Source organism: Ovis aries, chromosome 2 (genome assembly GCF_016772045.2).
Source record: "Ovis aries strain OAR_USU_Benz2616 breed Rambouillet chromosome 2, ARS-UI_Ramb_v3.0, whole genome shotgun sequence".
In the NCBI taxonomy this organism is placed as follows: domain Eukaryota; kingdom Metazoa; phylum Chordata; class Mammalia; order Artiodactyla; family Bovidae; genus Ovis; species Ovis aries.
Genome location: NC_056055.1, coordinates 136020935 through 136165113, shown reverse-complemented (window position 1 = coordinate 136165113; position 144179 = coordinate 136020935). Strand labels below are relative to the sequence as shown.

General features: G+C 41.5%; 1 protein-coding gene and 1 pseudogene across 1 annotated transcript; both read right to left on the bottom strand.

The window, feature by feature from the left end:
* Positions 1-38468: 38468 nt before the first annotated feature.
* Positions 38469-67746, bottom strand: LOC132659129 (craniofacial development protein 2-like; annotated as a pseudogene).
* A 17693-nt stretch (positions 67747-85439) lies between these two features.
* SP3 (Sp3 transcription factor) lies at positions 85440-141480 on the bottom strand. Its single transcript, XM_027964836.2, has 7 exons — positions 141271-141480; positions 140482-140633; positions 139868-140002; positions 131248-132607; positions 95471-95663; positions 90050-90246; positions 85440-87199 (listed from the first exon to the last, which is right to left on the bottom strand). The coding sequence occupies exons 1-7, from the start codon at positions 141275-141277 to the stop codon at positions 86883-86885; spliced, it is 2361 nt and encodes a 786-aa protein (XP_027820637.1). The 5' UTR covers positions 141278-141480; the 3' UTR covers positions 85440-86882.
* Positions 141481-144179: the final 2699 nt, after the last annotated feature.

Here is a 144179-nt window from a genome sequence, read left to right as displayed (position 1 = left end):
TTTGTGTCCACTACAAACCATGATAGACAAATTAGTTCAACCAAACTAGTGTCTCCAACAAGCAATGGGGTATAGTTAACCATCCTGCTATAGGCAGGCTAAATGGGTCTTAATTCATCAGCATTCTTTGATTGGAACTTGACTTGAATATAGATTCAAACTGATTGCTCAAGCTGGTTCAGCTCTCCTGAAGCTTTTTGTTCTCACCTACATCTGTCAGGAAAAAATGGACCACATATACCTGGTGGAGAATTTCTCTTTTAGGACATAAGTGTGTCAAAACTTCAGGTATGTCAGGATCTTTCAAAATCTCTAGGTATTGCACTTCCTGGGGAAGAGCTGAAAGCTACAAATGTTCACAGCCTGACTGACTTTAACCCTTCACACTGAGAAGGTGATGTCTCGTTATAAATCGGGACAGATTTTCCCCCTACCATCTCGCACTCTGTGAGAAATATTTACCATCCCCATCAGCTGCTGCTAGCCTTTGAGCTGCTCTGTGAAGAGTGTGTGTGTGTGCTGGGGGTGGAGGGTAAGGGCGCGGGCAAGGGGAACCGAAATTCAGCTGCCAACCTCTGTAGCAGAAAAGATTTATCCCTTGGAAAATGTAGGCTATCACTGTAGAGATCCACCCCTTAATGGCTTTCAACTCTTCAGAAATTGTTGTCAGGGAGACTGAAGCTGGCGCTTGTCATGCAGAGACCGTCTTGTCAGCATACTCACCCGGACGGAGGACTCGCTCTAAGTTACTGGTTTCTACATCCCATTTATCGTGGCTCCATCAGAACTGATATGCAATAGAATGTACAAAAGACCCAATCCTGCCCATTAATGATAGATTCACAAAGCGGGCCAGATGAGCCTCACAATCAGCTCTCAGAGAAAATGCAGACATCGCTCCCTGGAAGTGGGATTGTCGGCACAAAACGCTGTGAATTGTTCCATAGTCTTCCGCTCCTTTTCTCTGAATTCCTATAGCACTCATTATCCCTACCACACAATTTAGCACTTGATTATATACTGTCTCGTATTGTTCTCTAATTGTTTCTCCACCCAGATAAGAGGTGGAGTTTCTTGAAGGCGTATTTCTTTCCTAACATGATTTCTATAATTGCCTGCAGCTACTTCCCTTAAACCTCTGTCTAGTAATTTTTCTCCCATCATGATATGTACTTCAAATCTACCTAGATGAGGGGAAATAAAAACATTGACCATCTTCCCTCAGGAAAAAAAAAGAAAGCAACTAATACAAAGATACAAAGTACCTGCACATACATAATACATACCAAGCAACAGGATATATGGAAGGAAGTATCACTAAAGGTTAAAAAATTCAATCAACACTTCCCTCGGCCATCAAAATAACTAGCGTAGTATAAGCACAGGCTTCCCTATTGGCTCAGACGGTAAAGAATCTGCCTGCAATGCAGGAGACCTGAGTTCAATTTCCAGGTCAGGAAGATCCTCAGGAGAAGGGAATGGCTACCCACGCCAGTATTCTTGCCTGGAAAATCCCATGGACAGAGGAGCCTGGCGGGCTACTGTCCATGGGGTCACAAAGAGTCAGACATGACTGAGCAACTAACACACATAATATGAGCACTGCTGCTGCTGCTGCTAAGTCGCTTCAGTCGTGTCCGACTCTGTGCGACCCCATAGACGGCAGCCCAGCAGGCTCCCCCATCCCTGGGATTCTCCAGGCAAGAACACTGGAGTAGGTTGCCATTTCCTTCTCCAATGCATGAAAGTGAAAACTGAAAGTGAGTTGCTCAGTCGTGTCCAACTCTTCACGACCCCATGGACTGCAGCCCACCAGGCTCCTCTGCCCATGGGATTTTCCAGGCATGAGTACTGGAGTGGGGTGCCATTGCCTTCTCCTAATATGAGCACACACTTAACAAAAGTCTCTTCACTCGGCTGTTGTCCTCCTATACTTTTCAGCAGGGAAAGGAAAGTTTCTAAAATAATCAATTCAGTTCAGTTCAGTCGCTCAGTCGTGTCTGACTCTTTGCGACCCCATGAATTGCAGCACGCCAGGCGTCCCTGTCCATCACCAACTCCTGGAGTTCACTCAGACTCAGGTCCATTGAGTCGGTGATACCCTCAAGCCATCTCATCCTCTGTCGTCCCCTTCTCCTCCTGCCCCCAATCCATCCCAGTATCAGAGTCTTTTCCAATGAGTCAACTCTTCGCATGAGATGGCCAAAGTATTGGAGTTTCAGCTTTAGCATCATTCCTTCCAAAGAACACCCAGGACTGATCTCCTTTAGGATGGAATGGTTGGATCTCCTTGCAGTCCAAGGGACCTTCAAGAGTCTTCTTCAACACCACAGTTCAAAAGCATCAATTTTTCGGCACTCAGCTTTCTTCACAGTCCAACGCTCACATCCATACATGACCACAGGAAAAACCATAGCCTTGACTAGACGGACCTTTGTTGGCAAAGTAATGTCTCTGCTTTTGAATATGCTATCTAAGTTGGTCATAACTTTCCTTCCAAGGAGTAAGCATCTTTTAATTTCATGGCTGCAGTCACCATCTGCAGTGATTTTGGTGCCCCCCCAAAAAGAGTCTGACACTGTTTCCACTGTTTCCCCATCTATTTCCCATGAAGTGATGGGACCAGATGCCATGATCTTCGTTTTCTGAATGTTGAGCTTTAAGCCATGAATGCCAATAATTCAAATCCACCTCTGGATTAAAGTTAGCATCAGATAACCCACACCCATGATTCCCAGAACTGATTGCTTCAAATGCAATCTGCAGAAACAACTAGGCCTTCTGTTTCTAGAAAGTGAAAGTGAAAGTGAAAGTCGCTCAGTCGAGTCTGACTCTTTGCGACCCCATGGACTATAGAGTCCATGGAATTCTCTAGGCCAGAATACTGGAGTGGGTGGCCTTTCCCTTCTCCAGGGGATCTTCCTAACCCAGGGATCGAATCCAGGTCTCCCACATTGCAGGCAGAGTCTGTACCAGCTAAGCCACAAGGGAAGCCCTGTTTCTAGCAGGAACATATTATCTCTTTGCTTATTGTGGAAAACAAAAAAATTATTTCAAATATTTTTGGAAAACTAGATGGTTTTCTGCATTTACCAGGGCACATCTCAAAGGGCAGTCATTATGACTTCCTTTTTAAATATGCAGTGGGACCTGTCATCAAAATGCTCTCAGCTTTTCCCAGACAACAGTTTTCAGCAGCCCTGGCCGGCATTTCACGTGCCCTGAACAAACAGGCGCAGTGTGCTGGGTGGGGACACTCCCTTGCATCTCCAGGATCGTTTCAGGCTCTCTCAGACAAGTTTTTGTGAAGTTCAATGCAGCCTTTAAAAGGGGGGAAATGGTTTCTTCACAAAACTTTTATGTAATGACTAGAAAAGAAAAACTCAATGCCACATGGATTCCCTGACCCTCCTTGAAGTTCTCTGTTCTCACAAAGGATTTGTAGACAGGTTCCTCCAGAATAATGCCCATGTTGCCCGCCATTAAGCAGAGCCGCTCACGTTTACACGAGGCAGGAGAGTGAGGCTTTGTGCCATTTTTAAAACTCTTCAGAGAAAGGGGATTCTACAACCTCCTCCAACTGCTGTATGAGAAAATGATTCTGTGCACAGACGATTCCTGCTTCAGCAAGCTGTGCCCAGGTTGCTCTGCCTCACTACTCCCTCTGCCCTCAGGCCGGCCCAGGATAAGACAAAAGGAAAATACAAGGCCTCTTGGTAGAAACATTAAGAATTTCAAGATGGTGACTTTAATGTAGAGCATTAAACCGCTAGCAGTGCCCTGTGTGGTCAGCCTCAGAGAAAGCTATGCAGGGGTGTGGCAATCACAAGTCTGGTTTAGCCCATCTCTGTCACATCACCCTTTTTTTTTTTTTTTTCAAATTTCTTTATGTGTATTTCTTTGTTTACTTACTTATCACTTGTCTTTCCCATTAGAAATTAAAGACCATAGATCTTATCTGTCTTACCCAGCAGTGTATCTCCATCATCTAAGCTGGGCACATATTTAGGTATTCGATTTTCAGGAAGAGGGGCACAGAAGCAAAATGAGAGGGAGAGTGAGAGAGGAGATAGAGAAGGGAGGGGCCACCAACCGTAGGTCATGCTTGCTCCTCCCCCAGCAGCTCATCATGTCTGCGTGCTTAATTTCCCCTTGTACTCCTTGGGCCCCCAGCTCTATCCTGACAGGCAGGAGTCAAAAGAAAACCTGGAAGGAGGTAAGAGAATATAACTAAGGGACTGAGCACTTGCTACAAGACCCCACCCCTCTGTGCCTATCCTTTACTATGGAGACTCTCCTTTGTTTCAGCTAGAATCTTCCGGTTGAGAGAAGCAGGGGCCACTGCATCTCCTGGGAGACCTGGGCCGGGCCACACTTGCAGCAGCGGTTCCCCGGCCTCCCTTCTCGCCCTCCCTGTACTTTCACCTTGGCTGTGCTCAGCACCGCGGATTACCCACAAGGGCGCAGTACCAGGCAGCTGGTAAACATTCAAGAAGTGGTCATTGCTATCGTTACTGTCATCATCACAGATTTTTGCTTAGAACTCATATTAATAACAAGGGTATTTCCTATCACTTCCTAATTTAACTTGCTCAGCTATACAGAGAATATCAGTTGAACCTGAACTAGAAATCTAATGGATGGATTTGTAAGTCAATACCTGCTTGTCGATCAGTCTATTAAGTGGAGATGATTTAGAAGACAACCCCTGGGCATCTGCCACCTACCAGGCATATTTTAAGATATTGGCAAAACCCTTTTCTTTCTTATGGCTGACTGATACTCCATTTTCTATATATACATATACATATATATATACACCACATTTCTTTTTCCATTCATCCACTGATGGACATTTAGGTTGTTTGCACAAACACTTTTCAGTTTACAAAATGCTTTCAAATATGTTATCACAACTGATCTTCACGAAGGCTGGCATCGCCTCCATTTCCATTTTACAAGTGAGAATATAGAGTCAGGCAGTTAAGTGGGTTTCTCTAAAGTTAAAGCCAAAATTTTATACATATAATCTTCATGTTGGTACTCCACTTTCTCTTATAGTGGTAACAAGAAAAATAGTCTCGAGAAGCCTGCAGGGTGAGGGCAGCATGGGAAAAAAGGCAAGGAAAAAGAAAGAAAAAAAATTCTACATGGGAAAAAAATAGGAGTTTCAGGAAGAGGAGAGAGGAGAGTGCATAGCTGAGCAGAGTAAGTAGATAAGAGGTTCTTTAGAAATGGGAATCTCTGGGATTAAAATTGCTAAAGATTTTTGCATTTCTTTGATGTAAACCTCTAAATTCCTAAACCTTTACAAGGGCTCAGAAGAAAGCTCACAGAGGAGAGTGAGGTGACCCAGACACTGAAGGGTTCAGCAGATGTTGGAGCCAGGCCACAGTGACAAGGGAAACAAGTCACACCCCAGAGTGCCCAGAGAGCTCCTTGGAGGCAGAGGCACCGCCAGGTCTCAGGATGGCATTCGCTCTAATTTCATTTGAATTTCAGGGGACAAGGAATTACAAAACAATCTGGTACTTCGAGGAAAGACAGGGTCTAAAACCCGTGTCTCATTGTTAACTTGGGGGAGGTTTTCAGTTAGGAGTTTTATTGACTGGAGATGGGGATGAGAAGATAATTTGAACAGAATATCCCCTGGCTACACTTCCAAGGAATCTTGAAAGCCCTTGGACTTTTTTGCAAGGAAAGATTAGGCAGATGACCAAATAACTCTGGACACTATTAAGTGTACACCTTCCCAGGAACCCCTGTGGCCAAATATGTCTACAAATGCATGTAAACTCAGAGCTGAAAGGACTAGAGCATTAATTTTCAAATTTCTGTTAGCAATAAATCCTTTTCCTCAGACAAACTTTTACACAGACAGCACAAAGCAATGAGGCTGGAAACCAATGCCCTCCCCCCCGCTCCATGCCCCCACAACCAAAACCTGGGAAACACGTTTTAAAAATCCCAGACATTTAGAGGGAAAATCAATCTTTCCAGAAGAAGTTTATATTATGTTAATTTTCTGTTACAACAGATGAGAAAAATTTTCTAAAATATTATTTTGACTACTCTAAATGGGAAAACATCAGATTAGGTTGGGATTGACTAGCAAAGAAGCATGAGGAAACATCCTGGGTATTCCTTCTTTTTATATTTTGTTGGGAGACTGAGTTACATTTGTCAAGTGCAACAAATGTGTATTTCAGATTTGTGTATTTCATTGATGTAAATGTTATATCCAATGGTAAAAAAATGTAAACAAATACTGAACTCTAATGATATGCATGTTGAAGCATTTAAGTGGAAATGTACAGATGACTGCAAATTATTTTGCAATAAATCAAAAACAAAACAAGATGGCTTGACGGATGGAAAGAGGCATAGTTAGGTGGACAGGAATGTGCCTGAATGGTAAACTGTGAAATGTGAACAGTAGGATCAAGATGGTTGTGCATACAGTTTTAATTGTGCTATATGCTTGAAATTTTTCCTAACAAAATGTCAGAGTGAAACAGTGCTTATCACTTAGAGAAACATATTAAACACTTATGGATAAAGTTATGTAATGTCTGATTTGCTTCAAAACAATGTGGAGGAACAAGGGTGAGAGAGCATAGAGGAAATAAGATAGGCCAAGATCCTAATTGTTGAAACCGGTAGTGGGGGGCAACAGAGAATGAGATGGTTGGATGGCATCACCAACTCAAGGGACATGAGTCTGAGCAAACCCCAGGAAATAGTGGAGGATGGAAGCCTGGCGTGCTACAGTCCACGGAGTCGCAAAGAGTCGGACATGACTTGGCAACTGAACAATAGTGGGTACATGGAGTGGTCTTAGTTCAAGCTGCTGCAACAAAATACCACAGACAAGGTAGCTTAAGGGCTTCTCTGGTGGTTCAGATGGTGAAGAATCCGCCTGCAATGCAGGAGACCCAGGGTCAATCCCTGGGCCGGGAAGATACCCCAGGAAAGGGAATGGCAACCCTCTCCAGTCTTCTTGCCAGGAGACCTGCAGGGACAGTGTAGCCTGGTGGGCTACAGTCCATGGCTTCGCAGCTAGTCGGACGTGACTGAGAGCAACTAACACACACAGAGGCTTAAACAACAAACCTCTATTCCCCAACAGTTCTGCAGGCTGGGAAGTCCAAAACTGAGGGGCTGACAGATTCAGTGTCTGGGCAGAGCCATCCCCCTCCCTGGTTTGTATACCCTGTCTTCTCAAAGAGGAAGCAAATTCTCTCCCATCTCTTTCTATAAAGGCACTAATCCCACTGTGAGGCTCCACCCTTGTAACCTAGTCACCTCCCAAAGGCCCCACCTCCAAATGCCATCACTGGGAATTACACTTTCAGCTCATGAATTTAGAAGGAGACACAAACAACAATTAGTCCACAGCAGGAGTTCATTTTACTATTCTATCTACTTTTGTGTATATGTGTACAATTTCCATAATTAAAAGTTTTTAGAAGTGAAATAATATTGCATTATGAAGGTAGCCTTCTTAAAGCTTTCTCCTAATTTCTATTTTGTAAATATGATAAAATATTGCATTAAAAAGCTTTTAATAAAGCAATATTTTACTCCTGATGTACACTAGAATAATGGGTCCCCATTTAAAAGATCAAGGTAGCAACTGGGCTCACTCATCAAATTCATGTAACTGAAATTGTGCCTGAAGCAAGAGGTATCGGTTTCCATTCTGAAGGGATGTCTCATGAAGCATCAGTAAGGAATTCCAAGTAATGAAATTATACCTGACTCTGGTTGCTGACATCGGTGTGTGTCCCTGGAAAGAGATAAGAAGCTGCTACTTTGGATGTGGCTGCTATGCCGGCTTATGGGGTACATTACCCAGCCATCCAGCCCGGGAAAGATCCCCAGGTCCAGGGAGTCCCAGGGACGTGTCCGCTCAGGAACTCAGGCTTCCTGCCTCCATAGCCACTGCTCCAACTTGTTTCCACATTCCCTGTCTAGCAAAATGCTAGAGCTTGCAAACCAAAAAGAAAAGGAAAAAAAAATCACACTTTTGCAATTTATCAAACTGGAGTTTCTCCTGTATGTTCCGTTTGCAACAAAGCTCGATTCAAAGCAACACCCACCTCGTTCTTATGTTTGGCCAAACCACCTCTGGCTTCACAATGGGGCCAGAAACACGGCAAAGCCTGGCTGGGTCCAAGCTCTTCCATCCTTCCTGATCTTAAAAGCTCTCTCTCCCCCAACCTCAGACTTTCTTGTGGTATTTCAAAACATCTCCTTATGAACCTGGACAAAACCTGAACAATCAAGGCCTTGGAAAACTGGAACATTGTTTCCTGAACCATTTTAAACCTGAAAAATAAATGTGTGCCTGTGTGTTCTGAGTTCTGGATGAAAGCCCAAAATGATGTTCTTTTGTACCTGAGCTGATTTGTGCAAGGGACCCCTTTCTTCCTTGGGTAGAATTAATGTCAGTTGTGGTGCCGAGTGTTTTAGGCTTTGGGGATGATTACAGAGCACTCCCCTGAGGACAAGAGATGCATCTGGGTGATGGAGCCCAGAGAAGAAAGCAAGCATGCGGAGGGAGTGATGGGCCAGCAGAAACTGGTGGGTTTAGTGGGCACAGCCACTCAGCCTCCCTGAAACCTGGTCAGCACACCAGTAACAGAGCCAGGGGATGTGCCCAAAAGCTAGACAGCCATGTAGGAGCTGTCACAGAGGGCTGAAGTAGGTCAGGCCTGGGAGGTGAGCTGATACCACTTGGTGGCTAAGAGGAAAGACTCTGGAGCCAGCCTACGTGGGGCTTGGACCTCGGTTCCTCCACTTCCAGTTGGGTGAACTTGAGGAAGTAACCCAGCTTCTCCATGTCTCAGTTCCCCCACCTCTAAAGAAGGTGATCTAGCACCTTCCACCAGCCAGGTCCTATCCTGAGATCTTCCCAACAACCATCTATATATTCAGTAACTATCTATCTATATACCCTCCCCACTTTGAGGGCCAAGTCAATGTCTAAAGATCACACAAATGCTCTGTGGGGGAGCCCGGCTACAAGTCAGGTCATCAGACTCCAGAGCCTGCTGCTTTAACCATCAGGCTCTCTTATTTCCACTTTGCGGTCATTTTACAACAATGATTATTCATAATATCCTCTGTCCCCGCCCCCGACCGCCCCCCCACCCGTGTTATAAAGCAATAGCTGAAGGAGCAGGCCCTATCCACTTAAGACTAGAACAAGCAGGAAAACTTCTGCAAGGCTCAGTTCGACTCAAACCAAACTGGGAAGAGAGGAGAGGACAGGGACCTGGGGGACAATGTCCAGCAGCTGCTCCACGGGGCTCACTGAGAGACACCAACGGGGCCCCAAGTAAAAAGGCCTGAAGGAAGCCAAGATCCAGGTTAAGAAGGGCCCCTAGGACTTCCCCGGCGGTCCAGTGGTTGTGATTCCACACTTCCAACGCAAGGATGCAGGTGATGCAGGTTTGATCCCTGGTTGGGGAACTAAGATTCCACACGCCATGCAGTGCAGCCAGAAAAATTAAAAATAAGTCAAATAAAATAAAAAGAAAGGCCTTCCACGAAATGTGGCTGTTGATCCTGGAAATGACACCGACCTAAGAGCACCTAAACTCTAAGAAGTTCAGCTCAGCATCCAGCCCGGAGAAGGCTGGACAGAACAGTCACTGCAGACAGTACCCAGAGGATTATCACAATGACACCCAGAAGGAGGGTGCAGAGAAGGGGACAGGAAGAAGCCCAGACCATTTACAACTCGGGGTAAAACCCAGAACAATGCATGACTGCTACTTCACAACCTACGTTTCTATCCAAATATGTGTTACTTGTATCAGCTCCCCAGAGAGACTAACAGTCAAAAAGCCCTTAAAAATGAAAGATATTGTGCTTGTATTTCAGTGAGAGCAAGGAAAGAGGGCTGATGGAAAAGATGCAGCTTTCTGTGAAGACAGGTCCGGGGAGCAAGAATTCAGGAATGAGAGGCAAGTGGACCAAACCCCAAGGGCTCATCAGACGAAAGAATGAAATACGTGGCGGCCACTGAGACTGCTGAGGTGGACGCAGGGTGGCTAGTCGGAGGGCTTGTGTTCTCGGGCTCATGGTCTAACCCCTAGGTGACATCTACAAGGCCCTGAAGGGTCTGCAGATAAAGCTTAGAATCAGAGAGGAGACAGTCATGGAGCACTTCCCGCTGAATGCAAGCACCCAGGAGCCCACGCAGGGTCTACACTCTGCTTCCCTGAACAAGTGACCTTGTTTTTAACACAGTGTCACCCTCTGATAAGCCTCCATCCTCTCTCCACCTCTATCCTGTGAAGGAGACGTGAAGGAAAGAAGAACCTCTGGGTCTCCCCAAGACTAAGAGGAAGTCAGGACTGGGGCCTGGTAAAAATGAGGGGATGGTAAAAATGAGACGCCGACCCTGGAAGGGCTATGCATGAAGGGAGCCTGCAGAGAGCGGGTCACGCTCTCTGACCACCTCCGGGCAGGGCAAGAACCTCCCCTCTGGCATCCAGAGCCCCTGCCAGCAAATTCTTCTTCAACACATGGAGAACATGTACCTGATCAGCAAGCAACCCACCACCTTCCGATCCTTCATCAGGAGGACTTGGTGCTCAAGGCTTTGTGCACACCAATTGGCCTACGTCACATGGACAACCTCCCTGGTGACACCCCAGGGGGCCTGTAGGCTGAGGAAAAGCTAGGAAGATTGGATGTCCCGACTGGGGTGGATGGAGCAACCCGGTTCCAGACCTTGAAGGTTATGGTTAGAGCCCCACCCAGCTCTCTTGCAGTCCTCAGCGGATGCAGGCCTGAACAGGCATGACTGTCAGAGTGGAGGGAGCAACCAGACAAATCGTCTTGCTGTATCAGTCACCTCTCCCAGCCTGGCAGTGGTGCTCATTGTGAAGTCTCTGCTCCCACCAGATGAGGAAGATCCCAAACAACAGAAAGGAAAAAAGAGAAAAGAAACGTGTTTTGCTGCACCTAAACCAGGCATAGAAGTCAGCTATTAGTCTTCCACTTATTTAGCCAAGATCAAAAACAATGTGTTACAGGGAGATCCCTGGCAGTTCAGCAGTTAGGACTCAGCTCTTTCCTTGCTGTGGGATCAATCTCTAGTCTGGGGAACTAGATCCTGTAACCTATGTGGTGTGGTCAAGAAAAAAAAGAAAAGCAATGCTTTACAAAGAATGACAATTATGCCAAAGCGACGCATTCCAGTTATTGAAATGAGGTATAAAGAAAAGGATGACATGAAGTAAAACATAAAATATGGGATGACTTGTTTAGCACATAAAGTGATTGTTTTTATGTAAGAAATACCAGTCCTAAAACTGTTTAAGTCACTTCACATTTCCAAAATGCTCTAGTGCAACAGAAACATTTAGAAGACATTGCCTGCTACTCTGTATTAACAGTGATGTGCTTGAGACCAATACCCTAGTGAAATATGGACAGCATCAGAAGAAATGCAGATTCCAATGAGAGTTGAATAAGCCTTCCCTGAACCAACCAAAGGTCTAGCTATAAAACTTAGCATGAGAGCTATGAGACTCAGGTAGAGACAAAGCGAAACAACAAATCAACCAACGTTGACTGCTGACTCTGGACCAAGGAAAAGCATCACCTGGGCAGTAAATGCCCTCTTAGAGAAAAAGGAAAACAGTTCTGTGCTGACTCTAACCAGAAAATTTCTTCGATGGCATATGTATTTTTGCATGAGTTTCCATATTAATAGCATGGTTCAAATAGAAAAACAACAACAACTTTGTGTGTCCTACAGAAAATAACTTTTGAAGTTGACTCTATTTCTATCCCCAGTCACCAACAAAGGTCATCACCATTAATCTGCCTGGGAAAAGAAGCATACTGTTTTCTATGTAAGAAGATAAGATATCAAGCTAAGCTGAAAGCAACCTGGACTCCATTTTAACAGAAGGCGATCGAGCACAAAATTCAAGGATCTGGGCTTTGGAGTCAGAAAACCCTCCTAGACCCTAGTTTCCTCTTAGATGTCAGACTTTAGACTTGTTCCTCTTCCTCCTTAGATACCCTCCTGAAATGGGGTCTACCTCATAATATCACTATGAGAAATAAGAGATTCTTGGAGCTAATGCTTAGGGATCCTCAAGAGATAATCAGCTTGAACACATGTATTTATCTCATTTCCCTTCTAAAAGAAATGAAATAAGTAAAAACTCATGAGGACAAGGAGTATGAGCAAGGAGACAGTAATGTATCCAAAAAATGTCAACAAAATTCAGGAGATAGAGTGTAGATGGAGGAATTTTACCTGACTCAGCAGAGTTCCTTCAGAGAGGGATGACCGACAAAGAGGAGCAAACTGAGTTGCTCCCATAAAGCCCCAGGAAGACGTGGAGGCTGAGCCCCAGGGGCCTGGGTGAGACATGGCGGGGGGGGAGGGGGGCAGACACAGAACCGAGTGGAAGGCTGCGGCACAGTAGGGTAGACCCCCAGACTCCCCGCTGACCCCACGCAGCAATCACCCACCAGATCAAAGCTGTATACTCCCTGGAAAAAGGAAGGCAGAGAGGCATGAAGGAGGGTGGAGCAAGCTCTAGAACCAGAAATGGGAATTCCATGAATTTCTGCCTGCTGAACGGTGAGACCCCTGGCTCATGCCCCTGTCCTGCTTCCAGACACTGGTGGCCAGGCACATATTTCTGCCATCCTCCATCCAACCCCAATCCACCAGAAGACTGAAGGACACCTTTTTAGAGAAAGCGAACAGCTTCAAAGAGTAATCCTACATTTGGGGGTCCCCCAACAAAAAAACCCAGCTAAGCCACTCAGTCACTCTACAGTGAGAAAAAGGGAAAAGACAGTTGTCAAGCCTGTGCATTTACTCAGAGGTTCTGATCGGCCTGTTAGTGCCTCACCTTCAACTATAAATGGAAAACCAGGGATCACCAGGGACCCTCCAGGGATGTGCAGCCTCCAGCAGAAACAGGGAACAGAACAATAGAGATGAATGGATAAAGAAGACGTGGTACATAGATAGAACGGAATACTACCCAGGCACAAAAAAAGAATGAACCAGTGCCATTTATAGCAATGCAGATGGACCTAGAGATTATCACATCAAGTGAGGTAAGTCATAAAGAGAAAGACAAATACCATATGAACATATACACCATTCTTTTCTCTCCTGGAGGGGTTAAAGAGCCAAAGACAGTGAGATTCCAATTCGAGGTGCTGCTTAAAATATAAACTATAGTTTATATTTCTTTTAATCTGGGCACTGGTAGAATAGAATATAGGTATTAATATCATTTACCATTAAGATAACTGGAAATGTTGGGGGCAAATATAAAATGTGAAAATTTGTTCTCTAATCCTACATTTGGGGGACCCCCAAGAAAAAGCCAGCTAGGCACTCAATCACCCTAAGTGAGGAAAAAACAGTTGTCAAGGCTGTGCATTTACTCAGAGGCTAAATTCCTTAAAATTTCTAAATTTAAGATAAACCCGATTTTAGAAGACTTGCATATAATCTATAGGCAGGTCTTTAACTGAGCAAGAATTCAGTTCAGAGCCTTCCAGTCTTGGAGTTTCCCAGAGGGATGGACTCAGTGGGAAAGCCTTTCTTTAGCCTAGGGAAGTAAATACTCTTCGATACTTTTCCTCTCATAGCAGCCACAGGCATAAACAAACAAAAAGCAACCCAATTCAGGTGAGGTTTCTTCAGTAGTTTAAAAAGCTCCTCTACTAAATCTTTTTTGGAGCTGATGTTCACATGTAATAATCAATCATAGAATCTTCGCCCTTGGAAGTCACCAAGTTCAAACTCATCGTTTTGCAGAGACCATCATGGCCATCGGGTCTTCAGCCTCAGGCCTGTCACTAATTGGCAGGAGCCGGCTCTCCTCGGAGCCGCAGCCCGCCCAGGCTGGGTGTTTGTTGAGATCTGAGCAAGACGTGACGGCACCCACTGGGGTCCAAACCAGTGTCTGCCCTCCAGCAACTGTCATGTGAAAGAAAATAAAGAAGTCAGATGATGTCCATTTCTGAGAAGCACTCTAAGGGGTACATAAGCTAATGCAGCAGAAAATATTAATAACTGGGACTAGAGATGAGAGGAAGAAATCTCTCAGAGGAAGCGAGAACAGAGGTGAGACCTGAGTGACGAGGCCATCAGCCCTGGAACCATCAGGGGAAGAACTGCAAATGCTTGACACGGAAACCAGCTCAGCACCTTCGAGGCCGGAGGAAACTGGAGCCAACAGGAAAAGGCAGGAGAGAAGGCCCTCTAAGATGGCAGCTTGGGCCATGGATGACTGCAGCAGTGGACACAGCGAGAAAGACGCACTCTGGAGTGGAGCCAACAGGAGCGACCACAGGAGTAGATGCGGAGACCAGAGACAGTGAAGAAGCAAAGAAAACCCCTTGATTTGCGGAGGGCAGTGCCACTTACCAAGGTGGGCCATGTCTGGGGGAAAGAACTAGCAGGTCTGTGTAGGTGGGTTACATGTGAGGTATCTGTTTATCCATCAAGTAACAGCTGGAGTCATTCCTACAGTCCCCTCAGTGCCCCTCGCCTTCCCTCCCCACATTCATCCTCTCTGGAAATCTTTCAGTTCCTCCAACATGCAAAATCCCTTCTTGCCTCTGAGGCCTCTCACATGCAGTTCCCTCTGGAAGAGCTGTGCGTGACCTCTCTCCGTCACCCTTCAGGGCTCAGCTGAAGGGTCCTCCTTTTGGTAAGGCCTCTGCTAACTATCCCATCTCAATTGGAACCCCTTCCCCTGCGGTCTATTTTTGTGCTCTGTTTCCTTCAAGGGGCTTGTAACTTGTAATCATCCATCAGTTTGCCTTAATCATCTGTCTTTCTTACAGATATAAGGCGTTCTAGACCCAGCACCTAGCACAATGCAAGGCACATCATTAGTGCTCAGTGAAGACGTGTTTAAATGAATAGAAAGAACAAAAGATAGGTTTAGGGTTTAGACAACTGCACAAGGGCCTTCTGGGAAGGGGCCGTGCAGGCATAAAAGTGAGTCTATGAGTGTGGCGGGGAGAAAGGCAGGAAACTGGCCTGGGTTCTGAGGCTGCTCTCACTGCCCTGTCCAGCCCAGCCCTGCTGCTGCTGCTGCTAAGTCGCTTCAGTCTTGTCCGACTCTGTGCGACCCCAGAGACGGCAGCCCATGAGGCTCCCCAGTCCCTGGGATTCTCCAGGCAAGAACACTGGAGTGAGTTGCCATTTCCTTCTCCAATGCATGAAAATGAAAAGTGAAAGTGAAGTCGCTCAGTCGTGTCCGACTCCTAGAAACCCCATGCACTGCGGCCCACCAGGTTCTCCCGTCCATGGGATTTTCCAGGCAAGAGTGCTGGAGTGGGGTGCCATTGCTCTCTCCGAGACAATTCAGCTTCAAGTTGTCAACCTGATCTCCTCTACAGACAGCACATGCTACTCAGCTGCAAGAGTCTTAGAGATAAAGAAGGAAGGAGGGGACTTCCCTGGCGGTCCAGTGGTAAAGAATCCACCTGCCAATGAAGGGGACATAGGTTCGACCCCTGGTCCAGGAAGATCCCACGTGCCATGGAGGAACTAAGCCTGACAGCCACGACTACTGAGCCTGTGCACCTACAGCCCCCGCGCTGCAACGAGAGAAGCCCCCGCAATGAGAAGCCCGTGTCCTAGAGACAGCTAGAGAGTAGCCCCGCTCTCCGCAACTAGAGAAAGGCTGCATACAGCCACAGAAACCCAGCAGAGCCAAAAATAAATAAATAATATTTTAAAAAAAGAAGAAGAAGGAATGAGGCTTAGTTTCCTGGGCCCACTTACTTCCTAGGACGCAGCTCCCTTCACCAAACCTTGGCTTGAGCTCAAGGTTAGGAACAGGACTGGAGATGCAATAAACAACATCACAGAGACAATATTCCCTGTCCACGTGAGGCACTGTAAATTCGTACTCAAAATATCTTGATAACAGAATGTAATCGCCTGGTTTTAAAATAGACTTTACTTTGGAGAACAGTTTCAGATTTACAGAAAAGTAAAAGAGTTATAGAGTTATATACCCTATAATAGGTTTTCCCTATTATTAACATCTTACACTAACATGGTACATTCATAACAATTTATGAACCAGTATTGATACATCATTTTTAACTAAAGTCCATATTTTATTCTGAGTTCCTTAGTTTTAACCAAACGTCCTTTTTCTGTTGCAGGATTCCATCCAGGACCCCACATGTGCAACCCCACAGACGGCAGCCCACCATTACATTTAATGTGGGGTCTCCTTAGGCTCCTCTTGGCTTTGATGGTTTTTCAGACTTTGTTTTTGAGGACTTCTATAGTTTTAAGGAGTTCTGGAAATAGAATGCTCTTCTATCAGGATTATGTGGGTTTGGGAGAAAGACCATGATTCCAAGAGTGTGTACAAACCATGTGACTTACACCGTTGATGTTGACCTTGATCATCTGGCAGAGGGGCTATGTCAGATTTTCCACTATGAAGTTACTCTCTCTGACCCCCTTCCCACACTGTGCTCTTTGGAAAGCAGTCACTGCACACAGCCCAGAGTTAAGGAGGGAGGAGCTAAAGCCACATCCTTGAGGCTGAGGAATCTACATAGATTATCGGGAATTATTTTGCATAGGACATTTGTGTCTTTCCCTCCCTTTGTTTATCTACCCAATCCTTTATTTATATCAGCATGGACTGTTGGATACTAATTTTATACTTCGGATTATAATCCAACACTACTTTATTTTGTCACTCAAACACTCTCAGTGTTTGTCATGGAAGCTCTTTCAGTGGGCTCCAGGCTCCCTCTGACACACCCCCAGTCAATGGGGGGCTTGGTTCTGTTTGGCTTTAAGCACTATTTTCTGCTCTGGCACTATAAGAAGCAACTTGTTTCTCAAATCACATCCTCAGCAGACCATGATTTAAGGTGGCCCCAGAAGTAGGTAATTAAAAGGATGTCCCTGACTTTTATCCACGAGAAAGGATATTTGTAGATAGTGAGGCTCCCTGGAACTCACTTTTATGAGGCTTTTGCTTTGCATGTCAACCAGAGGTCATTTATCAAACACCAAAGGACACAAGAAGCCATGGGACATGCATGCATGCATGCTAAGTAGCTTCAAGCCGTGTCCAACTCCATGCGACCCCATAGACGGCAGCCCACCAGGCTCCCCTGTCCACAGGATTCTCTAGGCAAGAACACTGGAGTGGGTTGCCATTTGGGACATGAGAGGAACCAATAACAGAGTTGAAAAGACGGGAATTAGCTGTGGCCTCCACACTAGCTGAGTTACCTTAGAGATATCTCTGAGCCCTGGAATCCTCATCTATTCCTTGTGAGACTTTGTGAAGGTGAGGGGTAATACACATGAACACCTAAGCACAGTGTCGGGCCCAAAATGATTGCTTGAAAAATGGTTAGCCTCATAGGAGAAAGTCCAAGAAAGCAGGTACATTCTGCAGGGATCCCAAGGTTGGAAGGAGGAACAATCAGCTTGCTCCAGCCTCTCCAACCAGCCAGGGCTCCATCAGTTCAAAACCAAACAAATGACTCATGAATTCTAATCCATTCTTCTACTCTCAGCTTCCCTCTTTGATGCTGGGAGGCTAAATTACAGCACTTTCTTATTTTGCCTCTTTACTGTGCATTTTATTTCTCCCTTGTTGTGCTGCCTCGTTTGGGGCGTCTTTTCAAAAGCCCTACTTGTCCCTACCTGCTATTTGTATTCTTGGTTAAAACCAACACTCGCTATAATGTACCTCTCCCAACCCTTGGGAAGATTCCCATGTTGTATTCTTGCTGCACTGCTAGCTTCACTAATCTGGAACTGAATGCTGAAATTCCACTTACTGCTTTGATTTATATGTTCTCTCCGTGTGTTTGTCATTTTCCAGAATCAGAGCTTCTGCTCCTGGATAAGCGCTGCCCACGGTGGCCCTCACTAACCAACCACCAACTGAATAACAGAACAGCTCTTGATAGAATAAAGGTAGGCTGTATCAAGCTTCTAAATCGACCTGGAATCAGGGACAGCAACGGTGCTGCAGGCAGCCATCTTCTGCATACAGAGCGCAGGCTGGCGTCTGGCTTTCCCTCTCTAAGCTTCAAGGGGTCAAGCTGCCCGTCTTGTTTACGGCTGTGTCCCCACAGTGTAGCACAGCACCTGACTCATATTAGCTGTCAATGAATACTGAATGAATGAATTTTAAAAAAAAAAAAAAAGTAGGCACTCCAGGGCTTCCCTGGTGGTTCCGTGGTCAAAGATCTGTCTGCTAATGCAAGAGACATGAGTTCAATCCCCGATCCAGGAAGATCCCACATGCCTCGGGACAACGAAGCCTGTGCGCCACAACTACCGAGCCTGGGTTCTAGAGCCCGGGAGGTGCAACCACGGAGCCCGTGTGCCGCACCTCCTGACGCCGGAGTGCCCTGGAGCTTGCGCTCCACAGCAAGAGAAGCCCGGCAATGAGAAGCCTGCACGCACAGCTAGAAAGTAGCCCCCGCTTGCGGCGATTAGAGGAAAGCCTGCGCAGCAACGAGACCCGGCACAGCAAACAATAATGATCGTAAATTTTAAAACACTTTTTAAAAAGTAGCCACTCCAGCTTTTCTTTCTTTTCCTAGTAGATGTAAAAAAAGTGCTGTTTCCTTACCCCCAAAAGTTGGCTCCATTTTATGTGGCCTACCAAGTTCATTGTCTTCAAAATTGTATTTTGACTTACAGACTGGGAGGCAGTGCTTCCAGCCAGGGTCCTGGAAAAGAGAGAACCAAGATGAATTTGAATAAGAATGTTTTTCTAACTGTCTCTGTCCCTTCAACATTCGTACATGAGCATGCTTAGTCGATTCAGTCGGGATCAACTCTGTGTGATCCCTCGCACTGTTGCCCTGCAGGCTCCTCTGTCCTTGACATTCTCCAGGCAAGAACACTGGAGTGAGTCGCTAGGCCCACCTCCAGGGGATCTTCCTGACTCAGGGACTGAATTTGAGTTTCATGTCTCTTGCATTGGCAGGCAGGTTCTTTACCACTAGCACCACCTGGATATTGAAACCTAATCCCCCACAGGATGATATTTGGAGATGGGGCCTTGGAGAGGTGATTAGGTCAGAAGGTGGATGGAGCTCGCAGGAATAAGAAGCCAGAGGGCTTATTCTCCCATGCTATTTTTATGTAAGGGACTTGAGCATCTGCAGATTTTCAGGTTAAAGGAGGCTCCTGGAACCAATGCCCTGTGGTTACCAAAGGATGCTCACAGCGGCCTTTGTAAAAAGCACCCCAGAGAGCTCCCTCGGACCACAGTGAGGAGACAATGGCTCTGATCCAGGAAGCTGGCTCTCACCAGACACTGGCTTTGCCAGCACCTCCCCTCAAGCTTCCTCCACATGACAGGCATGCTCTTTGAAGACACTTCTCCAGTCACCATCTCTCTTAAAATCTCATGCTTTATGACTGTCTCACTTTTCATGTGTTCATATCTTATCTTCCCAACTACACTGAAAATTCCCTGGCAGTGGAGGTTCTGTCTCATTTCTTCATAGCTCTCCCTGCCTTGGCACTAGTTCTGGCACATGGAAAGATTTTTCTCGAGTCTGCCTTCAAGGCACTAGCTCCAATCACTTCATCCCTTCATGCAAAAGTCAGAGAAAAGAGGATGAGCAATTCAGAGAAAAGGAAAGTTAGACAATGGGGCAAGGCGAAGAGCAGGAGATAAAAAAACAGAGGATTGAGCCAAGACAAGTCCTTCCAGGAGGTTAAGTTTCGCTGAAATAGAGAGTGGGTTAAATCCAGTACTAAGTGAGAAAGGATGAAGCATTGCAAACCACTTACTAATCCCTGCACTGCCTTCCTTGTGTGAGTTCCACCACTGAATCGTAGGACCCTTTATGCAAGCTCCAACAACCTGTCTTGTGCTGGAGTTATGCTGAATCAAATATTACTCCAAATAATAGACACTCAACACTCTGGAAATCATAGAACCACTGGTTATCCAAACTGGGACAGCTATAAGAGACCAGTCGATGTTGCGATACTAAAGTCCAGTATTCCCTTTCTGAATATGCATGACCCTCTGGAAATATGAAATATCTCGTATAAGCTCATGTAAACTTGTCCCAGGAGAAGGTTATAAATTTCACTGTATTCTTCAAGGGGCCAGGTGCCAAAAGCTTACTTACTCCTCAGGGCTAAGTGCTCAATGTTACAGACCAAAAGAAGTTAGCGAGCAGACCCGAAACAGAGCCAGGCAGTGAAAGCAGCAGAAACCCAACCCAATCCTGACTTCCAGCTGCCACCTTCCCTTCAGCGCTTACACTCCTCCTCCTTTTGTTATAAAGAGATTTTCTTTGTGACACCATTTGCTCTAACAGGATTTGACCTGCGGTGTTCTGATGCTTTGCTCTGTTACATTTTAAGCGTCTTCCATTTGCCTGCTTTCCCTCACCCTAATGATGCCCACAGAGATGTAATTTTCTCACTTCTCTTTTTCTATTATCACCTTATCTGGCCTTTGCCCACTTTCTTTTCTGCTACACGTGGCCTGTCTCTGGGTGCCCTTTTGTCCTCCCATCCTGATTTTATGAGAAGTATTTATTTCCATGTTTTCTGTATTTGCCTGGATGTATTCTCACGGAGCTGATGGTAAAACTCTTCTGTCTCAGCAGGAAACGATTGCTCACAGCAATTACGCCCGCTGTCTTCCTTTTCATTTTCCTTCAGCTCTTGATGAAATTGTGTTTCCAGAAACCCTATGAATTCTTTCTCAGACTCTTACATAACTCAGTGTATTCAGCTATTTCTTTTCCATATTTTTTGTTTGTTTGGTTGGTTGGGCGTTTGACTCATTTTCTCTTCAAGTAATTTGGTGGTGATTTTACCTTCGGTCTCTCTCACACCATAGAGGATTTTCTGCGTCCAAATGAATGGCTCAAGACTCAGTTAGATTTGGTTATTTGTATCGTTAACTGCAAAAATGAGTCTGTGACCCTGCCAGTTGTCTGTCGGACTGTTTCACAGTTTGTTGTTTGAGGGGGCTTTTGTTTGTTCACTCTTTTAGGGGGAAGAGTGATAAAGATGATAAAGAATCCATCTGCAATGCAGGAGACCTGAGTTTGATCCCTGGGTTGGGAAGATCCCCTGGAGAAGGAAACAGCTACCCATTCCAATATTTTTCCCTGGAGAATTCCATGGACGAGAAGCCTGGCAGGCTACAGTCCGTGGGGTCGCAAAGAGTTGGACATGACTGAGTGACTTTCACTTTCACTTTCATTTTAGGGGGTCAGTCGGTTCAGTCACTCAGTCGTGTCCGACTCTTTGCGACCCCATGAACCACAGCATGCCAGGCCTCCCTGTCCCTCACCAACCCCCAGAGTCCACCCAAACCCATGTCCATCAAGTCGGTGATGCCATGCAGCCATCTGATTTTAGGGGGAAAGGATGTTTATTTGGGTCCAGTTTAGGGGCTAAAGTTTAAAATGTTTTCTTTTTCACCAAGTCATATCCTTTATGGGCTTCCCTGGTGGCTCAGTGGTGAAGAATCCACCTGCAATGAAAGAGATGCTGGTTCTATCCCTGGATTGGGAAGACCCCCTGAAGGAGGGCATGGCAACCCACTCCAGTATTCTTGCCTGGAGAATCCCTGTGGACAGAGGAGCCTGGTGGGCTACGGTTCATAGGGCTATAAAGAGTTGGACACAACTAAAGCAACCTAGCACACACACATGCGTATCCTTCATAAAGAGTTGCCCCTTAGGCCAAACTCAACGTGTGTGTTGAGGGTGGGGGGAGGCTCCTGGTAATGAGTCCAGAAAATATTTCACTAGGGCTGGAATATGAGTTTCAATATCTTCTCTATAAATAAACCAACACTTGGGGAAAAATGCTCAGTCCCACTCCCCCTACCCAACCCCAGCCCCACCCCCTCGTCCCAGCCTCCTCTCAAGGTTAAGACTCCAACCTTAGAGAGGAGCGCAAGCAAAATTAGGGCAGAAACTAGGCCCTGAAAGACCACATGGGGGTTCAGAAGAAGCCAGCTGAGTCATGGAAACGGATTGGAGATGAGGAGGCAGCCTGGGGTGTGAAGATGGTCCACAAGCAACTCGGACACTTGAGTGTCCTCTCTTTGGGCCAAGGAGTTGGCGGATGTTAATGTGCCTTAAGAGCAAATGAGACTATTTGATTGTGTCTGTTGGGACAGGCAGAGAGAAAATCTATCCTAAACCCTATTGACTAAGCAAAGGAGTGATGGAGAGATAATACTGAATCTTCACTCCATTTCTTGGCTAGTTCAGGAGACAGGGCAGGACAGATTGTACAGGAATTCACATTGATCCCTCAGAAAGGAGCCGGGGGATGCAGAGGCAGTGAGACAGGGCCTGACATCCTTAGGGCTTTTACTATGGCAACCGCTTGCAGCCCACTCATTCTCCTCTGTCTTCACGGTACCTTGGTGAACGCTGAACCCTGCCAGGGGTGCCATCAAAGTTCGATCAGTGTGTAAACTGTACTTTTGCTGTAATTGAGAACACATACTAGCAATGTCTGTCAGGTGAAATCTTGAGCTGAACGGGTCACAGTAGGCAGCCTGGGGTCTGGTACAAGTTCCTGTCAGTAGAAGGAAATAGGTATAGGGTAAACGTCAAGCCAGCCTGGAAGAGATCCCATGTTCAAAGCAAAACTAGGCCTTTCCCCCTATAAATTTAAAAGGCTGTGTAGACCAGCCAACTAACAAGTCTATGCAAACAGCATTTGGTGCTACAAGAGTAGGCAAATAATATGATGACTGTTTAAAATTTTTTTCAATTTTTTTTTTTTTTTTACCTTCACGGGTGCTACCAGAAAATTCAAGTATTCAAAAGGTTGCCATGAATTGGAAAGAACCAGTGGAACAGATGATAGGATTTCAGAAATCTAAAAACTAAAATATATATATATATATATATATTCTCTTCTTCCCTCTGAAGATACTCAAAATGTTACCAATAGAACTTTGAGAAATGGTATAGTGAGGCAAACAGTCAGAAAATGAAGACTTTGACCTAAGTCTGCCTTTCACGGGATGTAGGTCCCTGGGAAAGTCACCATCCTTCTTAGATTCTCATCTCCCTTATCCATACAATGAAAAGGTCAACACTGATTAGTGAAAGCAGCCTCTCTCAGAAAGGGCTAATTCAAGGGACTTCCCTGGGGGTCCAGTGGTTAAGAATCTGAGCTTCCTCTACAGAGGGAACTGACTCCATCCCTGATCCAGGGACTAAGATCCTGCATGCTTCACAGCACATCCAAAAATAAACAAATAAATATATAAAAATAAATTTAAAGTCAGTCTTTGCTGAAATTAAAAGCAGCAAAAAAAAAAAAAAGAGCTAATTTCAAGAAAAACAAATACATCGATGAGCCAAATGTGTTCTTTTATTCACTCAAAATACGAATTATCAATACTTTGCTGATTTCCCATGGCAAAAAGTGAATATTATACCAATTACTTTTGAATAGAAGAATATTAATGATAACATAAGCATTGTGTTTATTAATACGTCAACATCTAAACATATCTGAGAAAAGACAATGAGGACACAGGTTCCTAAACTTTCCAGCTTTAAAGCTGTGTCAGTTGCATCTGAGCACTCACAAGATGCCTTCATGCCATGGCATCATTTCTCCTCCAAGACACACTGGGAGAAAAGCATATTCATCACTTTCATTTTACACCTGGGAAAGCGAACTGTCTAAGGACAGTAAATTGGAAGCAGAGTGGATGCTAGAAATGGTTCTTTATGTCCAATGCACAGCACAAATATGGAGGGTTTTATATCATATAACAAAATGTGTCAACATTTAGAAGATGTGCACGGCTCAGTGAACCAGTATTTCCCAAACAACAGTGAATAACAACGTAAAATCATGGAGGGGCAAGAGATCCATTCAAAGTGCAAGACAGATCAATGAATTTTAATGAATATGAAAAGTTCATGGGTCTGTTTTCAGATTTCACATTGTAACTAACCGTTAAGGAACCACCCTTCGCTGAGTTTCGCTGTGCTGTGCTTGGTCACTCAATCGTGTCTGACTGTTTGGGACCTCGCAGACGGTAGCCCACCAGACTCCTCTGTCCATGGGATTTCCCAGGCAAGAATGCTGGAGCAGGTTGCCATTTCCTTCTCCAGGGGATCTTCCCGACCCAGGAGCTTGTGTCTCCTGTGTCTCTGGCATTGGCAGGTGGATTCTTTACCACCACGCCACCTGGGACGCCCTTGTTGAGTTTCAGAGGAGTAACAAACATGCATGTCCATGGCTGTCCTAAAAGCCTGTGACAATGCTGTTGCCTTTTCCAACCACATATCCGTGTGAAGCTGGATTTTTTTTCACATACTTTACCCACAACCGAAACAACACATTCAAACAGATTAGATGCAGAAGCAGTAATGAGAATTTAGTTATCTTTAAATAAACCAGAATTTAAAGAGATTTACAAAAATATAAAGCAATGCCACTTTTTTCCACTAACTTTTGTTTCAGAATATAGAACTTAAAATTTTTTTTAATGTTGTGTTACATCTAATGTTTATTGCTATTTTTTAATGAAATTTGGAAAACTTAGTAGTGGCCACAGGACTGGAAAAGGTCAGTTTTCATTCCAATCCCAAAGAAAGGCAATGCCAAAGAATGCTCAAACTACCACACAATTGCACTCATCTCACATGCTAGTAAAGTAATGCTCAAAATTCTCCAAGCCAGGCTTCAGCAATATGTGAACCGTGAGCTTCCTGATGTTCAAGCTGGTTTTCAAAAAGGCAGAGGAACCAGAGATCAAATTGCCAACATCCGCTGGATCATGGAAAAAGCAAGAGAGTTCCAGAAAAACATCTACTTCTGCTTTACTGACTATGCCAAAGCCTTTGACTGTATGGATCACAATAAACTGTGGAAAATTCTGAGAGAGATGGGAATACCAGACCACCTGACCTGCCTCTTGAGAAATCTGTATGCAGGCCAGGAAGCAACAGTTAGAACTGGGCATGGAACAACAGACTGGTTCCAAATAGGAAAAGGAGTACGTCAAGGCTGTATATTGTTACCCTGCTTATTTCACTTATATGCAGAGTACATCATGAGAAACGCTGGACTGGAAGAAACACAAGCTGGAATCAAGATTGCCGGGAGAAATATCAATAACCTCAGATATGCAGATGACACCACCCTTATGGCAGAAAGTGAAGAGGAACTAAAAAGCCTCTTGATGAAAGTGAAAGAGGAGAATGAAAAAGTTGGCTTAAAGCTCAACATTCAGAAAACGAAGATCATGGCATCCGGTCCCATCATTCCATGGGAAATAGATGGAGAAACAGTGGAAACAGTGTCAGACTTTATTTTGGGGGGCTCCAAAATCACTGCAGATGGTGACTGCAGCCACGAAATGAAGACGCTTACTCCTTGGAAGGTAAGTTATGACCAACCTAGATAGCATATTCAAAAGCAGAGACATTACTTTGCCGACTAAGGTCCGTCTAGTCAAGGCTATGGTTTTTCCACTGGTCATGTACGGATGTGAGAGTTGGACTGTGAAGAAGGCTGAACGCCAAAGAATTGATGCTTTTGAAGTGTGGTGTTGGAGAAGACTCCTGAGAGTCCCTTGGACTGCAAGGAGATCCAACCAATCCATTCTGAAGGAGATCAGCCCTGGGATTTCTTTGGAAGGAATGATGCTGAAGCTGAAACTCCAGTACTTTGGCCACCTCATGCGAAGAGTTGACTCATTGGAAAAGACTCTGATGCTGGGAGGGATTGTGGGCAGGAGGAGAAGGGGACGACAGAGGATGAGATGGCTGGATGGCATCATGGACTCAATGGACGTGAGTCTGAGTGAACTCCGGGAGATGGTGATGGACAGGGAGGCCTGGCGTGCTGCGATTCAAGGGGTCGCAAAGAGTCGGACACAACTGAGTGACTGAACTGAACTGAACTGAATATTTTCTCAGTTTTAGTTTCTAACATTGTAAATATGGCTAAATATAACCCATTTAAGCATAAATCTCTGAGGTTCTCAATAATTCTTAAGAAAGTCAAAGAATCCTGAGATTAACCCTGAGATTAAGAATGTCAAAGAATCCAAAAAGTATGATAAAAGATTCACTCCACTAGGAAGATAGGACAAGTCTAAACTTACATGCACTTTTAAAGAACTGCCCCCAAATACAGAAAGCATATAACTTAGCAAGCTCACTGTCCTAACAGAAGATCTCATTCCATCTCACTCAATTATTGTTAAGTCACACAGGCAAAATGTACCCAGGCAGCTGGCAGTCAGATCTTAGCAGAAAAGTGATGTCACACTCACATGAGGTGAAAAGAGAGTTGAAATATTCACAAAGTATGGTGAGTTTAAGGGACCCCAAGCAGGGATGGGGAGAAGGCGATGGCACCCCACTCCAGTACTCTTGCCTGGAAAATCCCATGGACAGAGGAGCCTGGTGGGCTGTAGTCCATGGGGTCTCTAAGAGTCAGACACAACTGAGCGACTTCCCTTTCACTTTTCACTTTCATGCATTGGAGAAGGAAATGGCAACCCACTCCAGTGTTCTTGCCTGGAGAATCCCAGGGTCGGGGGAGCCTGGTGGGCTGCCGTCTATGGGGCTGCACAGAGTTGGACACGACTGAAGCGACTTAGCAGCAGCAGCAGCAGCAGCAAGCAGGGATGGATGGAGAACAGCCAGGACTAGCAACAAGGCTGCTTATCCTGCCTAGGCCTAAAGCACTTGGTCACCAACATGACTGCCTGAGAATCTCAATGGAAGTCTTCAGAGGATTGCAGGATTGCAGCCTTTGCCAAAACGGCCCAGAAGGAGAGAGCTGGATGAGTTACTACTCTGACCTTTCCCTCCATCTCTTTCTCATCTCCTACCTACATCCCCATTTGCTGAGCCGAGGGAGCCAGGGGTAGGGAGTCCTTGGTATAGTTCATACAGGTCAGCCTCCTGCAGCACAAAGTAGGGAGAGAAAGCTTAGAAAGGCCATCTGGAGGGGCAAAGAGAGAAGAGCCAGCACAGACAGAGCTGATCTGAGCAATATCCTTTCCATTTCATTTTCTTAGTTGCAGTGTGTGGGATCCAGTTCCCCAACCAGGGACTGAACCCGGCCCCCTGCATTGGGGACACAGAGTCCTGGCCACTGAACCACCAGGGAAGTTCCTGAACAACGTCATTTTCAGGTTTAGTTCATCAGGTGCAAAGAGAACCCTGGATCTGACAATTTAAGAATACGTATTTTTCCCAAGTACACACATGGGACATTAATAAAAACTGACCACAATTTTAGGCCAAACAAGTCCCAGCAAATTTCAAGAACTCTATGTCAAATAGAACCTGCCCTCTGACCACAAAACAATTCAATACAGAAGAATCAGAAGTCAATTGCAAAAAGATGGTGGGATGAGGTGGGGTAGGGGTAGGGACAACATACTTGAAACTTTTAGGATCAAACTTCTAATAACTCAAGATAAAAGTCATGGAAATTTAGACATTCTCAGAAATTAATAATAATGAAAATACTACACATCAAACCCTGTGGATGTAGCAAAAATAGTACATAGAGAGAAATGTATAATATATCTTTAAATGCTTATGGTTAGATAATTTAAAAGCCAAAAATTAATGAGTTGAGCATCCAATTTAAAAGAGGAGAAAAAAAACAAGACGTTGTTAAAAATATAAGTGCGGAAGTGAATGAAATGAAAATAACACAAAATAGAGAGATGATCAACAAGGCCAAGTATTGGTTCTATAAGATTAAAATAAATTCTTTGTGAAATCAATTTTTAACAAAGGTGAACAAGCGAAAATACACCAAGTTTCATCTCAGCTTCCCTCTTCACGGCCTCCGTTCCTACATCTTGTGCCTCCAGCCATCATTTCTCTTGCTTTACGTGAGCTGAAAGGTTGTGTGTGAAATTATAGCCTAAATGAGCAAAGCACACAACTGATTAAGTGACCTTACAGTATCTGTCATAATTCTTACAGTCTGCTGTGTCTCCGGGCTGAGTAACAGCTCCTCTGGGTTCTGTGCCCCTGGGTCCTGGCGAGCAGGCTTTGCTACCTAAACAAAGATTAACACAGAGAAAGGGACGCTGAGAGCCTGACATTGAAGAAGAGTGGAAGTGAGGCTCCTGGTGGGGAAGGGGCGAGGCGAGTGCTGACCTGGGAGGTTAAGCAAGTCACAGACAAGCCAGAGGCCTGCGCCACTGTCATCCAGAGCAGCTCTGCACTCGGCTGTCCACGAGCCGTGTGAGTCAACACCTCCATTCAGGTGGGACTTGGGTGCAGAAGGGCTATCCGTGGCTACAGAAAATCTTTTTGTTGTGGTGTTGGGGAAATTTTCTTTGCATTTTTCTATTTTTCATTTTTTTCTTCTGCCACTTTATAATACCTTTTATGCAGGGACTACAAATCCCCTCATGGTCTTCAGTCATCTATAATAATGCAGGCCCATTTACACGTGCTATCACAAGAGGTGTGGACCAGAAATAAACATTCCCCCAAATCAACCAAACCCCAGGGTTTTATATTCATGGAACACTGTGAATGGCAAAAAGCACCAAGAACCAGGTGCAAAGAGTCCTTTCCAGCTTCTTAATTACTAAGAGGAAATGGCATCTCTAAACCATAGGTGTGGAAATGAAGTTGGCATAGGACAGAGGTGCTCTTACACAGGTTAAATAATTGCCAACTACTATAAATTAATAATATCAACAGCGTTAACTTTGAAATCAATTTATTCTTAATGTGTCTCAAACCACAGCTGAATAAACACTTAAAATGGAAATACAGGGGTTCCTTCTCTCACATCAAAAGCTGGTTCAAGTCCGTTTGACTCTTAAAATGATTGGTCATTAATCTCTAAAATATTCCATGTAGTTGGAGAGAAATCCCTGCATTCCAGTTTATTGGAAATTCAATTCAGAATTCAATTAAAAATATCAATAAGCTTCATTCAGAGAAACAGCTCCCAAATAACTCTTTCATCTCCAACTTTAATTAAAAGAACTGTCTATGAATTACATGTTCTGTTGCTTTACATACCCATTAAAAAACAGAAATGGACTAGGAGTGATTGATACTATCCTTGTGATAATGGCTTTAAAATTCTTGCCCTGGTCACTTATAAGCATCATAAATAAGTGAAATACGGGTCTCTATTTGTTTAACTACTAAGACACCTCATTCGTTTGCCAGTCATTGCTTCAAGATAATAGAACTCTGACTTGAAAAAGAATTTTGTTCTGTTTCAATATCTGGGTATGATGAGATCTCCATGAACCATTATTATTCTTTTCTATGATATTTACTTTTATATTTGGATTATTCGTGTATATGCATAAAGCCTCATTCCATGCTTTTTAACTCTATGAACCAGGAATCAGAAACAATATAAATAATCTCTGAAATTGTCCAGTAAATATAATATATAATGATTTGACTTCTCCAAGGTTTGTATTATATTGGCATTTGTATTTCTATCAACCTAAGACATAGATAAGGTAATAAACCTCTAGGCTAAAGCTTACTTACATAAGACTGTAATTCTTCTGAATTATTCTTAGAATTGTCATATGAATCTTTTCTTGTTTCAACCTATTTTTCTTCCTTTGAAACCTGAGCATTATTTTTGTTAAAAATTGTAATGTAACTCTATGATAAAGTCTCACTGCAAATAGTTTAGAAATATACATACAGGCCCTGCACATAAAGTATAAACAGCTCATCTTATTTAAATAAAAACATGGCTCCCATGCAAGAGCATACTGAATTTTCACCCAAAATTGCATGTAAATGATGTGTAAATAAAGCGCTCCCTGAATAGGCATTAAGTGAGCATTAAGAAGGAAGACCATAACACTCCATCATTTCAGTGGTCCCAGCCCAAAGACGCTTGAGTCCCTTTGACACAACAGTTTGTGACAGCTTCTCTGGCATTGTTTCAGGCTGCTGAGTCCAAACTCAGCACAAAAAATATGGAATGAAGATAGACCCAAGCAATCACTAATGGCTGGAGCCCAGGCCCTTGGCTCCAGTCCACACAGTCAATCACTTTCCCGGCTTGGACTCACCTCCTCCTCAAGGAAGGAGGGTTCTATGTAGTTTTACTTTAAGTAAGAGATGAGCAACAGACAAGCCTATCAGTTAACTCTTTGCATCCAAATCTTGACCAGTGTTTGAGAGATGCAAAGTGGTTCCTGTCCTTCCTGGAACATCTTGGAGAGAACAACCCCTCCAGAGTTGCTGCTCCAAGCTTTGCCTCACATGCAGAGGGTGTGCAGGGTAAATACCCGATGATTCATCTTCAACTGTGGGCCATCAGATTAAACATGCCCTGCCTTTTGCCAGCCAAGGACTACTATCCACACCTTTAACTTGTAAAGGAGACCCCATACGGCAGTCCATGCTCGGTAAGAACAGACCCAATCATATAAGAAAACAGATCCAATGCTCTTATGGGATTTCAACACATCTCAGTACCTGCTATCAAGCCCTGACCATGGTTCAGTTCAGTTCAGTCCAGTCGCTCAGTCGTCTCCGACTCTTTGCAACCCTATGAACCACAGCACGCCAGGCCTTCCAGTCCATCACCAACTGCCAGAGTCTACCCAAACTCATGTCTATTGAGTCCACTGACTCAATTAACTCATGTTCATTGAGTCAGTCATGCCATCCAACCATCTCTTCCTCCGTTGTCCCCTTCTCCTCCTGCCCTCAGTCCCTCCCAGCATCAGGGTCTTTGCAAATGAGTCAGCTCTCCACATCAGGTGGCTAAAGTATTGGAGCTTCAGCTTCAACATCAGTCCTTCCAATGAACACCCAGGACTGATCTCCTTTAGGTTGGACTGGTTGGATCTCCTTGCAGTCCAAGGGACTCTCAAGAGTCTTCTCCAACACCACAGTTCAAAAGCATCAATGCTTCAGTGCTCAGCTTTCTTCACAGTCCAACTCTCACATCCATACATGACCACTGGAAAAACCATAGCCTTGACTAGACAGACCTTTGTTGACAAAGTAATGTCTCTGCTTTTTAATATGCTGTCTAGGTTGGTCATAACTTTCCTTCCAAGGAGTAAGCGTCTTTTCATTTCATGGCTGCAATCACCATCTGCAGTGATTTTGGAGCCCCCCAAAATAAAGTCTGCCACTGTTTCCACTGTTTCCCCATCTATTTCCCATGAAGTGATGGGACCGGATGCCATGATCTTAGTTTTCTGAATGTTGAGCTTTAAGCCAACTTTTTCATTCTCCTCTTTCACTTTCATCAAGATGATCTTTAGTTCTTCTTCACTTTCTGCCGTAAGGGTGGTGTCATCTGCATATCTGAGGTTATCGATATTTCTCCCGGCAATCTTGATTCGAGCTTGTGCTTCCTCCAGCCCAACGTTTCTCATGATATACTCTGCACAGAAGTTAAATAAGCAGGGTGACAACATACAGCCTTGATGTACTCCTTTTCCTATTTGAAACCAGTCTGTTGTTCCATGTCCAGTTCTAACTGGTGCTTCCTGACCTGCATACAGGTTTCTCAAAAGGCAGGTCAGGTGGTCTGGTATTTCCATTTCTGCAGAATTTTCCACAGTTTATTGTGATCCACACAGTCAAAGGCTTTGGCATAGTCAATAAAGCAGAAATAGATGTTTTTCTGGAACTCTCTTGCTTTTCCATGATCCAGCGGATGTTGACAATTTGATCTCTGGTTTCTCTACCTTTTCTAAAACCAGCTTGAATATCTGGAAGTTCACGGTTCACGTATTGCTGAAGCCTGGCTTGGAGAACTTTGAGCATTACTTTACTAGCATGTGAGATGAGTGCAATTGTGCGGTAGTTTGAGCATTCTTTGGCATTGCCTTTCTTTGGGATTGGAATGAAAACTGACATTTTCCAGTCCTGTGGCCACTGCTGAGTTTTCCAAATTTGCTGGCATATTGAGTGCAGCACTTTCATAGCATCATCTTTCAGGATTTGAAATAGCTCCACTGGAATTCCATCACCTCCACTAGCTTTGTTCGTAGTGATGCTTCCTAAGGCCCACTTGACTTCACATCCCAAGATGTCTGACTTTAGGTTGGTGATCACACCATTGTGATTATCTGGGTCATGAAGATCTTTTTTGTACAGTTCTTCTGTGTATTCTTGCCACCTCTTCTTAATATCTTCTGCTTCTGTTAGGTCCATACCATTTCTGTCCTTTATCGAGCCCATCTTTGCATGAAATGTTCCCTTGGTATCTCTAATTTTCTTGAAGAGCTCTCTAGTCTTTCCCATTCTATTGTTTTCCTCTATACTCAAAATTGTGTTGTAAAAGTCAACCTGAGGCATCTTGTAATTAAGGAGGTTAGATATATACCATCCATCCATGTACTTTTATCAAATCCCCTAGGCCTGCATTTGTACCCTGTCCAGCTGGAGGTGGAATTGAAATCTATGTCATAGAATACAATGCCATCACTTAGTCTGTAAGAAAATTACCCATAAATTGGCCTCATTAATAATCTCCATTGGTACCCACTGAATATTCTATTTCTCAGTTAATTCATTGAAGGAATATATATATGTATATATGTCAATAGGAAATTAAATATCTAAATATTGAGATTAAGGAATACAATTCTAGGAAGTAAATAAATATGTATGTACATGCATAAACACACATGCTATAATCATCTGACCACATATATCAATATTAGTTTATTTTCCAAATAATTATTTCTTTGCAAAAGCAAGTCTTGATTATGATTTTTGTGACATTTCTTTTTAATATGTGAATATAGTAATGGAACTTAACCTTTTCTTAATATTTAGAGTTGACCTTAGAATGAAAGTTAATATTCTGTCCTATAAAACAGTGGTCTTGTATTACAGGTTCCTGTCCACGTACATAAAACTTTCTCTTTCTTGGGTTATACTGAAAGGCTTCAGTCTCAGGGGAGAAGGTGTCTGTTTCATTCACTTCTTTGCTGTTGAGGATTTCTGTTTCCTCAACTGAGAGAACTAGAGATAATCATCACTTCTCTCTGCTGTCACGAGTCTGCCTCTGTGCTCTTCTTTCCTCCTCGACCTCACTCCCTACAACACCTCTGGATTTTCTGATGCTAAATGCTAGTTGGAACTGTTCATTCACTCATTTCTTCATCCTGCTAGTATTGAATGAGCATCTCCTACGTGCCAGGCACCATCCTGGAGACAGAGTAGATCCCATTCTCGTGGAACCCAGAGCCAATGGGTGCAGAGATTAGCCAGAAAACTGCACAAATAAATGCAACAGCCTTTCTGAGGAATGAGAGACTCAGGTGCAGCAGGGAACCCAGAACTAGTCAGGGAGACCAAAGGAGGCTTCTTTGAGCGAGCGGTGGTTGAGCTGAAATCTGGAAGCATTAATCGGTGAAGAAGAGCATGGAGAACATTCCTGGCAGCAGGAAAGTGAAGTCACTGAGTCGTGTCCGACTCTTTGCGACCCCATGGACTGTACCCTATCAGGCTCCTCAGGCCATGGGATTTTCCAGGCAAGAGTGCTTGAGTGGGGTGCCATTAACACGTGTGCAAAACCCCTATGGTCTAAGAGGACCAAGAGAGCCCACGACACAGAACCCCGAAGGCTGAGACCCAGGCCTTTCAGTCTCTAGTCTAAGAGCAATGCGGGGCGGCTGAGGTATAAGTGTGTGAGAGACAGGTGACAACAAATTTTGCATTTGGAAACACCGCCTTAGCCACAGAGTGCAGGATGGCTTGGATGCATATGTATGTCCAATAGGAGAGCGTGGAAGAACATCCGGTAGCTTCGACTAAGGCCAGAGTTCTCAGTCTGGGCTCCACAGAATCTGTGAACTTAGAAGGGAAAATGAGCACTTCTTTGTTTTCACCAACTTCTGACTGAAATTTAATCTCCTTCCATGAGGACTGTGTAATAGATAGTAATCCACAGTAGTATCAGCACCACCTGTGACCTTGTAACCAAGAGGAGTCACAGGTGTGTTCAGGTCACATTACAGCTGCTGTGGATACACCACGATATCATTTACACTCAACATTGCTTGAAAATTACTAGAGCTGTCAGGCCTGCCACTATATCATGTTATTATGCAATCCATTAATAAAGAAGCACATATTTTATTATAATTCCATTTTTCATATTTTGATATCTGCATTTTAACATAATTGGCTTCCTTTGTAATCCTATGTTTTTATTTCATGAATTTAAGTCTTATTCTGAAAAGAGGCCCATGGGCTTCACCAGGCTGCCCAAGGTCTCTGTTGCCCAAAATACATGAACTCCTGTGGGTGAAAGGGAGAAGACCATTCGAAAGCTACTTAGAAGGTCAGTGAAACATGGTCTGGATGGGTGTGCTAGGATGAAGGCAAGAGCCTTGGGATAATTATTAGAGGTCTGGATCATGCAAGTGGAGAGACAGTAGTGCACTAGTGTTCTACTCAAGTGAGAACACACTAGAAGAAAATCACAAGCACATCTACAGATGAAGTGCAAGGGCTTTGGTTAATGGACTCAGGGGCATCTAGCTCAACCTATTTTATCTCACTTTTGGGATCATGGCAAAGTCTCAGATAACTGAATATTAGTAAGTAAGGTGTCCCCATGAAAAGACACACATATATAATAGGAAACCTCATGAAGAAAAGTACAAGCTTCTATTCACAATGTCCAGTTACAGAGTGTCTTTCATTTTCACAAATGAATCAGTTATCACAAACTTTGCCACTTTCTCTCCAAGACTGCTTTCCAGGGGATTGGATTTCTTTCCCTGGAGGAATCCAGTTTTCATTAAAGGAGTGGATGTCATCACTCAACATCTTCTTTCCTGGTGGCAGGGTTGGGGGGTGGTCCTGAATCTCCATTCTGGATGTTAAAGATCAAAAAATCCTACTTCGGCTCCTTCAGGAAAATCAGAAACAGCATCAACCTAAATATCCTCATTACTTCTATTTCCACCCATGAACAACATATTGACCGTGCCAAAACAATTAAATAGAATTAAATCATGAGCCACAAGCCAAACAGTTCCCTTGGTGACTTCACCCAAGCCTCCTGCCAGCTAGCCCATCAGGCATCTGCTGAATTCCAGGCAAGGGAAGGGCTGCAAACAGTTTTTTGCAGTTTAAATTCAGTGTATGTCTCCATTCCTGTCTACCTTCAAACTTGCATAAACCTTCTAAATACTTCTGCATTCAGAATAAAGTTTTAAACGTGAGAGTCAGGGAATGCAAATACTGGTTTGGCCATTAGCTCTGCAGAACTCAAGAAAAATTTTCACATTTTCTGCTGTTTTTTCCTTTTGCATGTGGAAAGAACACTTCGGACAAGAATAAGTTCAAAAACTGGTAGATGGTATTTGAGAAAAAGTGGTCTCCCTTACCCTTACCATGCCCAGGTGTCCATTCACATTGTGCCAGAATTAGAACTCTCGCAATAATTTTTTTTTCTGTTCATCTTTTGTCCACTCACCAGGCCCCTACTCTCTCCTGCAGAAAAATCTCAAAGAAACCAAAGCCAGGGAGATTTTCTTTTTTTTTTTTTTAAGTCTCCTCCCCTAACAAGAACTCTGGGATTGACACTATGCTGTGCAGAATCCATTTCAGTTGTCCTGCCTCCAAAGTTCCAGAACTTAATACAAAAGGCACATTTTATTTCATTAGTCCACCTACTCAGTGTTCTCTTATTACTTTTGATCCTGTGCTCAAGATAAAAACACTTTTTTTCCCTAGGGGTGTTAACTGTTATGAGCAGGCTGCTTTCTGAGACTGCCAGTTCTTCTTTGACCTATAACACATTTCAACAAAAAAGTTTGAATCAAACTGATTAGTTTTAAAAGAAAATTTCCAGATTAATATCAGTCTGGCAGACTTGACTGCCTGGCAGTTGCATGAGCTTAGCCAGGTGGCTAAACACATTTCTCAAACTTTATTTTTCTTATTTCTTATTATGTAAATGATATAGAAGAAATGTCGAAGTAGGATAGAACCTAGAGGGGAAAAAATATAGTGTGCTCATACATATCTGCAGACTGTCATCTACAGTCGAGGGTAAAGAAGGCATATTTGCTTACCTTGTTTATCTAACAAAGCAAAACAAAATCTGCATGTTGGAACTGCTTGGTTCTAACAAAGCATTGGTTGGCTGCAAAGCTTCAAAATACAAACTTAAAAGAAAGAAATAGATCCCACTAGCTGATAAAAGACCACAGAAAGAGGGGAGCCTCCTGAGCAAGAGAACCAGACTCCCACAGCCAAAGATCTCTCTCTACCCGCTTCTCCTCCTCTCTGTACCTACCTCTCTGCTACCTGCCTTCACTCCTGCTGATCACCCTTACCTGTTGGCTAAGACCAGAGCCACCTACAGTTCACCCAGGTTCATCTTCCCAGCATCTAGGCAAGAGAGTAAAGAACCACTTTCTCCTACGCGCTTCTGTTTCTGTAGAAGCCAAAGAAAGACGCTGATTGGTCTAGCTGAGGACGCATGCACATTCTCGGACCAATCATTGTTGCCAGAGAATAAGGTGCTGTGATTGGCCCAACTCGGCACCAACTTCTTGTCTGGTGGCAAGCACAGTGCCAGACAGTTGAGGTCAAATTTTAAAAGTGCAACTCTAGCTTCCTGAAATACAGTCTCAGAAGGAAGGGGGAGTAGTAAGCAAACAAAATAACAAATGCTTACCCATCTAATGTGGCTATCATGACACCGCTGCTGCTGCTGCCGCTTTTGCCCTGGTTTGACATGTAAGATGACAGAGATTAAATTATGATAAACTATTTCATATGAGAGGCCTTGTTTCCCCAAAACACAATTATAATTGAGTGAATCATTAATAATGATGTAACATGAAAAAAAAAAAGTAATTCTCTAGGGCAGAGAAATGGGGAGGTCAAAGTGCACAAAGTTTCAATTATGTAGTTTCAATAGGTGCTTCAGATATAATGTACAGCATGATGACTAATAATACTGTTCTTGAAATGTGCTGAGAGATTAGATCTTAAATGCTCTCATCACACACACAAAGATGGTAACTATGTGAGGTGACGGATATGTTCATTAGCTTGATTGTGGTAATCATTTCACAATGTGTATATATGTATAAAAACATCATGTTGTATATCTTAAATATATACAGTTTTTATTTGTAAGTTATTCTTAAATCTGAAGAAATAAATTGATATAGTTCATTTTTAGCATTTCTTCAATTAAAGGAATAATTCTATAATGACATAAGCTGGCCTTTTTTTTTTTTTTTCCATTTCTAGCATTCTCTTGAGGATCTTTTACTCAAGTAGGTCTTTTTGGAAATAAAATAAAACACTGAGGCATTGTCTCATTTACACTAGGCTACATTAATATTTTTAGAGTACCATTAATAATCTTTCCACATTAAAATAAATGCTCTAGAATTGTTCTAATTCAGCTATGTCAGCAGTGCCCAAGACACTAAATGAAAACACTATAAACACCTTTTATTAGTGGAAATGGCTGTGTCCTTCAGCACACAGACATAACCAAGCAATACTAGGAGCTAATATAAAGGTGTCTTTTCTGCATAGTGTTGGGACACCATAACCACTGACACACAGGACTCGGAACCAGAGAGCTGGGGGTCATTACTGCAGGCAGGTGACTGCTTTGGCTTTTAGAATGACAGCCTCGGGGTAGATAAACTTTAAGGTGCTTTCCGGTTCTAAAATATAATTCTAACGGAAAATAACATAGCATAATTGGAACACATCAAAGAGCCAGTTACTTTACCATTGAGAGGAAAGCTAGCTGTCAGGCTCTCATCACTGCCCTCTGGGCTGGGCATCAGGGACACAGAATGAGTACAGGGCAGTGTTTGTCCTCAGGGAGGACAAAGGCTGGGGCTGCGGAGGGGAGACAGGTGTGTAAACAGATCATTAACAGGCCACGTGGCAAGGGCGCTGGGAGGAGAGCAGATGGGCAGAGGGGAGGAAGTGGATAACTCACCCTGCGAGATGCTGAACAGAGGAGGCGCTGTCTACAATGAGCCTGAAAAGGCAAGTTCAGTAGGCCATCTATGCAGAAGGCCAAGTTTGAGGGGGAAAAAAATCTGACTGGACAGGGCAGAAAGCACATGCCAAAGGAGCCCAGGATGTTCCAAGAAAGGAAGTCTGGGTAAGAGTGGGGCAGATATGAGGACTTTCTCCTGTTGGCAGGAAGAGCCGCTAAAGGGCTGCACACGAAGTTAGGCACACTGGGACCTGCTTTATAGGAAGGTTGCTGGTAGCAGTGTGGAGTGTGGATCGAGGGAGATGAGGCTGAGCACAGAGACACTGACCCTGTGGGAAGCTCCTGCATTAATAGTTGAATGAGCTGGTGAGGGTCAGCATTAAGACAGAGGCAAAGGAGAGAGAAGACAGGTACTACTGAAGAAAAAGAAGTTCTTCCCAGGGCCCAAGAACTGAATTTGATTTAGGTCATACCTGAATGGTCTAGTGGTTTTCCCTACTTTCTTCAATTTAAGTCTGAATTTGGCAATAAGGAGTTCATGATCTGAGCCACAGTCAGCTCCTGGTCTTGTTTTTGCTGACTGTATAGAGCTTCTCCATCTTTGGCTGCAAAGAATATAATCAATCTGATTTCAGTGTTAACCATCTGGTAATGTCCACGTGTAGAGTCTTCTCTTGTGTTGTTGGAAGAGGGTGTTTGCTGTGACTAGTGCATTTTCTTGGCAAAACTCTATTAGTCTTTGCCCTGCTTCATTCCGCATTCCAAGGCCAAATTTGCCTGTTACTCCAGGTGTTTCTTGACTTCCTACTTTTGCATTCCAGTCCCCTATAATGAAAAGGACATCTTTTGGGGTGTTAGTTCTAAAAGGTCTTGTAGGTCTTCATAGAATCATTCAACTTCAGCATCTTCAGCGTTACTGGTTGGGGCATAGACTTGGATTACTGTGATATTGAATGGTTTGCCTTGGAGACGAACAGAGATCATTCTGTCATTTTTGAGATTGCATCCAAGTCCTGCATTTCGGACTCTTTTGTTGACCATGATGGCTACTCCATTTCTTCTGAGGGATTCCTGCCCGCAGTAGTAGATATAATGGTCATCTGAGTTAAATTCACCCATTCCAGTCCATTTTAGTTCGCTGATTCCTAGAATGTCGACGTTCACTCTTGCCATCTCTTGTTTGACCACTTCCAATTTGCCTTGATTCATGGACCTCACATTCCAGGTTCCTATGCAATATTGCTCTTTACAGCATCGGACCTTGCTTCTATCACCAGTCACATCCACAGCTGGGTATTGTTTTTGCTTTGGCTCCATCCCTTGATTCTTTCTGGACTTATTTCTCCATTGATCTCCAGTAGCGTGTTGGGCACCTACTGACCTGGGGAGTTCCTCTTTTGGTATCCTATTATTTTGCCTTTTTATACTGTTCCTTATTACGAAATTCAGACTTAAATTGAAGAAAGTAGGGAAGACTGCTAGACCATTCAGGTATGACCTCAATCAAATTCCTTATGATTATACAGTGGAAGTGAGAAATAGATTTAAGGGCCTACATCTGATAGATAGAGTGCCTGATGAACTATGGAATGAGGTTCATGACATTGTACAGGAGACAGGGATCAAGACCATTGCCATGGAAAAGAAATGCAAAAAAGCAAAATGGCTGTCTGGGGAGGCCTTACAAATAGCTGTGAAAAGAAGAGAGGCAAAAAAACAAAGGAGAAAAGGAAAGATATAAGCATCTGAATGCAGAGTTCCAAAGACTAGCAAGAAGAGATAAGAAAGCCTTCTTCAGTGATCAATGCAAAGAAATAGAGGAAAACAACAGAATAGGAAAGACTAGAGATCTCTTCGAGAAAATTAGAGATACCAAGGGAACATTTCATGCAAAGATGGGCTTGATAAAGGACAGAAATGGTTTGGACCTAACAGAAGCAGAAGCTATTAAGAAGAGGTGGCAAGAATACACAGAAGAACTGTACAAAAAGATCTTCACAACCCAGATAATCACAATGGTGTGATCACTCATCGAGAGCCAGACATCCTGGAATGTGAAGTCAAGTGGGCCTTAGAAAGCATCACTACGAACAAAGCCAGTGGAGGTGATGGAATTCCAGTGGAGCTATTTCAAATCCTGAAAGATGATGCTATGAAAGTGCTGCACTCAATATGCCAGCAATTTGGAAAACTGAGCAGTGGCCATAGGACTGGAAAAGGTCAGTTTTCATTCCAATCCCAAAGAAAGGCAATGCCAAAGAATGCTCAAACTACCACACAATTGCACTCATCTCACATGCTAGTAAAGTAATGCTCAAAATTCTCCAAGCCAGACTTCAGCAATACGTGAACCGTGAACTCCCTGATGTTCAAGCTGGTTTTAGAAAAGGCAGAGGAACCAGAGATCAAATTGCCAACATCTGCTGGATCATGGAAAAAGCAAGAGAGTTCCAGAAAATCATCTGGAACATTCTGCTTTATTGACTATGCCAAAGCCTTTGACTGTGTGGATCACAATAAACTGTGGAAAATTCTGAGAGAGATGGGAATACCAGACCACCTGACCTGCCTCTTGAGAAATCTGTATGCAGGTCAGGAAGCACCAGTTAGAACTGGACATGGAACAACAGACTGGTTCCAAATAGGAAAAGGAGTACGTCAAGGCTGTATATTGCCACCCTGCTTATTTAACGTCTATGCAGAGTACATCATGAGAAACGCTGGACTGGAAGAAACACAAGCTGGAATCAAGATTGCTGGGAGAAATATCAATAACCTCAGATATGCAGATGACATCACCCTTATGGCAGAAAGTGAAGAGGAACTAAAAAGCCTCTTGATGAAAGTGAAAGTGGAGAGTGAAAAGGTTGGCTTAAAGCTCAACATTCAGAAAACGAAGATCATGGCATCCGGTTCCATCAGTTCATTGGAAATAGATGGGGAAACAGGGGAAACAGTGTCAGACTTTATTTTTGGGGCTCCATAATCACTGTAGATGGTGATTGCAGCCATGAAATTAAAAGACACTTACTCCTTGGAAGGAAAGTTATGACCAACCTAGATAGTATATTCAAAAGCAGAGACATCACTTTGCCGACTAAGGTCCATCTAGTCAAGGCTATGGTTTTCCAGTGGTCATGTATGGATGTGAGAGTTGGACTGTGAAGAAGGCTGAGCGCCAAAGAATTGATGCTTTTGAACTGTGGTGTTGGAGAAGACTCTTGAGAGTCTCTTGGACTGTAAGGAGATCCAACCAGTCCATTCTGAAAGAGATCAGCCCTGGGATTTCTTTGGAAGGAATGATGCTAAAGCTGAAACTCCAGTACTTTGGCCCCCTCATGCGAAGAGTTGACTCATTGGAAAAGACTCTGATGCTGGGAGGGATTGGGGGCAGGAGGAAGAGGGGACGACGGAGGATGAGATGGCTGGATGGCATCACTGACTCGATGGACATGAGTCTGAGTGAACTCTGGGAGTTGGTGATGGACAGGGAGGCCTGGCGTGCTGTGATTCATGGGGTCACAAAGAGTCGGACATTACTGAACGACTGAACTGAACTGAAAAACTGAATTACATTTATCACGTTGAGGAGGAAAACCTTTTCTTTTACTCTCTTAGGATCATGAACTAGGGGCCTGTGAATTAAACTGAAACAAGACAGATTAACAAGAGAAAGAGCACAGAACTTTTGTTAGTGTCGACATGCATAGGAGTCCACAGAAAAGAAGTGAAACTCAAAAAAAGTGATCAGACTCAAAGGTTTTTATTCCATTTTAACATGGGAAAGGGGGTTGAACTTCAAGGGAGGATTAATCATGGGGAAGTGACCAGGATATATAGGGAAACTAATGGAAGATAAGTTATTTTATTTTTATTTTACTTTACTTTTAGTTTTATTTCTGCAAGTTTATCTGGGTGTTAGCTCCCCATCTTGCTCTTCCCCTCCTGGTGGTGGGGCAGGTACCTTCACAGAGGAAAATCTATGCTCTCCTTTTAGGCACATAAAAGAAGGGCAGGAACTCTTCCTGTATCTGTTGATTCTGATTGCCTTCAGCTCAAGAGTATCCTTACGCCAAATTGGTATACTTGGAGGTGGCATATTCTGTCGCTCTGTGTGTGGTCAAACTCACTGAGCCTCACCTCCAAAATGAAGATAAAACTTTTCAGATTGCACTTTAAATGGCACAATCCACTTAAACCACTCAAGACAATAGTAAGCATTCAACAAATATGTCAACATCATTTCTATTATCACGAACTCCTACCCAATCTTCCCTGAGGACACAGAGCCAAGAGAAGATGACCTTTCCACTTGACATTGGCATAAGGTCAGTGTAGACCAGGACTCAGTGGGCGAGGGAACCCAGAAAGCCTAGGAGTCAAAGAGCCAGAAAGCCAGGGAATAAGTGTTGTTTGGGTATCCCTGGGTCAAAGCTAGAAAAGCCGAACTGTATCATCAAGGTTAAGGGACTAGCATGGAGGCCAAAATATAAAACAAAGGCAAGAAGGTCAGGCAGATGCAGGGATGGAGTAATAAGCCCAGAGCAAGGTTTGTAAAGAAAACGACGTTTCAGAACAACTGCTGTGTGGACAGGGCTGAAGAGCCCAGGATAGGGATGGTCCTGATGGGTCAACTTGGTTTAAAAGACAGGATGGGCTGGATCAGGCATCATGGGCCAACACCTACCAGTGACCCTGAGGACCCCTGCCAAGAAAAGACCCAAGAGCCTCTCATTGTAAAGAATCTCACCAGTTTCAAGGTAACAGCGGCAGCATTCGGTCATTCTCATTGTTTTTCCCCTCTAAGACTGGAGACACGTGGGGAGAGATGGTTGCACAAAGTGAGAGCTGATCTGCTAGACCTTGTTCTAGATGATTAGCTGTGTTAACCCTTTCATCTCCACAACCCCATCAAGTAGACACCATCCTCATCCCCATTTTACAGGTGAGTCAGGTGAGGCTTAGAGCTACTGAGTAACCTGGGTGAGGTCGTCTAGCCTGTACAATCCCAGCTGTCTGATGCCAGGGACCCCCACCCCGTCTGCTCTACTGCCTCGTGCCGGGGCAAGACTCGGGTAGAGGGCCAGGAGGCAGAGATGGAAGCCCAGCCTGGACAACGGATGCCTCTTCCCTTGAGGTGGAAGAGAAAGTGAGGATGGTTAACTAATTTGGAGTTTGGGGGACAGAAAGGAAGCTGCTGTTGTTGAGACTTAACAGCCTATATTTTCTCTGAAACGCCTAGCTTGGTTTGTGTGAAAAAGTTGGCAGAGGGTGATGGTGGGGAAACATGTTCTCAGGATTTCCTGGAAGGGCCCCAGGGCTCTGCAAGGCTGGAGAAGGGTTGCCTCCGGTTTCTAACCTGAGCAAGAGTGGGCTTTCCCAGATCAAGTGCAGCTTCTAAAGTCAGGAAGCCCTGGGGGCCTTTAAGAAGACCCAGCCCCAGAGCACTAGCCTTTTAAAATGCTGATCCAGAAGTCCAACACAGACAATGCTTGTGGGGGCCCACCCTCTGACGTAAGCCCCGATGCCCATGGAGAGAATGGTCTAGACCTCATGTTTGATGTTGCGCTTTTTATTTTGGACTGGGGTATAGCCCAGTTAACAGTGCTGTGGTGGTTTCAGGTGAACAGCGAAGGGACTTTGCCACACATGTACATGCATCCATTCTCCCCCAAATTCCCCTCCCATCCAGGCTGCCATGTAACATTAAGCAGAGTTCCATGTGCCATTCAGTAGGTCCTTGTTGGTTATCCATTTTAAATATAGCAGTATGTACATGTCCGTCCCAAACTTCCTAACTATCCTTTCCCCCCATCCTTCTACCAGGCAACCATAAATCCATTCTCTAAGTCTGTGAGTTTCTTTCGGTTTTCTAAGTTCATTTGTATCATTTCTTTTTAGATTCCACATAAAGGGATGTCCTACGATACTTCTGGGCTTCAGCGGTAAAGCATTCACCTGCAGTGCAGGAGACGCAAGTTCAATCCCTGGGTTCGGAAGATCCCCTGGAGGAGGGCATGGCAGTCCCCTCCGGCATTCTTGCCTGGAGAATCCCCATGGATAGAGGAGCCTCATGGACTACAGTTCATGGGGTCGCAGAGAGTCAGACATGACTGAAGCGACTGAGCATGCACGATATTTCTCCTTCTCTGTCTGACTTACTTCACTCAGTATGATGATTTCTAGTTCCATCCATGTTGCTGCAAATGACATTATTTCACTCTTTTTAATGGCTGACTAATATTCCATTGTATATATGTACCACATCTTCTTTATCCATTCCTCTATGGATGGACATTTAAAAAACTAGCTGTTTTTGATGCTGCCCCAATTCAGCAGCAGCACTGGAAGTTTGTTAGAAAGGTGGACTGTGGCCTCCATTCAAATGTACTGAGTCAGAATCTGCATTTTTAACAAGTTGCCCAGCTTGATTCGTGTGTGCCTTAGCAGGTGAGAAACACTGCTTCTGCAGCCCCAAAGCAGCTGTTCAAGCCTCAAAGTCACTTGGGGTCAACAGTCTCATTATCGTGTTTCTCAAGACAAACCTCAGGTGAACCAGCAGTGCTCAAACCTACATCAGTGATGCAATACAAAGTTGTGATGTCAATGTTCAGATGAAAGAGAACGTGGATGACTTCATAAATGTTCTTTGCAAGGAGAAAGAAAAAAGCTGGTCTGAAGGTGCAGCCTTGGGCAGATCATTCCTGTCTCCTATCCAGTGGCTTTGGGCAGTGTTCCCAGCATCACCCGATCATAACTGAGCACCTCCAAGTGTTGGGCACTCTCCTAGCTGCTGGGGAAACCACAGCAAACAAAACAGGCAAAAATGCCTGCCTCCAAGAAGCTTCCATTCTCATGCGGAAAGAAAATAAAGCAAATAAGTAAAAATATAGTTGCTACATAGTATCAGTACGATGGAGAAATGTAAAGCGGGAAAGGGTACAGACAGTATCAGTGGGTGGTTGCAATTTTAGATAGTGTCAGCCAGGTGCGCCTCCCTGAGAAGATGACAGTAAAGTCAAGAACCAAAGAAGGTGAGGGAGCAAGCTAGACGGTTATGGTGGGAACAGCCTTGCAGACACGATAGGCAGCCAGTGCCAGGGCCCCGGGGCAGGCGTGTGGCTGGCTCACTTAGGGAACAAGGAGCCTCGTATGGCTGGAGAGGATGAACAAGAGCAGTAGGAGCGTTGGCTAGAGACTCAGCACAGAGCCAGTCCTGTTGGGCCTCCTAGAGCACAGTTAGACTTCTCGCTTTTACCAGGAGCGAGATGGCGCGTCAAAGGGCTTGAGCAGAGGCGTGATGAGGTCTTTCCTGGGTTGTGACAGCATTCCTCTGGCTGCTGTGTGAAGGTGGAGCAGAAGCAGGGAGGATGGTTGAGAGGTTCCTGAAAGGGTGCAGACAAGAGATGCTGGGGACATGGAGCTAGGTGGCAGTGGTGGTGGAAAGAGGCTGGATTCTGGATACTGAGTGAATGTGGAGCCAGAAGGATCTCCTGGCCAGCTGGATGTGAGATGACGCCAGGGCTTTGGGCCTGAGTAACTGGAAGACAAAGTTGGCATCTCTGAAATAGGGACAATTGCAGGCAGAGCAAGCCAAACTGAAGAGTCTGGAGGCGCAGAGCCCGGTGTGAGCACTCAAGGGAGAACATGTCATGCTTTCACTTCAGACGTTCAGGGAGCAAGCAGTTTTTACTTTTAGTTGGAAAAGGTAGTTAGGTGTTTCCCACTCCCCCACTTAAAAGGATGACCCAAACTATCAGATTACTAAGTCCTCACCAAACGTCAACAGTTGGCTGGCACCAAACGATGCGAGCTAATACATCACCCTGAGCACAAACAGTGAAGATCCAGCACATTGAGATAGGCATGCGGAGCTGGATTGAATCGGGAAACCAGGTCAGCACCAGGGCATACTGCCTGGCACCGCCTGGGGCCCAGCCTCACTCTCTCAGAATGAACCTTTAGTTAATGGTGCTTGGTGTTTGACTTCTTCAGTCACAGCTGAAAAGAGCCCTCCTCTGCCTCGAGGGCCACCAGTGGGGCCAGGAGAGGACCTGTGCAGGGGACTATGTGGCCAGGCTTGATCGGCAGCTGGAGACCTCTTTTCTACCCCCACTTGATTGAGATATAATTGATGTATCATGTTTTGTAAGTTTAAGGTGAGGTTCCCTGATAGCTCAGTTTGTAAAGAATCTGCCTGCAAAGCAGGAGAACCTTGTTTGATTCCTGGGTTGGGAAGACCCACTGGAGAAGGGATAGGCCACCCAATCCAGTATTCCTGGGCTTCCTTGTGGCTCAGCTGGTAAAGAATCCACCTGCAATGCAGGAGGCCTGGGTTCAATCTTATATACAATGTGATGAATAGATAGGTGTATATAGTGTGAAGTGCTTACCGCAAGAAGGTTAGTTAATACATCCTTCACCTCATCTAATCACCATCTTGCTTTTGTTGCTATGGTGAGACCCTTAAACCACTCCTCTCACAGCAACTTTCAAATGTACAGTATAGTATTAGTGTGGGGCTTCTCAGGGGGTGCGGTGGTAAAGAATCCCCCTACCAAAGGAGGAGACACTGAAGTCTCAGGTTCAATCCCAGGGTCAGGAAGATCCCCTGGAGAAGGAAATGGCAACCCACTCCAGTATTCTTGCCTGGGAAATCCGATGGACAGAGGAGCCTGGAGGGCTACAGTCCAGGGTAGTAAAGAGTAGGACACGACTGAGTGACTACCACTTCCAGTTTATATAGATACGTGCATTCTGAGAGTTTGCTCATTGACAGACATGAGGAAGGTGTATTGGACTCAGAGTCAGCCTTCAAGGAGTTAGAGTCCTGAGAGGATGTCCACATATCAAGAGATGGCCCGCTGCAGAGTCAGCAGACGCTGGTCTGTGGGGGAAGTCCCCGCGGTAAACAGGGAGGGAAGAAAGAATTGTGTGCACATAACACATTCCACCACAATTGTTGGTTCATTTCAAGTAGATTTCTGAAGGTTGTTCTCGCTGAGAACATCTCTTTATAAACTAGAATGTTTTAGTTGCCTTCCACAGTGAAAGCCTTGTTATCAGACCCTCTATCACCTTCATTAACATAGAATCTCTATTAATGATGCCTCTTTTTAGATAGTAGTCTAGTGATTATTAGATTCTTCAAAATCCCAGTTGCTTCCTGAATTCTTTATAAGAAATTAAACAGGAGCTATAATCAGGTTTTTTTAGTGTGATATATGCATATATACATATATATATACATATATATATATATATATATATATCACATTTTGTTTATCCTTTCATCTGTCATTGGAAACTTATGTTGTCTTCATGTCTTGGGTATTGTAAGTGCAGATATCTCTTCAAGATAGTGATTTCATCTCCTTCAGATAAATACCCAGAAGTAAAACTGCTGGATCATAGGGTAATTCAATTTTTAATTTTTTGAGGAAATTCCCTACTTTCATAGTGGCTGCACCAGTTTACATTCCAGCCAACAGTCTCTCAGGGTTCTCTTCTCCACGTTGTTGCCAAGATTCGTTATTTGTAGACTTTTGATGATAGCCATCATGACAGGTGTGAGGTGATACTGTGTTTTTGATTTGCATTTCCCTGATGATTAGTGATATTGAGCACATTTTCATGTACTTGTTAGCCATCTGTATGTCTTATTTAGAAAAATATATTAAAAATGTCTATTCGAGTCCTCTGCCCTTCGGGTTGTTTGTGTTTTGTTGGGTTCTGTTTGTTTTGCTCTTCAGTTGTATGAGTTTCTTATATGTTTTGGATATGAAGCCCTTCTCAGATATATCAGTTCAATTCAGTTGCTCAGTTGTGTCCAACTCTTTGTGACCCCATGGACTGCAGCATGCCAGGCTTCCCTGTCTTTCACCAACTCCCTGAGCTTGCTCAAACTCATGTCCACCAAGTCGGTGATGCCATCCAGCCATCTCATCCTCTATCGTCCCCTTCTCCTCCTGCTTTCAATCTTTCCCAGCATCAGGGTCTTTTCCAATGGGTCAGTTCTTTGCATCACGTGGCCAAAGTACTGGAGCTTCAGTTTCAGCATCAGTCCTTTTCTCCCATTCCATAGGTTGCCTTTTCAGCTTTGTTTCTTTCAGATTGTTTCTTTCACTGTGCAGAAGCTTTTTAGTTTGATGTAGTCCCACTTGTTGATTTGTGCTTTTGTTGCTTGTGTTTTGGGGATCACATCCAAAAACTTCCTTGCCAAGACTGACGTCAGGGAGCTTTTCCTTTACATTTTCTTCTAGGAGTTTTACAATTTCAGTTCTTACATTTAAATCCTTAATCCATTCTGGAGTTAATTTTTGTGAGTGGTGTAATCTGGGGTCCAATTTCATTCTCCTCCAAGTGACTGTCCAGGTTTTCCAACACCATTAGGAAAATTGATGACACTGTCCCTTCTCTGTTGCATATTCTTGGCAGTTGGAGACCTCTTGATTGAACCTTTATGAAAATCAACAAGGAACATGCCAAGGCCACTTGACATGTCAAATCTGTTGTCCCCCTTTAAAAATTCACATTTATACACAGCCCTGTGGAGAACATTTAGCTAATTTTGTGCAGTTTCAGCACTAGGATCCTGTAAAATCATCAACTTGATAATTTCACAGATGATGCAAAACAACCTATAGCCAGAGTTACACAGCTAGTTAGGGGCAGAGCTGAAACAGAGATTCCACCATCCTGACCCCCATCACAGCAGAGCCTTCAGAGCCTGTCCACCAGCTCTTAGAGAGAAGACTTTGAACCTGTTTTCTTATATATACAGTTGAGACTATAACTGAACAGGGTTTCTATACCCCTCCCCATGGAAACATCCTAAATTCCTAATTATCATTTTGCCCTGTGAGACTTCAGGGTAGTATCTTCCTCCAGAGCACTGTTCAGTGTGGCCACATTTCACAGCACACCCCGCCCCCCACTCCTACCCCCCCGTTATGTGACTTGAACACTGTGGGTTTTGCCATGATGTGAGAAAGGTTGAGAACTTTTCTGTTTTTTTATATTTTATTCTTTGATACTAACCTTAAAATACACCAATGTTAGTGGCCCCTCCTTTCTAGACCATCAACTCCTTGACAGTCTTTCTTGCTTCTTAGAAAGCTGGGCTGAGAGTCATCTCAGACCAGCCTCTACTCAGGGCAGAGGAAAGATGCTCAGTATGGCCAACGATGGGAGGAAAGAGGACGTAACGCTCAGACCTCAGTCACAGTGATGGGACCATGTCAGGAGACACTTGGATGCTATAAGAAGGTGGCAACCGGACCTCCTTTAGAATGTACTTGGTTTCCTTGTGGGAAAGGCTGTTCTGAAGCTCTGAAATACTTGCATTTTTCTTGAAGTCTTTCCCTCTTCATTCTAAGTTCATTGTTTCAAGTCTTCTAGATCTTTTTTTTTAATCTTAGACATAAGCTGTGTGTAAGGCTGGCTTGAAGGATCCACTCGACAAATGTGTGTTGAAAACAAATTGTAGTTAAAATATAAAATCATATGATGAAATAAGCAATCATGCTTGTTATCAGCTTTAACTGACTGTTCCAGAGGACTTTTCTAGTTGTAAAAAAAGCAGTAAATGGGTTCATTCAGTAACATAAAATGGCAAACACTTGCTAAAAGGTTAACTTTTTAGAAAAGACTGAGTCTAAATTCAGCAGGTGTCATCAGTGCGTCATCACATCAGAATGGTGTGATGTGGCATAGAATATTAGCTTTATAACCTGCAAAAAAAAATAAATAAATAAATAACCAAATGGTAGAATATCTCAATCACCACTTTATTTTTTATCCAAGGATAACGTAAGCTACATTGAAATTACTGTAATATTTGGAATACTGGCCAAGTCTTCTAGCTAGACATATACAACTGTAAATGAGACATGCTTATATGCTTTGTTCCACTGTGCACACTCACACGATCTCAATTGCACACAGAATACTTGATTTCTTTGGAGAGTTATTTAGTTGAAGCTTTCATCTCTGTTCTTACATTTAAGGTCCTCCTTTGCTTCTTCTTCTTCTTCTTTTTTTTTTTTTTTTTTTTGCTGGACTGCACAGCATGTGGGATCTTAGTTGCCCAACCAGGGATTGAACCAGTGCCTCCTACATTGGAAGAGCAGAGTCTTAACCACCGAACTAGCAGGAAAGTCCGCTTTGCTTCTTTTTTGGGGAAGGAGGGAACTAGAAGTCCTCAGCATGTCATGTCATATGGATATACAATCAATGTGAGTAGTGAAGTGTCCAGCTCAGTCATGTCCAACTCTTTGCAATGCCATGGACTGTAGCTTCTGTCCATGGGATTCTCCAGGCAAGAATACTGGAGTGGGCAGCCGTTCCCTTCTCCAGGGGATCTTCCCGACCCAGGGATGGAACCTGGGTCTCCTGCATTGCAGGCAGATTCTTCACCATCTGAGCCACCAGGGAAGCCTCATACAATTAATATTAACCCAAAATAATTAAAATATGTTCTTCATAAAACTAAGTCTTTGTTACTCTTCATATTCTGAATAAGCATTCACACATACACACAAAGAAGCACTCTACATTATAAATCAACATATTTCAACAAATATACATATATTAATATATATGTAAAAAAAGAAAACAACACTTATCCCCTCAAATTAACTACGTGAGTTCCCAGGAGTATTCACCAAAACAGTACCATAGGAATTATTCCAGCCCAAAATCCTGCCCCTTTACCACACAAACACAACGAATTCATCGCACCTGCCAAATGACCAGTTTGACGTCTGTCAAGGAACTTCTGAAATACTGTATTGTATTTGTAAGTACACATTCTAATCCTTACCCATCTTCTATCTCTCTATATTGTCGAGAATCCTGCTAAACAGTCCTTTAATCTGTCACCATTCAAAACACTCAGTGATCAGTGTTTCCTCCCTGTGGGAGCCTCACTGTTCCTTGATTGGAGCACACAGATGACTTCCCAAGGCTTACCCCTCGCAGCTGGGCATGGCCTTGTGATTATACCTGACCAGTGGCCTGATGGTGGCAGCTCCATTCCCATGAGCTTCTAAGTGGCCGTGTTTGCAGGGCCTCCTGCCGATGGAGGGGAACACGCAACAGGTTGCTGTGTTAGACTGCTAAGCTTCGGCGTTGTTCGTTTCTACAGCATCCTGATGAATCCAGTGACTTTAGCTGGCATTGATTCTCAGCCACCTGCACCAGGTATTGCCCCGATAAGCATTCTGCACCTTCTCCAGGAATCTCTATTTTGCCAGCCCAGGGAAAGACATACATTTAGTTGCACGGACACCTTCAGGAGGTAACTTCTACCTGGAGAATCACCACCTTCCTCCAGTCCACCTCAGCACACCTCTGCTGCTCTTCACAAACATTTTGTATTAAACACACTTATGGGCCACCTGGAAAGACAGTTGCTGGGAATCCCTACGCAACTAGAAGTCTCTGGCAGGACCCTCCTCCTGGGTAGCTCATGCCCAGACACCTTCTCCCTGGGGGAAACGATCCTGTCCTCAGCTGGCCCCCACGCTCCTCACTGAATTCAATTCACAGCCCACTTCTCTACAAAGCAGCCAAAGACCTGCCTCGGTACACGGAGGAGAGGCTAGTTCTCCTTTAGTTCATAAGCGAGCATCTGTAATTCTGCACTCTGCTGCTGCTGCTAAGTCACTTCCCTCGTGTCCAGCTCTGTGCGACCCCATAGACGGCAGCCCACCAGGCTCCTCCGTCCCTGGGATTCTCCAGGCAAGAACACTGGAGTGGGTTGTCATTTCCTTCTCCAGTGCATGAAAGTGAAAAGTGAAAGTGAAGTCGCTCAGTCGTATCCGACTCTTAGCGACCCCATGGACTGCAGCCCACCAGGCTCCTCTGTCCATGGGATTCTCCAGGGAAGAGCACTGGAGTGGGGTGCCATTGCCTTCTCTGTCTGCACTCCTCTATCCTCTTCCAAAGAAGGAATTAGCTGCTTTTCACTAGGGAGGTCACAGGGATGACCTCACTTATCGTATCATCTGTTCCAACACAGGCAATTCCTGGCACACAGTACCAGCTCAAACTCCTCCACACGCCACTTCTGATTTTCCAGGGTTTCCTTGTCTGCCAGTTAAGCCTCCCCCCTCCTGTTATTTTTAGATTTGATTTTTACTCCTTATAAAGGGCCAGGGGTGGGGATAGGAAGAACTTTTTTTTCTTTTTAATTAGAAGCAGATGACAAAGAAAAATCAGTCATAGAAAATAATAGGAGTCACACTGCCTCTGGCTCCCATGCCTGCATCTCCTCTATCAGCCACCACTCAGCAGAAAAGCACCAATGCCAACCCAGTCTCCTCTGCCTTTTCTAGAAGAGATGCCTTGTCTAAGCTGATGTCTAGTGAGATTCCATTATGAAACAGCCTGTGCTGCTCTTCCCTCTTCCTGCTCTCTGAATGACCGCACCTCAGAGCTGCTGGCAACCCGCTCCAGTATTCTTGCCTGGAGAATCCCATGGACAGAAGAGCCTGGCAGGTTATAGTCCATGGGGTCACAAAGAGTCAGACACGACTGAAGCGACTTAGCACAGCACAGCACAGTACAGAGCTACAAGGGAGCGTCTGTGACTATCTTCACGTTACCAGGGAGGAGCCCAGAGCCAAGGGTGGTCAAGGGCAGTGACCGAGAACGTCCAGCCTTTTGAGGTCTCTCCAGTCTCACCGTCAAACACTGAGCCTGTTTGTTGAATGCATGTTTCTCTGCTGCTGAAAATCAAAATAGAGCAAGCGCTCCTTCCAGGGAGGAACCCCTGACTTGTATGCTGTGTTTCTCAGGCTTTAGAACCCTCAGGCAGGCAACGGTTCAGGGCAGCGCACTGGGCTGGCTCCTTCTCCCTTCTACCTTTCTTGTTTTTCCCCTCCTTTCCAATGATGGTATTTTCTTTCTCTGTCAAGTAAATGTAGCCTTGTGCATACACCGTGAGCCTGGATATTTGTTTGCTTGCCTGGTTGTTAACTCAAAGGTAGTTTAATTCCAGATTTTCTTACAAGACTTCGTTTAGATTCAGTTTCAAAGTCACATTATGAAATGTGTTTACAGTTAAGATGTTCTGTTATCGGATATGGGCTTCCCAGGTGGTGCCAGTGGTAAAGAACCCACCTGCCAATGCAGGAGACCTAAGAGATGTGGGTTTGATCCCTGGGTTGGGAAGATCCCCTGGAGGAGGGCATGGCAACCCACTCCAGTATTCTTGCCTGGAGAAGCCCGTGGACAGAGAAGCCTGGTGGGCTATGGGCCACAGTGTCATGAACAGTCTGACGTGACTGAAGTACGCACATACACATTATCAGATACAATAATTCAAAATTCCTGGTCTGTAATAGAAACACAAACATAGAAAACATAGGTATGCGTACCAAGGGGGAAAGGAGAGGGTGTGATGGATTGGGAGCTTGGGGCTGCTAAGTCGCTTCACTCGTGTCTGACTCTGTGCGACCCCACAGACGGCAGCCCGCCAGGCTCCCCTGTCCCTGGGATTCTCCAGGCAAGAACACTGGAGTGGGTTGCCATTTCCTTCTCCAATGCATGAAAGTGAAAAGTGAAAGTGAAGTCACTCAGTCGTGTCCAACCCTCAGCGACCCCACGGACTGCAGCCGACCAGGCTCCTCCGTCCATGGGATTTTCCAGGCAAGAGCACTGGAGTGGGGTGCCATTGCCTTCTCCGATATATATGCTACTAAGAATAAAATAGATAACTGAAGAGAATCCACTGTACAGCACAGGGAACTCAATGCTATGTAGAAACCTGAATGGGAAAGAAATCCGAGGAAGTGGGGATATTTGTATACACAAGGCTGATTCACTTCGCAGTACCGCAGAAACTAACGCAACCTTAGGAAGCAATGAGCCTCCCATAAAAAGGAGCAGGGCTTCCCTGGCGGTTCAGTGGTAAAGAATCCTCTTGCCAGTGCAGGAGATCCGGGAACTAGGCCTTGGAGAAACTACGCCCCCACAACTCCTGAGCCTGTGCTCTAGAACCCAAGAGCCACAACTCCTGAGCCCACGTGCTACAGCTCCTGACACCCCTGCACCCTAGAGCTGGTGCTTCTCAACAAGGGAAGTCACTGCAAGGAGAAGCCCACACACCATAACTAGAGTGTATTCTGCACAGCAATGAAGGCAGCACAGCCAAAAATAGCTAAATAATTTTTTTTAATTTAAACAAATAAAAGACCTGGTCTGGGCACTCAGGTAACTCACATGGAGCAAGCACAGTACTTGCTGCGGTCATAGCACGGAGCGCAGGTTGCTATCATCAGACTCTACCTTTCTTCCTTGTTTCCCCAAATGTAAAAAGAAGACCTTGAGGTGGGTGTGGCCAGATGACGTCACTTACAGGGTATTGGTGAGACTGAGCCCGCGAAGGCCTGGGAGGACCACCTTCATTCCTGTCCTACAGCCGATGGAAAAGGCATGTGTTCTGGAACCTCTGTGCTGCTCACCAGGAAAATTAGGACACTTGATTGAAAACGATAGAAACTCAAACTAGCTTGAGCAAAAAAGGCAAACTTATGCTGAAGCTGAAGCTCTAATATTTTGGCCACCTGATGCGAAGAGCCAACTCATTGGAAAAGACCCTGATGCTGGGAAAGATTGAAGGCAGGAGGGGAAGGAGACCACAGAGGATGAGATGGTTGGATGGCATCACGGATTCAATGGACACGAGTTTGAGCAAGCTCCGGGTAATAGCGAAGGACAGGGAAGCCTGCTGTGCTGCAGTCCGTGGGGCTACAAAGAGTTGGACACGAGTAAGCAACTGAACAACATTTGGAAGGCTGGGAGGGGCAGGGAGGCCACTGGGTGTCGGACGGGGCCGGACCCAGGGCCTCAAAGCCCCCAGTGCTCTCCTCTCCCTCCCATGGTGAGTCAGCATTATTTCCCCCAGGCTGGCTCTGTTCTTAGAGTGCATCCATGAGCTCTTCCTCATCCCCAGTATAACCACCAGGGAAGAGATTAGCTCCCTGTCCCCAATTCCAGCTGCAAAACCCCCCAAGGAATAACTCCTCCATGCCTGGGTATTGAGGGCTTTTCTCAGAGGAGGTGAAACCATGGAGCTCCCCAAAGTCACCCAGACTCACTCCCCCCCACCCCACCCCCACCCACCATATGGGACAGTGAGCAATTTCCTTAGTTTCTCTGAGCCTTGCTTTCTTCATTGTAAAATGAAAAATGAGTTTGGGTGGGGGGTCAAAAATAATCTTTTCTTCAGAGAGCTGTTGAACATTTTACATAGATAACCAATGTCAAGGGCTGGTGCAGAGTCTGGTATATATGAAGCATCAATAAATGTTCATTTTCTTCCAAGGTGAGTCTTAAAGTCGAGGAAGAAATCAGTACGTGAAGATGGAGAGGAGAATTATTTGGAGCACAGGGAACCAAATGGGAAATGCTAGACAATTCAGAGTAAGAGGCACTACAGGAGTTGTTAAAAAGAGGGTAATTGAGCCTTAAATCACTCCTACCCATAAATCACACACCAGATCCACATTTTAGAAAAAGGGGGGCCAACATTAGCTTTCGGGAAGCAGGAATGTCAAGTGGATCAATCAATCTGTAGTTTGTGAGACATTCTCTGCTATCCAGGGGAAGATTATTTCAGTAAAGTAACATTTTAGGGCCAACATAAAAGGAATTGTAAAAGATTTGGATTTTGATGAACTCTGAGGAGCAGAAGCTGCCTTTGCTCACATTCCCTTTATAACTTTTTGGAGTCAGGCCAATGAATGGACCCAGCTGTGGGATAACTTGAATTTACTACTAGTTCTACAAAAATATTCCCTGTGTTGTCTTCCCTCATCCATTTCAACCTCAAGTTTTATGAGAGTAAAAATAGCCTTCATATTACATATTTCTTAGGTAAGATTACTACACCAATGGAGTACTGAAACCAATAGATTGTAAAAACCTCCAGTTTTCCCAAAGCTTAGAGAGTTTATTACACCTAAAGAATCGGTGAGTTTTGCATTTGAATCAATTTAACTCACAGCAACCCCTGGAGTAAGAAATGGCAACCCACTCTAGCATTCTTGCCTGAAAAATCCCCTGGACAGAAGAGCCTGGTGGGCTACAGTCCATGGGGTCACAAAGTGTCAGACATGACTGCACATGCACACAACTCACACCAACATCTGCTCTTGGTAACACAATTTGAAGTTTAATGTCTTCCCGGGGGCACAGGATCAAACTCTACCCCCTCTCCTGGCTCTTCATCCCTTCCTTCCATAGTCCCCATGTCATCTCCTCCTCCAGTTCGTAAATGACCATGATGTCTGACAACTCACTAGAATTTACCAGCCCCAGGATATACTCATGGTGTGTGGCATCCTGCACAGTTTAACCTCAGCACCTCTCAGGTTCATCTCACCCCCTTGAGGTTTGACTCGGCGCAGAGCCTAGCCCTAAGACCCAGCCCCTCAGTGAAGCATGCCTTACTGTTCCAGCACACAGGCAGCGAAGTAAAGTCACTCAGTCGTGTCTGACTCTTTGCAACCCCATGAACTGTAGCCTAGCAAGCTCCTCCCTCCATGGGATTCTCCAGACAAGAGTACTGGAGTGGGTTGCCATTTCCTTCTCCAGGGGATCTTTCTGACCCAGGGATTGAACCTGGGTCTCCTGCATTCCAGGCAGATGCTTTAACCTTACAGCATCAGTACTTTCATCTTAATCAAATGGTGCAGGGTTATTGCACTTCCATCTTTATGTGCTTGTGTCTGGGTCCTTGCTGTGTTTTTGTTCCCTGGCACCCAGCACAAGGCCAATACATGGTAGAGACTTCATAAATGCAAGCGTGCTTCAGTGAGTGAGTGAACAGAATGCTGTTCTATACCAGTTGGCATTTAAGCCTGTGGGAATTGGGGTATATGTCAGATTTAGATCTAAAGACAGCAGATTTTGGTTCAATGCTGTCAATTTCTCTTAAAACAAATTGTCTCATGGATCTGGAGGCGCTAAGGTCAGCATATGGAGATGGGATGAAACAGCAGGCTATGAGGGATGAGCTATGGCCAGGCAGAGATGTGAAGATGGTGATACGGGGTGCACAAATATCCCAAATTTGGATCCAGGAACCATGCGACCCTGGTCAATCCCTGAAAAGCAGGTTCTGTGATCTAGGGCAAGACACTGAATCTTGCAAGCCCAAGAAAATTCATTGTTTTTGTTGTTCTTTAGTAACCAAGTTGTATCTGACTATTTTGTGACCCCATGGACTACAGCCCACCAGGCTCCTCTGTTCATGGGATTTTCCAGCCAAGAATACTGGAGTGGGTTGCCAATTCTTTCTCCAGGGGATCTTCCCTACCCAGGGATCAAACTCATGTCTCCTGCATTGCAGACAGATTCTTTATCACTGAGCCACTAGGGAAAGCCCAAGAAAATTCATAGACATCTACCAATGTGTATACAAATTCCCCCTCTCCATTAGTGGAAAAAATTCCAGCATCCATTTGAAAGCCTTATCTTGGACCCACTGTGAACCCAACAAAAGACTTGCTCAGTTCAGTTAAGTTCAGTCGCTCAGTTGTGTCTGACTCTTTGTGACCCCATGACTGCCACATGCCAGGCCTCCCTGTTCATCACCAACTCCCGAAGTTTACTGAAACTCATGTCCATTGAGTCGGTGATGCCATCCAATCATCTCATCCTGTGTCATGCCCTTCTCCTCCTGCCCTCAATCTTTCCCAGCATCAGGGTCTTTGCAAATGAGTCAGCTCTCCACATCAGGTGGCTAAAGTATTGGAGTCTCAGCTTCAACATCAGTCCTTCCAATGAACACCTAGAACTGATTTCCTTTAGGATGGACTGGTTGGATCTCCTTGCAGTCCAAGGGACTCTCAAGAGTCTTCTCCAACACCACAGTTCAAAAGCATCAATTCTTCGGGGCTCAGCTTTCTTTATAGTCCAACTCTCACATCCATACATGACTACTAGAAAAACCATAGCCTTGACTAGACGGACCTTTGTTACCCCAGGAGAAAATCACATGCAGGCCTGAGGGCTGCCGGGATTATCATGACAATGTGGGTGGGACATAAAAGCCACTGACAGGTGATCTGCAGAATTAAGGACCAACTAGCCCCTCTCCCTCCTGACACACCAGAGCCTGAGCATCCCCCCACACCAGAAACCAGATTGGCTAGAGGAGGAAAAAGGTGGAGAAATGTCCAGCTTTTGAGCATTTACCAGTAAGAGCCTGAGTTAACTGTTTTAAACCAGAAAATAGAGGTACCGATTTTGTTTCCGGTTTAAAACCTTTCCCCAGCCCCTAAATCGTCTGTGGGATGGGGTTCAGAAATAAGACCAGGTAAATTGTGTTCTATAAAGGAAAACCCTATGATGCTGACCCATGTTCCACTACAGAACTGCTGCTTTAGCTAAGTCATTCCACACCACCCATTAGGAGATCCAGTACTAAGGCCCAAGGCTGAGACTGGGATGAAAAGAGGGGGAAGTCCTAAGACACTTTTAGCATTTCTTTATAAATAGTTCAACACTAAATATATATATGTATATCAGGACTACCCTGGTGGTCCAGCAGTTAGGACTCTGCAATTCCACTGCAGGGCACACGAATTTGACCCCTGGTCAAAGAACTAGGATCCTGCATGCTATACAGCACAACCAAAAAAATGTTATCAGAAGACCACGAGCAACTCCAAAACTCCAACCTCAAATGTTTATTTTTCTAACATAGGATTGTGGGTCTCCTTCTTCAGTTCCTGTTCTTTTAAGGTCACATTTCCATATCCCCCCAAAGATAAGAACCATTAGATACGTGTTAACAAAACTAAGCCCAGGCCCCTCCCTGGACAGTCAGGCTAGTCAGGTTGGTGTGGACCCAAGAATCTGTTCCTTAACAGGTGCCCAGGGAAGGAGGGGAGGCGCTGCTTTATGGCAGTGCTTCTCAAAGCGCGGTCGCTGGGCTGGCAGCGTCACTGTCACTTGGGAACTTACGGCAGGTGCAAATTCTCCACCACTCCCGCCCGCCCGCCACCCCCCCAACCCCCGAACTTGCTGATTCAGAAGCTGTGGGCGTGGCGCCAGTGATGTGGAGCTGACCAAGCTCTCCAGGTGATTCTGATGCACATTAAAGTTTGAGAACAACTGCTTTCAGGAAGGGACAAACAGGGAAGGATGAAAGTTTATCACAACTAGATGTCACTCATGGGTCCACACTCCACCTGCACCCAAGAACTTAACAACAATTCACCATGTATCCCTGTGTCCGACGGGGCATGAGGTTGCCGCGACGACGGTTCCCAGACTTTGCGGGATGTTACGATCTCCTGGGAAGACCTGAGAGCTCCTGCTGCCCATGTGGCCCCCCATTTTGCTTAAATCAGAATGCTGGAGAGGGAGCCAAGCACCAGGATTGGTTTCAGGATAATGCTAGTGTGCAGAGAAGTGTAAGAACCCCTGGATAAGCCCCGAGCAAAGTTCCAGAGAAGATAAACTGCAAACAAGAGGCTGGATAAAATAGGGCTTTTATTTTATCCCAGCAGGGAGACTATCCTTTACGGAATAGAATGACTAGAAGATGCTTCCCAGGAGTTACTGGAGAATTGGGAACACATTCTCACCTTGTCGAGTATTCTTCCAGAGTCAGCAAGGAATGGGTAGATCAGAACAAGAAGGACGAAGCTCCCCACCCCTGCCCTTTGACCCTTTCATGAACACACTTAAATACTATGAGCATATATACCTATAACTGATTTATGTTGATGTTTGACAGAAAACAACAAAATTCTACAAAGCTTTATCCTTCAGTTAAAAAATAAATTAATTAAAAAAAAATCTGACTCCCTAGCTGGGCTTGGCAAATAGCTACTGAGCAACTGGGGCCCTGGGCACAGAATAACGGTAATGATGAGGAAGAAGAGGAGGGGGAGGGAAGGAAAAGGCAGGAGGAGGAGGAGCTCTGACATTCTTGAGAGGTTCCCATGTGTCAAGCCCTGGGCCCCAGTCATCTTCTTATCTCCCTTTTGCAGAGGGCAATGTGAAGCCAGAGCAGGGTAGGCACTTGTCCCTGGGCATACCTGTGGGTGGCAGAAACACTCACCAGTCAAGTGGCAGAGGTGGCTGAAGGATCAAGGAAACCAAAGGACAGGAAAGAGACTCAGAAAGGGCAGACAAAGGATACTTGAGGCTCACTGGGGTCAGATCTGCGACATGGTGACACTTTATGAATTAACCTCACCATCTGGCTTAGTCTGGATGTCACATTCTGGATCGTGGGGGAGTGAAGGGAGGCTTCCGACGGTGTCCAGAGCAGCCAGGGTGAGGGAGGGGGGCATGGCACAAGGGCCTGGGACAGGGGCATCTACCAGCGGGCACAGATTTCCACATTCGAGCAATCAGCACACACATGAGCGTGGACCAGCAAAGGAGGGCTCCTGATTTAACCCGGCGCAGACACAGAGCATAAGGATTTTTTGTGGTTTAAGAGATTTAAATTTTGTAAAAGCCCTTGGGCATCCTCCTTAACCCATCTTTAATGAGGTCCCAGATGTCTCAGTTGGGCCACGAGAATAAGCACATCCGACTGCATCCAAGAGGACACTGTTCCCATCCCTCCACGTGAAAGCCATCCTAGGGGCTCTGATTGGAACCCGAGGCAAACTCATCACTTGGTGCGGCCAGTGTTAGGGAGAGAAGGGAGAGATTCGCGACCCAAACTGATCTCTGCTTTCACATTTGCGCTGGAGAAACACACCCAAAACATCACCAACAGGAGAAGCTCATTGCTTCAATGTCGCAAGCTTCCTGTCTGCTAGGCAAGGTATCACAGCTTTGGCAACTTCTGTCCTCCAGCCTGGAAGGGAGGGGCGGGGATGAGACCCATGGGAGGATAGAGGATCTGGGGGTTACAGTGAAAACAGATCATGAGTTTGCTGCTTCCAAGTTGTTAGCCAAATCATGGCACAGAGGCTTCTTAAGGAAAATGTGGACTGGAATTTATTGTTTCTGTAATGCTCTGGCAATCATTTTACACAGATTTAAGCATATAAGACCCTAGAAAAGGGAGCATCCAATTCCAGTGACCCTGGTTTGAATTTTAAGCCAGGTGTTAAACCGTCTGTCAATGGTTACAGGTTGACAGTGAACATTGAACATTCTGGATATAAAATTCACCTAAAAGTTAATGTCAGTGCTTCAGAGATCCCAATTATCGACACAGCACTTACAATCATAACAAAGAGCAGCCGTGGAGAGCTTACCTCATGCAAGCACCTGTCCTGACCATACTCTAGACCAGGGGACCCCAGCCCCCGGGATTTGATGCCTGACGATCTGAGATGGAGCTGATGTAATAATAATAAAGTGCACAGTAAACGTAATGCACTTGAATCAACCTGAAACCACTACCTAGAAGGTGTATGTTTATTCCTTTACTTATAAATTATATGCACATACCTGAGCGTCCTTGGTGGCTCAGATGGTAAAGAGTCCACCTGCAATGCAGGAGACCCAAGTTCCATCCCTGAGTCGGAAAGATCCTCTGGAGAAGGAAATGGCAATTGACTGCAGTATTCTTGCCTGGAGAATTCCATGGACAGAGGAGATTGGCAGGCTACGGTCCATGGGGTCATGAAGAGTCAGACAGGACTTAGCGACTTTCAACACTTTCATCTGATTATATATTATTTCCTGATACTTTAAATCATAATATACACAGAGGCTGAAATTCATTGTTAATGAAAGAAGATATAAATCCATATTTCAAAGGGACTTCTAATAAATTCAGAATTGCTTAAGCCTCTTCTCTCCGTCCCAACTAGATTGTATTTACTTCTAATGAGGCTGACAAAGGGCTTGCTAGGCAGCACAGATAATACTAGCAGGACAAAACCAGCAATTTTTCTGCAGAAATATTTTTAAGCTACTCTCCTCCTTTTGTGAGGATCTACTTAATCACGGGTAATACAAACCAGAAAGCCACTTAACTGGACACACGTGTACTGCAAGGTGCCCCAGCCTGCAGCAAGTGTTGGGGGCTCCCTGGCTGTGGGGTGTCAGCCCGCTGCTCCTCAGACACCTTCCGGAAGTGTCAGGGGCCCCTGAGGGAAGCACCTGACAAACACGTGTTAAATGGCACTAAATCTTCATGCCTCTCATTCTGGATTAAAAAAATGTCTCTAACTAAACATTCTACTGTGTTTTCTTCCCAAATCACAATTGTTTTCATGTAAGAACAGGTCTCTGGAACCAACCTGGACCTGTCTGCTTTTACATTTTCCTGGTCCTGACCCCGTACTCATGCTTTTCCTCACCTTCCCTCTATTTTTATCTGCACTGCCTGCTACTGTGGCCTGGGTTCTCCTTAAATCCTTTATGGAATGAGAGTGTGTGTCCCTTCTGACATGCTGTGAAGAGAACAGATGTGAGAAACTGGATGAGAACACTTTCCCTCAGTGCCCTTATTGCTATTTTAGCTGATCATATATTTGGGGATCTGTAAAGTTTGGGGTTATTCCGTACACCTATGTCTCCAAACATGCCAAGGCCAAGTTCAGAGGAATACATGTGAGCTGGCGTTGATTATCAACGGAACCGGAAATATTCGATAGTATCTACCTACTCAGCTTTAGGTTTGGTGACAGAAATCCTGAGAAAACAGTGACTTTAACCCACTAGGTTTTATTCTTTCATGTGAAAGAAGTCCAGAGGAGGGTTCTCTAGGGTTAGTCTGGCAACTGCACAGAATCATGGGACGTGGGACCCAGCCACTTCCCATCCCCCACACAGTGCGGCCTCCACCCCTGAGACCTAAGACGGGAGCTGGAGCTCCAGCCGCCTGGTCCGCTTTCCAAGCTGACAGCACGGGGTGGAGGGGAAGGGCGTGTGTCCCTGAGATTGCACCGCAGGGGGCTCCACGCCGTGTCCTTCACGTCTTCTCAGCCACAACATAGTGAGATGGCAGGCGGGTGGGAAACGGAGGCACTAAAATTACGGAGAATGGATTTGGGAGAATAGTCTCGGCCACATCTGCTTGAAAACTTAGGCTTTTCATTAGCAAAGAACAGAATCCAATACTAGAGCTGCATCCAGCAGAATTCTAATTCTAGGCCATCAACTTATAACTGATAGCAATCTTCTTTTTTTTTTTTTTTTCCTATTTGAAGACCCATTATCCATTGCCATCAGGGTAATTCAAAACAAGAATCATCCGAGAAGAGTGAAGCAAGTCAGAAGGTGAAAAACAAATGCTATATATTGATGTATACATGTGGAATCGAGAAAAATGAGAGAGACGAACTTATTTGCAAAGCAGAAATAGAAACACACACGCGGAGAACAACCATATGGACACCAAGGGAAAAAAGCAGGTAGGACGAACCGAGAGGTTGGGATTGACACGTATACACTCTTATACATAAAATGAGAACTGACTATATTGCACAGGGAAGTCTATTCAATGCTCTGTGGTGACGAAGAGGGGATATATGTATACACATAGCTGAGTCGCTTCACTGTACCACAGACACCAACACAACACTGTAAAGCAGCTACACTCCAATAAAAATTAAAAATCAAACAAAAAGAATTATCCCAGGAAAACACTGTACACTGTAGAAGCCCTGAAATATGTCTCTGTGAATGCATGGTTGGTTGATACAAACACATCAAAAGACCAACTTTTCCTGTCTAATAGAAACCACAATCAGCACCTTCCTAAGATACTGTTTTGCATCAAGTTTTGCAAACCTGACCCTCCTTCAAATGCATTCGGAATGTTAGCTACTTTGTGGCATCCACAGTGAATCTGAGGCAGGGATTTGGGGGTGGGAGAGACATCCATCTTATAATATGAATAATCACACTCTTCACACATCTGTATCAGAATTTGAAATGGTCACTTATCAGATTTTCCTAAATTAATGCCATCTCATGATCCTATCAGCAAACTAAAGAGAAGCCTTTGAAACAAACCTCGAATGTGAATCTCATCAGGGTCCCCGTTTCCCTTTGTAAGTCTCATCTCAGCCACTGCCAGGTGTTCTCCAGTAGAGGCCCCACTGGGGAGACGCTTGCTGGGTTTAGCTACTTCCCTGTCCACCTGTCAGCTCAGGAGATGTGGGCAGATGCTGAGTGGTGGTCTTGCTTCTTTTGCTGAACATGAGCTGGGAGAGGAGTCCTCATGAACCTCACATATGTCTCAGATGCCAAATGTTCCAAGTAGAAAAATACGTTGACCAGTCACTGAATGGAATAAGATAGGTGGTGTTGCCTTCAAGAGCTCACAGCTCATGGGTGACATCACACTCTAACCAGGAGGGCCTGTGTAGTTTATAAGTAATCAACTTTCGAGCCAAAAACAGACAAAGTTTCACCTGGAGAACTCCAAACCTGGAGTGCTTGCCCGCTCGACTTTACAGGGAAAGTCCAGGAGGCTGGAGAGTTCCATTGAACTGAAGACTAAATAAAACATGCTGGGACAAGGGTTGAATTTAACTGGTCCCTTCTCAAAGTGAAAGTTGCTCAGTTGTGTTCAACTTTTTGTGACTCCATGGACTGTATAGTCCATGGAATTCTCTGGGCCAAAATACTGGAGTGGGTAGCCTATCCCTCCTCCAGGGCATCTTCCCAACTCAGAGATGGAACCAGGGTCTCCTGCATTGCAGGCTGAGTCTTTACCAACAGAGCTATCAGGGAAGCTATGAGACCAGCCCATAACTGGTGTCTCACCAGTAATGAAAAGGCTATCACAAGACGCGTGGCTTCCAAAAACCTGCCACTGTGCATGTGAGCACACTTACCCACCAGCTAACGTTACCTCCTACCTGTAAGGGGGAGCGGGAAGAAATCTCCTCCTCTGCTTTGCATTTTTTCCTCTCTGAATTTTAAGGGAAAGAGAAAAAATTGTAAAACCAGAAGGCTGCCTATCCCCCGAGACATTTAAATTTCAGCTGGACCAAGCACTACCCCTGTATCACAGGCAACAATTTCACCCTGGCGGGGAAGTGGACTAAGTGACTTAATGGGTATTTTCCATCTCTAATTTCCATGATTAAAAGAAAGAGGTTGAGAGGGGTACATGTGGAGCCTATTGCGAGTTTGCCAATGAATCCTAATTTAGATCAAAGAGAGACTGTGACACTGAACCATAAACACCCTAGTGTGCGTTACTTCAAGGAAGTTGTTAGTGTGTCCCCGATGGCTATTATGGGATATAGTTGCGCTCTATAGGCTGCACCCTTTAATTACTAATATAGAAGAAAATCCCATATAAGAGGGAGGAATGTAAATGAGACCTCTGCTCTTTTGAACATTTTACGCACTTGCCAAATTAAAATTTGCTGTGGACTTTGGTTTTTCCCTGATCGCTGTTGGTAGTGATCATTTGGCTCGTGGGATTAAATCCTCCTTTCCAAGAACTATTTCCGATCAGTGTGCAGATTTCCAACCTTTGTGCATGCTCTGCCTGAGACATGGATCATCAGAACCAGATTGGGAAGGCTTTCTTTGAAGTTTTCAAAGGTAGGGAAGAAATCCTCTTTCATCCTCAGCCTTCTTTGTGCCGGGTGCTGTTCAGTGCAGGTTGAGGGGCTGCCAGAGAGAAGGGCCCCAGGGTCCAGAGACACAATGTCGCCCCACACTCATGCAGTGCCCCCCAACACATGCATGGGCTTCTGTGCTTTGGGGACGTGGATCTGACTCTATAAGCGCAACCACAGTCACCGAAGTGGGCCTTGCTCACACTGAGTTCTAATGCACAATTTCAGGGTAGGATGACCACAAATGTCAACTTGAACAACACAATTTTACTGATACTTCCATCTCTAGGATTCTTCTGCCCTCTGCCTTGTGTAGGGCAAAAGGACTGAGAAAAACTTTGCATTCAAATGAAGAGCTGAGGATAGAGCCAGGCCCTGTGCAAAAGCTGAGATGCTTATTAGAATGACTACTGCAGATATTAACCATTTAGGGAGATCCACCATGCCCAACACTACATCTTGTGCAGTAAAGCAAACTCCTTCCTTGCCATCTGTCTGATAGTACAAAGAGATAATAATAATAAAACCATTGCTTAATGAGTAAACTAAGTGGAGGATAATTCCCCACTAGATCCGTACTTTGCTCTTCTCCAAAGGATGCCATATTCTCAATGAGCCAGAGAACACGGGGAAGAGTGCGTGCTCAGGCACAAACGAGGACGCCTAAAATCAAAAACCAGTGCAGCATATGTCAGTATTTAAAGCCCCATCAAAGAAACATCCAACTTTTCAGCTGTAACCCAAATATAAATTTTCCTTACCCTGTCAATTAGCAGATTACAAAACTTCTGTAGCAGGAAGACCATTCTGCCAACAAAGCTGTAGTGTCTGGAATGAGTCCAGGTCAGCCAGATGGTGTGGAAAAGGGGTGCAATGAGATGTTCCCTATTGGGAGAGGCAACCGTTCTGCTGTGCAACAAACATCACCTCCAAAGGGCAGAGCCCCTAGGTGAAGCGCATCTCTGCACACCTGGAGAAGCCTACCCATGTTTGGAATCACCAAAGTACTCAGTGACAAGAAAGATGGGCTGGCTTAAGGGAAGCGTTTACAGAGGGAAAATATGCAAAATATTAAGGAATCGGAAATCTTGGTTTGGGGGCACCTAAAATATGCCTCCCCTCAACTCTAAGCCAACGGGCATAAAAAGCAGAATCACGTCTTCTCCAAGTAGGAAATGACAGTTTAGTTGGATAATAGTTCTCTCTTTGGAATGCTGACTATACTATAAGCATTGGAATAATGTAACCACGAGGGGAAAACAAAGAATACGTGTTATACTATTATTAAATGCCACCTGTACCTGTCACAGTCTATTTGCAAAACTGGCTGACTTACAAATAGCACCTACTCAACTGCACAGAAAAGCTCGATTCAGAAGCTGATGATTAGTGAAGGTATCATGCATAGTAATAATAGCAATAGCTCACTGGATTTTAAAAGTGAATTAAAAATGTAAACACCAATTGATGACTTAAAAAATTTTTTTTAAAGAATTTAAATCCCCTTCATTAAAATCAAAGTTACTTCATTAACTGAAATACTTTTAGGTCAGTAAAAGTGCCTTTGTTGCTATTCCTTTAAATTAGTGAGCAAGCCACCGGAGAAGGAAATGGCTACTCACTCCAGTATTCTTGCCTGGAGAATTCCACAGACAGGGGAGCCTGGCAGGCAACAGTCCACAGGGTTGCAAAAGACTCAGACACAACTGAGAGATTAACACAAGCCACTTGTAAGCACCAACAACACATAACCTTTGACGCTTTACACGTGTCAACTTACTTAATCCTCTAAACAATCCTAGAATGTGAAATGATTCTCATCATTTCAGAGGTATTAAATTAAAGAGCCAAGAAAGGAATCTGGCCACATGGACAGGAACTCAAAGCACGGCTATTCCAGACCCCGGGGGTCCAGCTGGAAGGCTGCTCTCTCTCCACACCACTGCCATGCCACCAAGGAGGGAGTGGCAACTTCTTGCAAGTTCTGAGTTCAACTATTGTGTTCACAGAGAAGTATCACCTGTCGGTGTGCAGATGAATTGACCCAATGCAAAACAACCAGCTTCTTTATGTCCTAATTCCTATTTTAGCTAGCTCCAGGTCTTGGATAATGGGACATGATTTTGCACCACAGAGTGATTTGCACCCAAGCACAGGCTGAGGTCTTACCTTGAAGCAGCTCTTCCTGAAGGTGTTCCTGTAGCACTGGGAACCTGGCTCCACCCTGATGACCATCTTTGGCCAAATGAGAGCTCTGCAGCACCCAAGGAGGGCCTGGCACGTCACTCACCGTCTCTTCAGTGCTCTTCCTCCTGATTCTTTTCCTTCTGTTATTGGTGTCCACTCTCTCACAGAGGCTGGGGTGGTCGGGTGCTCTTGTTGACATAGGATATCGAGGAAGACACCAGGGCTATTACCCTGACTACACCGGCTAAATTCTTTCCAGCTGCTTTAGGGAAAGTAGACTGCTTTCACACAGAGGATGGGTGTTCTTCACTGTGATCTTGATCGAACAAAATAGCACCGTGGTCTTGATCAAACAAAATAGCACATGTCATCCTCTGTCTTCGATAGCCCCCTGATTAAATTAAGACTATAGACCTGGCAATGCATTTGATAGCTGTAGAGATTTCAGAACCAAAGCAAGTTTCACCCACCAAGCCTAGAGTGAAATTTTATGACTAGTACCACTGTTTTCACTTCTCAATGACCTAAAAGAACGATGATCCAGTGATTAAAACAACAATTAACTTGGTCATCAGTTTAAACTTTTCAACCCAGGCCCCTGCCCTATATCCACATCCTGAGAAGAGAAGAAAAAAGAAAGCACAAAAGCCTCATAGAAGTAACAATTGCCTACTTTACTGTTGGCAACATATAAGTGACAATTATGTTGTTAATTGATAGTTATTTCAGCAAATTGTCATCCATGTAGATTGTTCAGATTAGCAACGTTGTTTTTGCTTTGTGATTAAAACACTGAGTAGCTGCAGAAAAAAACTTGTATTCTGTGGTGGATATACTCTAACAACTCAGAAAAGGGGGCAAGAGATACTAGTCACTTTTAAAAGAGTTTGGGGGATACAAAGTCTTACTAAAATGTGATAGCAGCAAGGTTATCAAGCATCTCAGGAACAACATTACCCCTGCCTGGATAGAAGGAGGCTAACAGAGATCCGCATCTATCCCCGGAAGTCTCTCTCTCAACCTGAGGACAGGGGCTGGTTTTTTTAGGACTGAAAACTGGAGCAAGTCAAACCTCAAAAGAAGTCTGGCCTGAAGGAAAGATTTAGAATAAATTCACAGCCTTTGTGACCCCATGAACTATATAGTCCAAGGAATTCTCCAAGCCAGAATACTGGAGTAGATAGCCTTTCCCTTCTCCAGGGGATCTTCCCACCCCAGGGATCGAACTCAGGTCTCCCACATTGTAGGCGGATTCTTTACCAGCTGAGCCACAAGGGAAGCCCCCCAAGACTAAACCGCAATGGTTAACTCTACATCTTGTAAAATAAACTCCAAAACTCTATATCTTATTTCATTTTCTGTGGCTTTCCAGTCTTACAAAAACAGATTGAATTTAAAATTTTTTTATTGTAAAGCTATTATTTAAAGCTATAGAGATTTGATTACATAAAAAAAAAAATGATCTCAGAATTGGAGGGCAGCAACTCAAGAAGGCCTAATGGCCTCTCCAACCCCATGGGGCAGTCCTGGCCACAAGTGGCAGCTGTCCAAATCTTGGGTGACTTGTTGGAAATAAATAAGAGTCTAGAGGCCACTTCATAGAATTTCTCCTTTTGGTGTGAGGCCCATGCTGTGGCCCAATCTATAAATGTTCACCCAAGTTCTATCTAGAAGAGTGATACCATTAGCAACTTAGCACCAATTTATTAACCAGATTAATATCTGTCCCCTGGGAGGGGTCTTGGAGAAATGGGACAGAATGTAAGCATGGCTAGGAGGAAGGCAGGATTTTAAGTCTAAGGGGAGAGACCTGGATTGTCTGCTAACTTCGGGGGTCCACTTAACAAGTACCAGGTGGAGAGAGGAGCAAGGAGCAGAGAGAAAAAGGAACAGAGAAAAAAGAATGCCACAGTGTCAAGAACAAGATTCCTGTCTACAGCCACCATTTGCATTAATCACATCAGCCTTGCTGAAGCACATTGATTCAGGCCAGCACACACAGCTGTGCAGGACAGGACCTGCACAAGGATGCAAGTAGGGACTGAAATCCAGACGAGTCCCCTAGCCAAGCCCTGAGCCATGGAGGGACGGCATCTCCCAGGAGTTACAACCTTCTCTAGTTGGTGCCAACACTTTGCAGGGCCAGTGATAGTATCACTATCATTATCACAATATCACATCATCATCGATGATTTTCAAGCTTTTCACCCATGGAGGGATGTGAGCGTGTTGATACTCCTGGCAGCACAATCTCTTCCCACCTGGGGAGTGTGCCAAGGGACCTCATGGCCTTCCGTGGCAAGAGTACCCCCAGACCACCGTCCCCCAGTTGCTCTCCTGACACTCAGGCTTACCTGGGAAGTGGCAGAAGGCAGCGGATGGGAGGCTGTGGCCCAGGAAGGAACAACGCAGCAGTTATCAATGACTGTCAGTGACAGAGTTACTGGAGCCAAGTATGCACTGGAAACATCTTAGACACCGATCTATCGTCAGGGTGGTCAAGAGGACAGCAGAGGAAGCTTCTATTTTACTAGACTCCTACTCAGTGAAAAGTGAAAGTGAAACATTTTTATCTGCTCTCTTTCCTGCTATATTATTTACTGCAACCCACCCCCCGCCCCTGCCCTCCAAATCCAGGATCTATGTTAGGGAGATCCCTGTGCCCTGTAAGCTATTTCTCCCAATGCTTTCAGGACATTAATTTGCAGGGCTGTTTCTATCATATTTTGACAAGGAAGAAGTAGCCTATTAGCTCATTATTTCTTCAGAAGAGCACTAAGAGGCTCAAGAGAAAATCCTCCTGGCCTTAGATTATCTTACCTGATAAAGATAACCAGGAAATGCTCATTTGTGTTTTGCCCACACACTTTTCTGTAGCTGAGGCTCACTTTGGACCTGTGGTCATCTGGGGTCCCCCAGGATTGCTGTCACCTCTGGAGAGCTGTGGGCATCCTTGGTGAGCCCAGATGGGAGACCAGATTCCAGTCATGAGAGAAGCTTAGGCGATTGCCATTGCATTTACTTCCTTCGTTTTCTTTCAATATTCCAATTAATGGCATAATGCAGACACTGACTGTAGAGAAAGCAGCCACCTAGGAGATTTTAATCAGAGGCACCAACTGCCCTTAAGTTCTTCTTCCCAACTGTCTGCACTGCCCAAAATGTTTGCACAGGGTTAAGGGGCTGTCTGTCTCAATGGTTAAATGCAAGCTTGCCGCTTTGGAGGGACAGTACATTAACAGACTTGTTACAGTCATGCAGCAGGTATTTACTGATGACTTATTCTGCCCGATTGGGTCGTATGCTAAGCCCTGGGGAGACAGTGCTAACCACATGGACCATGGAGTTGCCCACCTAATCTGCCCGTCTCGTCTATCCAGCTTTGTCATCTTCAGCTTGTGCTACTGCTCCAGGAAGCCTTCTGTGAGCCCCAACTCAGGTTTAAGTGAGCCTCTGCTATTCTCCCATATCAGTCTATGCAGCCTGATCTATCTATCTGCCTATGGCACCAGCACTTAAAGGGAACTCTCAGTTCCGAGGATTTCAAATAGGGGCAAAGGTGATCGTACATCTCAAAATTGCCTTTCATTTTCACTTCAGTTGTAAAGGACCAGATAAAACCACTCTAGAAGCATCATTCTTAAGTGCTACTCAAGGGAGGGAAAAATTGTTATTCATTGCACAAAATATGGAAAAAATAAAATCTACATTGCTCAAAAAGGCAAAAGTGGTTGTGGGTCATGAATCCGATCTACATCACTAAAACCCATAAAAATAGTTATAGTGTGTTCATAAAACACCTCTTGTAAGACTCTGTAAGAAACTTTAGGAGGTAATGAAACACCAGACAATGGGAAGTGCTAATTAACTCTGGCAAAGCCATGCAAAGTTCAGCCTTATTGTCTTAATTAGATGCATCTGAACACTGCACCATCGACACTGCCTCCAACCTGGGTTCCGGTGTATGTGTGTGTGTGTGTGCTAAGTTGACTCAGTCGTGTCCGACTCTTTCTAACCCTAGGCCCGTAGCCCACCAGGCTCCTCTGTTCACGGGATTCTCCAGGCAAGAATACTGGAGTGGGCTGCCACGCCCCTCTCCAGGGGATCTTCCCTACCCAGGGATTGAACCCGCATCTCTTACTGTCTCCTGCACTGGCAGGCGGGCTCTTTTCCACTAGCGTCCCCGGGGAAGCCCCCGGGTTCCAGTACTGATGGGCAAAAGGACGAGAGCTCTTCCTGCCACCAGATGTGCAGCCCAGGTTTCATTTGTGAGTTTCACAGTGTGCCTTGTTCTGTGTTCCTCACATTTCTGGGTCACCAGGTAGAATGCTTTCAGTAAAGGGATCCTGTTATGGAGAATTACGACTGTTAAGGACCCAGATCCCATGTTCAAATATTGAAGTTAAAAACCAGACCTATAAATCATAGTGAAAGATGTGAAACTAAAGTAGAAGGGAGAAAAATTATCAAACAAGGTAAGAAAAGTTCTTTTATGTCTAGTTTCTCTCATAAAGTAGGGAGTCTTGAGGAAATCCACAGAGTTCTAGATTCAGGAAGCCCTTTTAACTCTTTCTCCTCTTTTGCATTTTTCTTTTAAATCCATAATAAGCTTGGCCTGTGTTCTCAGATTTCCCAGACCCATTAGCCATTCTGTATGACCATGGTGTCTATTATCATCTTGAGCTCTTGATAAAAGTAGAGGCACTTTTCCATCATGCAGAAACATTTGCTAAGTTCTGACAAATACTATTTGCACATATCCAAGAGGAGCCAATTTTGACTATTATAAAATAAGACTACAGAGTAATCTTAGTCACAATAATGTGACCCATTTGATTTCACAAAATAATTCAAAGGGAGGAAGGGAAATGCACTAATTAAAATGCACTAATTAATAACTGTCAAAATATATTAAGAGGTATCATGGCAAGAGTAACATTATTAGGTTAATCTACAGAAACTTTGATTTCTCTAGATTCACCCCTCCAACAATCTTCTGTTCAATATTTCTCTGTTGACAATATCTCATAATGCTTAAGAACTGCTTTACGATTTTTGAAACAGGAAGATCACTAGCATATATTTGTACTAAAGGTGTACAGACACCGATACTGCAATTATATATCATAATAAAAGATACAATTCAATGTCCTACAAGACAGCTTGCCTGAAAACATGGAGGAGATGATTTGGGCATGTGTTCAGGGACGGAGCAATTTGGTAGTTAGAAAATAATTTAGGTGCAAGCAATGTGGTCTGCTTTTCCAAACCACAGAGCAAATATAATTAAAAGGGGGAATGGAAAATATTGTGGGTTTGACTTTTTAAAAGTGGGTAGGGACTTTTCCTGACTATAATCTTCTCTTGTTACAAATGTCAGCATAAGGAAGCATGGATGCAAAGAAGATGAAGCGATGGCAGACCTGTGCAAACTCTCCCTCTTAACCACCTGGTATGCAGACAAATAGTGAGAAAGACAGACATAACTCTAAATGGGAAGGCTGGTAAATTCAGATACTTCATCCCCTTGATAAAAATCCTGTACCAGCCTCCTTTCAGTCTTTTAACTGAACTAACATGTAAGAGAAGAAAGAAGTCAAGAGAAGGAAAATGACGAAACTTGAGGTTAACATAAATAGAAAAGACATGTTTCAATAAAACATGGCTATCCCCTCCCTCTTCTGCTATCAACAAGTTGCTGCAAAACAGCCAGAAGAGATATATGATACAGTGCTAGGGAAAGCACCATGATCTCTATGTTATTCTACTTGGAATTTCTTTCTTCATAAAGTTCCAACTTTACTTGAGATTTTCCAATAAGCACAAGGTCTCGAAAAAATATTTAGGGCAGCATATCGTGGTTGTATTTTACTATCTACCACCACCAGTGCCATCCTCAGGACTAGAGAGGCTGGCCAGGTTCCTCTTGTTGAGATCAGGTTCCTCAAGGTGCGATAGTGAAATGGGGTGAGGGGGTGAGGCCCGAGAGGAGCCTGGTGCCAGCAGCTGGGGGATAGGGGACAGACGCCGGCTGAGGGAGCCAGACAGTGAGCGAGGACACAGATACGCAGAGATGCTGTTCTCTCTGAGCTCAGACTGACCACTGCCATCAACTCATATTTCTCCCTGGGATGGAAACTGAGAATAAATCCACTCTCTGTCCTACTCAGTGGGCCCCATCTGCTCTACAAGGCATAGACGTGTCTTCTCAATGACATTTCACAAGCTGGGGCTGCTCCTCTTCTGGTGCAATAAAGATGCAATAGAAGCATCTCAGATAGAAGGAACAGAATTCAGCATCACTTAAGGTCAGGCACAGCAGGCGCAGTGCCCAGGCTCACAATATGTTTAGGGGTCCACGAAAATGTTTTCAGTTTCTTTTAAAATCAGGAGAATACCAAATCTAGCAATTATGGCATATACCCACCCCCCAAATTGATATGGGCATTCAAATAAATACTTGCACACAAATGTTCATAGTAGCACTATTCGCAATAGTAGAAAGGTTAACAACTCAAATGCCCATCAGTGGATGAAAGGATAAATAAAATCTGGTAAATCATGGTGAGGGATCCACAGGCCAATGCAGGAGACATGAGAGACCCAGGGTTCCATCCCGGGGTTGGGAAGATCCCCTGGAGAAGGAAGTCACAACCCATTCCATTCTTGCCTGGGAAATCTCATGGACAGAGGAGTCTAGCAGGCTACAGTCCATGGGGTTGCAAAAGAGTCAGACACAACTTAGCAACTGAATAACAACAATAAAAATCCACACAGTGGAATATTATTCAGCTGTGAAAAAGAATCAGTTACTGATACATGCTACAATATAGTTGAACCTCCCAGACAATATCCATGGAAAAGAAAGCAGACACAAAAGGCCACATAGGTATGATTCCACTTACATGAAATATCCAGAATAGGTACATCCATGGAGACAGAAAGCTGGAGAGTGGTTCTCAGAGACTAGGAGGAAAGTACCTGCTTAATGGGTACAGGCTCTCTCTCTGTGGCCATGTTTTGGAACTAGACAGAGGGAGTGGCTGCACACCACTGTGACTATATTAAATGCCACTGAGTTGGACATTTTTAAATGGTTGTGTTATGTGATTTTCATCTTGATAGAAAGCAGAAAAAGAAAAAAATCCAACCTGGATTACATTCATCTTGGTACCAACGTAGTCATTAAATACATGTTTGTTTGTTTGTTTGGTTTTGGTTTTTTACTATTTATGAAGGAGTCTATAAAGGCAAAAGGGTCTAGAGCCTGCAAATGTCATAATGCATCCCTGACAGAAGGCATGAACCCAGAGGCAAGCTGGAAGGAACGTAAGGTGTCTGAGGAAGTGAGAGAACAGTTGTGGCTAAAACACCCAGTGAGAGAGGGACAGACACTTTTGAGGAGGCCCAACCAGGCCAATGCAAAGACTCAAGTTGCTATCTGAAGTGCCAATAAAGAGTTTTAAGGAGAGAGATATATATTTTTAAAATCATTCTGGGCTGCTATGTGGAGAGTAGATTAGTAAGGGTTCAAGAAGAGTAGTTACAGGGTGCCCAAATTAGAGGATATTGCCATAATCCAGGCAAGAATGCTGGCCGCTTGCCAGAATGCTGGCCGAGATGCAGAGAGGTCCGTGCCTTTGAGACACCTGGACTATCAACAGAACAGATACAGGGGATGAGGAGGGGCCTTGGCTGGCATTAGCATCTAGATACATATGATGCTGCTGCTCATTCAGACAAATCCTAAAGGTCCAGGTTTAGGGGTAGCCATTCAGAAATTGAGTTTTGAACACATAAATTTTGATTCCTGTGAGATTTCCAACAGAGGAGCCCAACAGATAGTTCAATATCTCAGTTCAAGTGAAGAGGAGTAGAGACAGAACACTCGGGAGCTGTCCATGTCTGGAGGAAAAAGAAATCCCCAGAATAGATGAGGTCATCCAGTAGAAGAGCATAAAGTGAAAAGAGAGATTGGCTTAGGATCAAGACGTTGAGAAAACCCAACATTTAAGTGTCAGGTAGAAAAAGAAAAAAAGCCAGCAACAAAGAGGTGACACAGAGAGAAGCTGAAGGAAGCCCAGGAGGGCCACAGATGTCAAGGAAAGCGACTGTGTCAAGAAGTGGAGAACAGCAAACAGACGTGAACACCCTTGGGGTCAAGTAGGATGTGAATGTTTGGTCTCAGGATTCGGTGACATGGAGGTCATTAGTGACCTCTTCAAGAGCATTTTCAGTGGAGTGATGGGGCAGAAGCCAGCTGCAAGGGAACTGAGAAGAGTGAAAGGAGGGAAGGTAGAGAGTGAGGACCAGTCTTTCAAGAAGCTGGCTTCACTCCTCACTGCCTGCCCAACCAGCAAGAGAGAAATTAAGGCAGCAGCAACTTGGCCAAAAGCAAAGGAGCCAGCAACCTGGTGCTGCTAATTCTTAGAGATCCAGGATAAGCATGTCCAAAGCCCTTCTGCAGCTAGAGGCCCGACTGTCTAGGAGCTTCAGAGAAGCCACCCGGGGGTCCTACTAGCTTTATGACTGTGTGCAAAGGGACAGTTTTCTCTGTCCTCACAAAGCCTAACCAAAGGGGAATAAAAGTTTGCAGCTTGTTCCCCATCAGCTCTCTCAAGTTGTGGGGGAAAGCCTCAACAACAAAGCCTTGGTCTTCCCCCGGGGCTCAGTGGTGAGTGTCCACCTGTCAATGCAGGAGACACCGATCAATCCCTGATCCAGGAGGATTCCACATGCCACAGCACATCTAAGCCCCTGGGCCACAATAGTGAGCCTGTGCTGCAGAGCCCAGGGGCCGCAACTAGTGAAGCCCACGTGCCCTAGGGCCTGCGCTCCACAGTTAAAGAAGCCATCACAATGAGAAGCCTGCGCGTTGCAACTAGAGTAGCCCTCGTTCGCCACAACTAGAGGAAAGCCTGCACGGCAGCAAAGATCCAACACGGCCAAAAATAAATAAATAAGCACATAAAAATTAAAAAAAAAAAAAAGAACAAAGACTCCAGGGAAGAGTCCCAAAAGCCACCTTCAAGTACTGGTAAAACTCTAGACCAGCATCAGGAAGTTGACTCCTGTGAAAATTCAGTTTCTTTCTGTGTAGATGGGTCAGAGCATGCCCAGCACCAAGGCTGAAGGCCAAGTCCCATCCTACGATTCTCCTGCACATCAGTGACTCTTAACTGCTCACTTCCTTTCTCCAAGCCTCTCCTTCGTCCCAATCTAAAATCCTAGGACACATACAATATCTCAAAGGTGTCCCTTTATCTTTTGGCAGTTGAAGAAGAAAGCAGGCCAGCCGAGAGGAGCCAGACAGTACAGGCCCCCTGGCTTTGGGTGGCGTTGACACCTTCTGCCCCTTCCGCCTTGTGCCGTCCGAGTAATGACTTTACTGAGCGGGACTGTTAATTTTTCCTTCTTCATCCACTGTGAAGAGAAGGTTGGTTGGGTGCATTCACTGCTGTCTTGTAGTCTCTAATTTCCCCTTCAGGGGTGACTCACTGTCTCCAGTAGTGGAATAAATTTGCAAAGATTCTGGCCAGAAAGCCCCCATAAGCCACTCTTACTTTGCTTTTTCCCTACCCTGAATTGGGCCTGTCAAGTAAGCCTTGAGCGTAACAGTAGAGCCTGAGTAAGTCAGCTGCTATGCTCTTTCTTTGAATGTCATAAAAGCTTTCCTAGGTGCCCTCATGTATATAACCCTGTGCCAAGCAGACAGAGGGCCCACATCAGCCTCTGGCATGCTTGGCGTGTGATGTTCCAGATGTCACATCTGTGGACAGTTAGCAGGGTTATGCTGTAGCTTTTAGAGGATCATGTGTTTAAAAAAAAAAAGTCAATCTTCCCCTAACTTTGAAATAAAGGGACTACATTGCTATACTGGAAAAAGTACATGAAAATAGAGAAACCAGATTAAAAAAAATTTTTAAGTCAGAAAGGTAATTGTAGTCAGAATGCCATCAGCCTAACTATATTCTTCAGGACAGGAACTATGAATTGATCATTTTTTATCCCAAGTACCAAGCAGGGAGCCGAAGAATCAATAGGGTTACGTGTGGGAAAGAAAAAGTATTAGAACAGAAATACCTCTTACCACCAATTCTAGCTAGTATTAAGCTGCCAATACAATAAATTACTTTAAAAAAGAAGAAAAAAAAAAGAGGTATCAGAGTTGGAATTGAAGAGACAAATCTTCATTATTTGAGGTCAATGTGACTGTCTCCATAAGAAACATCTTAGAGCATCTATAGGTAAATTATTAGAACTAGCAAAGGATTTATGTGGAATAGTCAGGCAAAATCAATTTATAAAGATCAGTAGCATTTGCATAGATAAACACTGATCAATTTAAACAATAACTTTGAAAAAGCCTACTCCCCGGGTGGGGAGGGGGGCGGAAATTACATAGGAATAAATGTAAGGAAAGATGTGTTAAGACCTTTCAAAGACAAAACAGTCACTTATAAAAAGGACATTAAAATAGACTTGAATAACTGGAGATAAAGAATGTGCATGGATAGGAACAGTCAGAACAACTTTGAAGGACACGTAAGGGTGAGCAGAGACAAGCCCTATAAGACATCAAGAGGTGAAGGCCATGGTATTGATGGTATGGTCTCAGCACAGGACAGGCAGAAGGAAATCAAGGAATAGACCCACACACAAATGAAAACTTGATAAATGAGAGGTAACATTCCAATTGTGCTGGGGAAAGCAAGCACAGCACAGCATTACGATTAGTGGGGAAATGCTGGGCCATTCAATAAGTTGTGCTAAGACAACTGGTAATCCACATGAACACTATTAGGAATTGCACACCAGAAACAAAAACAATTTCAAAGTGGACTAATGAGTCAAGCTGAAAGGCAAAATAATAAAATTTTTAGAGAAAAATATTTTTATGACACCAGACAGAGAATATATTGGGAAAGACAGAAAAGCTACAACTAGAGATTCAATAAAACTTTGGTAGGACACTACCACACATAAAAGACACCATCAACAAAGTTAGACGATAAGTGCAGACTGGGAAAAGATATTATTTTCCCATATATATCTAAAATAATATGTATCTGGAATATTACTATTGTTAAGAATGCTTAAAAATCAATGCAAAATAAAAATCACCAAAAAAGCAAATGGGGAAAAAGTCAAATAGATAATTTTCTTCAGAGGAAACATGGGTTAATAATAAAAATATGATTGCTCAACCTCACCAGAATACAGAGAAATCAGAATCAAAGTCATGATTTGTCATTCATATAGGGGTGGAGATATACATATGCATATATAATACATTTAAGTGGCAACACTAGGGTCTCTGCAAGGAAGGATTACCCCAGTTTGAAGTGGGCTTCTGTAGCTGGTAAGCTGACCTGACTACTTGAGCTTGAACAGGAGTGGAAAAGGAGGAGAAAGAATTGGAGAAAACAGGGCCCCAGTGCAGCCGGCTATACTCCCAGCCTCCCTCTGGGTGAAGCAAACACCCGGCTGGGCCTGAGCCGTCTTTCCAATATTCAATCCAAGAGGGCTGTATACTGTGCGAAGAGACGCCTACAGTGAGAGGCTGTGGGGAGTGCCATACCAAGGCAGGGGTTGAATGAGAGCTAAAAGCTGGAACCAGTAAGAAAAACATGCATTGTTTCTGCTATAGTTAATATTATGCTTGGTAATGCCTATCAGTACTGGTTATCTTTATAAATACATGACTGTTTTTCTGATTCCTTTTTAACCTCTTACACCTGCTTGTTTTACTCGCAGATGGATTTTAAAGCACTCTGTCAGACTGCAAAATAAAATTGCATTGTTTTTTTCCATTGGAAAGAAATATCTGCTGAGGCCAAGGATTTGGGAAGAGTGTGGGGAAATGTGAACTCCTAACCGCTGCTCCTAGGAATGGAATTTGGCACATACAGTGGAGATCAATTTGGCAGTATCTGGCAAATTTGAAGATAAGAATATCTTACTGGCCAGTGACTGAACTTGTAGATACATAGAAACACTCACACACATGCACAAGGAAACATATCAAGTATTTCATTGCAGCATTGTTTACAACAGACAAATACTGGAAATAACTGAAACGTGCATCAACAAGAAAATGGATAAACTGTGATATACTCAACAAACTATATAGCATTAAAAATGAGTAATTTAGAGAAACATGTAACACAAATACATCTCAAAAACATGAGTGAAAAAAAAAACAAGCCCCCGAAGATTATGTACAGTAAGATCCCCTTTCACATAAAAGTTTCAAAAACATAAAAACCACCCTATATATGCACACATACACATGTAAGCATTTAAAATCATCCATGGTATCATTCTGGTGAACATCAAATTCAGAGCAGCAGTTACCCCTGTGGGTGAAGAGACAGGATGATATAGGACTATACAGATTTCAACTATAATCGTTTCTTTAAAAGAAACAAGCAACTGTGTGTGAAATGATTAAGACTGTAAAAGCTGGATACTGGATACACAGGTTATTTGTTATATGGTTTTCTGTATTTTTTCTACATATTTGAAATGTTTCACCAAAAAGGCACAACACTAGCAATTTTGTTAATGTTTGCTGACAACTAAGTGGATCTAAGTGAATGAACAAGTATACAAGATGGGGATAATTATTTCCAAGTGTAGGAAGATTATTGATTTCTCTTAAGGCTAACATTTACTAATACTTAACTATGTGCCAGGCACTGTGGGTAGTGGTTTTCATGCATTAACTTATTTAATGTCCTCCATTACCCTTATGAAGATGATACTACTATTACCCCACTTTACATTCTAAAAAACTGAGGCCAACGGTGGTGGAAAGGTAGAGTCACTGGTCACACAGCTAGTAAGCAGCAGAGCCAGGACATAAACCCATGTGCGCCCAAGTCCAAAATCTGTGCACTCTATTATACTGTGCAAGTTTTCACCTTTACTAAATGACTCAAGATGAAAAAGCTACACAAAGTTATCAACAGTAAAAATGGGAGATGCAAATAACTAAGAATTTTTAAAGGATCTGCATGTGAGGAAGCAACTGAGTACACACAATTAAAAGCAAACCAAACTGCACCTGAGCCCAATGACATAATGAAAATATAAAGACCACGTGGTGAGAGATGCTCACCAGAAAGCGAATGCTGGCAAGGCAGTGATCCTAAAGACCAAAAACAGACACAAATAAAGATACAGCCCTTTGATAGGAGTCCTCAGATTGCAGATGGACGTCTAGGCCTTTTCATCCATTCTCCTGGGCACATCTTATTAGCTCTTCAAGACTCACTCTGACTCATTCAGGCTCTACACTGAGTTCCTCTTTGTCTATATCTGACTGGTCTGGCACTAACCATGACTTTTTGTTAGTATTTTCTACACCACCAACTCATCAACTATTTCAAGCAGTGTATTTAAGTAGAAATAGTATCTCAAGATGTTTTAGTTGGCACTATTTGGAAACCAGCTTCTCAAATTTAAGGAATACCTAAGGTAAAAGGGGGGTCTCTGGAAGGTTTTGAGATTGTCTCATGAGAACCCAGGAGCAGGAAATGAACAGGCATGAAAAATTGGAATAAAAGCACAAAGTAGCAAGAATCAAGGCAGCTCTGTTCTCTTCCTCTTTTTCTTCTGGAATTGTATGCTCTTTTATTCCTTCTGCGTCACATGTATGTTCCAAATGCAACTTCCCAGGACATTCGTTTTCCATTTCAAACTCTTGGGAGAAAACACCTAGTTGGCTCAAATTTGACCAGATATCCACTCCTTGTCCAATCATCTAAACAGCTCACCCCTGAAGGTGGCAAAAAGTAGTATTCAGAAAATGGGACCTAAGTTGGGCAGATATCCTAAAAGCTGTACCCTGTTTTTGGAGAAATAATTTGTGCTTCATCCTTCTTCCTCTCTTTCTGATGAGGCAGTCACTTTAGATACACTGTTCACTATCAATTTAGACTCTATAGCACTCTTCAGATTTTGGCACTGAAATGTGCCCTCATTCTCAAGATGAGAATCAGTCCATGAGCCACGTTTAAACGATGGACACCCCTTCACTACAGAAAAGTGAAGTCTTCAGAGTCAAAGAATAGATGTGTGGGGTATGCAGGGAGGAGACACCATTTATTCTCTGCTTCCACTTTAACCCTCCCAACAATCCTATGAAGGATTACTATTGTTATCCCCTTTTTATGGGTGATGAAAATTAGGTGTTAAAGGCAAGAAACCTACCCAATATCACATCTAATATACAGCTTAATATGGACTTAGGAGAGGCAATGTTGTTAAACAGCTGGGGAGTGGGGAGAGGAAAGCCAAAAGAAATGGAGACCTCTTTTTCAGTATATCATGTGTCTTAAATTTATAAATAAAATGGTATAAATGTTACATGTCAGCAAACCATGCAGTATTTTCTAAATTTCAACTCCAGTTTTGATATTTTTCAAAGGAAGTAAGTTATCTCTGAGTAGCCCAGAGGCTAAATTCCTTTATACTCTTTTATTTTCTTAATATTTATCAGCATGTCACTTTATATAATCAGGAACTTTTTCAACTATTTTGTTAATCCTGATTGAGCCGTACATCTGCCCATCTTTCTCCTCTTCACCACTACTTATGAACAGCCTAGCTTGCTGTCTCCATAGCCTCTTTTCGTGTGTCATCTTTGACCCAATTACTCTAAACTAACAAAGATCAGTTGACAACTCATTGCCGGGCCAAAATCTTTTTTCATCTGACTGAACCTCTGGACCACTTTGTCACCATCTTGACACTGAGTTTCTATGTCAGCCTCCTTGACAACTCCTCTTCCTCCAATTCTGTAAGTGTGGCCATTTTCTAAGAAGGCCTATGATCCCATAAACACTAGGAATCACTGGTAAAGATTAAACTCTGAACTCCTCAATGTGACAGCCCCTCCTCCACTACATTCCCATGCCATCTCTCACAATTTGCCATCATCCAAAGCAAATTGAATTGAGCCATTCCCTCTGCCTAAATTTTTCAGACTTCTACATGCAGAACTCTCCCTCTAGTTTTCAAGTACTCTGTATCTGCCACTAGCACATACTCAATATATATGATTATGCACAAATCTGCCTGAACAAGACAAGGGGCCAAATATTACCTGTCTCCCAACACTAAATAAAAAAAGATGATTTTACTAAATATCTTCCCTGGCTCAGACGGTAAAGCGTCTGTCTACAACGCGGGAGACCTGGGTTCGATCCCTGGGTCAGGAAGATGCCCTGGAGAAGGAAATGGCAACCCACTCCAGTACCCGTGCCTAGAAAATCCCATGAATGGAAGAGCCTGGTGTCCATGGGGTCGCAAAGAGTCGGACACGACTGAGAGACTTCACTAGATATCAAATTTTGTTTCCAAGGTAGCAACCAATTTCGTTTTGTGCTGATTATCGGACTATAAAAAACTTACTTCTTACTCACTCATGGCAAAAAGTTTTAAAAATACTATGTAGTCAACAAATTGTTCTTACATTGAAAACAATTCTTATCTACTTAACATAATTAAAACTGAGAACCAAACTGCCTACTAGTAGGGTAGCATGACCAACACATATTTTAAAAATGTTAGTAATAACCTCACATTTCAAACAATACTGAAATTTTTAGTAAGGCAAATTTTCAAGTAATAGGATCCTAACTACAATTAAGATACAAGGGGACACTTGTTCTAGTTATGATTCTAACTCAGGAGTGTTTATTAGAGCTACTTGAGTTGTTAAAAACACAGTTGACCCTTAAACACGGGGGTTAATCTACCTATTACTTATAATTGACCCTCTCTGACTTGTAACATGTGGATTCGAGCAACCAGACTGTAATATTTACAACTGAAAAATAGCCATGTATAAGCAGACCCCTGCAGTTCAAACCCATCACCATTCAATAGTCAGGTATATATACTCTCCATCTCCAGATATGTAGATTTAGGTCAGGGATGAAGTTAGGCCTGTGGATTGTTAAATACTCCCAGCATTTTCTGATGAATACTAAGAACTATTTGAAACATGTTTGACATGCCTTCACCTTAAATGAATTTTTACTACTTAGAATGTGTTTTCACTATTTGAAATAATTTAAGCATCTTCATTATTTTGCCCAAAGTTACTTACAGGGCACCTGACTTTTTGTAATTGAGGCATTTTTCTAAAGCTTTATGTTCTTTTTAAAGTTAAGTGAATTACTTCTCAAAGTTATTAAGTATCAATCTATAGAAAATAAAATTTTCTGAAGTGATACTTTCTTTAAACTGAGGTACAGTGTATAGACACCGAGTCCACTAAATGAGTATGTTCTGATAAACAGGAATTATTTGTATGTAAATATACTGAGTATGTACTAACTCTCTAGCTTTGACAAGAACAAAGCTATTGCTGAAAACACCTATTGAAGAGCAAATTTACACTAAAACATTACACCCATACGTAATACTGAGAGATTTTATTTAACTAGAAAAAAATTACTTTAGGGTAATTCTTCAAATATTAAGTTTCCAGAATGTATTCAACATTTTTTCTATTAAAAAAACAGAAATATTTAAAGTCACCTTGGCTGAGGGTGAATACTAACTTTCATTTCTTTGTTAGGCAAACACCCAAAATTTACTGGTATATTCCGGGCAGGCTCTCAAAAAAAATCTAAAAATTTATTTAAACATTTTTTACGACTACTTACTTTCTTCATTGCATTCATGCTCTAAGAAGTGATAAAATTTGCATGGAAACTCAGATTGAACACTCTCTATAAACTTATTGTGAATTTTCAGTGTTAAAAACAGCCCCAGAAACTAACACAACATTGTAAATTACCCTCCAATTAAAAACAGCAGCAGCAGCTATACCATCACTCTAAAAAGGTTTTTTAATCTCCTGATTTAATGGGTGTTTTTCTCAAGTGAGCAACCTTCTCATAATTCTCTTCACACACTCAACGTTATTTTTTAAATTCTAAAAATTATTTAAAGGAGTTTAAAGATTCAAATTCTAACCCTGTAACTTCAAAACAAATGTACATTCATTAATTTTCACTATCCCAAGTAATACTTCTTATTCTGCATCACAAGCTTAAGTCTCACATTTAGAAAAACTTTGTTTTTATGTGTATCTAGTGTTGTCCTAAGCACTCACAAATGTTAGTATTACCGACAGTATCAGATTGGGCCTGGGAAACAGACAATGGAAATCTTTCACCCTACTCTACGCATGTAGAAAGTAACGGGATATTTTATTTTAAAATATCTAAGATATTCACACTGATATCCTATTTTTCCTTCCCTCTTACCCTGCCTTTATGATTAAATATATGTAAATTAAAAAACCTTTTCAAATAACTCTTGTCATGGTTACCAAAGCTGTTTTATGTTATCATTTTTAAGAATCTTCAAGTAAACTCAAATTTTTGATAAATCAAAATACTCTGCATTGCTTTAACAGGGGAAACAAAAAACAAGGTTTGCAAAATGGACTGATAAAATTCCTATGAATCAATGTGGGCCAAGAGTTAAAAGATTTTTTTCAGAAGTTCTATTTAATAAGCTCATTCTTAGATGAAAAAAAAAAAAAGTTATCTCCAGGAGCCTCTACTCTTCCCTTTATAAGTAAATATATATGTTTACAATAATTTCAGTTTCTGAAATCAAGAATCTGCAAATAAAATGCTAAGAAAAATAAACCATACCAATTTTCTCACCCCATACCACTGCAATTATTTTAAATGCACAGGAATACAACAAACTCAAAAGAAAAAAAATAGTGTTTTATTAACTACCACACTGTTATAATACACTTTAAACGTACAATAAGGTAGCCTTTAAATTTGAGGTGGTCTTAAGAATAACAAATGAACAGAATTCCAAATTTTTGAAATAGGTGAACTGCTGCAGTTATAGGTATACATTTAAGAAAATTGTATAGCTCTTACAAGACCAGCAATGAAACTTTATTTTGTACATTTTTAATAATTGAAAATATAAACAATAATTAAAAAATAAAAAGAAAATACAGCATAATAAAAAACATACATTTCTCAATTAAATGTACTGAATACATATAAATTTTAAGGGAAAAAGCAAAAAAAGGAAAATGGTTTATATTTAAGTGCAGACTGACTACCTAGACCAAAAAAAAAAAAAAAAAAAAAAGACTTAAAAAAATATCATAAAACCTCTAGTTCTCTATGACTAATATCCATATGGTTGGAGTATCGTCACTATGGAAGTGATTTTGTTATGTTTGCATATGTTATACTTTACTGGTAATTTACATGATGGCTTTTAAGGCCCTGGCAGACATGTGGTTTTTGGAAACAAGATTGGATTTTAAAAAAAAAAAAAAAATCACTGCTAAGACGCAATAAACCTTATTTTTTTGGTCCTCCAATATTCAAGAAAAGGGATAATTCACTGTAACATTTTCTTACCACCCAAATGCCTCAACCTATACATTTTAAACCTTTTTAAACATTGGTTATATTGCCCAACTTCGTTATTGAAAGGATATTAACAAGACATTATTTTGGCAAATTAAATCTTAAACATGGCTTTTCAACAGGATTTAAAAGGTGACTATCCCTAGAGTTCCATGTTAAAATGTATTTTTCAAAATCTTACAAGAGTAATGCTTAAAATATTGTACATAGTTAACCTAATTAAAATAATTAGCTTCAAAATGACAAATTGATAAGCTAAGTAAAGCCTACACTATGTAACATTTGCTTGGAAACTTGATTTGTCAGTTATGCATAATAAAAATTCCAGTCATCAAGAAAATTACAAAAATTTTTTTTTATCATAACATGATTTCTTTCACCCACCAACTTTTTTATCTTACAATAGATAAATACCAACATGTTCTCATTTTTACACTAAACCACACAGGATTGGTGCATTTGGTTAGACTACCATTCGCATTGTTAAATTCAATTTTCTCTTTATATAACTTGGTAAAATTTCATTTCTTCTAGATTCCAAAAGTACCTACAAAACCCATGCAATTTTACCATTTTTAATATACTATGGGATATCATACAAAGTAAGGCATTTCAGTGTCATGTATAACCAAGTTACTGTCAATCCAAAAATTTTTGCACATCAATAAAAAGATATCTAAGAACTTAGGAACAATATTCTTCTCACTACTGTATAAAAATAACCACAATGAATAAGTATTTGTGTAATATTTACTCCATTGTCTCATTTCCGGAAACTGTGACAAGCTGTAAAGGTATTTCAGTGTTGGTAAGGATGTCTTGATTGCTGGTGGTGGAAGTATTGACAGTTCCTATCCCTGAAACAGAACCTTGTTGAATATTTGCAAGGATAAGTGTTGTTCCTCCTGCAGTAATCAAAGTATCATCTCGTGCAGCTTCCACGGATGCCAGCACTGTACTGCTAGAGTGGATACCTTTTTTATTCTGATGTGTTTTAATATGTTTGGCAAGGTGATCACTTCTCATAAAGCGTTTTGAACATTCTGGACAAACAAATTTCTTCTCACCTGTTAAAGAAATTGAGTTACTTAGTTTTTTAAATTCAACATTAGTGGACTCATTCTCTGAGAAAGAAAATAAGCCAAGACTGACAGTTTTAGGGACAGGGAGCAGAATTCAATTAGAATTGTATTCGATTCATGAGCTGTCCCTGCAATATTTTTTCTTCAAAATAAATTTATCATCTTTATTTTTGGATGAAAAGCAATCTTCAAACTTATTAAACTATACACTGATATCAGATAAGAATCTTAATACCTCAACTATGCTAAGTTTGTTTTCAAACATCTGTTATAAGATACCAGCTTAAAAATGACAACCTGTAACATAGTTCTCTAAAGAAAACTATAGTTTTAAGCTATACTTCAGATATTATTAACATGTCAGATCCTGATATTTAACCTTTCAACTCATAAGTGCAAATTCAAGAAACTACACAAAGTACTTCAAGATTAAAGCCAAGACACAAGCTTGAAATCTAATAAAGACTGGGTAGTCCCAAGAACTGGAGATGGTTATCTGATCTGATTTCAGTTGGAATAATCAAAAGCAAGCCTAATACATCATGATGTTAAAGTTAGTAAGACTCTGATGCCTAAATTTATTTTTCAACATGAATAAAAAATATTTTTAACGTATTTTAAAACTACATTTTTTAAACACAAAAGACAGACAAAACTTCTATTATGCTGAAGACCCACTATGTGGGAGGATTATTAGAAGGCAAGGCAAGGAATACACAGAATTTACACAATAAACAAATCCAATACTTTCTTATTTTCTTCAAAATGTCTTACCTATCTCATTTCAGCAACTTTCCTCTCAGCAGGTCCTCATCAGACCTCATGCCTGAACTATTACAGTGACATGCTAGGCTTTCCCTCTCCAATCCAACAAATAAATGCCAGAAAAATCTTCCTTAAATACCAAATTTTATTAGAGTACAGAAATTTACCATTGTACTAAGTGGCACGGGGATGTAAAAGTAATCTGTAGATAACTAAATACTTTAAGGTCTCCACTACTTAACTTCCAGGGGCTCTCTAATGTGGCTCAATCCTACATAAAAGAAAGGTATTAAGAGAATCTCATCTTCACTCATGACAAATAGAGCTCTCACTTCTTCTATTTGGATACTATTCTATTCTTCCGGGAAGGTTATTTCCCAAAGTCTCCCTTGAAACATTAGTTCTGGGAGACGCTCAATGACAACATGGCACAATGAGAGGCTGCCACTCCCTCCCCTACCTGAAGATGCAGTGCTCACTAACAGGCGACTGAAGGTGCTCCTTGAAGGTACTTGCACAGTAAATCTCTTTAACACAGCGTTTCCTACACTTTGATCATAGACCTTTCTTCCCTTCTACACTGTATCTTTTCATATCCTGCTAATCAAATTCCAGTGAAGAAAATTCTAGTATAGCCCATCTTAAGGTCTTAATACTCACTTCCCTGGTGGCTCAGACGGTAAAGCGTCTGTCTGTCTACAATGTGAGAGACCTGGGTTCAACCCCTGGGTTGGGAAGATTCCCTGGAGAAGAAGTGGCAACCCACTCCAGTACTCTTGCCTTGAAAATCCCATGGACAGAGGAGCTTGGTGAAGGCTACTATCCATGGGGTCACAAAGAGTCAGGCATGACTGAGTGACTTCACTTTCACTTTAAGGTCTTAATGCCCAACAATGCCTTACTAGCCCAGTGATAATGATCTCTGCCTCTGGGCATACTTTATCTACTTTCTTATATTGTCAGTTACAGTTTCAAAAAGGTGAAGTTCACCTGTCTACCTACCAGATGAGACAGAAATTAAAACAAGTAGAGCATATAATATACTGCTACATATTTCATGGGTTACTTTATATAGTTAGATCTCAGAGAATTCAAAGTCTCACCATAATTCTTCCTTCTAAGCTCTCTAGGCTTTGTAAATACATTATATATTTATCAATTCTTCAAATGCTGAGCACAGACTGATGATCATCTTGATCACTATACTGAGAAAACTATCTGTGTATGTTATATTAAGTTAGAATTCAATTTGGGTCATTCCTAGGTCCATTCCATGTAACGACCATACAAACACTGCTGCTGCTGCCAAGTCGCTTCAGTTGTGTCCGACTCTGTGCGACCCCAGAGACGGCAGCCCACTAGGGTCTCCCATCCCTGGGATTCTCCAGGCAAGAACACTGGAGTGGGTTGCCACTTCCTTCTCCAATGCATGAAAGTGAAAAGTGAAAGTGAAGTCGCTCAGTCGTGTCCGACCTCAGCGACCCCATGGACTGCAGCCTTCCAGGCTCCTCCGTCCATGGGGTTTTCCAGGCAGGAGTACTGGAGTGGGGTGTCACTGCATTCTCCAATACAAACACTATGTAAACACAATTAAATGAAAATCCTGACATCAAAGATGCTGTGGTTATTACCCCTCAAAGAAAATAGTTTTCTGCTTATTTCACATATATTAAAACATGAGATTATCAGAGGAAAAGGAATTATTATTACAGTGTTAAGGAGGAAGGAAATAATGATCAAGAGTAAAAGCATACAACTAATTTAGAACACTGACATAATTAACAATGATAAGATAAATGTGACTTAAGACACTGAATAAAATGAAAACAAAACAAAAAACTGAAAAAGAAAACACTAACCACAGTCTGCATAAGATAAAACATTATAAGATAAGCCATATGGCTTGTTTAGAATTAAAGTGTTTTTAAATTGATGTTGCTGAAGATAGAAATGTGATGTAAACAATCATTTTTAAAAGATTCAGTTCAGTAAGCTATGCTTTAAAAAAAATTCAAGGTAGTATGCAGCCCTATAATTAATTTTTGTCTGTTAAAAGTAAAGATTAGTAACCTGTATGTGTTCTTCTGTGCCTCTGTAACTCATCACTTCGAGTAAATCTTTTACCACAGAACATCCAGTTACAAATAAATGGGCGCTCCCCAGAATGCCAACGAAGATGAGCTCTCAGATGTGAGGTCTTCCCATAGACTTTACCACATCCTGGTATATGACAAATGTGTTGCTTCTTTTTCCCAAGATTGGTACCTCTAAAAAACACACACAGAATAATATATACTTATATGAAAATATTCAAACGGACAATACCACTCATCATATTCAACATGCTGAATTTCAAACAGAAGACATTATCACCATGTGGTCAATCAGAAACCAAAACCATTTAAAATCAATTTAAATAAGAATTTGGAAGTTTTACATGTTCTTTTACTCCACAACTAATGTGAATGCTGTCCAAATGTAAATATTTCAAGAAATACGTAATTTAAAAGGACATTTCATACATAGAGTGTATAATAAAGCTATTTATTATCTTGTCAGAATCATTCACAAATGCTATGCATAGACCCAATTCAATTAAATTAGCTGAACAGGAAAACTAAATGGTCTATTCAAAGTCACAATGTCAGCTAATTTAAAAAGTAAATAAATCAACAACAGATGCAGTAACTCATCACAGGTACAATTAATTAGGTGCCTTACTCAGGCTTTCAGTTAATATGATATATACATTATGTATTCACATATTTGCATGGCCATGTCCTGAATATACGCTGACTCACAGAAAACCAGAGGAAAAAATCTAGACAAAGCTGTCATCCTAGATCCCTAGAACTGTATGAAATAAAAGTTATCTTACAGGTAAAATTCCCCTACTAATAACCATGCGGATACCCCAAAGTATAAATCAGAGACATAAATAAAACGCAGTTTCTCCACACTGCAAAGTTTTACATCTGTTACATTTCAGTACTTGATGGCAAGAACAAGGCTTAGAAGGTATGTGCTTAGATGGGTGAACACAGGTATCTTAGCCTAAGCAAGAAGGAAACTTTTTTGATTCTAGAAATGATATTCAAAGTGTATTAAACACTACAGAAAATGTTATTACTCAACCTTGACAACAACAAAAAAGGATAGTTACTGAATAAAGACAAATAAATGAGTTTATATTTAAAAAAATGACATTTTAGACTCATCAATAGTTGAAATTTTATTTAATAAACTTCGCAGTTTCTCTGAGATTAAAAAAGATACATTTAAGACCCCCACCCAACTTCCCCTCCTCCCACAATCTCAGTCTAGATATATAGCCTGTAAACCGTCCATAAGCCTGAAAATCCTCCTGTATATAATATACCTATTGTTTCTCAAATTTTACTGGAAAAATGCATATTTCCCCACATTTATATTTTGATGTACTCACACTCAGTAGCATGTGAAATTGCCATAGGACAAACAGTGCTAAACGGTGCAGTGCTGGCTGTTAGGTGCCATAGGTGTTCTGAACAGGGAGACATCAATGGGCTCCAGTAGTTAGAGAAGGCTTCGTGGAGAAGGTGGGTAGGATTTAGATAGAAAGGAGGGAAGGCATTCCAGGCAGAGGAATAGCATAAGTAAAGACAAGGAGGAGTCATGCTGTTGTCTCAAGGGCAAGGATGTCATAATCTAACACAATTCTAGTTTCAGCTCCAGTCCACCCCCAATTTCTACAACTCTCTTCGAAGAGCTGAGCTGAGTGAGATAGGTTTTGCTGGCTCACCTGCAATGCCAAAGTCTTAACCAAAGCCAACAGTATTTCCATTTAGTTTAGCTCTTTTAAATTTATTTTTGAATGGCCCAAAGAAAAAGAGCAATGTCTGTGGCTACTGGTGTACAAACCGATTTTACATATTGTGTCCACCATAGCAATTTCACAGAGAACCCAATTCAGTTGATTCTACACTCATAACTTCCTGCCTCTCTTCTAAGCCTACCACTCAGGTGAATCACCGTCTTTTATAAATTCAAAAGTGCTATTATTGAACTAACTTTGCAAAATTCAGCCTGAGAGCAGGAACAAAGCACAAGACTAAAATAAATTATTGCAACAAATAAGTTTTCAAAGAACCAAAATTCCAGGGAAAGATATTTGTTCATCAATTGAATTATAAGGAAACAAGACATATTTATTGTTTGAAAATGAGACAGGCATATAAGAAAGAAAAAAATGAAGACAGGGCACACAAAAATATACAATATAAGGGAAAAGCCCAATACCCATGTTCAAGTTTCTATTCAAAGAAAAATGTTACTCAAGATATAGGAATGCTAGATATGGACTATGGCATGTGATATGAAGAAAGAGAACTTAAGTAAATTTCTTAACAACCTTTAAGTAATAAAAGATTACTGACTATAACTTTTCTTCTTGATTTACATATTTACACCCCATACCTATTACACGACCTAAAAAAATCTAACAATTTTAAGTTCATATTCTTGACTTCTTAAACTCGCTCCCAAAATTTTAATAATGCAAAGACAGAATGATACAATGAAGCAAGCTAAATTCTGAGTGGAAGGATTAAGAAAAGTAAATTGAGTCTTTTGCATGGGACAGGAGAACAAAACACAAACTGAAATGCTGACAGGGAAAATAACAGATTCAAAAGAATGGGTTGAGGTCTAATTCACACAAAACCTATATAACAATAATGTCCTTAGAATTTATTTTACTATCATCTCTTCTACCAGAGTATAAAGTTTCTGAAGGCTGGTTCTGCTTAATAAATATTGGCTAAATGCCCAAATGAATATAATTTTTAAATATTTAATTATATTTTACACCTTGCTCAAAAAGATAAAACAAAATTTAGTTCTTTAAAGATGCCACTTTACACACACTATTATATTCTTTTAAAGAATACTGCTGAAAGAAAAAGGCCAGTATTCTAAAATGCTTAAAATGCCATCTATCTCACCTTTGCAGAATGGGATTTACTATACGTTATACTTCTATTAACTGGATGTAGCAACTGCCAATGAAATGATTGTGCCTATCATGAATATATTAGCTGAATTTTGTGCAAATGAGCTCTAAGAAACAATACAGTTTTTTCTTAAGAACTTCAATTTTAATTGCTCAGAATAAATTATTCTAAAATGAACTCATAGAAGTTCTAGAAAAATGAGTATTTTTATAATCTTTGGTTTGAGAAGACTTAACAACATGATAACATGCATCTCAAGTAAAACTTTTATGCTTAAAAGTTTGCAAACTGTGAGAATTCTCCTTACTTATACAAACAATCACATTTTGCAAACCACTGAAAAAATTGAAAGGCAATGTAAAACTGGAAAAAAATATCTGCACATATGACACAGACGAAGTAACAGATTCACAGAAGACAGAAATAATTTACAAAATTTTTAAATGGTAAAATATCAACAAAAAGTGTTCAATCTCACAAAGTAACAAAAATATACTACTAAGTAAAACAATAGTGAGGCATTACTTTTCATCTCTCAGACTTTCAAGGTTTTTAAAAATGACAGAATTCATTGTTGGCAAGGGTGTGGGCAGACACTCTCATACCCACCGATGGAATACAAATTGATGCAACTTTCTAGGAGACATTTCCCTTTGATCCAACAATTCCACCACTGCCAACTTATACTGATGAAATAATCCGACAAACGTGCAAAGACATATGTGTAAGAATTAACTGACAATAAACTCCCAAAAGGGTTTTAAATTCTTATACATCCACACACTAGAATTACTATAGTCATAAAAAATTGATGCAAGCTTTTTGTAGACTTGGAAGTATGATCACAAGAATTTTCAAAATAAGAAGAACAGACATGTGAAACAGAGAAGATGATTCTACTTTAAAATATACTTAAAGTCTAGAAAGATAAATACAAATATGTTACAACAGTCATCTTGAAGTGGGCTGGAAATTAAGTATTATTTTAATACTCTTCTATATTTCTGAATTTTGGGGGCATGTTTTAGTTTAATAAATTTGAAACTTTCCATTTAAAGAAAAAGAATAAGCAAAACACAGGCAAAGCCATGATCCCCAGATTTGACTTTCATGAAAAATTTATCTTGAAAGTTCCTCTAAAAATGAGAGTAAACTTCAGAAAAGTTGTTGTCTAACTAAACTCCACACTAACTTATTTAAATTGACCGAAACATTTCAAAGAATAAATCAAACAAGTGAATAATTACCATTAGTAAATACAAATGCCTAAGGATCAGATGCAGAAGCAAATTTACTCCGGAGGCAGTATAGTGGTTTAGTACAGGTCCTAGAGTAAGAAACTGGGTCCAAATCCCAGTTGTACACGCTCTTAAAAACCATTCATCCTCTCCATGCCTCACATATAAGACTATCTAGAACACAGTAAGCTCTCAGTATTAACAATTAGTCATTATTATTAATGTGAATGAGCTGGCCAGTGTACAAACCAACTTTTCAAAGGCAGGTAGGCTTTATTAGATCAAGTTCATTAACTCTATTCATAGATCCCCCCACCCCCGGTCTATTTAAATAGCTCATTTCTGACAGAGGTATATTAAGATATTTCACTATGACTAGAGGATTTGGTTAGTATGTCTTTAGAGTGCTATCAGTTTTTTCTCTATACACTTCAAAGTTGTGGGAAAAAGGTACCATGGCTAGTAAACTTCTTGATGAAAACTTCTTGTTATTAAGAAATATATCCCTATCTATCCATTTGATTAGGTGAAAAAATCAAACAGATATCAAATAATACCATGTCTGCTATGCATATTTCCTTTTTGTTAACATTTGCCTAATAAATCTCTTTCATTTCTTTATTTTCAATATTCCTGTGCCAATTTAAGATGTTCTTTATAATCAATGTAAGGCTGGAGTTTAAGGATGATCAGAGACTCAATCTCTTAATTATTAAGCTTAATCCATCCACATTTAATACAGTTACTGATAAGGTTTTGAGTTTGTCTTTTTTTTCTTAAATTTTTAAAAACACTGAACAGAAATATTACAGTTTCACTTTTTTAAAAATTCCACCATTAATGCTTATTATTCATTTCTGTTGAAAATGGAAAATACACTTTATCACCAATTTCTAAACTTATTTTTATATTATATAAGTTATTCTCAAGTTAAGAAGCAACTTTTTAACCAGTGTTTAGGCAAATCTCATTGCTGGGTTGCAAATTATTTGATATGGGCCTATTAAATGGCATCTTACTATACTTCTTTTTAAAGTAAACTAATTTTAGTTTTTTTTTAAAAAGGCATTCAGAACTAAAAATGTGATTTCACATGTTTTGTGCACTAACTTTTTCTGCCACACTCATACAGACAAACACACAAGATGATCATGTAGTGAATAATTTCCCTTAATTAGGTGTCAGGGCATGCAGCATTTAAAAAATTAGGATGATGATATCAGCAGCCTAAAAAAAAAAAAGGATATTGCATGTGTGCATACCTCCCACCACCTTCTTTACAGTTGGGACAGGTGCAAGCTACCCTTCGAAGTCTTTTTCCTTCTTGATGTTGTTGGTCCCCTTCTTCATCTACCACCTGTACTCTTAAGTGTGTTAGATCATTGGTATTCAATGTAGAATCGCCACTGAGCTGCCACTCTTCAGGATCAGGTTCTTCTTCCTTGATCCTAATATCTAAAGAAAAAAACAAATACAGATGAGAAGCAGCCCACTGGCCCAAAAAGATAGCAAGAGATCTGAGCCTCTCTAAGATAAAATGAGTAAATACTATGTATACGTAAAAAAATCCTCTGTTGGTGGAGCATAATCATTGCTCCCTGTTGTGGATTATTCTTCTAAAACAACTTGTTTTATTCTAAATATCAGAGGTTAAGCCAAAAAGAAAGCAGGAGAGCTTGTTTTTTTAAATTCAGTAAGAAAGCCAATTATTTTTTGAGCAAGCTAAGTCATAAAACAATCTGAAACTTAATTATAACTGTTCAAATAGTCAATATATCTAACGGTCAACTTAGACTGGAACAAATTCTAATGCCTTAAACCTCTCTTGTACAGTCTATATCAATTATACCCATTTGTAGAAACTATGGGAATTCAAAACGTAGGTATTATGGGAATGCAATTATGCCTACCTGTAGGTACTATGAAATTATTACTCATAAACCTAACCTTTAAAGTCAATCCTTGCAAAAACATCCATAATGGGCACAACCACAGTATCACTGTGGAAGGAGGTACCTATGTATGAGAGTTTTTATTTTCAAGGAATTGTATTATAAACCAGACTGAGAAACAAAATGAGCATGCAATGGTGAAGAAGATGGATATGGCAGGAAGCCACATCATTTTCTCAGCATAGCCAAACATCTTTCTTCATATCAATAATGACATGACATCATTTTCTAAGTGAGCTAAGAGGTTTTTTCAATTCAGAAAAAAAACAAATTCTTTTAAAAAACAATACATGATTTAGAATACTGAACAAAATCACCTTTGGTAAAACATACATTTCTGCCCATTTTTATTTTTATTTATGTTAACTAAAAATCTCAATAGAAAATTACTTTAGATCCGTATTAGTCATTAATAATTGGAGCCAAAAGTAGCATGAAGAATAAAATACTCTTTATCTAATATCTCCTGAATTTATACTAATGAAAACTAGAATGTAAAACCAAGAGAAATGCCTCAAATAGTTTAAATTTATAAGAATAACTACAACTAAACATCAAGGAGGGAAATGGGAAGAGAGAGCACTCTGGCCTGGGCAACTGGGTAGATGGTGGTGCCTTTCACTGCAATAGTAAACACTAGCAAAGGTTCAGGTGGAGGTAAAGGACAGTTATTGAGTTCAGTGTTGCTGGTCATGGAGTCTGAACTGTTGTCAGACAAACCAGTAAAAAAAAAAGTTGGACCTGCACAGATGGAGCCCATCCAAAGAATTAGGTTAGAAAATGCAAAGGCTATGAGTAGAATGAGAAGAGAATTAGCCTGTGAAGAATGCAGGTATTTAAACAGACAGAAGAGGAGGAAGCTGTGAAAGAAAGAAGTACCCAGGAAAATGTGCTATATTAAAAGAAAGGAAAGAGAGGAAGTGGTCAACATTAGGTACTGTAGAAAAATCAAGACATCAAGACAGAAACTAAGAACACAGGCAAGAAGCGAAAAAGTGTTTAGTAACAGGTACAGGTAAGTTTTCAAAACATCTGGCTCGAGAGGGAGATGGAAACCTGCGAGCACAGGCTGAGGCTGGGGAGGGAGAGGTTCGTTCAGTTTGTGGAGGCAGGAGAGGCTGGAACGTGTGTAACTGTTCACCAGGAAGCTTCGCTGTAGAGGGAGAGACTGCAAACACAGAGGTGAAGTCTCTGAGAAGTCAGGAGGCGGTGATGGCTTAACTGAGGGAGCACAGCCACGTCTTCTTCTATTAAGCACCTTCTTTCATTCAATAAATAATTAGCTACTATGTGCCATGAACTGTGTTAGACTTCAGAGGCAGAGAGAATTTGATGGTTGGAAGTTAAGGGGAAAACTGGTTTCTATTTCCCCAGGGAAAAGATGAATTAGATACGTATAAAATTCATCCAAACACACAACATAAATGAGTACTGATCACTCTATAATCAGGTGTCCACCTGCATCATTATGACAAACATTTAAATACTTGCACAAACACTTCATAGTATTAGCTTTTTTACCAGTTAATTAAAAGTCTCAGCATACAAATAGCACGTATCCCATGCTGGATAAATTTTGAGTCCATAAAATGAGGAATCTTAAATATTTTTAATGGGTGATAATTGCTTTACTGTGTGGGCTTCTGCCATGCATCACCATGAATCAGCTCAAGGCATACACATGGTAGTGTGTGTTTCCATGCTGCTCTCTCGATTCGCCCCACCCCTCCTCTCCCACTGGGCCCACAGGTCTATTCTCTATGTCTGGGCCTCCACGCCCTGCAAAGAGGTTCATCAGGACCATCCTTCTAGATTTCACACATGTGAAATAGACAGGATTAATAGACAGGATTTGCTTTTCTCTCTCAGATGGTTTTAAAGCTACTCATTTTACATTATTTGTAACAAGATAGCAAGGAAAAAGGAACACAGAATGCTAAATATAGATAAAGGAGTCTAGAGAGACAGAAGAAAGATTTAAAGAAAACACACATAACAAACAAAGCAACTGATGAGACAGGGCAAGAATGAAATACAACCTGAGTGAGAGGATAACAATATTAAAAGGGCATTCCTACTCCTATTGCTAATTCTCTCAATGGAACCTATAAAATAATTTTAACACGACTGAGCAACTAACACTAACCTTTACTTATCCTTCAAGATTAGTTCAAATGCCATCTCCTTCATACATGCTTATGTTAGAATTAATTCTATTTACTGGTTCACACATCCCTTTAGATAATGCTTCACTCAAAAGTGCTCAGAAAATACAATCTGACTAAATTAAAAAACCCTTCCTTAAGGAGGAATTTCCAGTATAGCTAATAATCTACCTGGAAAGACTGTCTCTGGCTTCATTATGCTCCTTCTATCTATAAATAACACATATGGGTAAGACTTTAAATTTTTCATTTTATCCCAAATGGATACTTAATTTGCCAGCATCACTTAGTGGAAAAAAAAGAAAAGTCAGTTCATATGGACAGGACCACTTAGTACTCACTAAAAACAGTAAGTTAAACTGCCCAACAGGTGTTATACCCAATTTTTTCATTTTACTTGATCATACACACACTGGGTTATTTTAGAATATTAATCATAAATTTACCTAATTCTAAATAACCCCTTTGCCAACTTGCATTATCAATTTAAGACAGACAAACCTTCAAACTAAATCTTTAGTACTAGCAGTCAAGTTTGTATCTTCCTCAGTATCTAAGTAGAGATAATAGGAAAGTATTTTTTACCAAGCTGTTATTAGAGCCCCACATGGTATCCAGTTACTTTTAGAAATCTACTGTTTATAAAGCGCAAGAGAAGGGTAAGTAATACCCATCAAAATGGGCCACAGAAGTATGAAAAGGTATTCAATATCATTAGACACCAGAAAAATTTAAATCACAGTGAAACACACATCCACCAAGATGGCTAAAACTTTTTAAAACAGACCAGGCCAACTGTTACCAAAGCAGTACAGCAACAGAAACTCCCACACTGCAGGTGGATGTGTAAATCCATAGGACGACTTTGGAAATCTTTGGACTATCTCTCTTAAAGCTGAACCTATGTGCGTATACCGTATAACCCATGTAATTTCACTCCAACAGAAATGTATATGCACATGACACTAAGACTACAGAAACTCACCCTTAACTGGAAGTGAGTCATACATGTTAGTGTCGGAATAGGGGGAAAATCATGATATATTCATTCATTCAGTGAATATGTTAGAACAATGAAAATGAACTCATATGCAACAGGAACATCACCAACATGTAATTTTAAATAGAAGACAAACACACACACTCTCTTACATATAATGCCTATATCTATAGACAGGTATGCCATTTAAATAAAGCTCACAAAGCTCAAAGCAACAGGAAATACTACTAAACAGTGACTGCCTACCTTTACAACGAATAATGACCAGGTACAGGGGGATTGCTGAATTGTTGGCAATATCTTATTTCTTGATCCAGGTGGTAATTTCTCCTATGTATTCATTTTATAAAAATTCATCAAGTTATACACATATGATTTGTACATTTTTCTGAATGTATATTATACTTTGAAAGATTCTAAATACAAAAACTTAAAGTAACCTACAGGAGATTACTTAGGGAGTCTTAAAGACAGTCAATCAATGTCTGTTGTAGTTTCAACTCTAGTTCCTATATAACCAATGACCCCCTTCTCCCACCACTGGAATTTATAAACAAAAAAACCTTAAGACGACTGTGCTCCAAAAACTAAGTCCTTAATTTGAAGTTTAGAATATAATGTTATTCACTCTACAAATATGTGAGTGATCACAATATGCCAGTCACTGTTCTAGGTTTCAAGGATGAAAGTTCGTAAGAGTTAAGCTCATACCTCTATCAAGTTTACTTTTTAGTGAGAGACAACAGGACGAATAAACAAGTTAATACGGCTGACTCCTGAACAAGGCAGGGGTGTAACTGACTGTCCCTCTATACACATCTGAGGATTCAACCAAACGCAGATCGTGTAGTACTGTTGTATTTACTACTGAAAAAAACTGTGTATAAATGGATTTGAGCAGTTCAAACCCATGTTCAAGGATCAAATATACATAGTGCTTTGTGTGGTGGTGAACTGTTATGGTAAAAAAGTAGAGTAGGGACAGACAAAAAGCCAAAGGAGTGAAGTACTTGTTTCAACTACAGTGGCCAGAAAAGGCTCTGCTGACACAATAGCATCTGACCCTGAAGGAAGACGAAGAGCAAGAAGGTGGGGGCGAGAATTCCAGGTAAAAGGAAGAGCAAGGTGGACATATGCTTGTTGTGTTCAGAGAAATACAAGCAGGCCTATGAAGCTAGATAGCAAATGAATATGAAGGAAGAGGAGTAAGTGGTAAGACAGCTGAGGTAAATGGGGGATACCATTATATACGATGTCATACATTGTGTATTGCCTTGCAGGTCACTAAAAGCTTACATTTTATTCAGTGAGTAAAGCCACTGAGAGTAAGAGGGTGATATAGTGGCCTGAAACTAGTTAATGAGGAAGCAGTAAGGAATGGTCAGAGTTAGGAAATACTTTGCAGGTAGAGTCAAAGATATTTGTGAACACATTTGATAACAATTTTATGTGAGGTGTGAGAGCAAGGAGTTAAATTCAACTCCAGGGTTTCAGCCCTGTGCGACTAGACAGATGGAGCTGCCATTAACTGAAATAGAGCAGAGCAGAGGTAGAAAAAGGGCTCCCAGGGGGCACCAGTGGCACAGAACCCACCTGCCAGTGCAGGAGGCGCATGAGATGCGGGCTCGACCCCTGGGTGCGGAAGATCCCTGGAGGAGGGCATGGCAACCCACTCACTCCAGTATTCTTGTCTGAAGAATGCCCATGAACAGAGGAGCCTGGCGGGCTACAGTCCACAGGGCCCCAAAGAGTCAGACACAACTGAGGCAACTCAACAGCAGCCGCAGAGGCAGAAAAACTATGGCAAAGAGCTGCCACTCAGCGGTCCGTTTCTGGACATGAAAGTTTTGAGTACCTATGAAATACTCAAATGATCATGCTGATTAGGCAGCTACCAGATCTGGAGTTCAAACAGAACTATGGTCCACAGATAAAAACTGGGGCATCATCAACATAAATAGGTGGTTACTTAAGAGTCACCTGGAATGGAGTGTATACAGTTAAGAAACCCTGGGGCACTAAAGTGAACAGAGGAGATTAAAACAAAAGAACAGTGAGACAGGAGGAAACTGGTGTCCAAAAGCCATGTGAAGAAATCTTTTCAAGAACATAATCGTAAGTTCTCAAGGACACTTGTGTGTACATTTAAGAACTTTGTAAACTTAACAGCACTGGTTTTTTACTGTGCCTATTAATATTTTCTACCTCAAAATGCTTAGATTTCCTCTTCATCTGGCCTGATACATAACAGGCTACTGTCAGTTTATAGTTTCAACTATAGCTCTGTCCCATAGATATAGCTGTTTTCAAAGTCTACCCAAATAAAACAAGTTTGTACAAGAAATATATAAATGAAAAAAAAAAAAATTCCAGGGTGTTCCCAGTGGTCCAGTGGTTAAGAATCCATCTTGTGATGCAAAGGACACTGGTTCGATCTCTAGTTTGGGAAGATCCCACACAAGGGACAAGTAACCCCTTGCACCACCAACTACTGAGCCTGCGCTCTGGAGCCCACAGGCTACAACCACTGAAGTCCACACCCTCTAGGGCCCATGCTCCACAAGAAGAGCTACTGCAACGAACGACACTGAAAACAGAGGAGCCCCCACTCTCTACACAGAACTAGAGAAAGCCCACGAGCAGCAATGAGGACCAACTGCAGTCAGACATAAAAAACATTGACAAGAATTTTTTCCCAATTTCCTGCACACTTCATTAAGAGCTGAAGGAAAAGAAAAAGAAACAGGGACATCAAATGATGAAAAATACACACACACACACACACACACACACACACACACACAGAGTATGGTTACAAAGATAGGACCAATTTTCTTGTATAGTCAATGGACAAACACAAAATTATAGAAAGATATATTTTAACATGTCATTAGTACACTTTTAAATAAAGAAAAAATAGAGGCTGTATAATCAATATTAGTTAAGCATTAATAACTCATAATTCTAATGTCTAGATTTCTAATAAAAATATTACCAGAAGACATACTAAATGCTTCTTCTGAAGACCACTTGCTAATTATTTGTCAATAGAGTTAACAGAGTATTTACAATAAGTTCTTTGCTGGTTTATCAAGTCTGAAACATGCATATTTAATTTTAGTAACACTAGATAAATATGAATTACAGTACTATTGATAAAATGAGACATTCTCCTTTATCAATAGGATATCATTAGGACTTTGTTGTTCTTATCAAAGGCTTTCATGTTCTCTGCCTTCAATTTTTAAAGTACTGATGAAATTACTTCATTTGATTCTAAAATTTTATTTATGTTTTCTCTTTAATCAGTTTCACCTGCTATAAAAATCACCTAAACAGAATTACAGGATAATCCTATAAGATCTCATATATTATTTAATTAGATTTTCACATTCATAATTATTTAAATTCCTATGAACATTTCAGGGCTACCATGTCTTTTTCTAGTTTTTCTTTCAAGGGGATAGTTCTAAACTATAGACATGGATTCCTAATATGACTTCTCTAATCTGATCAAAAGAACTAACACTTTAGTGGAAAGTTTTAAAACCAAATTTTATTTCTTTACCAAACTATATATATATAAAATCTCTGCTTTAACATGAAACTATCTCTTTCCCATAAACCCTATATTCTTAGCTTTGGATCATTACTCTTCTATGACTGCTCCCTTCCCCTCAAATTTAATCTTTAATTTCATCTCTATTAATCTTTTTCAAGTCCAACCCTCTATTTTTTACAGTCTTTTCCCCAAATTATTTTCAAAGCTTTTCTACCCAACTAAAGATTATACATTAATAAAATTATTCTTCTTAGTAAATCTAAACAAAAGCTTTTATAAGATACACACACATAGATATAACTGGAAATGACTGATTTTCTAATATGCCTTATAGAAGACATGTTATAGACATACCACAAATGTATGAGAAGAAAACCTATGACCTACAATTAATACACTGTAAACGGTAAAATATTTACTTTATTTAATCTGCAGTACTAAACATATGTTACTGTTAAAGAAACAGTGTTCTCCTCTACCAGGTGATAAAATGTAAGGTTTACTATTTGTTGAACACTATTACAAGTACTTAATATACATTAACTGACTTCATACTCCCAACTACCCTAAGGTTTTAGCAGTACTTTTTCCCTCCTATTTACGGGAAAACAAAGAGGTTACTAGTTTCCCTTAAGTCACATAGCTGGAGCCAGGACAAAAGACAAAGAATTATGCAAAACCACATTGCAGGGACTTCCCCCGTGGTTGTGTTTAAGAATCCACCCACCAATGCAGGGAACACGAGTTCCATCCCTGGTCCAGGAAGATTCCACTCACAGAGGGGCAACTAACCCCTTGCACAGCTACTGAAGCCAGTGATAAAGAAGAAAAGCCACTGCAATGAAAAGGCTGTGCACCACTAGAGGAAACCCCACTCCCCGCAACTAGAGAAAACCTGCACTCAGCAACGAAGATGCAGCACAGCCAAACAGAAATTTAAGAAAAACGTACTGCAAGTATTGCTAGAAATCAGTTCCCTCCCAGGGCTAATGTCCAGGAATAGTAGTCTAGCCTCTTTATATTTGAATATGCAGTTTTAATTTAGCTTGTTCTAATTAAATTAGTGACTTTTAAAAAATCTATTGATAAAGAAAATGTTGTATATACACACAAAGAAATATTGTGCAGCCTTAAAAAAGGAAATCTTGTCATGTGCTACAACATGGATGAATCTTGAGAACATTATACTAAGTGAAACAAGCCAGTCACCAAAGGATTAAATGCTGTATGAGTCTACTAATATGAAGTATCAGAAATATACAAAATCTCAGAAATAGAATACGGAACAGTGGTTGCCAGTGGTGCTAGAATCACAGTCCATGGGAGGTTACAGGCCATGTGGTCGCAAGAGTCAGGAGCGACCAAACAGCAAAGGCAGAGCAAGACAGGGAATGGGCACCGTTTCAGTTTCACAAGGTGAGAGGCTCTACAGCCTGTTGTACACTAGTGTGAATATATTTAACAGTACTGGTTGACTCACTGGAAAAGACTTTGATGCTGGGAGGGACTGGGGGCAGGAGGAGAAGGGGACGACAGAGGATGAGATGGCTGGGTGGCATCACTGACTCGATGAATGCGAGTCTGAGTGAACTCCGGGAGTTGGTGATGGACAGGGAGGCCTGGCGTGCTGCGATTCATGGGGTTGCAAAGAGTCAGACACGACTGAGTGACTGAACTGAAACTGAACTGAACTATATACCTAAAACAGTGAAAATATGTTATATGGTTTTTACTAACAATTTTTAAAATCTGGGGAAATTTCCCTTGTTGCCTCCAACTCCCACAGATGACCCGTTTTAGGAATCTTACAGATAAATCTTCAACGTCACAGATAAGTTCAAATTAACTATGAAGGATACACATCAATGTTATTGCAGGTAGTATTCTTTGCTAAGGCTCATCCCTTCCTCCATTAAGCTGAAGAGACTAGTTTTCCTCTTTAATTTCAGATTGAAAAAGACTTTAAAGCTATTCCAAAGTTTCTTAAAAAAGAAAAAGATGTTTTCCTCCACCACTCCCCTAGGTTAAAATAATACCCAAAAGAGAGTTCCCAATAAAGTCCTGACTGCCATCTAAAAAACGGTAAGTAATTTGTTACAAGAGGCCTCACAACTGTCACTATTCAAATCCTAATAGTACCAAACATTCATCCTTAAAGGAGATTCAATTTTTGGAGACAAGATGATGATCAGAAGTCACATGTTATGAGTAATATTAGTACTTAAACTGTAAGATCTAATTTCTGTTCTTCATTCAAAACAAACCATGATCATAATATAAACTGGATCCCTATAGTAGTTTACCTCCCAATCACCCAAGAGTCACTGCAATAAGCAAAACACCTTCTTAGTCTAAGCAATTCAGGACTAAATACACTGGGGATTTTTTTAATCTTCTTTAGTAAGACTAAGAAGGAAAATATACAAAAACAGCAGTAAGTTCATATGATTTTTTGTTACCTCACCTCTCACAATCTTAAGACGCTTCAGTTTTCATATCATCCTTCCAGTAGATATTAAACATATCTTCTCCCATGATCACATATATATTATGTTACTCACCAAGGGAGTAAAAGATAGCACTACATTAATTCTACCACTAATCTAATTTCACACAGCAAGTAAATTCTCTTCAAAACTGGTTTGCACTTAGGAGTTCCCTGGTGGTACAGTGGTCAGGGCGTGGCCCTTTCTCTGCTGGAGTGGGAGTGGGGCCGGGTTCACCTCCTGGCTAAGGAACTAAGAGCCTGTAAGCCATGCAACATGGCCACCTCACACAAAAAAAGCTGTGTTCGCAGTCATCTCTTAAAACATTCTTTTAGAAAGTGACCGACAAGATAGATACTATGCATCTGCATGATAACTCACTGAAGTAACAGAGGCAGCGGCATATAGCACATCACTTATATGCTCATTTTCTCAAATCTAAAAAGGGGGGTCTCTCACAAGTTTTAATTATCATAAAGTCCTTAAAAAAGTAAACATTGGAAGAGTGTGATCTACTTCAATGTTTTCATTATTTATCGCTAAAAAAAAACATAGAAAACTTCTAAAATTCAAAATCTGCAGGGCATGAGTTGTTTAGGATGGTAATTCACCAGATAAACTACAGGTTACCATATTTTGAATGGAAATCTCTCCAGACTTAATTACATTGTGTCAAAGACATACAGAATTCTGTTTTTACTATTATTTCTATTTACTTGTGGGTTTTGTTTTGGTTTGGTTTTTTGTCTTCTTCCCAACTCTTCCAATCTTCTGTCTCCCAGGCTACATATTCATTGCCCATTCTAATGTGTATCTTCCAACCCAGTTTTAAACTGGGAAATTTGTCAGAATTGTTAAAACTGTATATAAAATAAATTATGCCTAAAGAAAGAACTTAAGGCTTTTCCTAAGAAACCCAAACCCCCCAAAATGAAGATGGCCACAGCAGCGATACGTGCTCCAGAACAGGGATCTTCTAATTATAGTTCCTTAAGTGAAGTGGAGTGAAGTCGCTCAGTCGTGTCCGACTCTTTGAGACCCCATGGACTGTAGCCTGCCAGGCTCCTCCCTCCATGGGATTCTCCAGGCAAGAGTACTGGAGTGGATTGCCATTTCCTCCTCCAGGGGGTCTTCCCGACCCAGGGATCGAACCTGGGTCTCCTGCATTCCAGGCAGACCTCTGAGCCAACCAGGGAAGCCAAGGATACTGTAAATGTCAGCAGAAAGATGACCATGTGTAAGCCTCAGGCCTTTATATAAATCAGAGCAACCCCATAAGCTCAGCTTTATACACTGGAGTTCTACCTAAGGCTTCATGAGGAAAGGTTCTACTCTAGCACTGAACTAAAGCTGATGTTGCTGCCACTGACATTAGCGTTAGAAAAAACAGTCCTTTGGGGTTTTTTCCCTATCACCTCATTTTTAAAAATACTGCCTTGAAACAAAAGATACCCTCAATTGATTTCCTCAATCCTGTGTTTAAAATGCATATTATTTTCTTCCTAAGGTTTATTCACTACACATTCTACAGATTCAACAATCTTTAACTTTAGTTGCTGCCACCAGAAGCAGGAAACAATGCTTTAAATCAGGGGCCCAGCCCCGGGTCAAGGACCAGCAACTAGTCTGTGGCTGCTGGCACCCAGGCCGCACAGCAGGAGCCAAGCTCCATGTGCATGTATAGCCACTCCGCACTGCTGGCATTACCAAATTACCACAACGTAATAATAGAAATAAAGTGCACAATAAATGTAATGCGTCTGAATAATCTTGAAACCACCACCTCACTCCAAGCCCATGCAAAAATTGTCTTCCACGAAACTGGTCCCTGGTGCCAAAAAGGTTGGGGACCGTAGACCCAGTAAACCATATATAGTTCAACAATTATTTCTAGTTTTTACAATTATTTAACAATTATTTCTAGTTAAAATGCTACAAGTTTCACTGTTCTCTTAATTTTTCCTGTGTCTTCTACAATACATGATAAAATCTCTTTGCCATGTTACACATAAAAGAGTCCATGGGTGGGCTTGGCTTGATAAGAAATACAAGCCAAAAAGCTACTTGGCAGTTTTAGAATTTGTTCATTTTCTTATGCCCTCAAAGTTTAGTGTATTCGCCATTTACTGAGCACCTACTATGACTAAAATTATAACATAATACATCAATAAGAATTAGTGAGGTGGTGCTACAGTTAACAAACAATCCAAAAACCTCAGTGGCTTGACACAACAGAAGTTTGTTTCCCATCAATTTTACATGTCCAACTTGGGCTGGCAGGAGAAAAAATCTGCTTATCACAGTCCCTCAGGACTCTACTTGACACATGCTTCCAAGACTGTCTTGCCAAGAAGGTAGAAGGCAATGTGGTAAATCATTCTGCTCTTAAAACTTCCATTCACATTTTACGGCCACAGTAAGCTGGATGGCTATGCTGATTTTAAAAATGACATGAAACGGCAATCCTATCATGTGCTTAGAAAGAAATGATATATTTACTGAAGAATCATGGCTCCCAAGTCCCCATGCTGCTCAAATATTCAATTTACTTTCCCTCCCACATTTGGACACATTTGTCCCTTTAGTTAAATCCCATGTAGTTAACAGTATCAAACTCAAAGCTCCTAGGTCCAGGTATGGCCTTTCTTTACAGAGACCTATTTTCTAAAACAAGTTATGTACCTGCTTTCACAGACACAATATACAATGACAGAGAAAAGCAAGCATAACAATAAATATATATATATGTATCAGTTCAGCCGCTCAGTCGTGTCTGACTCTTTGCGACCACATGAATCGCAGCACGCCAGGCCTCCCTGTCCATCACCAACTCCTGGAGTTCACTCAGACTCATGTCCATCGAGTCCGTGATACCATCCAGCCATCTCATCCTGGGTCATCCCCTTCTCCTCCTGCCCCCAATCCCTCCCAGCATCAGAGTCTTTTCCAATAAGTCAACTCTTCGCATGAGGTGGCCAAAGTACTGGAGCTTCAGCTTTAGCATCATTTCTTCCAAAGAAATCCGAGGGCTGATCTCCTTCAGAATGGACTGGTTGGATCTCCCTGCAGTCCAAGGGACTCTCAAGAGTCTTCTCCAACACCACAGTTCAAACGCCATCAATTCTTCGGCGCTCAGCCTTCTTCACAGTCCAACTCTCACATCCATACTTGACCACAGGAAAAACCATAGCCTTGACTAGATGGACCTTAGTTGGCAAAGTAATGTCTCTGCTTTTGAATATGCTATCTAGGTTGGTCATAACTTTTCTTCCAAGGAGTAAGCGTCTTTTAATTTCATGGCTGCAGTCACCATCTGCAGTGATTTTGGAGCCCCCCAAAATGAAGTCTGACACTGTTTCCACTGTTTCCCCATCTATTTCCCATGAACCAGATACCATGATCTTCGTTTTCTGAATGTTGAGCTTTAAGCCAACTTTTTCGCTCTCCTCTTGCACTTTCATCAAGAGGCTTTTTAGCTCCTCTTCACTTTCTGCCATAAAGGTGGTGTCATCTGCATATCTGAGGTGATTGATATTTCTCCCGGCAATCTTGATTCCAGCTTGTGTTTCTTCCAGTCCAGCATTTCTCATGATGTACTCTGCATAGAAGTGAAATAAGCAGGGTGACAATATACAGCCTTGACGTACTCCTTTTCCTATTTGGAACCAGTCTGTTGTTCCATGTCCAGTTCTAACTGGTGCTTCCTGACCTGCATACAGATTTCTCAAGAGGCAGGTCAGGTGGTCTGTATTTCCATCTCTCTCAGAATTTTCCACAGTTTATTGTGATCCACACAGTCAGAGGCTTTGGCATAGTCAATAAAGCAGAAATAGATGTTTTTCTGGAACTCTCTTGCCTTTTCCATGATCCAACGGATGTTGGCAATTTGATCTCTGGTTCCTCTGCCTTTTCTAAAACCAGCTTGAACATCAGGGAGTTCACGGTTCACGTATTGCTGAAGTCTGGCTTGGAGAATTTTGAGCATTACTTTACTAGCATGTGAGATGAGTGCAATTGTGCGGTAGTTTGAGCATTCTTTGGCATTGCCTTTCTTTGGGATTGGAATGAAAACTGACATTTTCCAGTCCTGTGGCCACTGCTCAGTTTTCCAAATTTGCTGACATATTGAGTGCAGCACTTTCACAGCATCATCTTTCAGGATTTGAAATAGCTCAACTGGAATTCCATCACCTCCACTAGCTTTGTTTGTAGTGATGCTTTCTAAGGGCCACTTCACTTCACATTCCAAAATGTCTGGCTCTAGATTAGTGATCACATCATCATGATTATCTGGGTCATGAAAATCTTTTTTGTACAGTTCTTCTGTGTATTCTTGCCACCTCTTCTTAGTATCTTCTGCTTCTGTTAGGTCCATACCATTTCTGTCCTTTATCGAGCCCATCTTTGCATGAAATGTTCCCTTGCTATCTCTAATTTTCTTGAAGAGATCTCTAGTCTTTCCCATTTTGTTGTTTTCCTCTATTTCTTTGCATTGATCGCTGAAGAAGGCTTTCTTATCTCTTCTTGCTAGTCTTTGGAACTCTGCATTCAGATGCTTATATCTTTCCTTTTCTCCTTTGCTTTTCGCCTCTCTTCTTTTCACAGCTATCTGTAAGGCCTCCCCAGACAGCCATTTTGCTTTTTTTTTTTTTTCATTTCTTTTCCATGGCGATGGTCTTGATCCCTGTCTCCTGTACAACATCACGAACCTCATTCCATAGTTCATCAGGCACTCTATCTATCAGATCTAGACCCTTAAATCTATTTCTCACTTACACTGTATAATCATAAGGGATTTGATTTAGGTCATACCTGAATGGTCTAGCGGTTTTCCCTACTTTCTTCAATTTAAGTCTGAATTTGGCAATAAGGAGTTCATGATATATTCTTGTCCAGGAGATAAAATAGTCAATAGTTCGGATCAATCCATAAACCCTGATGAACAGAGGATTCTCTGATCTCTGGGAGGAGCTTCTCTATCCAGTGTTCTCTTTCAGCTCTACCGTCCAGATTTTTTTCCTGGCCTGCTATCCTCCTCCACAAGTGAAGTGGACAAAGGGAGTGAGCATCTTTAGCTAACTGCTGGCAGAAGATCAGTGGATGACAATCAGCTTGTGCAATGACACTTTCTTTCACACTTTCCACTCTTGTTTCTTGGGCTGTACAACTCTCCAAAAAGCTTAGAGGCTTCCTTACCTGTTTGAGTCTTGCCATTTTCAAGTGCTGATGTCTAGAACCACAACTGTTTCTCCAGACATGTCTTTTAGACATTCTACATTTTCCTTTTGTGTCCCATAAGACTGTATGGGGTCTATTTCTCTCTACTTAATTGTGGGTGCCTTGGAACTACTTGGCTTTAGTAGGGAAAAAACATGCTTCTTTAAAAAGTCTCTTTTCCCTAGCCCAACTGAAACACCTTAATCCATTCAGACTTTTTAACAGTAAGTAATGGTCATAACCTTGATTGCCATAGAAGTTTTAATTATCTGCTCAAAAGATGTCTCCATTTCATCTCTTACTGATAGTAAGAAACAAATGCTTTTTCCAATCCTACAATTTCCCAAATTTCTGGAGTCTCTTTACTGCTCTTCCTTCCTACTTACAAACTAGCTAATCGTATATTACAGCTCATTTCTTTCTTATATCTTTCCAGATGGAGCTAACAGCAGCAAAAATACAGTTTTTTTCCAACCTCATCTCCTAAAGCTATAAATGAGTTAGCTACATTATTAGACTTCCAAGTTATTGCAGGCAAGTTTTCCAAAAGCTTCTTCCCTACGCTGCATCTTCCCAGCCTCTAGCATCAGTTTCCTTGCTGCCCTGATCCTTGACCAATGCCACATTTGAGGGGCTTTGTTAGAGAACCCTACTGCTTATATCAACTTTGCTTTTAAGTCAAGATAGGTTACATGAATTTTGTTCAATAAAAATAGCTTTCAAGTCACATATACAATTTAAAGTTTTCAGCAGCCACATTTAAAAGGCAAAATGAAAGTGAAATTAATTTTTATGTATTTCATTTAACACAAATATACAAAATAATTACATTTTAACCTGCAAACAATATAGAAATTATTGAGATATTTTACATCCTTTTCATACCAAACCTTTAAAATCCAGTTGTATTTTTACATTTACTCACATCTCAAACCAGTCTAGCCACATTTCAAGTGTTTAACAGTATCATGGAGCTGGTGGCTACCAATATTAGACCATGCAGGGCAAAATAAAACTGCAGTAGCAAGCAGCCCCTGAAATCAGTGGCTTAACACAAAGGCTTATTTTTTATTCATGTCCACCATAATTTAGCCAAGAGTGCACTGTGTGCTTTCCTGACTTACGGATCGAGACTGGGAGAACCGTCAGTATGGCATATTTCATTGACCAAAGCGAGCTACATACATAGCTGCACCCAACTTGGTTGTGCCCAGAAAGAAAACCAGAAATATTAGGTGGATAGAACTCTAATGACTATCATATCCAATTTTTAAGTCACAATTTAAAACTTTCAAATTATATCATCAAGGAATTATATCTTTTAAATTTTCCTTTTTTCCCAATAGATACCTACTTCAAAAAGCAAATAAAGTAGTAAACTACTACTTCTAGCTAGCTAGTTAAAACAGAACTCTAGGACAAATGCAGTTTCTTTGCCATTAAACGTAACTTTCTCAACAGAGTTTCTGGAGATTCAGTTAAAGCAATCAAAAAGATATGACTAGAGCTCAAATACTATTTCTTTTACTTCATTTTGGTAAAAAAGTACTTCAAATCCTCTTTAACTTCTCTTATCAATTATTTTCAAGTGACTACTGCCACTGAAACACGGTGAAGAAAAATTAAATGGAAGAGAAAATTCCATATTTATTCCTCTAAAGTGGATAAAAGAGAGGAATATAACATTAATCAAGACTAAAGATAATTTTACTACTTTTTTCAAAAAGATTTCCTTATCACCTGTAGAAGTTAACCTTCTGTCATTTAACACTATAACAGAACAATCAATTGCCTATTTATTCATCCAAAACAAAGGCATTATTTCAAACCTTAAAGCTTTACTTTCACAGGTTTAAGGCTAAAACCCCTTTCTTCTAAAAATAAATGCTTACACTCTATTTTATCTTCACTTAAGCATCCAAAGAAAGAATTTTAGCCTATTAGAGGGCCCAATATACTGGCTGGATGGAATTAAAGGGTATCCCAATGAGATAAAAATGGTAAGCAATAGAACATCAGAAGGAGGGACTACTGTAAATAACACAGGAAATTTTGGTTAGGGAATAAATGTGGGCTTGTATATATGTGGATTGGTTTCATATAACCATTAAAATAGCTCCCTACAAAATCTTTGAAGTTGGGTGTTCTTATTGTGATTCAAGATAAAATAAGCATTTAAATAAAGCACAAGGGATAATATCTCAAACTGATAATCAATGTAGATGATTTTCTGAGAAAATAGTAAGACAAAGCCAAGTCGCAACCAATCAAACCAACCCCAAACTACACTGATTCCAAATTAAACTTTCTGATGCCAGCCATCAGAAGACAGAAACATCTGTTTTCACGCTACTCAAAGAACTCCACTTCTGCACTAAAACTATTACCTGTAAGAATATCTTAGAATGGCACAAGTTATACACATTTTTCTGTATTTTTTATTGATGCTAACAGAGTACTTTATTAATTTGTAGTCTCCATCCCCAAAAGTCTCCCATAAATCTTCTTTTGTAACTTTCTCATTCGTTTACCTACTTATGACTTCATGTCTTCACCTCTGTTCTACAGAATTCCAGTCCTCTGTCCTGAGCTCAGCCCTCTCTCTCTACTACCAAAAGTCTTTTCAACCTAGCACCACAAATTCAATCCATTAAAACTGGTATCCTTTTCCTCCCCCAGATCAGTTTCCTTTCCCAACTCTGCCAATGACATGATATTTTTAAAATAAAGGACTCAGCTTTTATTCCCACTAGCTTATCACTAAATCCTGTAGATTCGTCTTTTGAAATGTCTAGCATTTTTTACCTCATTACTTTATTCTCATATAACTGAAATAGCTTCCCACTATTCCTATCATCTTCAGTGCCAGTTTCCTCCCATTCCAATCTATTCCTGAAGTATATTTTCCAAGGGTTGCATTTATTTGTGTTATTTGTTTTAAAACCTTTGAGGGCTTAAGTTAAAAATATTAAAATCCTCACCAACAGTACTCAGAGCTTCTACTCTTACCCGAATGAGCCCTATCAGTTTCCAGTCCCCAACACCATTGAAGCCTTCTATCTACACTGTTACAGCGCTTCCCAAAGTGTATCTCACAATCCACCCAATGAAATGCTCAACTCCAGATATGTATAATCGAAAAAGGAAGCTGCTTCCTTTCCTTGAAAGTGAAAGTGAAGTCACTCAGTAGTGTCTGACTCTTTGCAACCCCATGGACTGTAGCCTATCAGGCTCCTCCGTCCATGGGATTTTCCAGGCAAGGATACAGAAGTGGGTTGCCATTTTATTCTCCAGGGGATCTTTCCGACCCAGGGATTGAACCCACATCTCCTGCATTGGCAGGAAGATTCTCTACCATTCAGCCACCAGGGAAGTCCCCATTAATATCTTCACAAGTCATTTTGGGAGGGAAAGTGCTAGGCTATTAAATTGTCTTCTGGGTAAGCTGCCTCTATGTTCGCTTACATGCCTTTTGCCTTGTAAAACACATCTTCCCCTCATGTTTCTACCTATACAAATCTATATTCATCTTCTGAAGCTCTCACTTTTCCACAAAATCTTCCCCGTCAAAACCCTCTTTGATATTAGACTCCTCTGAACTTTAATTCTTTTAAATTTCCTCGTATGCGGACAAGACTAAATCAAAATTCCTTTTGCTTCTTTTTTCCCCCCACAGATTCAAAGATTCATTTCTGAAACATAATTCTCAATGTCACGAGTCTTTAAAAAGCTACATATTTAACATAATTATACAACTGGTAGTAGTATACAATAAACAAGTACCAAATATTTCACACAACTGAACAAAGTTAATTATTTCAGAAACAGGTAAAATTCACATCATGTTACCACACCAACCTATGTTTATTCTGTACCTATTACTCATATTTCATTTATTCTCCAAAAAAAAGCACAGAGATTGAAAGATGAATAAGAAATAATTGCTGAAGTCCAAAAGAAGACAAATGTTAACTATAAAACACAACAAAAGAAATACATGCTATTTAAAAAAGTAGTAATTTAAAGGAATCAGGAAAGACTATGGGATGAGGTAGTATCTGAGCTAAGCCTCAGAAGACGTCAACTCAAAGGTTACTCCTCTATTCTGTTCCTAAATGTGGTTCAACATTAGTATACCATTTACCACATTACATTAGAACCTTTTACCTGACCGCCTAACCCAATGGTACTCAAAAAAAAGAGAGGAAATTTTGTCCTTTGGAAGACATTTGGCAATGTCTGAAGTCATTTTTATCCTCACAAATGAAGGACTAGGGGTGCAACTGGCGCCCAGTGAGACACTGCCAAACAATGGAGAGCACAATGCATACAATGGAGAGGACAGCCCCCACAGTAAAGGATTACTAAGTCTAAACTATCGACAATATGGAGATTTGAGAATGCCCAGGCTAACCTTTAGAGTATGAACAATTCTGGTGTAAGAAGTATCTTATTCATCCTTGTATGCCCACCACTGGACAGAGCAGGAAATCTATACATGGTGCTAGACTCAATAAGGGCTTCCCTGATAGCTCAGCTGGTCAAGAATCGACCTGCAATGCAGGGGACCTTGGTTCGATTCCTGGATCAGGAAGATCCACTGGAGAAGGGACAGGCTACCCATTCCAGTATTCTTGGGCTTCCCTGGGGGCTCAGCTGGTAAAGAATCCGCCTGCAATGCAAGAGACCTGGGTTCAACCTGGGTTCGACCCCTAGAGAAGGAAAAGGCTACCCACTCCAGTATTTCTGGCCTGGAGAATTTCATGGACTGTATACAGTCCATGGTGTCGCAGAGTCAGACTCAATTGAGCAACTTTCACTCACTCATAGGCTCAATAAGCCTCATTTTAAAGGCAATGGAATACAACTTACATGTCAATTATACCTAAATACAGATGAAATAAAAAATAAAGGCAACGGAAGAGTCAGTGAAGATTTTATAGCAGGCAACATGACCTATGTTTAGGTAAGATAACTGATGTAAAGGATATGCTGAAATGATGTCCAGTATCTTCCAAAATTAAAAATGCATATAATCACCAGATATGTATCTATTCTGCAGATACACATACATTCCCTAATGGGGAAAAATATGTGTATAAGGATAATCACTGCAGTATAATTTGAAGACAGAAAATGAATACACATCAGTAAGGATATTACTAAATGACAAGATACCTGTTCAACACAATACTGTTACTGCAACTGCAAAGAATGAGATAGCTCTATGAGAGAATATATAGGTATGGTAGTGTTTGTAAACGTATCCTTCTATCAGATATTCCATACAGTTAAACAAACAAACAAACCTGGTAACAGTGGCTATCTCTAGAGAGAAGAACTGGAGGGTTAAGATAAGGAGGGAAAGATCTGTAAATCACCCTTTAATATATTTTCTGAATGTATGTCTTATGCAGGTATTACTTATTATCCAAGAAATAAATTTTCCAAAAAAGAATTTTGAATGTACTAGAGAGAGGAAAGATTAGAGGAATGAAAAACAAATTAACTATTTTAACAGCCCAGGAAAACAGTAAAAGCCAGACTAGTAAAATGAAAACAGACAGGAAGAAAAACAATCACAAAAACATGGCAGAGAGAAAACCAAAAGGACTTGGAACTTTCTACCAGGAAACAGATAAGAGTTAACCCTGCACCTGCATGCAAGCAACTAAAGGTACCAGGAGAAAGAAAACAATGGTACTAATCACTCAAGAAAGCACCCAGGAACCCCTCGTTTCCCAGTTCTCTCAGATGACCATTTCATGCCTTTCTCCTTCTTAACATTTCTAACACCTGTCCTCAACCACCTCATCTTATTTCAAAAGGAAATTAGAAGCAATCCAACAAGAATTATCTTATCTTCCAAACAACTGTTCCATATGATTATTCCCCATCTTAACATGTGGCCAATCTCTATACCTGTGTCCTGTATTTCATCTTGCTTGCTTCTTAAATAATCTTCCTCTATTATACCTTCTTCCTGAGTCATCAATTTCTTAACTCTTTACTGAGACATTCCCAAAAAACCCACCCTGATCTCAAGCCTACCTCCAACTATTGTGTCCTATTTCAACATTTATCTTAACAGGAAAAAGAGAAAAAAAAAAAAAACGTTTAAAATATTTGTTTGTAATTACTGTTGCTACTCCCTCTTCCCTTCACTTCCTTTTAATTAAATCACTCTATCTAGGCCTTTCTTCCTAAGACTCCACTGAAACCACCTGTTACCAACAACCAGACTCCAGTTCTTCTATCTTATCTTTTATCTTATCTCCACAGTATCTGAAAAGTTAAGAACTGCTCCTTTAAGTGGTTCATTCACTTGGCTTCCAGGATACTGCACTCTGCTGGAAGTGCCTTCTGCCTTCTGTTCGCCTTACTGGTTTCTCCTCTACTTCTAATCCTCTAAATGTTGAAAATGTCCTGGATTCAGCCAAGGATTTCCCTCAATTTTGGTCATTTCAAGTTTCAGTTCCTAAATTTATGTTTGGTTCTTTTACAAATCTGGTATGCCATTTTCATTATAATTTCCAGCTCTGTGCTAAAATTTTTTAAGCTTGGCTTTTACCTTCTCAGTTTAGTTGTTCAGCTGTGTCACACTGTTTGCGACCCCAAGAGTCACAGCACACCAGGCCTCCCTGTCCATCACCAACTCCCAGAGTTCACCCAAACTCATGTCCATCAAGTCGGTGATGCCATCCAGCCATCTCATCCTCTGTCGTCCCCTTCTCCTCCTGCCCCTAATCCCTCCCAGCATCAGAGTCTTTTCCAATGAGTCAACTCTTTGCATGAGGTGGCCAAAGTACTGGAGATTCAGCTTTAGCATCATTCCTTCCAAAGAAATCCCAGGGTTGATCTCCTTCAGAATGGACTGGTTGGATCTCCTTGGAAGTCCAAGGGACTCTCCAGAGTCTTCTCCAACACCACAGTTCAAACTCATCAATTCTTCGGCACTCAGCCTTCTTCACAGTACATCTTTTCTAAACCTAACAGAGTAATTAAATTAAGATTTGGGAAGAGGGGGAACACAAGTTGATTGCATTTTTAATTCCCTGTGAGAGTCTACTATGCAGCCAAATGTTAAAAATCTATGTCCCAAATTTTTTCATCTAGTCACTTCTATCTACATTAATAGCTCCCCGAACTTTTCTCCAGCCCAGTCTGAGTTCCAGATTCTGATAAACAACTGCTTACTTGAACCAATCACTTGGAAATCTAATAGGTATTTCAAACATAACAAAGCCACAACAGAACTCTTCATTCTCCCTTCACCCCACCCTTCTCCAGACTTTTCTTATTACTAGCTTAGCCAAATTCATTATCTCCTTTTGCCTATATTACTGCACTAGCCTTATCCTTTGGAAAAGGCGATGGCACCCCACTCCAGTACTCTTGCCTGGAAAATCCTATGGGCAGAGGAGCCTGATAGGCTGCAGTCCATGGGGTCACTAAGAGTCAGACACAACTGAGCGACTTCACTTTCACTTTTATGCACTGGAGAAGGAAATGGTGACCCACTCCAGTGTTCTTGCCTGGAGAATCCCAGGGACGGGGGAGCCTGGTGGGCTGCCGTCTATGGGGTCGCACAGAGTCGGACACGACTGAAGCGACTTAGCAGCAGCAGCCTTGTCGTTACTAGCCATTCCAACCTCAAACCACCATCCCCATTGGCCACAGGATCTGCCAGTGATCGTTTTAAAACATAAAACCATCCAACGTTTTCATATTTTAAAAACGTACCTCTACAGTGAAAGATGTCAGTGATGGAGGAGGCTATACATGTGTAGGAACAGAAGGTACATGGAAAGTCTCTGTACCTTCTCTTCAGTGTTGCTATGAATCTAAAACTACTCTAAAAAAAATTCTTAATTTAGAAATATACAGAAATTTAGAAATATACATATATAACTGCATTTCTGATCTCGATATTTATATCCAAATTATAAATAGATGTAAAAAGACTAAAATTATTCTCTGTAAAGATGACCCTCCTAAAAATGACAAGAATCTTTAACCAGGAACCAACCCCTACAAGTCCCACACCCCTATTTTGTTTTAGGATTATCGTTCCATTTCTTAACAATATAAATAAGCATGAACTACCAAGAATAATGAATACCATGCATTAAAATACAATTGATTTTAAAAATGAGTTCATAATGATATACTAAAAAAAATAAAGAGAACCTTTGATGGCCGCTAAGACACCAACCCATTCTGAAAATAGACAAATGAAAGGAATGGATTGAACAGCTTATCCTGCCTTTCTTGTACAAACCGTGCTTTGGGGGTAACCAAACAGCTAACAAGAGAAGACTGTGTTCAGAAAAAAGAATCGCAGCTTAACACAAATGTACTGAGAAAATTAGAAAAATCACTATTTTGCAAATCTTAATGAAATAATGAATCCAAGTGACAATGAGGAAAAGCTGAGACTTGGAGGCACATAAACCAATTGAAGACACAGGCCTTATCTGAATCCTAATTTGATCAATTCTAGAAAGATATTTTTAATCATCTGAGGAAAACTAAACATTGCAAGGATATTGCCCAAATATTATTTATTTACTTAAATATTTAAAGGGTTACTATCAATTTAGGGTACTGCATATAACGGTACTATGGTTATGTTTCTTAGAATTCTTATTCATTAGTGCAGCAGTCTCCAATCTTTAAGTCTTAAAAATTACTGAAAACTTTAAGGAGTTTTTGTTTATGTAAGTTACACCTATTTACCAGAGGGTGAAAGAGAATGACTGACTATGAAGTGGCATACTGGAACGGGGAGGGGAGACAAAATGATACTATACCTTAATTACGGTGGTGTTTATACAATCATGTACAGTTACCGAAACTGCGTTTAACTATGCACTATGAAACTGTGTGACTGTGCATTAAAATTTTACGGTGAATTTTACTGTATGTAAATTATATCTTTATAAAAATGGGAAAGATTCATTTTTTAAAAATTTGAAGATTTCAAAGGGTCTTTGTTTATCTCAATATTTACCAATTAGAAATCAGAACTGGGAACATTTAAAAGGTTTATTAATTAATTTTAAAGTTAACAAACTCATTGGTGTTAGCATAAGTAACATCTTCTTATGTGAAATATATATATGAAATATATTTTTTAAAACAAATCAGAATAGGGTTTCCCTGGTGGCTCAGTGGTAAAGAATCCGACTGCCAATGCAAGAGACACAGGTTCAATCCCTTGTCCAGGAAGACCCTAAGCGCCCCCAGAGCAACTAGATTTGTGTGCTACAACTTCTGAGCCTCTGCCGTAGAGCCTGGGAGCCACAGCCACTGAAGCCTGTGTGCCCCAGAGCACGTGCTCCGCAACAAGACAAGCCACCGCGATGAGAAGCCCACGCAATGCAGTGAAGAGCAGCCCTCGCTCACCAACGGGCAGCAGTGAGGACCCAGAGCAGCCAGAAACCAACACATAATTCTCAAAATTAGGCTAGTTTGCCTTTCTTGCAAATATCTTTAATATCTGGCCTTTAGAAAATAGCTGGATAATACTAAGTATAATAAGTCAGAGAAAGACAAATATATGATATCACTGATACAAATTAATGTATTTACAGAACAGAAATAGACTCACATAGAAAACAAATTTATGGTTACTACTTAATGGGAAATGAGAAGGAAGGGATAAATTAGGAGTTTGGGATTAATAGATACACACTGCTATATACAAAATAAACAAGGACCTACTGCATAGCACAGGAAACTATATTTAATATACTGTAATAATCTATAAGGTAAAAGAATCTGAAAAAAGATATATTCATGTGTGTGTATGCACTGTTATATATACGTAACTGAATTGCTCTGCTGTACACCTGAAACTAATATTGTAAATCAACTATACTTCAATTAAAAAAAACAAACAGCTAGATCTTTATATCTGCTTCTGTGCTGAATCTGCTGTGTTATCACATATCATACAGCCTTTGAAATACTCCACTGTATATCACTTATGAGATGACAGTGAAATAAGCAAATAGCATCTTGCTATTATTAATAAAATAACTTTGACCTCACAGATACCTATGAAAAGGGTCTTGGGGACTCTGAGACCACACACTGCGAATCATTTTAATAATACTTTGGGTAAAGTTATACACTGTCTGGAGTTTACTTTAAAATACTCAAGCAAAAGTTTACATAGTGGAAACAGCAAAGAATGGCAGAATGTTGATAACTGTTCAAGCTGGGAGACAGTTACATTAAGGTTCATAATACATTTCTCTGCTTTTATGTATCTTTGAATTTTTCTGTTAACTTTTAAAGTTACTAGTATTTTAGTCATTATTAATTTTTTACCCACTTTAATCACTATTATGTCCTCATTTTCTCTGGATCTATTTTTCTACTTAATTCTTCAGTAGTTAGTTTTATGAGGGTCTTTGAATGATAAACTCTCAGTGCTTGATTATTTTAAACATCATTATATCCTAACTCTTAAGCAGGACTTTAACTGCATGGAGAATACTGGGCTGCCAGTTTTTTTCTCATACCATATTACTACACGATCTTCTGCCACGTGTGGCTGATGAGAAGATTGTACGTCTGTAACTTCTTTGATACCAATCTGACTTCTCTTAAAATTTAAGATCATCTCTCCCCATAATTTCAAGACATGAGTACACTTATTTTTTACCTTTCTTAATATTTGAAAATTTTTCATCTGTAAACTATCTCCAACACAAGAAGATTCTCAGCCACTGCTTATCAAATATGGCTTCTCTTGTCATTCACTCTATTCTATTTTTCTGAAACTCTTACATTGATGACTCTCAATCTTTCAATTCTCTTTAACTACCTCTTCATTATCTCTAAACTCTGGGTAAATGTCTTAGTACACTACTATTCACTCATTTTTACCTACGTCCAGCCTCAAGGTTCTCCTGTTTGTCTCCCCAAATTTTTCTATTTCATTAAGACAATGCTAATACACACTGACTATGCTAAAGCCTTAACTGTGGATCACAACAATCTGCCGAAAATTCTTCGAGAGATGGGAATACCAGACCACCTGACCTGCCTCCTAAGAAACCTGTATGTAGGCCAAGAAGCAACAGTTAGAACTGGACATGGAAAAACGGACTGGTTCCAAATTGGGAAACGAGTACATCAAGGCTGTATATTGTCACCCTGCTTATTTAACTTATGTGCAGAGTACATCATGAGAAATGCTATTCTGGATGGAGCACAAGCTGGAATCAAGACTGCCGGGAGAAATATCAATAACTTCAGATACAGATGACACCACCCTTATGGCAGAAAGCGAAGAACTAAAGAGCCTCTTGATGGAAGCGAAAGAGGAGAGTGAAAAAGCTGACTTAAAACTCAACATTCAGAAAACTAAGATCATGGCATTCGGTCCCATCACTTCATGGCAAATAGACGGGGAAACAGTGACATACTTTATTTTCTGGGCTCCAAAATCACTGCAGATAGTGACTACAGCCATGAAATTAAAAGACGCTTGCTCCTTTGAAGAAAAGTTGATGACCAACCTAGACAGCATATTAAATAGCAGAGACATTACTTTGCAAACAAAGGTCTGTCTAGTCAAAGCTATGGTTTTTCCCACCATAAAAAGAAGGCTGAGTGCCAAAGAATTGATGCTTTGAACTGTGGTGTTGGAGAAGACTCTTTGAGAGCCCCGTGGACTGCAAGGAAATCAAACCAGTCAATCCTAAAGGAAATCGAGCCTGAATATTCATTGGAAGGACTGATGCTAAAGCTCCAATACTTTGGCCACCTAATGTGAGGAGCGGATTCATTAGAAAAGACCCTGATGCTGGGAAAGATTGAAGGCAGGAGAACAGGATGACAAAGGACAAGATGGTTGGATGGCATCGCCTACTCAATGGATATGAATTTGAGCAAGCTCTGGGAGATGGTGAAGGACAGGGAAGCCTAGTGTGCTGCAGTCCACGGAGTTGCAAAGAGTCAGACACGACTGAGCAACTGAACAACAAAGAACACATTCTACTACCAGTAAAAAAATAAAAAGTACTATAAATTAAAACACTGACGTGTCATGGTAAGATAAACTCAAGATCTCAGAAATGTTAAAATGTTAAACATCATGCGTCTTAGAATCAATGAAATATGTTTTTCCTTTCTAGGATTACTGGCTTTTTCTTTTCCATATCTATCTTCTCTGTTTCACAACTTTTTTCCTAAGATGCTACAGCTTCCTTTTTCTCACTGACAACTTAGCTTTTCAGATTTTTTAATTATCTTCCTTCAGTTGGACATGAATTCATCTCTTAATCGTTGATTTTACAGGCTGTCATAGATTCTGCCTTCATCACTTACCTTGGAATTTTGGTTTCAGACTTATACTGAGTAAAATTTTTCTCTATGCATTATAACTCTATTCTTCCAAGTGTCTCCATCAAGTCCTTCTAGCTCTAGTGCAGACTTAGGTCTTTCATTGGCTTTGAGAGAGAGTACTGGATATCATAAACCTAGACACCCAGTTTATAGCTGAATGGTTCAGATTGGTTCAGAAACTAGACTGTGCTAGGGTCCTCCTATTTCCCATGTCCTCTTCTCATCTCTAATGCGTACAGCCTCATTTAAGCTGAACCTTAGACTAACAGACCTTCCCTGACGGCTCAGCGGGTAAAGAATACACCTGCAATTCAGGAGACATGAGGGATGCAGGCTCAGTCCCTGAGTTGGGAAGATCCGTGGAGGAGGGCATGGCAACCAACTGCAGTATTCTTGACTGGAAAATCCCATGGATGGAGAAGCCTGGCAGGCTATGGTCCACGGGGTTGGACACAACTGAGCCACTTTGACTTTTAGAGTAACAGCCTGCAACTTTACTTTTAGCTCACTGCTACAAAAAGGAAGCCTACTCCAGCCACTAGTTTTAAGCAATGAATTTGACTCTCCGCTTTTTCTCATGTGGGGTCTTTTTAACTGTACTAAATGGTATGAAAAGGCGGCAAAATTATATATGACACCAGAAGATGAGCCCCCAGGTTGGCAGGTATCCAATATGCTACTGGGCAAGAGCGGAGAAATGGCTCCAGAAAGAATGAAGATGCTGGGCTAAAATGGAAATGACCCTTAGTTGTGGATGTGTCTAGTGGCAAAAGTAAAGTCTAAAGCTGTAAAGAACAATACTGCATAGGAACCTGCAATATTACATCCATGAATCAAAGTAAACTGGACATGGTCAAGCAGGAGATGGCAAGAGTGAACATCAGTATTTTAGGAATCAGTGAACTGAAATGGATGGGAGTAGGTGAATTTAATTCAGATGACCACTGTATCAACTACTGTGGGCAAGAATTCCATAGAAGAAATGGAGTAGCCCTCACAGTGAAGAGTCCAAAATCCATAGTTGGGTGCAATCTCAAAAACAACAGAATGATCTCAGTTCCTCTCCAAGTCAACATCACAGTAATCCAAGTCTATGCCCCAACCATTAATGCCAAAGAAAGCTGAAACAGAATATCTCTGTGATGACCTACAAGACCTTCTAAAACTAACACCAAAAAGAGATGTCCTTTTCATCATAGGTGACTGTACTGCAAAAGTGCAAGTCAAGAGATACCTGGAATAACAGGCAAGTCTGTCCTTGGAATACAAAATGAAGCAGGGCAAAGGCTAAGTAGAGTTTTGTCAAGAGAACACACTGGTCATGGCAAATATCCCTCCTGCAACAACACAAGACACAACTCTACACATGGACATCACCAGATGGTCAATACCAAAATCAGACTGATTCCATTTTCTGCAGCCAAAGATGGAGAAGCTCTATACAGTCAGTAAAAACAAGACCTAGAGCTGTGGTTCATATCATGAGCTCTTTATTGCAAAATTCAGGCTTAAACTGAAGAAAGTTGGGAAAACCAGTAGGCCATTCAGGTATGACCTAAACCAAATCCCTTATGATTATACAGTAGAGGTAATGAATAGATTCAAGGAATTAGATCTGGTAGATAGAGTGCCTGAAGAACTACGGATGGAGGATGGTAACAGTGTATAGGAGATGGTGATCAAAATCATTCCAAAGAAAAAGAAATGAAAGAAAGCAAAATGATTTTCTGAGGTGGCCTCACAAATAGTTAAGGAAAGAAGTGAAATGCAAAGGAGAAAGGGAAAGATATACTCAGCTGAATACAGAATTTCAGAGAATAGCAAGAAGAAAGCCTTCCTCAGTGATCAATGCAAAGAAATACAGGAAAACAATAGAATGGAAAAGACTAGAAATCTCAAGAAAATTGGGGATAGGAAGGGAAATTTTCACACAAGGATGGGCACAATAAAGGACAGAAACAGCAAAGACCTAAAAGAAGAGATTAAAAAGAGGCAGCAAGAATACACAGAAGAATTGTACAAGAAAGGTCTTAATGACCCATATAACCACGATTCCCTGGTGGCTCAGATGGTAAAGTGTCTGCCTGCAATGCAGGAGACCCAGGTTCAATTCCTGGGTCTGGAAGATCCCCTGGAGAAGGAAATGGCAATCCACTCCAGCACTCTTGCCTGGAAAACCCCTTGGACAGGCTACAGTCCATGGGGTCACAGAGTTGGACACGACTGAACGACTTCACTTTCAACCACGATGGTGTGGTCACTCACCTAGAGCCAGACATCCTGGAATGTCAAGTGCCTTAGGAAGCATCACTACAAACAAAGCTAGTGGAGGTGATGGGATTCCAGCTGAGCTATTTCAAATCCTGAAAGATGATGCTGTGAAAGTGCTGCACTCAGTATGTCAGCCAATTTGGAAAACTCAGTAGCAGCCACAGGACTGGAAAAGGTCAGTTTTCATTCCAATTCCAAAGGTCAACATCAAAGAATGTTCAAACTACCATACAATTGCGCTCATTTCATATGCTAGTAAAGTTATGGTCAAAATCCTTCAAGTTAGGCTTCAGCAGTATGTGAATTAAAATCTTCCAAATGTACAAGTGGGTTTAGAAAAGGCAGAGGAACCAGAGATCAAATTGACAACATTCACTGGACCATAGAGAAAGCAAGAGACTTCCAGAAAAACATCTACATCTGCTTCACTGACTATGCCAAAGCCTTTGATGGTGTGGATCACAACAAATTGTGGAAAATTCTTAGAGGAGTACCAGACCACCTTACCTGTCTCCTGAGAAATCTGTATGCAGGCCAAGAAGCAAGTAAGAACCAGACATGGAACAATGGACTGGTTCAAAACTGGCAAAGGAGTACATCAAGGCTGTATACTGACACCCTGCTTACTTAACTTATACAGAGAATACATCCTGTGAAATGTCCAGCTGGATGAATCAAAAGCTAGAATCAAGATTGCTGGGGTAAATACCAACAACCTCAGATATGCAGGTACTACTCTAAAGGCAGAAAGTGAAAAGGAACTAAAGAGCCTTTTGATGAGGGTGAAAGAGGAGAGTGAAAAAACTGGCTTGAAACTCAACATTTAAAAAACTAAGATCATGGCATCCAGTCCCATCACTTCATGGCAAACAGATGGGGAAAAAGTAGAAACAGTGACAGATTTTATTTTCTTGGGCTCCTAAATCACTGTAGATGCTGACTGCAGCCATGAAATTCAGACACTTGATCCTTGGAATAAAAGCTATGACAAACTCAGACAAGATATTAGCAAGCAGAAATATCACTTTGCCAAAAAATGTCCAGATAGTCAATCCATGGTTTTCTCAGTAGTCATGTACAGACGTGAGACGTGGACCATAAAGAAGGCTGAGCACCCAAAAATCGATGCCTCTGAACTGTGGTGCTGGAGAAGACTCTTGAGAGTTCCATGGACAGCAAGGAGACCAAACCAGTTAATCCTCAAGGAAATCAACTGAGGATTCATCGGGGACTGATGCCGAAGCGCCAATACTTTGGCCACCCAAAGTGAAGAGCCGACTCATTAGAAAAGACCCTGATGCTGGAAAAGATCGAGAGTAAGAGGAGAAGGGGGCAGCAGAGGACAAAATGGTTGGATGGCATCACCAACTCAATGGACATGAGTTTGAGCAAACTCTGGGAGACGGTAAAGGAAAGGGAAGTCTGGTGTGCTGCAGTCCATGGGGTCGCAAAGTCAGACACGACTGAGGAACTGAACAAAAAACAATTAAATAGGACATAATTCCTGACATAAACACTTAATGGACATTTTCACTCTACCAAAAAAAAAAATTAAAGAAACTGTACAAGCAGTGTAGTTCTGACAATATTTTAAAACGTACGTAACACTCAGTCTTAAAGGGTAAGTCAAAATCTGACAGGACTCAAATCTGAGAAACTGGATTAAGCCTTGGCTTAATTTGGCAGACATTTTCTGACTAGAAAAGATGTTGGAAAGGCAATTTCCAAAAGTAAGTTCATACTTTGTCTCTTTTCATTCAGTTTCATATACATAGCAAATGGTAGACAGAGTAAAAAATTAAATTTCAAAAACAGCATGCATTTCTCAGTGGGCAAGGAACAGAAATAAAGGAATGACTGGGGTTGCAGCTTGGGGCCCAGCGAGTTCTATGTTGCAAGGAAAATGGGTTTGGTTTCTAAGGGGTAAAGAGCACTAAACATACCCCTCGTGAGGAGGGACCCTGAATCAGATTCACATCTTAAAATGGGTCAGAACAGAGGTCACTTCTGTTAAAGGGGAGCTTTAAAAAAAAAAAAAAAGATGATGATTAAATTCCAGAACCCTGGTTTAAAAAAAAAACAAACATTGTGGTTTCTTTTATTTGGGAAATGTGTTTCATGGTTTCCATACTAAACAAAAATAAAATGCAAACCAATGCTATCAAAGATTTAAGCAGTTCATCTGGCCATACTATGTTCTAACAGGTTTTTTTTTAAACCAATTATTCACATAAGAAAACACAAGTTTCTTACAAGTTTTCTGTCAATTAAAAAGACAGTATACCAAGGAACAGTTTTATTACTAGATTATCCCCAAATTCCAATTTTTTGGTTTTTCTTTTTAAATATGCTACAATGTACTATGCAGCATTTTCATTATCATTCTCTGTAACTTTTGTTTTCTCATTCCTTTAAAATTGGGAGAAAATTCTAATTTAATGGCCTTCTGGAGTGCTTATTTTACTCTTCCTTGCCCAACATTCAATCAACTAAATCACCATCTTAAAAATTCAATTTTGCATTTAACTCAAACAGTGTTGCTATTTTGATACTATTTTGGAAATAAATTACTGAGCACTTACTGCTTTATATCAATCTAATTTCATGACCAATATAAATTCACAAAATCACAAATAAATTCTCTAGAGGTGTTTTTCTAACACGTACAGATCTCTATAATTTTAACTTTGTGGAAGCTTTAAAAATTGGTTTTAAAAACTATGTCTTCAGGAGTCTGTCATTCTACCAGTATTTTCAAACGTTTTGGTCTCAGGACTCCTTCTAAACTCTTAAATATTACTAAGGTCCCTAAAAAGCTTTTGTTCATGTATGATACATTTTTTGATATTTACTGTAGTAGAAATTAAGAGAAAATTTTAATATTTCAATTCATTTGAAAACAATAACTCCATTACATGTTAACACAAATTACTATTTTGTGAAAAACAACTATTTCCCCAAAATACATAGAGAAGTTAATGAAAGTCCATGTTTCATATTTTTGCAAATCTCCTTAACATCTAGGCTAAAAGAAGACAACTGGGGTTTCATATTTTCTTCTGCAGTCTGCAGCTGTATGGGGTTTCAGCTGAATCATATGAAGAATATCAAGATACATGGCTGGAAAAGGAAGAAGTAATCTGACAGTCTTTCAGCCAAACATGTGTATTCTTTGATACTATACCAAATCTGACTAGTGATAGTTTCTTAAACGTCAGCTGCAGTGTAGAATCTGAAAACATATTGATAAACTTTCCATATGCTTGTTAGTCTTTCACCCATGCACGATTTGTAACATAAGTTGGTCATTTGAAAACCACTGGTTTACTGAACTATCATAAAGATCTTGCGAATATATTTCATTACAATACAATATTCAAAAAAATCCTGTTTATTAATATAACACTGTCCATCTCATCAGAAAAGAATCCAACTATTAATACATTATCAAGTTCATAGTAGTTCTCTTAAATTCTTATTTTCACTGGAAAGTCCAAAATTTATCATTGGAAGCATATAGGTTTTTTTTTCCTTTGAAGGACAGGCTCACTTATTTTTTTAGAAAATATCTGTCACTTAAATACATGAATCACTCAATAATCAGTTTGTCAGTCTTTCAAGTATTGTTTCCTGAGAACAGCATCTAGTTCAGCTTGCAACTCACACGACTGCTCAAGTGAAAACAATATATACGTTTTTTAAAATATAATCATCTTATTTTGGTATGTGCTTTATTAAAGTACAGTTCCCATTTTATCACAAAGAATATTACAAAAACATGCAGCAGGAACTACAAACCAGAAACACAATGAGATACCACTTCACACCCATTGTCTAAAATCAAAAAGGAGGACAATGATGTGCTGGTGGGGATGTAGAAAAACTGGAACCCTTTTGTTGGTGAGAATGTAAAATGATACAGTCACTTTGGAAAAACATTTTGGTAGTTCTTCAAAATGTTAAACATACAATCTAGCAATTCCACTCCTAAGTATATACCCAAAAGAAACAAACATATGTCCACATCAAACAACTGTACACAATGTTCATAGCAGCATTCTCTCGATAGCTAAAAAATGGACATGCTGTCAATCAATGGATAAGTGAACAAAATGTGGTATATCCCTACAATGGAATATTTATTATTCAACCACAAAAAGGAACAAAGTATTGGTAAAGACTACAACACAGATGAAGCCTGAAAATATGCAGAAAGTCAGAAACAGAAAGCCACGTATCGTAGGATTCGACTGGTAAGATAGAACCAGCAAATCCAAAGAGACAGACAGCAGATTAGTGGTTCCTGGGGGATCAGGGAATGGGGGAATGTGGAGTGACTACTAATGGGAAGGGATTTGGGGGTGGTGGTGAAAATGCTCTAAAATTATACACTGGTGATGGCTGGACAAGTCTGTCCCTGTATTAGAAACCACTAAATTGCATACTTTAAAGAGTGACTTTTATAATATGTGAATTATATTTCAATAAAGCTATTATTTTAAAAAGGACATGCAGCATTCAAGGGTCAAGACTTAGCGAAAATAACTCTTTTGATGTGTTCATCAAGGTTATTGTTCAGTGAAACTAGCATTTTTCGTTAACTCCAAGTGGATGGTCATAAAGAATACTGCTACTATTACAGCTTATCATCACAGCTTTGATTTATGCTAAGACACAACAGCTTTAGCAACTATCAGTGAAAATGTCAACACAACAAAAAAGGCAAGTAATTTTACTATTATTATGAAAAGCAGTTTGACATCAAGGACCTCTGAGAGAGTCTCAGGAATCCTCAGTGGTCCACAGACCATACTTTGAGAATGCAGTTTTAAAGCACCGCTTAAGAAGGCTCAAATGCAATTAAAAGCTTCCTAAGAACACATCAAGACTTCAGGACAATGCCAATTTTCTGTGTGCATGTGTGTGCTCAGTTGCGTCCAACTCTTTGTGACCTTATGCCTGTCAGGATCCTCTGTCTGTGGGATTCTCCAGGCAAGAATAATGCAGTGGGTTGCCATTTCCTCCTCCAGGGGATCTTCCCAAACCAGGGATCAAACCCAGGTCTCCTGCATTGGCAAGTGAATTCTTAACAACTGAGTCACCTGGGAAACATAAGTTTCTGTGTACATATCACAAATTTCTCTAAAGAAAGAGGGTAATACCATTAATTCAGTAAATTAAATCCAAGTTCCCAGCTTGAGTTTGAAAGGGTCAAAACAACAAAATAAGAGTGAAAGTAAGAACTTAGTATACAACAAAGCACTCAATAAAATACTAAGTAAATACCATTACTAAAGTGATGATTATACGGCCTCTTTTCAAATTGTGTTATTTCATTCTTACAAAACAAGAGGTCACTTCTGAAATTTCTACCCCTACTATCAATTATAACATATCTAGCACACCTATGTTTAGGAACTACTTCACACTTGTAAGAATAAATTATCACAGAATCGAAGAAGTTTAGGTCTACAAGGTACCCTAGACACAGTTACATAGTCCAACAAGCACATTTTACATGCTGAGAAACCTGAGTTTGTACGAGTAAAAGTAACCTAGCCACAACCACCCAGCTAGCTAGTGAGTAAGACAGCATGAACACTACCTACTCCCAGTACCATAGTTTCACTATGCCAGTCTGATTGCCCAACCAAATAAAATGCATAAAACGTATAATTTACATCACACCAAAGACAGCCAAGACACCTTACCTGACAAATAAAAATTCTGTGATGCTTCAGAGTACCAATCAGATGTTAAGAAAATACATAAAACAGAGTGACAAGAAACAAATGTAACTGGCATAACAGAGAAATAAATCCTTGACTTACAAAAACTATCATCTTTCAATGAAGAACAATTCAGAACACATTTTGATGTTGATTTTTTATACAGACACAGGGAAATGTATCATCATCTTTAAAGATAGCCAGATTCTGATAAACACTTAGCAGAAAAAATTTTCCTACATATTAACACACTGGTGAACTTATCTATGGCATAACATGACTTAGAAGACTCACCTGCAGGACTGTCCGCATTCTCTCCTGGGTGTAGCTGTATACCAGTAGAATCTATAGAGTTTACTGTAACTGTCTGTAGATTTGGCAACTGACCAGTGCTTAGACTAACTGGAGTTGAAGACAAGGCTCCACCTGCTGCAACTTGACCAAGCGTGAGTGTCTGAACAGGCGTCAGAGTTATCTGTTGGGCAGCAGTATTCTGTATTTGCAAATTCTGCAAGTTCTGAACCCCTTGTACTTGAAACGTTTGCCAAGTTATCTGTCCAGAAGGGGTCACTGTCTGTGCCTGAATTAAAAAGGTTCCAGGATTCAGCTGCAACTGAAGATTTTGCAAAGCCTGTTGTGTTATATTCTGACCACTGGCTTGCACACCATGGATTGTCTGTGGTGTAATACCTTGCACAATTTGGGCTTGACTGGTTGGCTGCTGAGACTCTTGAAGTTGTAGATGCTGTACAACAGGCTGTGCTGTAGAAACCTGAATATTCTGAGCCTGTGTCTCTTCAGAAACAGGCGACTGGATATAATTTCCCTGAAGATCTGAAGAATGGACTTGCCCACTAGTAGTAGTCAAGCTATTGGTATTTTGTTGTAATATACCTGTACTATCTATAGTAACAGGCAACTGTGATGAAGAAGACGTTGGCACAAATAAATCTGTATCAGTATTAGTCTCATTAATATCAGGAGAAACCCGCTCACCAGTCCTTTCTGAATTGTCTGAACTATCCATAGCTTGTCCTGTGTTTATCAAATGTCCATCAGCATTAATGCCTGCAGTCATTGTCTGAGAACTGCCCGAGAGTCCCAAAGAATCTAGATCGACACTATTGATTGGTACAAAGGTAATATTTCCTGGAAGACCAAGAGGCACATTAGCAACTACTTGGGTTTGGCCAGGAAAAGATGAACCACCAATTGCAACTCCCTGAACCTGGACTTGACCAGTCTGTGGTATGAGATTCTGGATATTAGCAGGAGGTGTTCCAGAAGCAAGCAAGGTTTGATTAGAGCCAGGAATGATCTGAATTTGACCACTTTCTTGATTTATACCCCCATTATCTGAAGAGCCTGTGAAACCAATCTGAACCTGCTGACCATCTGATGACTGAATCTGTGGTATTACTTGATACTGAACATTGGACACTGTACCATTTGATGAATCTGATCCTGGTGCAACTGAAAATATTTGCTGATTCTGCAAATTCTGAAGGGGAAGGACATATTGCCCACTGGAAGTAGCAGCACTTGGAATCTGCACTAGATTGCCAGCTTCATCTTTTATAGTTGTAGGTGTGGCTGACAAAACCTCCCATCGGTTTGGTGCTCCTCCTAACTGTGCAGAAGCCAAATCACCTGTCTGGATGAAGAAAACAGAAAATGTTATGTGATATGTATTTGTAGTATACTTAATCCAATTCTCAAAAAACTTTAAAAATGATAAAAACCCTTGTCACCTGAAAAGTTCTCTTAGTAACACAACAGAGCTCAAATACAGAAGTACTATATAAACTACGATAATTATCATTTTCAATTTTTGCTAGTTACTGCTAAGATAACCCCAGCTATTTGAGAAGGAAAAAAGTTCAATTAGAATATTCTTTATTTTATGACTACAAACTGATTTTCCAATCCCTCATCTATGCTCTCTCTGATGCTATACAGTTAAAAATAAAAGTAGAAATAGGTAGAAAAGATTATGAACGGCTCAAACCAAATATACCTCAAACATGGAAGAGAGTTCAAAAAGCATAAAACCCACTAAAAACGTATCATTAAATCAGGTGCATCATATTTGTGTACAAAAAAGAAACATATTAGAGCAGTGTCATCAGTTCCTAGAATCAGAAATAAGATTTGTATATTACTGCTATCAACTTTAAATCAAACAATTAAAGCTACTCTTTCATGGCATGTAGTAAGGTACTCCAGAGTAAACACAGGATGTGGGTGCTTCCTTCAGTGAGTCATCAAATTCTTTACTTTTGCATGAACTACTAAAAAAATATATGAGACCTTAAAATTTTTTAATGAGAAAAGGTTATTGCCCTGTGACCACATTGCAAAGTCAGTCCATCTAAAAGGTTTTTCTAGAATCTAAAAGCTGGAGGACTGACACTTCACCTTCTCTTTAAGTTTGCCTAGGATACTAGCCATTATATTTTGCAATTCTGTTATCTGCTAGAATTTCAAGTATCATTTCTATTGTGGATTAGACAAGACTAGAAAAATATCAATGTAGGAAAGTACAAAGCAATAAAACCCAACATATTAATGTCAAAGGGTAAAATTTCTAAGGGAATAGTAACAGTAACATCTAACATTTGAACTGTTCTTTTATATGCCAAGTACCATGATAGGAATTTGTAAGATTATATAACCTATTGCTTACAAGTATCCTATGAGGTAGTATGATTATCCCCATATCACAGATGACAAAATTGAGACAAAATCAGACAGCTATCAAATGTCCAAAATAGGATTTAAAATTAAGTCAGTCTAACTCCAGAATCCATGCCCTCAAATTCTATACCATACTTATCTCTCACTAAGACCAAAGGTAAACACACAGGGAATGAGACCTGTACGACTTAATCACCATCAAAATAATGCCATCCCTACCCCATTTCCTTCTAGATCTGTAAGTGATTTCCTGTAACTCCCCACATCACTAAACAATGAGAACATGAACATACCTAACCCAGAATTCTCAACGTACAATCCATGCCTGGGGTTCAAAGAATCTCTGAATCCTCTAAAACAGCATATCAACTTTTTGAGAAAGTTCAATTGGAAGACAGGGCTGGGAGTGGAGAGAGAGTATCTAGAGTTTCTTCACATTCTCAAAGGGGCTGGCGGGGGAGGGGGAGGGTCTGTGACCATTAAAAACAGGTGAAGACAAACAGTATTCTCTCAAAAGAAACCATTCCACTAAATTTAATACAAATATGATAGAACCAGAAGACCTTTCAATTTTTTATAGAGACTCACTACCTAATTTTCATGTGCACACACAGATGAAATGTATATTTCAATGGAGGAACCACAGTTTAATGACTCAATTCCAAATATTTGAGCATATCTGCCAAGATGAAATAACCATGAGTAAGCCCATGAGATACAATCTATCTTCAAGTGATTCACTATCTATCCAACCAGACATACATATACATGATACTACGATGTGAATAGTGGTGTACACTATGCATAGGATCAAAACACTTTGGGGAAATAGAAAAATGAAAAAAGACAAGACTTCACAGAAGAGATTTTTTAGGTTATCGTGAATAAAAGTTAAGATTTCACTGCAGGCAGTTAGGAAGAAGAGAGATAGGCATTAAGGTATAGAACTAATTAACTCACAGACAAAAAGAAACTTCAAAAAAAATGTATAGTTTGGAGTTCAAGAGAGAATTCAGAAAAGACTCATTCATAGAACAAAATAATGGGGAACAGGACTAGACATTTTTAGCAGGTCCTATAGTAAATGGCTCCATAGATCATACTTAGGAGCTTGGACTTTATCCTACAGATAGTGAATGAAAGCTATAAAAGGTTTAGAGGAGAGTGAGTGGTACAATCAGATCTGTGTTCTATAAAGGTAAACTAAGACCGAGTGAAGGAGACTGAAAGGCTGAAGACAAAAAAGTCACAGAAACTGTGGGACCAGGTACAAATGTCCAGGCTTGAACAAGAATAATGGTCTATCTTTTAAACACAAACATTTAAACCTATCAAACTTAAATTGCTGAAATGAAGCAGTGGACATTAAAGCCATGTATGATTCTTCAAATTCTACCTGGTATAGAAATTACAAGCTTAAGTCATCTTTCACAGGATTAGAGTAACAATTTACATTTCATTTTAGTCTCTTGGCATTTTAAACTAAAGACATTCATACCGAAATCCAAAGTATGGTGTTTCAAATCCAACTCTTATTTTCTTTAGGTTATTCTTTGGGGAATCGAACTTGAATTTTTTCTGACCAGCATTATATATACCATTTTTCAACTTACATCAAAGAAGATACCTCACATATAAGTTAATTTTACAATACTGCTAACCCTAGGTATCCACGGGGGATTGGTTCCAGGACCCTGTGGATACCAAAATCCCCCATGCTCAATTCCCTTACATAAAGTGAGATACAACAGGCAGACCTCCAAGGATTCAGAACCCACAAATAAGAGGGACAACTGTACTGGCATGTTGTCCCTTTTCATCCTTAAAATTTATGGCACCGAGTATTTCTTTTAACAGAATCTTTATAAGAACAGGTCTTAAACCATCAGTGAACAGCTTCCTAGTTCAAGAAATTCCTTGAAAATAAACACAACTATTCAGATGACATACTATGCAATCACGCCCTTCTCCAGAAACTAACTACAGTACTTTTCCCAACAACGCAGGCCATTAATTAAAGGGAAGTCCCCAAACCAAGGCTAAAATGATGTATCTGAACTTCTGAGTAAACCTAAGGTTAAAACATATGTAAAAAATATTTATGAACACGGAAACAGAAAAATACTAGACTTTCATGATTTAAGCTAAGACATCAAATGCTTAGACGGAAGGAGTATATTGCACTAGGAAAGAAAAATTTCAAAACGGGGTTCTAGCCCTAGCTATTCTACAATCACCTAGAATTATAGGTGATTTAGATCAGGACTCAATTTCCTTATGGGAAAAATATTACCTTGCAGGGTCGTAAGAGTCTAAAGAAAGTGTTAAGCTTTATAAACTGTAAAGCACTATATAATCCTAAAGTATCCTTAGGATGACTACGATTATGGGACAGATTTGAAAAACATCCAACTGTGCCTAGCAGAAAGATCAATAAATATTTTTTAAGTAAATAAAAATATTTTACTTTAACATAACTGCAAAGAAAATGATAGGAAAAAATGGATCAATAAAACTGATCTTGAGATATTAGTGTCTTCAATGAAAAACTCTATACCAGTTTTAAATCAACTCCACAAAGAATATGCCCCAAATGTTTCAAAACCACAAAGCCTACAAAGATGATTCACTTTTAACAGAAATTTCATCAGTAGTATAACAGCAAAATAAATACACTAGAACATCTGAGACCAAAAAAAAAAGTTGTGAGAATGTCTGATGTTAGGCTACTCGAAACAGTAGACAGAGACATAAACACGCACAAGCCAGGCAAGAGTTCTGGGGTCAAGATAACCCTCCACATTAAGCTCACATCCTAAGAGAAAACTCGTGCTTCTCTCAGTAATTCTGACATTCTTACTGACAAAACACCAATTAACATGGACACTGGCATTATTTAAAACGGTGTAATTGAAGGTAGTCCAAGTCTCCCTCTGTATACAAACACATAATCACACGGTTAAAAAAAAAAAGACCACAACCAAGAGCAGCCCTGGGACATTACTACAGCAGATTCATTACAAGGGCATTCTCCACTGCAACCAGGCATAAAATGGGGGGATGGTGGAGAAGGGGGAAATCCAAGGGTTTATCTTTTCAGGTAATAACTGTGTAAAGAAAAAAAAAAATTCATACTTATTACATCCCATTTGGAAAGGATTAATAACCCCTCAGTTCCCACAAATGGCTTTACAAAAGCCAGAAATAGGCAAGAAAAGAGTAACTGGAAACAAGTGTGAAGCTAAGGTGGAAACAAACAAGAACCATTCTAGAGCAAGTACTGAAGTTTCTTAAAATCTTCAAAGGGAACAATAAAGAACAAAGACTACAAATACAAAATCGATTACCCAATGAATTCCTTACAATGACAGTGTAAGTCTTATTTGAAGTAACAGTCAAAATAACCTTTTTTATATGTTATTATTCACTTTGTATTTCACGAACATTTATGTAATAAATGAAACGTTACAAGTTAAACTAAAATTTAGGCAATGTCTTTCCTAACACTTACTTATACAGCTTATTAATACTAAAGAACAAATGAGCAAATGAGTAATTCACAGGTTCACACAAATGTAAACTGGATGAGTTAGTACCTCATAAAATTCATCCTTTTCTATTTCTTGATTACTAACACTAACTACACAACTTTAAATAATAAAACATAAAAATCTTGCCATCAAATCAATTTTGAGAGTCTATGCTGTGGGACATTACAGGTGAGACTGCTTTGTGATTAGACCTATTCAGCACTATACTGAGGGTGCCAAAAATTCTTGGCCAGGATCCAGAATGAACACAAATCATAACAAATTCTAAACTGAAAATATGTAAAGCAAATCTGTAGTTCAGCTATTGGCTTTCAACGCCCCTTTAATCCTAAAATATCAAACTAGTATAAAGTTGCATTTTAAAAAGTTTAAAGTAGAAAGTTGTGTATTTCAAACTTGACCTTAAACACAATAATACTATACGCAATGTGGTATCCTGAATTGGATCCTAGAACAGAAAATGGAGTGATATCAGAAAAGTCTGTAATTAATAACATTACCAATGTTAATTTTCTAGTTTTGACAAATGAACCATGGTTAGTTATATTATTAGAGGAAGCTGGGTGAAGGATAAAAGGTAACTTTCAGTTCTGTCTTTGCAACTTTTCTATAAATATGAAATAAACCCAAAATAAAATTTTTAGAGAGCACACTTACAAAAGCTCTCCGTAAATCTCTCATAATTCCTAGTAATTTGAGGGAAGTCACAATATCCAAGCACATTTTTAAAGTGGGGAAAACTATGAAATCACTTAAAACTTCTCTTATCTACTGAGATGTCCATATCCAAAATTCATTTTTGAACTGGAAAAATAATTTTCCCGTTTGCTAAGGCAAACACACTCAAGACAGTCATACTAATTTTTACTCAGTGAAAATTTATGCACAGATGTCAAACATACAAAGAAAAAGTGTTTAGAGTGATTGTGGTTCATGTTCATCTGGCGGGAAATGTGATGTCAGTAGAGATTTGGTAGTTCAGAGGAGGAGCTGAAGAGGCAGGGAAACAACTTCCCTACAAGTCTAAGGCCACAGTAGGCTAAAGCTGGAGACAGTGTTCTATTCCTCCTGTTAGACTTACATATATATATATATATATATGCACACACACACATATATTCTGCTCCTAACTTCCTCCTTCACTTCTCTCCCCCCTCAATCGCTGAGCTGATACCTAAACTTGGTTAAGTTGCAGTTACAAAAAGTTTTTTGTTCTTATTTGAAATACTTAAAAAGATAAGTAGAAGCAATCTGCCTTGCAATTTTACTCATGTAGTGTTTTTTAACTTTTTTTGGGGGGGGGGCACTGTGGGCCTAAAGGGACATAGTTCATAAAAGAGGTTTACCAATTCATAAATTTGTTTAGAAGGAGCAATGCATCTCATATACACAATTTTACGCCTTTACATTTCAACCTGGTTACAAAAGAACAAAACCTAAAATCATACTTTTAAGTCAGTAAATCTATTCACATCCCTCTACACTATAATTTCAAACATTAAAATTACAAATACAATATTTAACAATTATTATTCAGCTGAACAACAGCTTCACGTTTAATGTCGTGGAATACTAAGAATTTCCTGCACACTACAACAAACTTTTTCATCTACAGTGACAATTCAAAATATTAAATACAGACCAATTCCTATAATCCACATTAAAAAAACACACAATATAAGCGGTTTCAATTATTTTAATAAGTGAACACATCTACATGTTAAACTAATGCAACAACAAAGATTCAAACGAATGTAAACTTCACAATAATCTTAAAAAACTGTTTATAGCTAATTTGTATTAAGCCCTCCTCCAACTCTGACCAGCTCCTCCCCCTGCCCCAGACAAACTAAAAACCCAAAAAGAATCCCACCACATTCCATCGGACTAGCAACCACAATAAATGAAAATATAGCTTTGCCAACAAAATTCAACTGTAAGCATGGTTGCATTAGTATTCATGTAAATATAATCCCTTACACATACTTCTGTTTCTTTTTATTCAACTTAAAAAACCAAAATATTATCTAAATAACTTCACCGATTCCAATGATCACTTAAAACTCCATTTAAGAACAATTACTGCAAACTTAAGTAGCTTGAAAAAACTAAAATTCGATCATTTGGAACGGCCATTAAAAAAGCACTCAAAAGGTGTTCATTCCTGTATACAAGAGTAAACCTTCATTCCTTTAAAAAAAAAAATTTTTAACATTTAAGTCAGTAAGATCTAGTAACTCCCAGCAAAAAAAAGCTCCAAGTTCAAAAAAACACTAGAAGCTAAAGACACTGGCTCTTTAGTTGATACTATCTATGGCCGATAGGCTGTGCTTGAAATTTTTGTAGCGTTCGGCGAAGGAGTTTTCAGCACTGATATGAATTGCTCAAACATCCATTTTGGAGGCCTCTACCCCCACCCTCTCAGACTTCATCTTGTAGTGAATGTGGATGGAGGTGCTGCAGTGACAATTTAGAGAGAGCCTGGGCTGGCTTCTGATCCAAACCAAGCACGCCAAAGAGCAGTAAAGGGTGCCCCGGCCGCGCGGCCGTCCGTCTCGCGGCAGGCGCGGGCGCCTGGGAGGCCTGGAGGGCGGGCGGGCGCGCCGCGGGCCCGGGATGGCGGGCGCTGGGCCTCGGCGGGGGCGGGCCGCGCGCGCGAGACTTACCGCTCCGGCGGCGGCGGCGGCGGCGGCGGGGGCCCCGGCTGCGGCGGCCGCCTCCTCCTCGTCGTCGCCCGGCGATGGCGGCCCTATCTTGCTGCAGGTAGCGGCCAGCAGAGCGAGCGGTGACGGCTGAGTGTCCTACCCCCGATGGGCGGGTTCAGAGAGGGAGACAGGGGAGGGGGTGGCGGTTAGGGCCGGGCCGCCGCTCGCACAGGAAGTGCGACTCTGGCCTCGCAGGCAGCGCCCGGGCGAGCGCCAGCCCGCGCTCTCCTCCTCCTCCTCCGCGACTCCGGCTCGCGCCCTTCCGCTCGCACGCACACCGGCCGCACCGGCCGCGGGGAGGCGGGCGGCGGACTGCGCGCCGGGCCTCCACCTTCCGCCCGGAACCCACCCCCGGGAGGGCGCACACTCTCACAAGCACGCACACACACACTCACTCTCTCACACAAAAAGGCGGCGGGCGGGGGAGCGCGGGCGGGGTCGGAGCGTTGGCGCCTCGGGCGGGCAGCTCCCGGGGCGGGGGGAGGGGAGGAGAGAGGCGCGGAGGGAGGGGAGAGGCGAGGGGAGGAGAAAGCGGCGCGAGGGGGGAGCCGGGCCGGGGCTAAGCCGCTCCTCACCTGGGCCGCCGCCGCCGCCGCCGCCACCGCGCCGTTTCCGTGCTGCTGCTGCTGCTGCTGCTGCAGATACTCGCCGTGGCCGCCGCCGCCGCCGCCGCCGCTGTCCACGTCCAAGGCAGCCATTTCCTCTTGTTTCACGGGCTTTTCGGGAGCTGCAGGCACAGCGCGGGGGGGTGGGGGTGGGGAGGAAGGCGGGTGGAGGAGAGGGAGGGGGCCCGCGGGCCGAGGCGAAATTACTCCGAAAGCCCGGACCGAGTCCCCTTCCCCTCCCCCACCCGCCCCCCGGCGGCGGCGGCGGCGGCGGCGGCGGCGGCGGCTCCCTCCTCCCCTCCTGCTGCTGCCCCCGCCCGCCGCTGCCTGTAACCCTCCTCCTCCTCCTCTTTCCCTCCTCCTCCTCCTCCCCGCGCTGCCCCTGCCCCCTCTCCTCTCCTCTCCTCCCCTTTCCCTTCGCGCCGCTCGCTCTCACTCGCGCTCGCTCCTCTCGCACCGTCAGTCACTCACACGCCCGCCCGACCGCCGCCCGCGCCCGCACACAGGGGGATGCGCTCCCGGCGGACCGGGCCGCCCGCCCCGGGCCCGGCAGGGACACTGCGTTGCTGGGGCTTGAAGGGTGGACGGTAGCTGGCGGGGAGGGGAGGAAGGCGGAGGGGATTGCGGCTTTCTGCCTCTCACAGACACTCGGTCGCACACAGAGGGCCGGGAGCCGGCGGAGGCAGCCCCCGGCTGGCTGTTGTCGGCGGCAGCGGCGGCGACGGCAGCAGCAAGGGTTGCTCTCTCGGTTTTACGTACCGGTCATAGTGTGTTATAGGGCACCTCAGGCGGGGCTCCCCGCCGCCTTACACATGGTGAGGAGCGAAGGCGGCGGCGGCGGGAGAGGATGCGGGAAGCGGCGGCGGACACGGCCGGAGCGGTCCGGGGATTTTTTTTTCCTATTTTGATTGACTGTGCGGGAAACACAAAAGGTGGAGCCTCCAGCCCAAAAGGGGGGAAGAGGGTGACAGCCCGCCCGGAAGTTCCGCCCCTCTTCTCCGCGCTCATTTGCCATCACGCTCTTCGTCGCCAGCTCTCATTGGCCCAGACGCCCGTCCGTCACTCTGCCTGGCGGCACGCTTCCTGTTTGCCCCTCGGGTGGAAGGGGAGAGACAATGAGCGGCCGTGGCGGCGTAGCTTCCCGAGAGCGGCCAAAGCTAGCCTGTTACCCCGCTGTGCCCGCCTCGTTCGTCGGCTGCCGCTGCCAGGGCAAAACGCAGGCCTCTTCCACCTTGTAGGCGCTCGGAGCACACCCCGGCAAGCCGTGGGGGAGCTGAGCTGGGTTGGAGATCCCGTCCCCGAAGGCTCGGGCTCCACTCGGCGCTTCCTCCATCCTGGCAGTAGCCGGATCTCCCCAGGGCCTCTCGCTCTCCGAGCCGCCGCTTCCCTTCGCTGCCGGGAGGCCGCTGCCGCTCAGCCCCGGGGCTGCTGCTGCGGCCGCTGCTGCTACTGAGCAAACCAGGCCCGCCCCGCGAGCCCGGGGGGAGGGAGCTGGTATTGGGGGAGACACCCCCTCCGAGGCTGGAGGAGGATTTTCTCTCACACACGTTCAGCTCTTAGATTCAGTCTGAGCCACCTCGTTCTCATCGCCCTTTGCCCCTGGTTTCCAAACTGTCTTCCACTTTTACGTACCCTGGAAGCAGGCATTTTGAACAGGAATCTTGGAAATTCACCTCACAGATAGGAGAGCTTTCATTCTGGCCAGTGGCACTGAAACAGACTAAGTATATTTCATTTAACATATAGTGTATATATTCAAAAGGACAGAATCCTTAAAAAAATTAAGTCACATAATCATTTTGTTGCACAAACATTATTTAATCATCTTGGTAGCAAGTGAAATATCTGAAAAATCCCAGCAATAATTGCCAACATTTTTAAAATAGTGAATCTCAGTGAAGTATCTTTTTTTTTTTTTTTCTTGGACCATTCATTTGAAATCTCGTTTCACTTACTGGCTAGGTTAACACACCTTTGCTCTTTGGCATCCATGATACCTTGATGTCATCTGGGGTAGGAGAAATCGTCAATTTTATCTGTGTATGTTTTGCCAAGAGACATCTCTGCCTATTACACACTGGATCTAATTGCCAAGAAAGAGGTTAAACTCAAAGAGATGGATATGCTGCCTACAATACACTTTTTATTAGAACTCTGGCTCCAAAAATTAGTGTTCCAATTGTGATTGGTAAATAAAGTTGTACTGGGGGCTGGAGTTGTAAAGTCCAAAGACTTGAACAAGGTTTTGTGTGCACTGACAAGAATTTAAAAACCCTTATATGAAAAACTGAGTTTGCATCTCATTTCTTCTATTTCCATCTTCTGCTCACTGAATCAGAAACATTGTATGATTAATGGGCTCTTAATTGTGCAAAAGATCGAATTCCCAAGGAAATTACTTAAAAACCACAAACAAGCAAAAACAAAAAAAGTTCTGAATCCACGAATGAAGTTGATCTAACACAATTTTGGGTCTTATATAAGTACAAGAATCACTTTTTAAAGCAAATTGTATAAACCCTGTACCATTTTATACTTAAATTCTGAAGGTGTTATAGAATAAGCTGATAATTGAAAAAGAGATGGAAAGCTTGGGCGAGGACAAGTGAAAACTAGTGGAGTGGGAGAGAGGGAGGGAAGTCACAGCATTGTCACTTTTTCTACTTACGTGGATGTATTGAGTAGGGAATAGTACATTTTTAGGTGCTTTTCTAGGAATGGGGATGTGGTTTATGAGTCCAAGCATACGACTTCCATGCCCCTTTCACAAAGCCTTAGTCTAGCCACCCATAGGAAGCAAAGTACTTGGCCACAGAAACTCAGTTCGTTTCCTCGGTGATACCAATTGACAATTGGAAATGAAAAAAAAAAAAAAATCATTTTCAAACGTTTTTGGTCCATAGACCATTCTGACAAGATGCAGAAACACTTCATGTAATCTAATTGAAAAAACCGTAACAACCTACCAGAGCTAACTATTCTACTTTTATAACTACAGTGCTCTTAAGAGACTCAACTACCAAAAGTATCACTACTACATAATCAGATTCAGAGGACCTGATCAGACCACACTGAAAAGAGTTACTTGTGGAGTATCTTAAGAAACCTGGAAATGAAGGTAGTCTCTGAAAAGAACATGTTCTCTTAGCTATTTCAGTACTGTAGCCAAATCTTGAAATGCAGTCTGTGTTAATTAAAAGGTATTTTCTCTGTGGAAGATAGCTTCTCAAAGGTACCCGCTGTTACGTTACATAGGAACTCAGAAATCTCACTTGCTTATCAGAAAGGGACCACTGTGCTAGGTATTATTTATACGGTCCTCTTTCCAAAGATGATTTGAGGAACCTCTTGCTGGCCACTGTTTACATCACAGCAGGAGATCTGAATGTCACTTTATTTTCCCTTTTTCTCAGTTTCCTCACTTATTTTTTTTAATCTTGCATGTGTGTTTTTGTTTTTTTTTACATGTGTTTTTATAAGTTAAATCTTTTGGAAACTATGGTGAATGTCAGAGTGCCTCAAAGACTTCTATAGACCCACTGTCATGAACTCTCTCACCCATCTTCATCCAGTACCCTTTTTCTTTCCAAAGAAAAGCCACTAAATAATACTTGATTCACATCTGCAAGAGCCTAGCCATTCTGTATTAAAAGCAGCCACAGCCCTGG

What these genes read in the sequence shown, in the direction of transcription:
- SP3 (XM_027964836.2), bottom strand. An exon ending in TGTAAAGAAGGTGGTGGGAG is followed by an intron (nt 90,247 to 95,470) that starts GTATGCACACAT and finishes TGTGTTTTTTAG; the next exon opens with AGGTACCAATCTTGGGAAAA. An exon ending in GCACAGAAGAACACATACAG is followed by an intron (nt 87,200 to 90,049) that starts GTTACTAATCTT and finishes TTTCTTTAACAG; the next exon opens with GTGAGAAGAAATTTGTTTGT.